General features: G+C 44.6%; 1 protein-coding gene across 2 annotated transcripts; it reads right to left on the bottom strand.

Moving 5' to 3' along the window:
- Positions 1-15158: 15158 nt before the first annotated feature.
- LOC109261405 (xanthine dehydrogenase/oxidase) lies at positions 15159-72744 on the bottom strand. Of its 2 annotated transcripts, none has more exons than XM_053891029.1 (36): positions 72613-72744; positions 66184-66241; positions 64270-64366; positions 62740-62848; positions 59392-59518; positions 58385-58446; positions 55218-55286; positions 54803-54892; positions 53529-53670; positions 51075-51167; positions 50318-50469; positions 49175-49268; positions 47709-47818; positions 45204-45388; positions 43294-43468; positions 41484-41567; positions 39859-40028; positions 37645-37768; positions 36307-36426; positions 35743-35839; positions 34645-34769; positions 33727-33860; positions 33221-33308; positions 32029-32115; positions 28109-28300; positions 27794-27939; positions 26930-27011; positions 26282-26377; positions 24865-24993; positions 24121-24195; positions 22579-22631; positions 20780-20894; positions 19687-19752; positions 19235-19423; positions 17771-17947; positions 15159-16140 (listed from the first exon to the last, which is right to left on the bottom strand). In XM_053891029.1, exons 1-36 carry the CDS (start codon positions 72652-72654, stop codon positions 16090-16092), a joined length of 4005 nt encoding a protein of 1334 aa, XP_053747004.1. In that variant the 5' UTR covers positions 72655-72744; the 3' UTR covers positions 15159-16089. The 2 variants fall into 2 exon arrangements, with proteins under 2 accessions (XP_053747004.1, XP_053747005.1); XM_053891030.1 differs by having other exon boundaries at positions 54803-54889.
- Between the last annotated feature and the right edge of the window lie 56726 nt (positions 72745-129470).

Genomic DNA, 129470 nt, shown 5'->3' with positions numbered 1-129470 from the left:
GTGTGTGTGTGTGTGTGTGTTTAATTTTTAATATTAATATTTTTTAAATTTTCACATTTTTAATTTCAATTTTTCTACCTCATTAATGCCTTTTCTCCCTTCAAAATGACAAAATGAAGGAATTCACCCCAAAAGAAAGAGCACAAAGAAAAGACAGCCAGGGATTTAACCAACACAGATACAAGCAAGATGTCTGAACCAGAATTTAGAATCACGATAATAAGAATACTAGTTGGAGTTGAAAATAGATTAAAATCCCTTTTGCAGAGATAAAAGAAGTAAAAAATAGCCAGAATGAAGTTAAAAATGCTACAACTGACTTGCAATCACAGATGGATGCAGCGGCGGCAAGGATGGATGAGACAGAACAGAGAATCAGCGATAGAGAGGACAAACTTATAGAGAATAACGAAGCAGAAAAAGAGAGGGAGATTAAGGCAAAAGGGCATGATTTAAGAATTGGAGAAATCAGTGACTCATTAAAAAGGAACAACATCAGAATCATAGGGGTCCCAGAAGAGGAAGAGAGAGAAATAGGGGTAGAAGGGTTATGTGAGCAAATCATAGCAAAACACTTTCCTAACCTGGGGAAAGACAAAGACATCGAAATCCAGGAAGCACAGAGGACCCCATTAGATTCAACAAAAACCAACCATCCACAAGGCATATCATAGTCAAATTCACAAAATACTCAGGCAAGGAGAGAATCATGAAAGCATCAAGGGAAAAAAAGTCCCTAACCTACAAGGGAAGACAGATCAGGTTTGCAGCAGTCCTATCCAAAGAAACTTGGCAGGCCAGAAAGGAGTAGCAGGATATATTCAGTGTGCTGAATCATAAAAATATGCAGCCAAGAATTCTTTATCCAGCAAGGCTGGCATTCAAAATAGAAGGAGAGATAAAAAGTTTCCCAGACAAACAAAACTTAAAGGACTATGTGACCACCAAACCAGCCCTGCAAGAAATTTTAAGGGGGACTATCTGAGGGGAGAAAAGATGAAAAATATATATATATATATATAGAGAGAGAGAGAGAGAGAGAGAGAGAACAGATTCTCTGGAGCCAAGCGCAGACAAGAGGCCCACGGAAGAGGGTAGGAAGGGCAGAGAGGCGGTGCGCACTACACGGAATGGCGGGAGGGAGCCGGGGTGGAGGGGCAGCCCGCCGCCCAAGCAGAGCCCCTGAGTCTGGCTTGCAAAAGCGGAGTGGCCAGATGGAGTGTGTTCTGACAGCAAGCGGGACTTAACATCTGGAAGGTTATAAGGTAACAGCTCTGCTCGGAGAGCGGTGAGGCTGGAGGACAATGGGAGGGAGATTTGCTGAGCCCCAGACGGACGACAGAGCTCAGCTTGGTGGGGAACAAAGGCACTCACCAGCGCCATCTCCCTCGCCCATCCCCCAGCCAAAATCCCAAAGGGAACCAGTTCCTGTCAGGGAACTCGCTTGCACCACACAAACACCCAACGCTGTGCTTCTGCGGATCCATCCCTCCTGTGGCGGGTCTGACTCCCTCCGGCTGCTGCAGGGCCCCTCCCGAAGCTGATCACCTAAGGAGAAGCGAGCTGAGCCTGCCCCTTCCACTCCTGTGCACCTTGCTGATCCACCCCAGCTAATACGCCAGATCCCAGCACCACAAGCCTGGCAGTGTGCAAGTAGCCCAGACGGGCCACGCCACCCCACAGTGAAACCAGCCCCTACGAGAGGGGAAGAGAAGGTACACACCAGTCTGACTATGACCCCAGCGGTGGGCTGGGGGCAGACTTCAGGTCTGACTGCGGCCCCGCCCACCAACACAAGTTATTCAAGACAGCACAGGGGAAGTGTCCTGCAGTTCTATCAAAAATGATGAAACGGAAGAATTCCCCTCAAAAGAATCTCCAGGAAATAACAACAGCTAATGAACTGATCAAAAACGATTTAAATAATATAACAGAAAGTGAATTTAGAATAATAGTCATAAAATTAATCGCTGGGCTTGAAAACGGCATAGAGGACAGCAGAGAATCTATTGCTACAGAGATCAAGGGACTAAGGAACAGTCAGGAGGAGCTGAAAAATGCTATAAATGAACTGCAAAATAAAATGGAGATGACCACGGCTCGGATTGAAGAGGCAGAGGAGAGAATAGGGGAACTAGAAGATAAAATTATGGAAAAAGAGGAAGCTGAGAAAAAGAGAGATAAAAAAATATCCAGGAGTATGAGGGGAAAATTAGAGAACTAAGTGATGCATTAAAGAGAAATAATTTATGCATAATTGGTATTCCAGAGGAGGAAGAGAGAGGGAAAGGTGCTGAAGGTGTACTTGAGGAAATAATAGCTGAGAACTTCCCGGATCTGGGGAAGGAAAAAGGCATTGAAATCCAAGAGGCACAGAGAACTCCCTTCAGACGTAACTTGAATCGATCTTCTGCACAACATATCATAATGAAACTGGCAAAATGCAAGGATAAAGAGAAAATTCTGAAAGCAGCCAGGGATAAACATGCTCTAACATATAAAGGGAGACCTATAAGACTCGTGACGGATCTCTCTACTGAAACTTGGCAGGGCAGAAAGGAATGGCAGGAAATCTTCAATGTGATGAACAGACAAAATATGCAGCCGAGAATCCTTTATCCAGCAAGTCTGTCATTTAGAATAGAAGGAGAGATAAAGGTCTTCCCAAACAAACAAAAACTGAAGGAATTCATCACCACTAAACCAACCCTACAAGAGATCCTAAGGGGGATCCTGTGAGACAAAGTACCAGAAACATCGCTACAAGCATGAAACCTACAGACATCACAATGACTCTAAACCCATATCTTTCTATAATAACACTGAACGTAAATGGACTAAATGTGCCAACCAAAAGACATAGGGTAACAGAATGGATAAAAAATCAAAACCCATCTATTTGCTGTCTACAAGAGACTCATTTTAGACCTGAGGACACCTTCAGATTAAAAGTGAGGGGATGGAGAACTATTTATCATGCTACTGGAAGTCAAAAGAAAGCTGGAGTAGCCATACTTATATGAGACAAACTAGACTTTAAATTAAAGGCTGTAACTCTCAACAATAGCCAAATTATGGAAAGAGCCTAAATGTCCATCAACTGATGAATGGATAAAGAAATTGTGGTTTATATACACAATGGGATACTACGTGGCAATGAGAAAGAATGAAATATGGCCTTTTGTAGCAATGTGGATGGAACTGGAGAGTGTGATGCTTAGTAAAATAAGCCATACAGAGAAAGACAGATACCATATGGTTTCACTCTTATGTGGATCCTGAGAAACTTAACAGAAACCCATGGGGGAAGGGAAGTAAAAAAAATAAAAAGAGGTTAGAGTGGGAGAGAGCCAAAGCATAAGAGACTGTTAAAAACTGAGAACAAACTGAGGGTTGATGGGGGGTGGGAGGGAGGGGAGGGTGGGTGATGGGTATTGAGGAGGGCACCTTTTGGGATGAGCACTGGGTGTTGTATGGAAACCAATTTGACAATAAATTTCATATATTGAAAAAAAAAAAAAATATATATATATATATATATACATAATTACCAAAGGCAATAAAAGATTAGAAAGGACCAGAGAACACCACCAGAAACTCCAAATCTACAAGTGACATACTGGCAATAAATTCTTATCTTTCAGTACTCACTCTAAATGTCAGTGGACTCAATGCTCCAATCAAAAGACATAGGGTAACACAGTGGATAAGAAAAAAAGACCCATCTATATACTACTTAGAAGAGACCCACTTTAGACCTAAAGACACCTTCAGATTGAAAGTAAGGGGTTGGAGAACCATCTATCATGCTAACGGTCAACAAAAGAAAGCTGGAGTAGCCATACTCATATCAGACATTCTAGACTTTAAAATAAAGACTGTATCAAGAGATGCAGAAGGGCATTATATCATAATCAAGGGGTCTATCCACCAAGGAGACCTAACAATTGTAAACATCTATGCACCAAATGTGGAAGTACACAAATATATAGATCAATTAATCACAAACATCAAGAAACTCATCGATAGTAATACCATAATAGTAGGAGACTTCAACACCCCGCTCACAGAAATGGACAGATCATCTAATCAAAAAATCAACAAGGAATCAATGGCTTTGAATGACACACTGGACCAGATGGACTTAACAGATGTATTCAGGATATTTTATCCTAAAGCAGCACAATATACATTCTTCTCCAGTGCACATGGAATGTTCTCCAGAATACACCATACAGTGCGACACAAATCAGAGCTAAGTAAATACAAAAAGATTGAGATCATACTCTGCATATTTTCAGAACACAACGCTATGAAACTCGAAATCAACCACAAGAAAAATTTGGAAAGGTAACAAATCCTTGGAGACTGAAGAACATCCTACTAAGGAATGAATGGGCTAACCATGCAGTGAAAGAGAAATTAAAAAGTATATGGAAGTCAATGAAAATGATAACACCACAACCCAAAACCTCTGGGAGGCAGCAAAGGTGGTCATAAGAGGAAAGTGTATAGGAATCCAGGCCTTCCCAAAGAAGGAAGAAAGATCTCAGAAACACAACCTAACCTTACACCTTAAGGAGCTGGAAAAAGAACAGCAAATAAAACCCAAAACCAGCAGAAGACAGGAACTAATAAAGATGAGAGCAGAAATTAATGCTATCAAATCCAAAATAAAACAGTAGAACAGATCAATGAAACCAGAAGCTGGTTCTTGTAAAGAATTAACAAAACTGATAAACCACTAACCAGCCTGATCATGAAGAAAAAGGAAAGGACCCAAATAAATGAAATCAAGAATGGAAGACGAGAGATCACAACCAACACAACAGAAATACAAGCAATAATAAGAGAAAATTAAGAGCAATTATATGCCAATAAAACGGGCAATATGGAAGAAATGGACAAATTCCTAGAAACATATACACGACCAAAACTGAAACAGGAAGAAAGAGAAAATTTGAAAGACCCATAACCAGTAAGGAAATCGAATTAGTCATCAAAAATCTGCAAAACACAAGAGTCCAGGGCCAGATGGCTTTCCAGGGGAATTCTACCAAATATTGAAGGAAGAGTTAACACCTATTCTCTTGAAGCTGTTCCAAAAAATAGAAACGGAAGGAAAATTTCCAAACTCTTTCTATGAAGCCAGCATTACTGTGATTCCAAAACCAGACACAGACCCCACTAAAGAGGAGAACTATAGACCAATTTCCCTGATGAACATGGATGCAAAAATCCTCAACAAGATATTAGCCAAACGAATCTAACAATACTTTAAAAAAATTATTCACCACGACCAAGCAGGATTTATACCTGGGATGCAGGGCTGGTTCAATATCCACAAAACAATCAATGTGACTCATCACATCAATAAAAGAAAGGACAAGAACCATATGATCCTCTCAATAGATGCAGAGAAAGTATTTGACAAAATACAGCCTCCTTTCTTGATAAAAACCCTCAAGAAAGTAGGCATAGAAGGATCATACTTCAAGAACATAAAAGCCATATATGAATGTCCCAAAGCTAATAACATCCTTGATGGGGAAAAACTGAGAGCTTTCCCCCTGAGGTCAGGAGCAAGACAGGGATGTCGACTCTCGCCACTGTTATTCAACACAGTATTGGAAATCTTAGCCTCTGCAATCAGACAACACAAAGAAATAAAAGGCATCCAAATCGGCTAGGAGGAGGTCAAACTTTCACTCTTCGCAGATGACATGATACTCTACATGTAAAACCCAAAAATTCCACCAAAAATCTGTTAGAACTGATTCATGAATTCAGCAAAGTTTCAGGTTATAAAATCAATGCCCAGAAATCGGTTGCATTCCTATACACCTACAATGAAGCAACAGAAAGAGAAATCAAGATTTCAATCCCATTTACAGTTGCACCAAAACCCATAAAATACCCAGCAATAAATCTAATCAAAGAGGTGAAAAATCTATACAATGAAAACTGTAGAAAGCTTATGAAAGAAATTGAAGAAAACACAAAAAAATGGAAAAAGATTCCATGCTCCTGGATAGGAAGAACAAATATTGTTAAAATGCCGATACTACCCAAAGCAATCTACATATTCAATGCAATCCCTGGTGAAGAACACCAGCATTCTTCTCAGAGCTGGAACAAACAATCCTAAAATTTGTATGGAACCAGAAAAGACCCCAAATAGCCAAAGCAATCTTGAAAAAAAAAACCAAAGCAGGAGGCATCACAATCCCAGACTTCAAGCTATACTACAAAGCTATAATCATCAAGACAGTTTGGTATTGGCACAAGAACAGACCCTCAGATCAATGGAACACAATGGAGAATGCAGAAATGGACCCACAAACGTATGGCCAACTAATCTTTGTCAAAGTAAGAAAGAATATCCAATGGAATAAAGACAGTCTCTTCAGCAAGTGGTGCCGGGAAAACTGGTCCACGAAATGAAGAAGAATGAACCTGGACCACTTTCTTACACCATACACAAAAATAAACCCAAAATGGAGGAAAGACCTCAATGTAAGACAGAAAGCCATCACAATCCTCGAGGAGAAAGCAAGCAAAAACCTCTTTGATCTTGCCCGCAGCAATTTCTTACTCAACACGTCTCGGGAGGCAAGGGAAACAAAAGCAAAAATGAAGTACTGGGACCCCATCAAAATAAAAAGCTTCTGCACATTGAAAGAAACAATCAGCAAAACTGAAAGGCAACCGACAGAATGGGGAAGATATTTGCAAACGACATATGAGATAAAGGGTGAGTATCCAAAATCTATAAAGAACTTCTCAAACTCAACACCCAAGAAACAAATAATCCAGTGAAGAAGTGGGAAAAAGACATGAATAGACACTTCTCCAAAGAACATATCCAGATGGCCAACCGACACATGAAAAATGCTCAACATCACTCATCATCAGAGAAATACAAATCAAAACCACAATGAGATGCCACCTCACTCCTGTCAGAATGGCTAACATTAACAACTCAGACAACAACAGATGTTGGTGAGGATTCAGAGAAAGAGGATCTCTTTTGCACTGTTGGTGGGAATGCAAACTGGTGCAGCCACTCTGGAAAATAGTATGGAGTTTCCTCAAAAAATTAAAAATAGAACTACCCTACGACCCAGCAATCGCACTACTAGGTATTTATCCAAGGGATACAGGTATGCTGCTTCAAAGGAGCACATGCGCCCCCATGTTTATAGCAGCACTATCAACAATAGCCAAAGTATGGAAAGAGCCCAAATGTCCATCGATGGATGAATGGATAAAGAAGATGCAGTATATATATATATATATATATATATATATATATATATACTACATACATATACTATATACATGTATATATATATATACATGTAGTGTGTGTATATATATATATATATATATATATATATACACACACACACACAATAGAGTATTGCTCAGCAATCAAAAAGAATGAAATCTTGCCATTTGCAACTACGTGGATGGAACTAGAGAGTATTATGCTAAGCGAAATTAGTCGCTCAGAGAAAGACAAAAATCATATGACTTCACTCATATGAGGATGTTAAGACACAGAACAGATGAACATAAGGGAAGGGAAGCAAAAATTTTTTAAAAAATTAAAAGAATACCAGAAATTGGGTGGTTTATAAACAACAGGAAAAAAAACATTCAACTTCTGGCAATGTGAAGTTTTAATTAAGTGAATGTTCTGCTGCTTCAAATGGATATAAATGTTGTAGAAAATGTAAAATCACTTAGCACCCAGCTGAGCTCAAGAGAGAGAAAGGGAAACCCCCAAGTTCTGTAAAGGAAAAGGGAACTCAAAGTCAGAATGTCGAGAGCAAGAGCTCCAAAAACAGATTCCTAACCCAGTTGGTGCAACTACAAGATGGGGGGGGGGGGGAACTGTGTTATCCTTGGTCTCTGAGTGACTATGTAAAGTGGACCCCCACCAACATCCTTTGATGTTGACATGGGAATGAAGAAACTAAATCCCAAGCATAATAAATTAAAAGTTTCTCCATACCAGGACACCTGGGTGGCTCAGTGGGTTAAGCATCTGACTTTGGCTCAGGTCATGATCTCACGGTTTGTGAGTTTGAGCCCTGCATTGGGCTCTGTGCTGACATCAGAGCCTGCTTGGGATTTTCTCTCTCACTCTCTCTCTCTCTGTCCTGCCCCCAAAATAAATAAACATTTTTTAAAAAATAAATAAAAAGTTTCTCCCTACCTAGATAACGGAACACCCTAAAATAAAATATCTTAACAGAAGAAAAGCAGCTAGTGAGAGAGAAGTTATTTTACCTGCCAAGGAAAGACCCTTAGGCTGCCATCAGAAAAACATGGTCCATAGATTGGGAGACATCACTACCACCTGCAATGCAGTGCCCAGCGAAAGCATTATTTGAGAAGGAAGGAAAAAATAAAGACATTTTTACAAAAGACTGAGTTGACCATTTATAATGTCTGAAAAAACTGCTAAAGGATGTGTTTCTGAAAGAAGGAAAGTGAATGCAGAAGGAAGGAGTGGGTTATGAAAGCCGGGATGAGAAAACCAAAGCTAAACATGAGTACAAGTAAATATCGGACCCTTCAGGAATAACACCGCCATGACTGTTCCAAGCAGGGGAAACGGCGGCACTCAGTGATGAGGGCGTGGTGGGAGACATAGATCCCAGTGGATGCATTCAAGGTTCTTCTCTGTGTGCTGACAGCGTATGAATAGTAAATAAATGTTTCCTTTGCTAAAGACAGTGGGCAGGTTAAAAATGTCACAATTACCTGAGTGGCTGGGTGGCTCAGTCGGTTAAGCACCCGACTTCGGCTCAGGTCATGATCTCCCAGTCTTTTTCTAAATGGACACTCGAGAGGTATCACCAAGCATGAGAAATTACCCTCCTAGCAATATATACATGTATTATGAAGATGTCCACCTTTAATATTTGCTTCCAGTCCTATTATTTATTCTGTACTACAGTTTCTTAAAACATTTCTATATATTGACACAATTATACCCAGGAGGGGAATGTCTGATCTATTAGCCAAGTTTCAAGTGGTGTTTTTTATAACCAGATACACTGTGACTTTGTTTGCTTCCGTATGAAGGGTGTCGTTTTTCTTCTAAGAGCTTTTTTCCTTAAATGAAAAAAATTAATTATAGTATAAATCAAACCTACGTAACATGGAGAAAAATCAAAGACACACATACACTTCCCACCCAGTTCTAAAAATGTTTCTTTGCCGTGTTTAAAAATTAATGTTGTATCACGAAGCCTTCTGTTGTAACTTCTACCCTCAGGCTTTCCTCTCAGCCTGGAGGTAGTCAGTGTCCTGAGGTCGGTGTCCATCCTCCCCATTCATGTTTGTATATTTTCTATGTGTATATCCAGATGTAATGCACAGTACTTGTGCATGAGTGTGTTGTAAAATCATATCCATCCACTAGAATAGCTAACATTTAACAGATGAAACACTGGAAAACCCAAAAGACTCCACCAAAAGACTGCTAGAACTGATACATGAATTCAACAAAGTCGCAGGATACAAAATTAATGTACAGAAATCAGTTGCATTCTTCTACACTAATGGTGAAGCAACAGAAAGACACATAAAGAAACTGATCCCATTCACAGTTGCACCAAGAAGCATAAAATACCTAGGAATAAATTTAACCAAAGATATAAAAGATCTGTATGCTGAAAACTATAGAAAGCTTGTGAAGAAATTAAATAAGATATAAAGAAATGGAAAACATTCTGTGCTCACAGATTGGAAGAATATTGCTAAACTGTCAATACTACCCAACGCAATCTACACATTCAATGCAATCCCAATCAAAATTGCACCAGCATTCTTCTCGAAGCTAGAACAAGCAATCCTAAAATTTCTATGGAACCACAAAAGACCCCAAATAGCCAAAGTAATATTGAAGAGGACCAAAGCGGAAGGCACCACAATCCCAGACTTTAGCCTCTACCACAAAGCTCTAATCCTCAAGACAGTATGGTATTGGCACAAAAACAGACACATAGACCAATGGAATAGAAGAGAGACTCCAGAATTGGACCCATAAAAGTATGGCCAACTAATCTTTGACAAAGCAGGAAAGAATATCTAATGGAAAAAAAGTCTCTTTAACAAATGGTGCTGGGAGAACTAGACAGCAATATGCAGAAGAATGAAACTAGACGACTTTCTTACACCATTCACAAAAATAAACTCAAAATGCATAAAGGACCTGAATGTGAGACAGGAAACCATCAAAACCCTAGAAGTGAAAGCAGGAAAAAACCTCTCTGACCTCAGCCGCAGCAATTTCTTACTTGACACATCCCCAAAGGCAAGGGAATTAAAAGCAAAAATGAACTATTGGGACCTCATGAAGATAAAAAGCTTCTGCACTGCAAAGGAAACAATCAACAAAACAAAAAGGCAACCAATGGAATGGGAAAAGATATTTGCAAATGACATATTGGACAAAGGGCTAGTATCCAAAATCTATAAAGAACTCACCAAACTCCACACCCAAGAAAACAAATAATCCAATGAAGACATGGGCAGAAGGCATGAATAGACACTTCTCTAAAGAAGACATCCAGATGGCCAACAGGCACATTACAGATGCTCAACATCACTCCTCATCAGGGAAATACAAATCAAAACCACACTGAGATAACCTCATACCAGTCAGAGTGGCTAAAATGAACAAATCAGGAGACCATAGATGCTGGCGAGGATGTGGAGAAACGAGACCCCTCTTGCACTGTTGGGAACGCAAACTGCTGCAGCCTCTCTGGAAAACAGTGTGGAGCTTCCTCAAAACATTAAAAAAAGATCTACCCTATGACCCAGCAATAGCACTGCCAGGAATTTACCCCAGGGATACAGGAGTGCTGATGCATAGGAGCACTTATACCCTAATGTTTATAGCAACACTCTCAACAATAGCCAAATTGTGGGAAGAGCCTAAATGTCCATCAACTGATGAATGGATACACAAATTGTGGTTTATATACACAATGGAATACTACGTGGCAATGAGAAAGAATGAAATATGGCCTTTTGTAGCAACATGGATGGAACTGGACAGTGTTATGCTAAGTGAAATAAGTCATACAGAGAAAGATACCATAGGTTTCCACTCTTATGTGGATCCTGAGAAACTTAACAGAAGACCATGGGGGAGGGAAAGGAAAAAAAAAGTTACAGAGAGGGAGGGAGGCAAACCATAAGAGACTCTTAAAAACTGAGACTAAACTGAGGGTTGATAGGGGGTGGGAGGGAGGGGAAAGTGGGTGATGGGCATTGAGGAGGGCACCTGTTGGGATGAGCACTGCTTGTTGTATGGAAACCATTTTGACAATCAATTCCCTATGAAAAAAATAAATAATAAAAAAGGATTTCAAATTATTAAAAAATAAAAAAAATAAAAAATAAAAGTTGAGAAACTATTGGGGTGCCTGGGTGGCTCAGTCGGTTAAGCGTCCCACTTCAGCTCGGGTCATGATCTCACAGTCTGTGAGTTTGAGCCCCGCATCAGGCTCTGTGCTGACAGCTCAGAGCCTGGAACCTGCTTCCGATTCTGTGTGTCTCTCTCTTTCTCTGCTCCACCCCTACTCAGGCTCCCTCTCTCCCTCTCTCTCCCTCTTTCTTGTTCTCTCTCTCTCTCTCTCCCAAAAATTAAATGTAAAAAAAATGTTTAAAGATGGAAAAGCCAAGTGTAAACAAGATGCAGAGTAACCTTCGACGTCCCCTGTGGTCACACCGGTACCCTTGCCTGGACACTGGAGAATGTGTGGCTCGCTCACACTCCCTTCCTGCTGCTTCTGGCTCATCCAACCACAGCTTCTCAAGCAACGGTCACCGTTTGGGTCCTTGAGTGGTCCACTGGAAACTCCCCCTCCAATGGCCTGGTTGGGGAGACCTTCCCCCTATGATACACACACACTCTCTCTCTCCCCCTCCCACCCCACCCCTCTCTCTCCTCTTTGGCAGGGAGGATGTACAGCTTGCTCTCTTCAGAGAAATCCTCTCTCTCCAATCTCTCAAATTCCATTTCAACCCTTTGTTTCCTGGAGGTAGGGGATGAGCTAAATGACTCCGTTTCCAGCCACCCCCTCTACAAGTCTTGCGTAGGTGACTGAGCATCTCACTCCGGAATGAGGGGGATGTTTTCCACTTACTGTTATTGGATGTTATTCCAATCCGTGGGGCTTAAGAAAGAATCCCATTTTAGCATCCTGCCCCCCTTGCCACAGTGTTCATCTTGGGCCCCAAGCCTTCCATATCTTCTTCCCAACCAGCATAACTGGATTTCTATCTGACCCCCCGGAAATCTGATCCATTTGCATAAGAGAAGGCCCACTTGATGAGCAGAGGTGTGATTTAGAGAGTCTGGACCAGGAATCTGGCACCCTTGTCGTAAGCCTGTGTCTCACGCTGAAGGGCTGTGGGACCCAAAACAAGTCAATTACCCTCTCTGGGCTTAGGTTTCTCAGGTCTGACACAAAGAGCTTGACCTTGATGGTACCCACACTCCAGAGCGCTGAGTTGGTCTGGGGGATGGTGCAAGACCAGGGCTGGGCCAGTTCAAGGGCAAAGCCTCATATTTCCCCTTCCATCCATGGGCTGCTGTGTTGCAGGTGACAAGATTGTCACAAGATCTGTCTCCTGCCTTGGGAACGCGTACTCTTCCAATTCAGGATAGACAAAACGAAAGGGCAGGCCCCCAGGCCCAGGGGCCACGGGGTGATGTCAAACTTCAGCAGGTCCAGGAAGCTACATGTTCCAAATAGCCTTATCCCAGGACCTAAAATAGGCAGCAAATGGTTTCCAGGCTCCCCCTAGGCTAGAGATAAAAATAACCAAGCCTCAGGGATGTTCCCAGTCCTAAACCGATAGGCTAGGCCCCTTTCTGTTCCCAGCCTTGGCCTGGGGTTCCTCCTGTGATCTCCATGCATCCTGTCGTCTCCATCCTGGCCCTCCAGCCACCCCAGCTCTGGAGTAGGGCCACGTTCCTCGGCTGCCTTTGGACAACAGTTCAGCAGCTTGGCCACGCCAGCGTTACAACCCAACACCGCCTCTGGCGGAAGAGATAGCATCCAGGGGCCTCCGGCAGCCTCTGCCAGCCTCCTGAGCCCGAGTCCGCGCTGTCAGGCTCAACGACTCCCGGTCTACAGCAGGCTCGCTGAGGGCACCGCCTGTGGTGTTTCCCCAGCAGTAAACACCCCCGAATGGAAAGTCCTCTGTGGAGTTGCGGGTAGGGCTTCTCCTTCAGAGATTCAGTGAACACTTCTTAAGGCCCCTGGGAGGGTTCAAGGAAACCCTGCAGGTAAAGCACGAAATGTGGCATCTGGCAAGTTGCAGACGCTCAGGAAAGAAGATTTGCCTTTCCCTTCCCCATACTAGCCCCGCATCAAAAGCTCACTGCCACGGGCTCTTTGGCGGAGATTTTGCCATTCTGAAGCCCTAAGTCGGCTTTAGGTCCAACTCCTGGAGGGGCCTTTGAAGACACTCGGTCCACTCCGAGATACTCAGTCAGTTCCCTGGTAACTGATCCCAGAGGTGGTGCCCCTGGAGGCTTTGGTCTCCTTTCCGGTCGTCTTCCGCCCTCTGCAGGTCGCGGTGCGAAACTGCAGGCGCTGTTGGCAGGAACACCAGGCACCCTGCCTCACAGACTCCAGAAGGTTTACAGGTTAGGACAGCAGGGCAAGGCCAGGTGTCTGAGAACACCACCTCGGCATAACAGTGATGTACAGCGCACAGAGCGCTCGCTTGTTTGATTTTCTTAACCACCCTGCCTTGCCTCTGTTGCTAAGCTCAGGAGAGAATTCACAGTCATTATCCAGTGCTTACAGCCTGGCTAATAACAGCTGACACATCTCCATCTTGGGCTACTGTCCTAATGTTCTAGAACATTCCAGATAGTCAATGAAACGGACCTGCATGGATCTCCATGGAACTATTAGTTCAACTTAAAATGTTACTCACTTTTAAAGAATGAAATCCGGCCATTTGTAGTAATGTGGATGGAACCGGAGAGTGTTATGCTGAGTGAAATAAGTCAGGAAAGAAAGACAGATACCATATGTTTTCACTCATATGTGGATCCTGAGAAACTGCACAGAAGACCAGGGGGGAGGAGAATGGTGGGGGGGGGGGGGGAATTACAGAGAGGGAAGGAGGCAAACTATAAGAGACTCTTAAATACTGAGAACAAACTGAGGGTTGGGGGTGGGGGGTGGGGTGAGGGGAAAATGGGTGATGGGCATTGAGGAGGACACCTGTTGGGATGAGCACTGATTGTTGTATGGAAACCAATTTGACAATAAATTACATATAAAATAAAATAAAATAAAATAAAATAAAATAAAATAAAATAAAATATTCCTCACTTTTAACTGTGCTGTAACATGGCTGGCATATCTAGACTATTCTGAGGAAAGGAATTTTGTAAGAAAGTGTGTGTGTGTAGTGTGAGTGCATGTGTGTGAGTGTTTTGTGTGCCTGTGTTCTCTAGAAATGAAGCTAAGATATGGCAGATATTCCCATTTGGTGAGATCATGATGGTTAATAAGCATTTCTCACATGCCAACAAGTTGACCATTTCATTTCTTAGTGGCATCAAGCGCTGGGCTCAACTGTATGGTTTGCCCTGTTCTCCCTCCATGGCCAGAGCCATGGCCCCATCTGGGACAAGGTTGGGTGTTTGGAGCAGTGAAGGCGCAGGACGATGTCACATCGTTCACCCAGCACCATACAGCGATGAAATCACCTGTTGGAACAGCTAGAGGGATGCTTGCTCCTCTCCTGTGCTCTTCACCAACTTCAAGAACTTGGGAGAATCGAAGCAGAGTTCAATAAGCCCAGATGTCACATCACAGTAAGGGAGCCACGTCTCTGATAGCTGCAGAGCCCTTATGTAACTGGAGTTTTTGGGTCGTATATTTATAGACTTTCAGAGCCAGGGAAGGCCTTATGGATTAGTCCAGTCCAGTTCTCTCCTTCTAGAGTAAGGAAAAGCACAGAAAAGAGAAGTGACAGACTGAGGTCACACAGATAGAGACGCAGCTGGGATGAGAACCCAGGCTTCTTGTCTGTGATTCTTCGGGCTGATCTTGCTTTTGGTTGCATGATTTCTAAATGGAAATTACTCTGGCAATGAATGAAGATTTTTAATTTTTTATAAAGTTTATTGGTTTCGAGAGACAGAGAGAACATGCACATGGGAGAGGCAGAGACAGAGGGAGAGAGAGAGAGAGAAGATCCCAATCAGGCTCTGTGCACTGTCAGCACAGAGCCCGGCGCAGGGCTCGATCTCACGAACCGTGACATCATGACCTGAGCCGAAATCAAGAATCAGACATTGAACCAACTGAGCCACCCAGGAGCCCCTCGAGTGAAACATTTTAAACCTGATTTCTTTTACTGTACAAAGGGGAAGAGAAAGAAACCTAGCACATTGTAGGTGCTCAGTAAATGGGTTGGTCGGCTTTGGATGCTATAGAATAATTTCCTTGCTGCCACTTAACAAGGTTAGATTAACCTTGAATTCGTTTCAGTGTCTATTCTCTTCAATGATCAAAGGTGGTTAGGGATTTGAATCTCACCCCACTGTCCCATTGCAAAGTTGACTATGGGTCAGCGGTTATAATGTGATGTTCATTGGTTTGAAGGGAAGACTTTCTGGTTTAGGATGGAAGCTTCCGGAGGCTGGGGGGGACATCTTCTTTGAAGGACAGACGCTGTCAGCACCTGAGGCTGTACAGCCTTGCCTGTGAGCTGGGACAGAGCACGTACACCTATTTGACATACATGATTAAAGCAGACATACAAAGACTCTCATTGCATATTAGCCACGTGGCCTCAGAGTTCTGAATTTGCTTATCATTATGTTTGCAAACCATATTTTTGATCAAAATCTTCAGCGAAAACAAAACAAAATCTTCCAATGCATTCCGTGTGCTTCCAGACATCATCCTGATGACTCACAGCACTGTCACCCCATGACATGTATAGATCATGTTCTGCAGGCATGTCTCATGCTCCATGGAAACTCCCGCGCAGCATAAGCAGACTCTGCTGGGGGCTTTGTCGTCAGACCCTCACAGACCAGGGCTTACAGCTTTCTGCAGTGCCAGTGACACACTAGGAAGGAATGATAGAAAACTCATCGCTGGGGTCTTCCCATAGCACAGGACACGTTGCCCACTCGGATGACCATGCCACCTCCCACCACTGCCGGCCACCATTCCAAGGCCAGCCATCCCTCTGCAGTCTCAGCTGTTGGGAGTGCCCCCAGGGCAGGGCCCCCTAACTGCCTAGTCATTCCTTTAGTTTTGCCAAGCACTTCCCATGTGGGAGGCACTCTAGTAGGCCCCCGAAGCCACAGGAATGACCAAATACGGAAGTGATCCCTTCACACGTGATACACACAGTCCCTGAAATCATGATTGGGTCATAGAATCAGTTACCCATGCAAACCTGCTGCAGGGATTTAACTCACTGGTGTGTTATAACAGAGCAAAGGGGCTTGGGTCAGAATCTGTGCTTTAGGTCCGAGGACCTGGAGAGCTTCATTAAATCAATGAGTTCTGCATCAGATTCTTTTCAAGGAGCTAACTTGGCCACCTGGGTAAGCTTATCGGGAGCCAGGCAGCACCTCGTCTCCCGGGGAAGGGGTTTGGGAAACTGTCAGCATGTGGCCATGGTGAGAAGGTTCTGGGCTGTGGGAAGGTTGCTGCAGAGTTGTGGGCATCCTCGCTGCCTGGAAACTCAACACGTGGTCTGGTGGTCTTACCCCATAGCTAAAGCTATTGGCAGATGACAGTGGCCTACCTGGGGACCCCTCGGTCTCCCTCACCCTTGGTGCTGAGGCCTGAAAAGGCAGATTGGCCTGCTTTCAAGACTCTTCCGCAACCTCCCATCCCTGGAACCCTTTCGGTCCATGAGTACCCATTTCACCTCTAAACCAAAAAGGCCCAACAAATCTTCTATCAAATACCCAGGAGGAAATCCAACTTGGGTTATCAGGAAGAATCTGGCTCTGCTAACTCAACAGAGGCTGCTGTTGCAAAGGCAGTTGGAAGGTCCTGTGTGGGCAGAGCCCGCTTCAGCACAACTCAGAGGCAACAGGGGAAGAATCTGTCCCTGCATGGTCCTCTGTGGCCAGGCGTTGTGCACTACAAGTATCATGGAAGCACTTCCCATGGTCCAAAGACCACAGAATTCTTGCTACATGCTGCTACGTACACTAAGGTCATAACCAGCCACCACATAATACGATTAGCTGGTTTCCTAAAATACCACAAAGTCTCTGTGGGCTCCATGTGTGCCAGCAACGGTATGGCACGTGGTCATCTCAGAACGAACGTGGTGCATCTAATCAATTCCTTAACTCCCCTTTTCGTCTCTGTCTCCACAGCACTCACACGGTGGCTTTCGCAAAGAAGGGTCCCCAAAGTGCTAGTGATGGACGCTAAAGACTAGGCTCTTCTGGACGTTTACCCATCACCCTCATCTTCAAGGGAAAAAATTAAATCTGTGGCTGACAGCTGTGCACCAAAGAGCCCTCTTTCCTCTAAGGAAGCCCAGCTACAAACTTCATTTCTTGCTCTTTTCCAGCAAGTTCAAGGGGGTGCCTCAACGGCACAAGGAAGGCAGCGAGGACCCAAGGCTGCCCAGTGGACGGACAGCCTGGCATCCCGCTCTCCTCTCTGCATGGGCCGCCTCTGCCCGGCCTCCCCCCAACGGAGTGGGTGCTCGAGGGGCCTCATACCAGCCTGGTGAACTGGTCCACACAGGCGTTGCGGATCTTCTCCGGGGTGGCGGGGCTGTTTAGCTGGAAAAGCTTCTTTGCCTTACAATCCGGGTTCCCAGCTCGAGCTGCACGGATGGCATCCTTGATGGCGAAGAAAATGGAGGCTGCCAGGAAGAGGGGCGGTTCGCCGACAGCCTGGGCAGACAGAGCGCAGGACAGGGAGTCAGGCAACAGGACCCCAGCCTCTGCGCCAGGAGGGCTGGAGATGCCAGGAACCCCAGCCAGCCCCAGCGGGCCACGGCCAGCAAGGCAAAGGCTGCTCAAAATTCTTCAGGGCTGAGAACAATCAATCTGGTAAATGACTCAACCTCCATGGCGTTCTCAACTCTTACTGTATCACTTTTCTCTGATGACACCATGCAAAGAAAATGTACCATTCAAAGCTGTTTTAAATAATTATATTTTATGGACAAAGTGACCTGAATTTGGACCCTTTCTCGCAGTTATAAGGCTGGGGGAATCCTCTACCTGCAACTCTGACACCCACATTTACAGGCATCTTAATTATACTTGTAGGCACCCTAATTATACTTACAACGTCATCTGGAATCTAGGCATCACGACCAATAGGAATTAAACATTTTCTAGCAGAGTTGGTTTTGTTCCCCCAAAGCACTGACCAGAAATTCCATGTATCAAAAGTACTAGAGATGCTTATTAAAAATGCATGTTGCAGGGTCCTACTCCAGCCCTCCTGAATCAAATTTCTAGGAACAGGTCTCACCAAAATGTATTTTTTTCATGAGCCTGCAGTGATCCCAAGGCATACTAAAGCGTGAGAGTCGATGGCGAGATCAAAAAGTGTCCCAGACCCAACCACGGTGAAGTAAATCATGAAAGGAACAAATGGGTATGTTTCATTGGTTACAAGTGATTATGTGTTTTCCTTCTTTGATTAGGACTGTATCAATCAGCTTATGGGATTTTCAACCATTTTTCATAATTACTGGGGACCGGGAGGAAATAAGGGATGACTCTAATCCTTGAGACGTGCAGATCAAGTTTCAAGTCAGGTGCCAGCCACTGAAGGAGGCACAAGGGATTGCACAGAAGTATTGCCCCATCTGCAGTGAATGTGCTATTTTTAAGGGATAACAGGGAGGGGTGTGTACCTGTGGGGTCCTCTTTAGGACCAAGCTCAAGATGCACACCTGAGACATAGATGTCGGTCAGGACTTGACCTACAGGACTGGATTAAAGGAATCTCTCCGAGTGCACCCAAAGGAGCTGGCTTTGACCACACAGAGCTGGTGTCATCCCAGTTTTCTTTTTCCCAGGCAGGGACTGCCCATCGCTCCACCATCCTCGCCGAAACTCGTGTCAAGCACCCTGGCCTCTTCCAGACAAGCCCCCTGAAGACCCACGGGGTAGGTGGGTCTTACCCCCATGTCCTCCCACAGTGCAGACCCAGGGCAACAGTACCTTGGACGCATAGATGGCCTTCTTGTTGGGACAGTCACGGAGCAGCGACACCCTGAACTCACTGGGGATGCTGCCAAACGCAGGGATCTTGTAGGTGCTGGGGCCACGGGTGTGCAGGCTCCCCTCCGGGGAGTAGTGCAGCTCCTCCAGGGTGAACAGGCCAAGGCCCTGGACAAACGCCCCTTCTACCTGCAGGCCAGACAGAGACCATGGCCACTCTGCCTACCCCTCCCCAAGGACAGATACCGCTTCCCACAATAGGCGCCAAGCCCCACGGGGAGTGGGCGTGGAAAGAAGCTGAAAACAGCCCTCTGCAGACAGCCCAGCTGGCTCCTGCCCGGCCTGGGATCAGCTATCTGGGCCTTCGCCAGGCAGTGGTGTAGGCAGAGCGAAGGCATTAGCACTGAAGGTTGGCCAAGTCCATGACCACCCTGGTCACCCATGTGCCTTACCTGTCCAATATCAATGGCAGGGTTCAGACTGGAGCCGACATCCATGACAATGTCTGTGCGGAGGTTCTAAAGTGGATGGCAAAATACAAATAGTGTGAGAAGAAAGGAATGTGCGGAATGATAGATGGGGCGCAGTGACCCTTAAATTATTGTGTCAACCCAGATAGGACTTTCAGAAGCAGCGTGCCCTGGGCATGCTCAGGCAGGGTGCTCCTATCCCTGTCAGTCTGCACTGGCATGGTCAATGCTGAAGTTTGAGTCTGTGGCCACTAGGCAGGGGAAGGGAGTGGCCACACTCTCTGGGCGATCAGAAGGAACTGTGCACACACACACAGGCACACACACCCATGAGCAGGAAGGCTGGTTCCCAGGCTCCTGGGACTCGGAACCTGAGTCTGGATAGATAGTGTAAGGAAGGGGACAACAAACTACATTCCACGGGCTGATTCTAGTCTGTGCCCTGTTTTTGTAGGACCTGTGAGCTAATTATGGTGTTTACATTTTCTTAAGATTTTGGAATGTTTTATTTATTTCTGAGAGAGAGAGAGACAGAGTACGATCAGGGCAGGGGTAGAGAGAGAGAGAGACACAGAGTCTGAAGCAGGCTCCAGGCTCTGAGCTATTAGCACAGAGCCGAATGTGGGGTCCAAATCCATCAACCATGACATCATGACCTCAGCTGAAGCCTGACGCTTAACCCACTGAGCCACCCAGGTGTCCCAGTGGTGTTTATGGTATTAGATGACTGACAAAATTAAGAATATGTCGCGGCATGTGAAAGCTATGTGAAATTCACATTCAGTGTGCACAAATTACATCGTATTGGAACACAGCCATGCCCATTTGTTTGCATACATCTCTGGCTGTTCTTGTGCTACAGTTATGGAATTGAGTAGTTGAGGCAGAGTCTTTGTGGCCCAGAAAGCCTCAAATATTTACTCTCTGGTCCTTCATCGGAAGTTTGCCAGGCTGTGACATCATACATTATTCTCCCAGCCAGAAAGTGTGTCTCTATTGGTTCTTGATGTTTGCAACTCACTTGTTTCTCTTCTCTTTCCCCTAACTTAGTACTAAGATTTTGCAAACTCCTTACTTTATGATCCCCTGTTAAGCAGTCGATTTCCACTTCAGAGCAAGCCACCCCATAGCTGAAGTAGTGGAAGGGATTCCCAGAGTTCGTCTCAAAGCTGTAGCCAAGGTTGGGTGTTCTGGAGGAGAAAACAGAAAACACTGCATATGTATTAAGATTAACATGCCCCCCACCTATACACACACACACGCACACACACACACACACACACAGCTTGTCCCACAAAATCCTAAGACTCCACAGGTTTTATTTTTTCATTCAGCTGCCCTTCAAAAGAGTCCACATGTTTTTAATATTTTGGACCTGCTAATGAAACCCAGGTATTCCAGAGTTTCTTGCCTCATGTCTGCTAGGATCTGCCAATGGCCCTTATGTGATGCCTTCTGTACAGCCCAGGAGTGTATAGTATCCGTGTGCCCGCCTCTATGTGGTAGAAGCAGGTGACACATTTGCGTAAGCTCACAAACGACACGAAAACCACACCCAAAGTAAGTGTTGGATTAGAGTTCAAGCTCTCAGAACCAAAGCCCCTGCCTGTGCCACCTCCTGGGCTGCTCACCTTTCTCCAGGGGAGAGTTAAGGTCAGCATCTCATGTCAGCCTGGGTGTACCTTTAACCCCTTGCCTGCATTTCTCCTTGGCTACTGGCCCCTTCTCGGTGTCAACAAATGATTCGGGGAAAGTGCTATTCATAAAAGCAGATGCTCTCTTCTACGTTTTTCTTCTTTGATCCTGAGTATCTTATACAATTCCAAGTTCACACGAGCCACACGTGTGTGCGTGCATATTCTCCCACCTGGAATTCACAGTACTCTGCCTCTCCGTTTTTCTACGCATGACACAGAAATAACCTGAGCTGAAGGGATCGGAATCTGCATGAAAACAAAACCAACTCGGAGCTGAGGGAAAAGGCTTCTCCCAGGAGAACCCACCAGGTCATCATCTTCACCTGGGTGTTCCTGTATCCTACCCAGTCTTACCAACTCTGACAACGGAACGAGAACATCCGAGAACATCTGTTCTAATCTCTGCCTGTGCAGGTCAAATGTCACATAACCCAAAGAGCACTGGCAAAACATGACTTTGCCTAAAATGCATACTGAACTATTTTTCCAAACCCACTGATCTGTGAAAGAAAAGGTCCTAATTAAATTCTCCAGAGAAAACTAGAACATTATGGGAGATAGCAAATTGGATCCCATCTTCTTCCAGCCTTTACATCAGCTGGGCGGGGTCTCTAGCTCTTCGTACTGCTACTGGAGTTCAAAGTAGCAGAAAGCGTGTGCTCTTTTCCAAGTCCCACGTCAAGTTCCCCTGAACTCTGCACTTTGTAACGAGACCACGTGTTCTAAATCTTCCTCTCTTTCTGTCCCAGGAAAGCCTCCGTAAAGAAAGGCAACGCACACAGCAGAGTAACTAACACACAAGGGTAACGCCACACAGCAGACAGCCCTGGGTCTAGGGGAATGCCGAGGGAGGGATGGTCCCACCACGTCATAAATGAGGAAAAGGGCTCAGAGAGAATCCCTCATTTCTCCAAATGGAATGGTACACTTTAAGACCAGAACTAGAACACAGGTCTTCTCTTAATGGCAGCTCATGCTTTTGCCTCCTTGGCACATAGGTTGGCAAAGCCAGGTATTCCAGAGCTTCTTTCAATTGAAATTGGCACAAGTCCACTGAAGCGTCTCGGTGGGACTGCTCTCTCCTGACCAAAGGCTGAGAGCATTTGGTGTGGGAGGGGACTTCAGAGGCTAGGATGACCACAGTTTGTGAGGTGGGTGACAGCAGCACTGTCCTTACTTATAAAACCCGGTAGCAGACAAGCTCACTGCATCCAGGTAGGCAGCTATGACCTGAAGAGAGGAAAGAGACAACAGGAAGGGCTTAGCATGGGTGCCAGAATCCCTGACCCAGCACTAAGATTTCATGAGCTTCCCCTCCTCCTCCGGAAGCTGACCAACTATTTGTACCGGTGGTCCTCGCTTCCACACCCTGCCTCACATTCTCACTGCACTGGGTGACTGCACTGTGCCCTCACCTGCACTAGGTCCCCGCCATTGGAAGCCTGGGGGACTACAGTAGCCTCCTCCCCCATCACATAGCCTCCCCACGCTGCCAGGTAGCCCAACCCAATCACAGTGAGCATCTTAACATACCATACTGCCTACATCACTCCCCTACTCGACAACTTTGGCTGACTCCCCATTGTCCATAGAGCAAATGCTTCACATTAAGGACCCCAATCCTCTCTCTGGCTTTATGTTGCCCACGTGTCATCGCCATGCCAGCCAAACTCATGTATTTTAGTCCCTCCATGTTCCCACACCTCTGCACCTCCATTCGTGTGGTTCCTGCATTGTATCTGTCCCGATCCTTTTCTCCTCTCAACGACCAGCTCAAGTTTGCCTCTCCGGGTCTCCTCGCTAAAATCCAAACTACCAAAATCAACCTACATTCGTGGGGTATATGTGTGCGGTATCTGTGAGTGTGGAAGGGAAGTAGAGGTCATGTGTGGCACAATAAGGCAAGTGGGTCTGAGAAAAATAGCTTATTTTCTTTGAGTCTATGGAGGGAGACTAGTACAATCTGAGGTGGGTCAGGTGTGGGCTCATTTTCTATGTTCCCACTGTGCTCACTTTCCCACCCCAACTCTACTCTGGGAGATGGTAAAGCAGGGCTGCCACTGAGATGTCTGCTTGTTGGAAGAGATGAAGCCCCCTGCCTGCCCCCAGAGAGAGACTTCCTTACCGCTTCCCTCTGAGGGTTCCCGACACACAGGCACCAAACCAGAAACCAGAGAACTGGGCTCATTCTTGTGATGAGACGAGTGGCTTGCCTGCCACTTGTAAAAAACCACAGGAAGGATATAAACTCTTGGGAAATGTCTTTTTCCCCACTCCTTCACAGATGGAGCCTCAGTGGACCCAGACTCCAGAGCTGAGGAAGGGGAAGTACTGCGAAGCAGCCCTCAGAGAGCAGGTTTGAGGAAAACCAGACTCCTCAAGCCTCAGGACAAGCGGGGTATGGAACCAGGCCCGAGTCAGGCACCTTCAGCGGTCACCCTACCTTCTCAGGCTCAGGGCAGCCAAACCCCCAGTTGCCATGGGGTTGTCAAGATCCTGGCTCAGAAGTTTTCCTCCAGTGCCTTCCCTCCACTATGAAAACCCTAGAGAAAAGGGCCCAGCAAGGTGGAGCATTTACTTGTGCTGTGGAACCCTACGGAACACTCAGCTTCTCTGCCTCTGGGACTAGATCGTGACCTATTCCTGCTGTGGCAGGGACAGAGAACCTGCCTTTAATTTCTCTCCTCTTCAAAAGCACGTTGGATCAGCTCAGACTTACCCAGTCTTCCCAGGAGCCACTGGGATTCTTTTTCTTGAAGGGTTCCAGCCTTTTCAGAATGGTCTGACAAGCTTCCTAAGAACACATGCCCACACACCAGACATATCAGTCTTCCATATTTCCTGGCCCAGGCAAAACCCCAAGGGCCTCAGCAAGGCTACCTCCAAGTAATGCTGTGCCCAAGGTGCCATGCAAATAGTCTTGCCACCCTCTTAGGAATGACTGTGTGGCTTCCACTCCCAGGACCCTGCCACAGGAACTGGCATTGGCCCTTGCTGGGAGAACACCCGGTTCTTAGGCTACAGAAGATGAAATATTTGAGGGAACCCAAAGGAAGTGACTTCTCCCATCAAACTCCTCTGTTAATTACAGCCTCTATGTGGAAAGAGAAGTGAGTTGGTCCGACCTGGCCAGCTGCAAAATCGAATTCCAATTTCAGTCCATGGTCTTGTGGCCAGTTCTAACACTGGGGAGTATGTCTTTGCAGAACGCCCCCTGGGACCCTCCAAGTCTCCTCCCCATCCTACACTCATCCTTCTTGACTTTGACAGAAGTGATTGTGGCTTTTAGGTCTCTCTTTCAACATGGTGATGGGAGGAACAGCATTCTCTTGGATAAGACAGCCAAAGGCATGGCCACAGCCAAAGAACCTATAAGGACCATTCCAGCTTCCACCCCAGGGAGCGCTCTGGGCCCAAAGCCCTTGACTGGCCCTCAGCTCTGCTGGCTCCCCAGGCTCCTTACATAGGTGGCCTGTCCGTTGAGGTCAGTGCTGACGGAGGCAGCTGTGGGAGACGTGTTAGGCACGGTGTTCGTGCTTGTCTCGCTGATGTAAATCTTAGAGGTGGGGATTTTCAGTGCTCTGCTGGCCACCTGAGAAAAGAGACAACATCACTTTCTCAGGGAGGGCTTGGCATGGGGCTTGGCTGCCTTCTCCCCAAGACCGTTTAAGGTTCACCATTACAGGCAATATAATAATTTTATAAGCCATAAGCCCACTGAGACTGGGATGTTCTTATATCTGTCTCAATTGGAAGCAAAACTTTATGGAGTGATTTTGCTACAAAAAAAAAAAAAATTCATAAACCTAATGGTGACTAGCTAACCTTTCTAAAGCTAACCTTGGCTTTTTAAAAAATCTACTCTGGCCAGTCCATGAGCTAAGCAGGTGTTCCAACTCTACTCCAGTTCCAATGTCCTAGCTCCTCTGTGTGGGGGAAGCCTTTATACACATAACACAGCCTCTTACACAGTGTTAGGGAAGGTCACCAAAAATATGTGACCAACCAGGGGGCTCCTCGGGGCTCAGTTGGTTAAGCGTCTGACTCCTGGTTTCAGCACAGGTCATGATCTCACAGTTCATGAGTTCAAGCCCCGAGTCAGGCTCTGCACACTGACAGTGCAGAACTCTCTCTCCCTCTCTCTTAGTCCCTCCTCTGCTCATGCTCTATCTCTCTCAAAATAAATAAATAACCTTTTTTTTTTAAATGTGACCACCAGTTGACCCATGAGCTGGACTCAAAGGATCAGAGGCTCCTCACCACTTCCCCTGTCCTTGGAATGTGGGTTCTGCTTGCCTTTCTGGCTCCCAGGGGCTGCTTCTACGACACAGCCTCGAGATGATGACGTGGGATTGAGAACACCTGCACAGTACCTTGGCTAAACCCAGTTGAGGCCTCTCTCCCTACAAACGTTTAAGATTTGGTGGGCGGGGGTAGGGATCCATTTGTCTTGCTGCCACCCAAGGCAAGCCTCTCATGTAAATTCCCTTTGCATCTTAAAACTGTGACCTGCCAACCTGGGCCTCTTTTTTCTGTCTGCCTCTGCCCTCTGAGTCCAGGGGCCAGTTTCAGATTACTCCCAAGAAGCTCCCGAGCAACTTGTAAACCAACACAACCCCATGGCCCTAGAATGTGGGTAATGGAAGTGACCTGAGTGGTCACCTGGCCAACTGCATTGCACAGAGGAAGATACAGAGGCCGAGAGGGGAGAAGACTTGCCCGAGGTCACACGAAAATGGGCAGCAGAGCCAGGACTGACCACAGCTGAGGCCGGCTTCTGCTTCTCAGGTGTGCCGCCGCTCACTTGCTTATAGCATCCTCCCTCACATGGACGCCATGATGTCGGAGAGGACCCCCCCCACCCTTTGCAGGCTGCTCACCTGGACCATCTTGGTGTGAAGGCCTTGGCCCATCTCAGTGCCTCCATGGGTCAGCAGCACAGAGCCATCTGTGTACACGTGAACCAGGGCTCCTCCCTACAGGAAGAGAAGGATTCCAAACACAAAATTGGGTCAATCCTAACTGAGCCAGATGCTTGGGGCCAAAATTTCTGGAGCCCAGGAGAAAGAAAACTGGAAGCAGCATTTTGGATTACAGCCTCAGACTCAAATTAAAGCACTGTGAATCTTGTGATTTAATCATGTAGCCCTTCAACAGTTCCCGAAAAATTTCCACTCTCTCTCTTTCTGTGTGTCTTCCACAGAGGGAAGGAGGTCAAATGTCTTTGTGCTCATTTTTAGATGAAGCCATAGGATCAGAAAGGCAGAGTAGCTGTCTGTAGCCCTTTAGTCAGGAAGAAGGAGACCTGAGAGTTGACCCCAGATCTCTGAGTCCTGTGCTGCCCTCACTGACCTGTGACGTCCTGGACAAATAGGGATATGCAAGTTCAAGTCCATTTAAACAGCAGAGAGCCCCTCCACTCTGCTCTGGCACCAGCCACAACGGCCTTTCCCATGTGATAGTGCAGACAGGGAGGGAAATGGGGCCCCAGCCCAGTGGAGAGGCACAAAATTATACAAGGCAATTACCTGATTCAGAAAAGGAACAGAGAAGCTTATTCCAAACTTGGTAGGAATTATGGACAACCCTCTCTTCTTCCAACAATTCTCCCTGGAGAAAAAAAGGAAGATTCTCATAGAACATTTTCTATCATGGTTGTGTCAGCTCAGATGTAGTTTCAGTCAACATCTTTGTAAAGTTGGAATAAGGCATCCTTGGAGCTGCCCACATGGTACTTATCATAACTGAGTTGTGCTCCAGTTGGGTAAACCAAATGAAAAAGGGGTGGGATTGTGTTCTTCAGCTGCGCTGAAGGAGGACCCATCCCTGAGGGTCTGCACTTGAAAGTATCAAAACTTCCTCCCAGAGTGGAGCTCAAACAGAGTCAGGGTGCTGTGACTGTACCAGGGAAGACAGTCACTTATGACACTCACTGATGATAGTGGTTAACACCTTCTCTGTGCTTTCTGTTTGGTTTTCTGGGTAACTTAGTGAGGAAAGAGGGCCGGTGTAATTACCCCCATTTTACAGATGTTGAAACTGGGGCCTAAGAAAATGGAGTGACTGTAAGGTCACAGTGATAGATTCATGTTAGAGGCCGCTGCATCACTGTGGTGTTCTTAGTCCTTGGCTGGTGTGCCCCAACAGCAGATGAGTGTAAAGGTGAACCATATCGATGGGCTATGATAGTGAGTGAACGCTGTATATGCCCATCTGCCCCCAGGCTGAACAAATCATTTGAGTATCTTAAAGAGATGGCTGGGAGTGGGTCAGCAAACTTAGCACCCTCAAGCACCTTACTAGCTTGGTATTATGAGTATGGCAAATGTGCTGTAGAATATGAAACCCAAGAGAATGCCAGAATATCAGACTCCTCCCCTCCCGGTGCTTACTCGTTGAACTTGTCAACCTCCCTCTTCCGGGCATGATACTGAGAGCTTGCTAGGCATTCCTCCCAGCACCTGGGCAAGGTGAACCCCTCAAGCTTCTGGTTGAAGTGGGTCAGGTCCCCTTCCTTATACATGTTTTTCCTTCGCACCTTTGCAAGGAGAGAGACACTGAGGCCTTGTTGGTGGCAAGAGATGAACGGATACAACCTAAAGTTAAGGTTCCAACCCCTCTCCTCTGCCCCCATGGGAGATGCCCAAGACACAAAGCCACTGTCCCCTCAAAGTAGGTTAACCTGTGCCACCAAATTCCCAGCTTACTTCCTCTGCCGGCAGCCCACAGGTCACTGCGACTTCACTCATCCAATGCTCAGCAATGAGCATTCCCTGGGGCCCCCCAAAGCCCCTGAAAGCCGTGTTGGAGGGCAGGTTGGTCTTGCACATCCGCCCAGTGCCCCGGATGTTGGGGATGTTATAACAGTTGTCCATGTGGAATAGAGCTCGTTCCATTATCTGCAGCAGAGGAAACCAAAATGGGAGAGAGCAGTGCACCGATTTCATTGGCTCCTCAAGAAAGGGATGTTGAGGGCTGCACCCATCCTTGCCTTTCCAGCCCCACTGGTCACTGCTCCTCCTCAGGCCCAAATTATTTCTTCTCTGATACAGCAACAGACTCCTTACTGGGCTTCTGGCCTCTGTGTCTCTCCCTCCTCTAATCTCTGCCTCAAACTACAACATAAGGTCATTTTGTGTCAACCTCTTGCTTAAAAATGGCACTTAATCTCTTCAGAGTAAAGTTCATACATCTTTCAGCATGGAACACAAGACTCTTTATGACTTTTCCCCAATATATTTTTTTCCTCTCTTCTGACTACATGTTACTCTCACCTGACATGCCCGCCCTCCCCTGCACGTTTCCCATCTACTAACATCCTCATTCAGTTCCTCCCTGGGGAAGCCCTTCCCAGACTCCCCAGTTAGGACTGGTCATTTGCCTCTATAAAAAAAGGAAGATAGAAAAGAAGAAGAGAAAAGAAAAGAAAAGAGAAAAAAAGAAAAGAAAAAAAGTGATTTATGAATTATTTTTAATTTTTTTAATGTTTATTTTCTTGAGTGATAGAGAGACAGAGCACAAGTGGGGGAGGGGAAGAGAGAGGGAGACAGAATCTGAAGCAGGCTCCAGGCTCAGAGCTGTCAGCACAGAGCCTGATGCAGGGCTCGAACTCACGGACCACGAGATCATGTCCTGAGCCAAAGTCAGACGCTTAACCGACTGAGCCACCCAGGCACCCTTGAATTCTTTTTAAAGCAGTTTCTTTTCCCGTTGAAGTTGTATGGCAAGTAGTTTAAAGAGTCTAATACTTCGTGAAGTACATTTTTGAAACTTGCATGTCTGAAATGTCTTTCTTCTACTCTTACCCTTAACTAATGATTTGGATATATATAGGATTCTTGGTTGGAATTAGGTTTTCCAGTTTCCCTCAACATTCTGAAGGCATTTTGGTAGTGCATTCGAGCTCTCCAGTATTGACAAATCCAATCGATGTCTTTCCAGTTCTTGGAAATAGTTATGTTTTTCTCCTCCCTGCAAGTTGTAAAATGTTTATCTCCAGGTTTCTCCAAGTTCACAGTGATATAACTTAGCATAGTTCTATTTTCCTTCATTGTGCTTGTTACTGGATCGGCTCTTTTAACCTTAAAGTGTATGCCCATTAGTTTGAGGAGATTTCTTTTTTTTTTTTCAATATATGAAGTTTATTGTCAAATTGGTTTCCATACAACACCCAGTGCTCATCCCAAAAGGTGCCCTCCTCAATACCCATCACCCACCCTCCCCTCCCTCCCACCCCCCATCAACCCTCAGTTTGTTCTCAGTTTTTAAGAGTCTCTTATGCTTTGGCTCTCTCCCACTCTAACCTCTTTTTTTTTTCCTTCCACTCCCCCATGGGTTTCTGTTAAGTTTCTCAGGATCCACATAAGAGTGAAACCATATGGTATCTGTCTTTCTCTGTATGGCTCATTTCACTTAGCATAACACTCTCCAGTTCCATAGTTTGGGGAGATTTCTTGAGTTACTTCTTGATAGTTGCCTCCTCTCTCTTGTTTCCATTCTTTCTCTCTGAAACTTCTATCGTTTGGGTCTCCTGGACTAGTCCTCGAATTTCATTGTATTTTCTTTCCAATTTTTCTGTATTTTTTTTCTTCTGTTTGGAGAGATTTGCTGAAGTGTCTTTCAACCCTTTTGCTTTCTGAGTTTTATCTCACCAGAGTTAGTTTTTATTCTCCAAATGCTTCATGTTTATGGCCTCCTATTCTTTCTTGAAGGTGTAATAACTCATCTTCCTGATGAGATCAATGGCAGCTTTTATTTGTTCGTTTCATTTTGGGTTTGGTTTACTTCCCATTTATATTCTCTCTCTCAGACAGGCTGCTTTTCGTGCCCTTGATTATTTTAGTCTTAGTCATCCTAAATGTTTTGAGTATGTCTCAATTAATTCCGTTTTTGCTTTCCCTTAGCACTCTAACTCGTACTTCTATTTCATTTTGTCTTTTATTATCTGTCTCCCCCACCGTACCATGAACCTCCCGGGGCAGAAACAATGCCATCTATTCTTCTTTATGTTGCCACCCTAGGCGCTCAATAAATGTTCGCTGGATTGGATTTAAAAGCTTCTAAGATCTTTGGGGACAAGCACTGTATCTTTTTCAACCTGATTTTTCCAAAACACCTAGAGGCCCAGGTTGCAAATGGTGAGAAGACTAAATGTGTTGCTTATTTTGAGCAGTTTTTACACTGCATCTGAAGTGTGAAGTTTTATAGTGGAACCAGTTAGCCCCTAGCAAGGAGGAGTGGCATGGGGAATGGGGCTAACAGGAACTTCTGTTTGCCCTGAAATGTCTGACTGACTTTTATAAGAAAAGTCTACACGTTTGTACCTAGTATGGTTATAATTTTTGGATTTAAAAAAATTATAAAAAGTAATACCACAAAGGTAACTGCTAATTTCAAAATGAACAAAATTAACACAAAGTTAACACAAATTAACAAAATTTCATGTCTACACAAGACTGGTATGAGAATGTTCAAAGTAGCCTTACCCATAAAAGCTGAAAACAGGGAACAACTCAAAAGTCTCTTCAGTGGTGAGTAGAAAACAAAAAATGGCCTATCCATATAATGAAATATTATCAAGAGAAAAGAATGAAGGACTAAGGAATCTTAAAACATTATCCTGAGGGGCACCTGGCTGGCTCAGTCAGAGGAGCGTGCAACTCTTGATGCCGGGCTTGTGAGTTTGAGCCCCATGTTGGGTGCAGAGATCACTTAAATAAATAAAACTATAAATAAATAATCAATCCTGAGAAAAAAAGCCGAACACAAAAGATTACACAGTGTAGAGTCTATTTATATGAATAGACTACAAGAGGAGAATCTATAAAGACAGAAAGTAGATTGGTGGATGTCTGGGCTGGGTAGGGGGTGAGAACAGGAGTGATGGAAAGAGATCACATTCAGGTGATGGAAGTGTTCAAAAACTACAGTATGATAATGGTTACATAATTCTTAAAATTTACTAAAAACCCTTAAATTGTATATTTCAGTGAAACTGTTACCAAAAAAAAAGAAGAAATTCATTACTTAAAATTCAAACATCACAAAAATATGTTACAAAGAAAATGACAGTGGGTGCCCCTCCCTTCATCCCATCCAATCACTGTTTAGTATATGTTCTTTTGGAATTTTCCAGGCACATGATTATATCTATAATAGAGGTATATTCATCTTACAGACACATACATACAATGTCACCATACTCTGCATAAAGTTTTGTAACTGACTTGGCTGGCTTGGCAAAATATCTGAAAAATAAGGAAGGATTTCCTTTTCTTTTTATTATTACTAGGATTTTTTTTTTTTTTTTTTTTTTTTTTTTTTTTTTTTGATGCAGAACTCGATCTCAGACCGTGAGATCATGACCTGAGCTGAAATCCGATGATGCTTAACTGACTGAGCTACCCCGGCACCCCAAAGGAAGAATTTCCAATCTGAAAAGTAATAGGATTATCTCTGTGCTTTAGACCTTAACCAGGGGTGGAGAGCCTCAAGGTGGGGACCAACAGGGAGGTTACTGCAATAATCCCAGGTAGGAAGTGAGGAGGCCTATGCCTGTGGGGCTGTGGGGCCTGCCCGTGACCTCCCAGTCACCCCCCACCCAGAGGCATGGGCGCACCCTACTTACACTCTGGGAGAGATCCAGGGTGTTCCCTGCATTGCTGTAATGCTCCACCTTCAGAGCCACAACCCTCCCAGTCTTCATGAAGCCAACCTGATGAAAAGGAGAGAGTTCTTGATAGTCCCTTTCCTCTGCCTAACCTGAGTCATCCCCTCCCACTCATGCTACCCAGAGGAAGCAGAAAGAACAAGACATCATACCATGAAAACAAGGTCACCGGAGCTAACAGGTGAAGCAGAGAGGACCTGACATCTCTCCAGTGACGCTCCATGGGTCCTCAACCCTGGACACACCCTCTCCCCACGCTCCCCCTTCCTTCTACCTACACTGGCTCTGAATTTACGAGAGGGAGTGAGGAGGCAGAGAAGGGAGAGCCGGGAAGAGAAACAGAGAGATACTGGAGATATGCCTCACACATTTTGGCCAGCAAGCCACAGCAAGCAGGAATGTGCACAACAAGCAGGAATGTGCTTTCACATCCCTGACCTTAGGTAGCCATCAGAACAAATTTTATAGGCTGTTTCATAAGTAAGGACCTGGGACTTTCTTCAGGTCTGCAAGAATTTGGGAAGAAGGGAAATATAATCCCTTCGGGGGAGTTCAATCAGGAGACAAAACGAGAAGAGGTCACAGGGGGAATGTTCAAAGCCACCTAATGGAGAGAAAGGGCTCCCAGACTGGGATCTGTCAGGTTGTACTAGTGTTTAGAGGGACAGGATGCTGGTCATCCACAGAGACTCAGCAAAGGGACCGCCACCCCTGGTCTGGTGGAGCAGGTGCCCACCCTAACAACCTGGAAGCTTTATTTCTCACTGTAAATTACAAAGTAGTCATTCTGATCTTTGCATCTGGCTATGAACACATTAGGTCATTCTGCAGGAGGGATTTACCCCAGGGCTACTGAAAACTCATGCTTCCGAGCCTGAGAGGAGAAAGACTAGGTATGGGGGAGAGAAAATTCACAAAAGGTGTAAACACCATGCTGCGACCTCACTCGGGAAGTGGCCAGCCAGCATCGCCCTTCTATGTTGCTGTTGGCAGATTTAAATTTTTCTCATTGCTATTTCTTCTTTGAACTTCTACAGGTATTCGTGAAAAACATAAGAGAACATCCCAGGATCCCTGGATCTTCATCTCCAGGTTTCCCAGTGAGATGGCATTCCCCTTCCGCCCCGACATAGCTCCCGACAACTAGAACCTTGTATCTGGCCAAGAAGGGATGTCTGCCACCAGTTATCAGCATGTCCTCGTCACGATCCAGCATGCAGCGCACAGGGCAGCCCGTCCTAAGGGAGGCATCAGAGGGTTAGCACCCTGGGAGCTTCTGCAACAGCCCAGTCCTTGGGTCTCAGGGAGGAAGCAAGGGAGACTTCTTTTTCCACCTGGCGCACAAGCGGACTGGAGCTGGGTTGCTTCACTGCCTAGAAATAAAGCTGCTGGACACATAGGGAATGTAAGGATATGATGTGTGCCCTTGCCTTGAGGGCCCTCACAGCCAGGCAGGGGAGGCTAAACATGGATCCATGCATCGAACACAAAGAAACACGTGGTGTTACCCTCACCCCAATGTCCAAGAGTTCTAAAAGCAGAAGGCTGTGACAATTCAAAGCAAGAGAAATCTACTTCTAAAAGGGAGAAATCCAGAAAGCCTTCTTGGCAGAGGCAGCCTTATTCTCCTTCTCTGAGCTGGCTAGGGGGACTCACTTGTATGCAGCCAGAGCCACTGCCGTGGATACCACAGTGCTCCGGGTCTCTTTCCCTCCAAAGCCTCCTCCCATTCTCTTCACCCGGACCAAAATCCGGTTTGCCGGAACCCCCAACATGTTTGCAACAAAGCTCTGTGGACAAAAGAAAAATTACTTGCACTGAACACATCATCTGGACTTACCTCACCCTGACCTAGAGCCGCCCGCCCTCCACAAGCCTACTTAGTGCCGTCAATTCTGAAATTCCTTGATTCCGGAATCCCCCTCACCTCCCCAGGCAGCCCTTGATCTCGAGGTGCTGAAGTCTAACACTCATTAGTCAGTGCAGACTGAATTCAGACACTTGTTTCTAGCAAGGGGGGTCAGCGGCTGGCCACAGCAGACTTTCAGAGCCAAAGTTCATTTCATCCAGCCAAGAACTGGTGAGTTGCGGGGGTAGGACCAGCTGCCCACAATGCTGGCCAGTACTGTCGCCTTACCAGCAATAGAGAAATGGGGAGCCGCCATATTTGAGCTGCCACAGATAATTTAGTGGTCTCTGTGGCTATCACTAAACCCATCACCCACGTTTTACAGATGAGGAGACTGAGATCGGATGTGATTTGACCAAGGCCATATCTCACTGGAAAAATGAAAGCCAACTCTTATTAGGTGCTATCCAAGTAGTAAACAACTAGTCATTACAACACCCTACCAGGCCCATTTTATGGAAGAGGAAACCAAGAAAGGTTATGTCACAACTCAGTGACACAAGCTTGTTGGTTGATAGGGTCTGGCTCCAGGACCACTACCCTCAGATACCCTTCTGGACCAGTCAAGATCTCCCTTTTCCCATGTCCTACATCGCCAACTCCTAGTCAGCCAGAAGCTCCCCAGTGCCGTGCCCAGGCCCTGGAGCTGACCCACAGGACGGTACCTGGGTCTTCGTGGTGTTCTGTGTAGACACAAAGAGCTCCATCTCCCCTGCCTCGCCTTTGGGGACAGCGATGGTGCAGTGAGTCTCCAGGTAGAAGTGCTCTTGGCCACCAATGTACAACTCGCCTGGGGAGGCAATGTGACCCTCATGGTGATCCGGAATTTCCTGAAGGAGAGTGCACTCCCCTAGGGCCCTGGGCAGGAACCAGCTGCTCACACACAGGTACCCTCTAGGTTCCCAGCAGGGGTGAAAAGGGTCTCAAAGCCTTAGCCACCTGGGGGAGCCAAATCCCCCACCCCAACAAAGAAACCAGAATGATACCAAAATGCATCAGGCATGAAGCTATCTTTCACTGCAGATTTTCAAATTATTTTGTAAAATTTAGGGAATGGTAAGGAAGGAATTAACAGATTAACAGATGTGACTGAAAAGCTAAAAATGAGAGCATCTTCTGGAACAGAAGGTATCGGGCCAGTTGGAGAGATGACTCACCAGTGGCTTAGGAATACACTATGGACAATGTAGGAAACAATACCCAAAGGGATGTCACCAGCAGACGGGTGCCCTGCTGCCCACAGGGAGGGCCAGGACCTGTAGCCACTAATTCCCCAGACAGCCTTCTAAATTTCACACACTCCCAGCTACCCAGAACCACATACAGATATGTAACCTGGAGACAGGAGGTGGACATTAAGATGGCAGAGGGTCTAGGGGCACCTGGGTGGCTCAGTCAATGAAGCGTTACTTCAGCTCAAGTCACGATATCCTGGTTGGTGAGTTTGAGCCCCTCGTAGGGCTCTGTGCAGACAGCTCAGAGCCTGAAGGCCGCTTTCGAATCTGTGTCTCCCTCTCTCTCTACCCCTCCCCAGCCTATGCTCTCTCTCTCTCTCTCTCTCTCAAAAATAAATAAACATTTAAATTTTAAAAAAATGAGAGAGGGTCTTTCCCTGCCAATTGTCCACTATTTTGCTACAAACATCAGGAGGACTCTTCTGTTAAAAATTCACTCCCCTGCTCCAGGACTCAAGGTCCAGCTCTTGAATTTAATTCATAAACCAGGGCCAGCCCATACCCCAGGACTATATGGCACGGCCGTACCTGAAACAATGTTGTCTGCTTCCGAAAACCCCTTCGTGAGGTTTCCTTTCTCTATCTTCAGCTCAGGCTCATAAAAGGAGTCTTTTGCTATAGCATCCTGAGGACCACAAAGACGATTCAGTGACCAGACTTTCAGGAGAAGGAAGGTCATTCCCACCAGAGGGAAGAGAGGTTGTTGCAACCACCCTCCCTCTTCTCACACAGGCATCTGTACAAGGGTCCTACACAGACTTCAAGTAAGCTTGCATGTAGCCTGGGGCCATGTGCCTCCATTTCCTCAGAGATAGTTGGACACGCTTGGATCTTGAGGAAAAGTAGAGTCCCTCAAGGAACCAATGGGAGCTGGCATTGGAAGGAGGGACCTAGTCTGGCCTCTGGCAGACTGAGTCTGGGATCATGATGGGGAAGTTTTCCAAAGAACACACAATCCTGGGGCTGAAGGGTTTACCTCTTCCTGTCTAATCGAATCCCACCTGCTGCTGGAACCCCCTCTAAAGTATCCCAGTAAAGGCACCTCCAGGGACAGGGGGCTCACCCCTCCCCATGCAGTCCTTTCTCAGTTACCTCTATTGTGATAATGGCTGGAAGATCTTCATAGGTGATTCTCACCGCTTGAGCAGCTCTCTGGGCATGTTCTCGGGTGTCGGTGACCACAGCACCAATGATGTGCCCAATGCAAGTCACCTGGGAACCGAGCCAAACTGTTAAAGCAGTGATGCAGACCCAGAAGGCAAGATCATGGTCTTGCCTTGGCTCATTAATAGACCATGACTAAATCTCAGGCCCTGGCTTCCAGTTCCATTTTCTTTCTAGCACCCCTCTCCCTTTGAATTTCTGTTTCCAGATTTACACCAAAAGTTTCTCAAAGGCAGCAATCATGTCTTACACTTCATCCAAATGCCCAGAAGCAGTAGTTCCCAAATTCTGGTTCTCAGACTTGATAAATAAACCAGTTTTTGTTAGATTTTCAGAACAATGATTGTCATTTTCTCACCACTTAATGATTCCATTCCTTCAGAGGCATTTTTCTTCCAAAAATCCCCAAACATGAACCAAAAAAAAATTGTCCAACTCATCACTTTGCAATATGAGTTTCTGACAGTAGAAAGCCATACTGTCTCTGATAGTTGTCTCTTGAGGACCCAGTTGAGTTGTTAACTTAATTGATTGGGCTGTGGTGGTTTATCCCAGCTAATTCTCACTAACCGTCATGTTAGCAGTAGTCTTAGAGATTCTCGAAATTTACAAAAGCAATTTGTTCTCTTGTTAAATGGAGTCCTTGTGTCTCATAGTTGTAGTTTTTTATTCTCTCTTTCTCTTGTACATTAATAATAAAGTGAATATGCCCTTAGGCAACGCCAACTCATCTCCAATTTGCATTTGAACTGTATTAAAATTGTCAAGTGACTTCCACCCTGAAAGTTTCAAAACGTGTCTATGTGCGTGTGTGTGTGTCAAAACTCCATATATGCTTGACAGCAATAGATGAATTTTCGTATAAGTGAATTTTCAATACACATAGTGACAGTATTGTGATTTTTATTCTGGTAGTTTGTTTACCATATTTTTATTTTCTTTTCACAAAGGAGCTATTTATCCCCTGAAACCTAACTGGCAGTTTAAAAAATAATCACCAGTCTTGTTTTAATACCAGTTTGGCCTGGAGTCATCCTAACATGTGCAACTAGCCACCAACAATGAAATAAACAAGTAAACATAAGTGAAAGTTAAAAGTGCCACCAGACCGATTCCATCCCTGTACTGATCGCCCTGCAATGAAGGCCACAGTATGTACCAATGTGTAATCTTTGTCAGATTAAGGATTTGGAGGAATGAGCGCAAACTAAATCTCAAGTGCCCATTCCACTAATTTCATATCTAAAAACAAAATCCAACACATACCTTATCCTTTGCAAACACCATTTCATCATTACCAATTCCAGTTATATTACTCCCGGGAACATCATCAGCAGAGATAAAGCAGACAAACCCTGGCACCTTCTGAGCTTCTGAAGTATCTATGGACCTGCAAGAATGAGCACAGTGAGGGGCCCAGGTGGGAAACTGAAGCAGAAGACCCACCACCAACTGGATACCACTGTCCTCATGTTGATTTTTCCTCCACTCAAATTCCTTCCTTCTCCATCCACTAGTCTATGCTATCTTTTCCAGATTCTATATTCTATCCTAGCCTACATTCCATAGGCTATCCTACCCTATCCTATTCTGCAAATGCTCATGAAATACGTACCCTGTGAAGGCCACCATGCTGAGTGCTGTGGAGAACAAAAAATGAACAGGACAGGCCCACCCCCATGGACCTTCTACTACGGAACCACATCACAGTGAGTAGCATTTACTCTTGAGAGCTCCAGCTCATACCCACATCACAGCTAATACCCACACAGAATCAGCACTTTTGGGCCCTTGCTGCACCACTGATCAAATGTCCCTGAACATCGTCACACAGTCAAATTTGTCTCCCCACCTTCATGAAGCTATCCCAGAAGAGCAGGGCAGCCCGGCCATCATCAGGCCCGAGAGGGAGAACACCTGGAGACTGTTTCACTAATAACAGTCTCTACTATGTTCTGCTCACTATGGCCCGGGCCCCCAAGGGGAGATAGAGCAGAGGCACCTCACAGAAAGGTATGGAAACCACTCTGAAGGGCCGAGCAACTTCCAACAGGCAAACCTCACCAGAGCCCAGAACGTCATCATCATTATCCTCCTTCTACTTTTGGGGCAACTCAAGCTCAGGGAAATTGAGCAGCTTTTCCAAAGTCACCCAGCAGAGAGCAACGTAGGTGGGATTAGGACTGAGGTTAGGTTATGAAGAGCCAAAGCCAGGTCCTCGCTTCTTTCCAAGTGCACGCAGCCGGGAAAGTCCAGGTCACTGCCGTTACTACAGAGCCCCCCACCCTCCTCCATCCATTCACACATCGCTCAGATGGAGCAAAGAACGGAGACAATGTGGATCGTGGCCAGTGTGGTCAGTGTGGGCTCAAGACAAGGATAAAGCAAATGAATTTACCCTAGAGATGGCAACCACATCGTCTGAAACAGTTTTTTCAGAGAGCTGGAAGACTTTACTTACCTGTTAAGTTTTCTCGGTGTCCAGGTTACCATTCCTGCAGCCTGTCTCCAGGCAGCTAGGAGCGGCAGAGGGAAAAACCAATGATGGGGAGACGGGATCCCTAATCCCAGCAGTGGCAGCGCCCAAGGGAGGGTTTCTCCTAGCTGCTCTGTTCAACAGGATATGTGTCTGATGCCCACCAGGAGATCAATGCAGTCTCTGGCCTGAACATCAAGAGGCAGCACAGCTCGGCTGCTAATGCTGCCTGGCTTCAAACTCCCACTTGGCTGCTTACCAACTCTGTGACCTCGGGCACGTAACTTACCGCCCTTGTGCCTCAGCTTCCTCATCTGGAACATGGGGATCATAACAGGACCTGCCTGTAGGGTTGTTGTGAGGAGTAAAGCTGCCAATGTATGGAAAATGCTTTAAAGGCCACAGCAAATATTAAGTGCCACATGAGTGTTGGGTATTACTATTATTATAGAAGTGGCGATGCTTGTCATTTGGGCTCTCCAAATTCAACAGACGGGCACAGGTGGCTCTTCTCTGCTAGGTCCTTGCAGACTCTGTCACTGATCATCATGAAAACACCCGGCTATGAATAGAGAAACTGTGAGCTTAGGCATCCCAGGCCAAGGTCACAGCTGGTAAACACTGGAACAGAGACTCGATCTCGGGTCGGTCTGACTCTAACGCCACGCTCTTCCCCTTAGTGCTGACTCAAGTTCTCCTGAAATACTGCATTGAAGTTTAGCCCAATATCAAAGTGCAGAGCTGACCTGCTCCTGTTAAAAGCTCCTCACTGCTTTTTGGCTCAAGTGCAATGTCCCGGTTCAGCATTCCGAGGCTCTCCTGTTCTGGCCCCTGCCTATGCCTCCAACAGCATCCCCTCACCCTGCCAGGCACCACTGAGTCCCTAACCTCTCCCGCTCCTCTCCAGGCTGGTTTTCAGGTGAGTTCCCAGTCCCTCTCTAGACTGGAAGGCCCTGGAGGAGCTTCCCAGCACCCTCCTCCCTCAGGATATTTACTCCACTCACTTGATCTTGGCGTGGGCCCGGGTGCTGGTGACCAACCGGAGGGACAGCTCATTCTCGTAGCGAGGGATGTCGTCACAGTACACGGCCTCCCCAGACGCTTGCATGGCCGCGGCCAGGTGGGGCAGGGGCCGACCCACCATGTCCTCCTCGCACTGACCCTTGGGCACCTCCTGGAACAACATGGTCATCAGTCAAGCTGAGCTGCATAAGACACTGTTTCCCTACAGGCCTGGGGAAACTGCAGGGAGCTTCAGGCCAAAGCAAACCTGAGTGAAGACGGAGGAGGCAGGAGGGACACAGGGCAAAGGAACAGACCGGCAGAGCAGAGGTGGTCACAGTGTCCCCATACGGGGGGAAAAATAAATAACTAAAGAAGAACCTCAATGTGCACTCGTGGGGGGTGGAGTAAAAAGCTGGTGCTACGTGCATCCAATCAAACAGTATGCAACTATTAAGACATACTTTTGAAGACTTTAAATTAGAAGGCAAGAATGTTCACATTACATGTAAACACAGGACAGAAACCATTGTGTGTGCGTATGATGATTTGAATTCTGTAGGAAAAATATGTATGTTATAAACATAGCATGTCAATGTCCATATATGCAAAGGAAAAAAAGGAAAGAAGTCAACAAAAATATCATGATTTTCTCTTGGAGGTGGGATCTTGGGTCATTTTCGTTTCTTCTTTATATCTTTCTGTACTTGCCAAAGTGTTCCAAAATGGATTTGTAACAAAATTCTGTTGTATGTGGTTTTTCAAAGACATAATAATAATGGCTAACATGTCACTGAGTATTTAATATATCCCAGGAGCTAATCTAAGCTATTTACTTTTACTAACACATTTAATCCTCAGAACCATCCTAGGAAACAGGTGCCATCATGGGGACACTTGCAGGTGGGCATAATTAACTTGCCCAAAAGCCACAGAGAGGAAGTGACTTGTCGAAGGTTACACAATTACAAACTGGCAGAGTTTGAATTCAAGTCCTGGCAGTGGAGCCCAGAGTTCACACTCTGGACCACTAGCCTCTACTGCATGGTTCCACAAATTGTGGCCTGTGGGCCAAATCTGGCCCACTGCCTGCTTCTATAAATAAAGTTTTATTGGTACATACCACACACATTCATTTACGTATTACCTCTGGTTGCTTTTATGCTATAATGACAAAGTTGAGGAGCATCAACTGAAACTATAGGGCCCACAAAACCCAAAGTGTCTACAGAGAAAGTTGACCCTTTACCTAGTGCTTCTCAAAAACTTGCCATTGACAGAAAGTTGTTGTTTTGTTGTTATGACCAGGAGAACTCCTGGCTTTGCACATCAGCCCCACAGAGGCACCAGAAAAGACAAAATCGGGACAACAGGTTTTTTTTTTATTCTTTAAGGAGCAGGTGAAGATGAGAGTAATCTCAAGAGAGACAAAATTTAGGTACGGAAGGAGGAAAAGAGCTTCATTGACATTAATACGATTCCCATTTTCTTCACCGGATATTTATGCAAAGCAGTAGGAGCTTTAAGCACCTACATACGACTCAAGTCAGTCATTCACCAAAGGTCAGCATCATCTGATGTGCCCTGCAAGGGCCTGTGATATCAGCCATACATCAGGTATACTCACTTGGAAGAGCTGGACGTTGGCTGGAGGGTCTTTCTGAAAGAGTAAGGTGGCACTGGCATGGGTGGGGTCCAGCTTGCCGCACTTCTGTGGAGGTAAGTTAACAGTAGTGATCATGACTAGTTCTATCATTGATCCCACCCTTGGTTGTCCTCAAGTGGCAACAGTAACAACTGTTCCCCTCACCTCCTCATCGTACATGCCTCGTGCCGGCTGGATCTATCTCAATATCAGAACGTGGGCTCTGAGAGCCCAGCATTTTATAACAGCCTCGGGCCCCTTCCCACCCCTGCAGCCTGCATGGTGAATGGTTTGTGCTTCCTCCAACACACCAAATGGTTTCCCTCCCTCCTGCATTTATTCACGCTGCTCTCTCTCTCTCCTTGCCTTGCTGGAAACCTTCTTCCTCCTCGTTTCTATGGGAAATATTTAATGATATGGAAAATGCGCACAATATAATCTCAACAGAATCAGGGGAAATGGAAAACTCTATATGCAGCATGACCCTAAATCTGTTTAGAAAATGATGTGTCCAGATCAAAAGATAGGAAGACGACAGGTATACAGAGAGAGGGATGGAAGGAGAGATAGAAAGAGAAAGAGAAAAGAGAGAATGACAGAAGATGGACAAATGAATGTAGGGAAAAGATCAGAGGAAAAAGCAAGACTAGTAGCAGTGGTTTCCTCTAGAATCTGAGAGAAAAGCATATTTAATTAAAAAGAAAAGTAATAAAAAAAGTATTTAATTTTTTATTTAAAAAGTTGAAATGTTTTTTAATTTTCTATTTTAATTTTTAATATATTTCTATGTTTTTAAGTTTGCCACAGGAAATGTATTACTCTTATAATCAGAAAAAACTCAAGGTGCCTGGGTGGCTCAGTCAATTAAGCATCTGACCCTTGCTTTCAGCTCAGGTCATGATCTCACAGTTCTGAGGTCGAGCCCCACGTTGGGTTCTGTGCTGTCAGTGCAGAGCCCACTTGGGATTCTCTCTCTGCCCCTGCCCGCTCACGTGCACGCATGGACTCTCTGTCTCTATCTCTCAAAATAAGTAAATAAATGCTTTTTAAAAAGAAAAAGAAGAAAGCTATTAGGGATGCTTTTTAAAGAGGGATTTCTGTCTGCAGTCCCCACATCTGTGGAAGCTTCTCTCCTTTGCACTCCCCATGCCATCTTGCTCAGTTGTCACTCTAGGCTGGCCTTTAGTGATCACGTTCTCTCCCACTCGAGGCTGCTCCCGGGGCCAAGTGCAATGTTATGCATAGACGGTGCAAAGTAAATGCTTACTGAACCAATATGGGGAGCTGGGCTTCCGCTCAGCCACACCCTTTCCAGAATGCACACCCTCCCCGTGACCACTGTCTCCTGACTGTAGCGGCACCCGTTACATTCTCATTCCACCCTCTACCTTCTCATCTCACTCCACGTTCCATTCTAAGTACAAAACCACAGTTGAAACAGCTAGCCTGTCAAAAGGATCATCTGGTCTACCACCCAGATCAGCAGATTTCCCAACTGAGACTTAAAGAGAGTTGTGACCTATTCAAGTTTCAAGGGAGGTAACGATTCAGTCGGGACCAGAACCCTAGTCGTTGACGCCCAGTTCAGTGTTCTGCCTCTCAACCATCCCGTTGGTTCCCATCTCCATGTGGCTCCCTGGGCCGTGTGTCCTTGGAGCAAAGTCCTTAGATGTCAGAAGGGAGAAGCCAATTTACCACCTGGTCCACCGTACCCCTCCCTCAGACTGGCTTCCTAAATTCCCAAACAAAAGTCCTGCAGACAGTCTGTATCTTGCCCACACCCCACACTCACATATTTCGAGTTCTGTATGCCCAGTTTCTGAAGCACTGTCAGGTAGAACTTGAAGAAGAAGCTGAGGGTGAGGGTACGCCGAAACTCCACCATGCCGCCAGGGGCGTCGGGGGCCAGGGACAACTCCTCCGCCAGGCCCGCACACACGTTCTGCAGCAGCTCCTCGTTCCAGAAACTGCCAGAGAGCAGAAGGTGGGAGAGCGCTCCTACTCAGCCATCAGAATCACTTGTGTGGGGTGGTAGGCACAGGGCCGTAGTCATATGAAACTTGGTTCAAAATTTGGCTTGGATACTTATACTTGTGTAACTTTAGGTAAGTTACTTGCTTGAGCCTTAGTTTCCTCATCTTTTTCAAAAAACCTTTTTTTAATGTTTCTCTATTTTTGAGAGAGAGAGATGCAAGTCAAGCATGGGAGGGGCAGAGAGGGAGGGACACTAGGAACCTGAAGCAGGCTCCAGGCTCCGCGCTGTTGGCACAGACCCGATGCGGGCTCAAACTCATGAACCCTGAGATCATGACCCTGAGATCAAGCCAAAGTCAGACACTTAACCGAGTGAGGCACCCGGGCACCCCTCAGTTTCCTAAAATTTAAAACTAGACACAATTTGGGTGCCTTGATGGCTCAGTCGGTTGAGCACCCAACTCTTCATTTCCGCTCAGATCAGCCCCACTTCTTAAGATTCTCTCTCTCTCTGTCTCTCTCTGTCTCTCCCTCTGTCCCTCTCCCCTGCTCTTGCTCTCTCTCTCTCTCTCTCTCTCTGTCTCTCGCTAAAATATAAAAATAAATATAAATAAATATATACATACAGAAATAATACAAATAAAAATAGACACAATTTTAAAACGACCACAAAATTATACTAACTAAATCTATTCAGTCCTTATAACGCCCTAAGCAATGTCCTCCGTGCTTTTTACGAAAGATCACTTTTTATTTCCATGTAAAAGTGTAGCATGTAAAAGTGTAGCATGGAAAATCTGTATACTCCTTTACCGATGAGGAAACTGAGGCACGGGAAGATTCGGCCAGCGCTGGGGAAGGGCTCGGGATAACTGCTGCCACACACTAGCCATAGTAGTAGGAGTAGCCCCAGTCAGAGAGCAGCGGGAGGGGCAGCAGCAATACCGCAGGAGGGATACTAGCAGTGGCCGGAACAGTAGCAGCAGAAGTAACAGCTGTGGTAGAAGCAAAAGCAGAAGGCGTAGAAGTCGTGGAAAGAGGAACAGTGGTGAGAGCCGTAGCAGCAGCGCTGGCGACACTGTGACTAGTAGCGGGAGGAGCAGCAGAGGCACGACTGTGAGTCGTGGCGAGAGTCACGGTGGGGACACACACAACGGTGGCAGCAACAGCATTCACACAGTGGCAGCAGGAACGCTGTCGGCAGTACTCTCGGGAGGAGCCGCAGGAAGAATAGAGCCGCAATACGAGCATCAGCGGTAGAGAGACTGCAGTGGTGGCATCGCTGGGAACAGCAGTGGAAGCCACAGCGGCAACACTAGTCCGAGGAGTGACGGTGGCAGAAACAGCAGCAGTGACAGCAGCGGGAAGAGTAGCAACAGAAGCAGCAGTACCAGTGTGAGTAGTGCCAGCCGCAGTAATTGCAGTAGAGGCCCAGCCGTGAGAGCAATGGCAACGGTGGCCGCTCGTGGCCGCAGCAACGGCGGGCCCAGCGGTACCAAGAGCAGCGGAGCCGTAGCAGGCAGGGTGGAACCAGCGCAGCAACAGCCATGCTACCAGGAATCGAGCTACGGGTAGCGGCAGTCAGGGTGGCAGCAGCGGTAACCCCGGTAAGGGCGGAAGTCATGGCTGTAGCGGGAGCAAGAGTAACGCCGCCGGCAGTCCCGGCAGCTAGCAGCACTGCGGAAGTCGGAGCGGCACTGGTCGTTTCACTCTGCCGGCAGCTCTCACTTTGCTATCTGCTTCCGCGTGGTCTTGAGGGCCGAGACGGTTCTGTCGTGCATTCCGCCGTAGCAAAGGGCCAGCTCCTTCACCTGCGCGGTTTCCGGGTTGAACAGGACCCTCATGCCGCTGGTCACCTTGGCGATGTCATCTTCTCTCCGAGAGGCCTGCTTAAAGGCTGAGAAATACTCACCCTGCAAAACAAGAGAAAGGTTCCTGCTTCTCCCCTGCATTTGCTACAACTGCAGATGGTGAGGCTGAAGCATGGGGGTGAAAGGGCAGGTGAAGGGACAGGGCCATGGCAACCCCGCAAGGGGAGGCCGGTGGGACTCAAAGTGTGGGCAGCGCCGACTGTCCCGAGCTCAGCACGAGGCCCGGACAACACTCCCAGAAGCCAGGAAAGGGGAGAAATTTCCCCTGTCGGTCAGGAACACCCAAAGTCAAGGAAAAGGAGTCAGGGTTCTCTCAACCAACAGCTGGGAGGAGGAAAGACATGTTCACAAAGGCTGCTCGGGGTCCCCCAGCCCCCAGTCCTCCCATCCTGGCGCCCAGCTTCAGAGCCCACCCAGCCTCTCGGCTGTGCCCAAACCTCTGTTGGCTTAACTGCCTCTCGAGCAGATACAACGAGATGCCACCGGGAATGTGAAATGCACCCTCACCCACGCCTGTGCACGTGCTCTCTCTAGCTTGTCTCTCCCACTGGTCTATTGTTCACGGTTAGAAACCTTGCTTCCTGAAAGAATGAACCACACTATGAAACACTAGCTGCCTTTGTGCTTTGAGCACACATTTCCCGCTGGGCTCCAGGCAGGCCCTGTCTGTCAGGATAGGAGGGCCGCATGACTCACTTTCCAGGTAAGAACAATCTCATATCAAGCCCTTTCTGGCCAGGTTCTGCTTGAGGTCTGAACCCACCTGGCACCGCAAATTCTGATTAACGTCAAAGGCAGAGGCTTAAGGGAAGCGTTGTTGAGAAAGCCCAACGAGGCTCACTGTGGACGCCCACACTGGCCACAAGCTTCTGTTCAAAGAAGTCATCGGGCTTCCTCCTGACCATGACGCTAGTCCGGATTCCCGATGTCAAGCATGGCCCCGGGACCGTGAGCCTGGAGTCTGCGCTTGGTTCTGGAACAGGACTGTGCCAGTCCACGGTGACGTGTCCACTGGGGTGCCACGCCATGTCAGTGTCAGATTGGCAGCTGTCCTTTCTTGAGAAATCCTCCCTACTTCTGGGTATTAAAATCTCCTTTCTGTCATGACATGGTTTTTGTTTTTAAAGATTTTCTTCAGTGTATTTATTTATTTTTGAGAGAGAGACAGAATGAGCAGAGGAGGGACAGAGACAGAGAGAGAGGGACAGAAGATCTGAAGCGGGCTCTGTGCTGACAGCAGAGAGCCCAATGTGGGGCTTGCACTCACGAACCATGAGATCGTGACCTGAGCTGAAGTCAGAAGCTTAGCTGACTGAGCCACCCAGGCGCCCCTATGAAATGTTTTTGGCTAATGTCCCTATCTGGCAAAATAAAAACTGGACTCTTGTATGCCTGTTCCCTCCTCCCTTCTCCAACTCATAATTAAAAAGAGGAAAATTTACTGATCTGTGAAATACAAAAAGTCTGGGAATCACTGCTCAAAATGGTCTATAAGGACAAGCTAGAAAATCAGTAAGAAACCACCTCAGGGACATCATGGCTCTAATTTAATTAGCATTCTCATTAAGGGGGCCAAAATTAGCAAGGGCGAACATGCCTCGTAACGCGCGCTCAAGCGCTACCTGGGTAAAACTCCTAATACTCTCCATCACAGCTGCTTTCCCAGCCTCACACAGATCACTTTTCTACACGGCCCATTATGGAATGTGTAGCTGGTGAGGGAGGAGAGAAAGGCACCTGGTGACGCCACCACGAGCCCCCAGGAACAACAGCGAGGCAGCCAGAAGTGCCCAGACTTGCCTCAACAGGACAGAAAAACTCCCATGAGCAGAAATGCAACCACGCCAACTCAGAGCAAGGTCAGCAAATAAACACCTCATCAACATGTGTGGGCCTGACCCACGGGCAGCCCCTCCACTCAGCGTGCAAGCCCCAGTCTCCTCTGACCTGGGGCAGAAGTGCTCAGTGGCTGGATGTGCTCTTGAAATCATGTTGCTAGCTACCAGATGGAGATCCCCACTGGTTTCTGGACATCGGCCTGGAATCTTAGGCATTCCTGATTTCAATCCACACAATAACCTCCCGGGTAGGTAACACTGTGTCCGTTTTACAGACGAGGAAGCTGAGGCTCAGAAATCTGAAACGATTTGCCCAGGATCACGTGCCATGAGTCCATGGAATGCCCTCTTCCCTGCCCTGAAGCTCTTCATTGCCCAGAGAACACTATGGCTGGTGAAAGGCAGTGTTCAGAGACTTTGTTAAAGTTGAGAGATGCTGAGCTTGGTCCCCGAGGCAGACTCTGGTCTCTTGTCTGGAGCCTCGCTGCGGTAAGAGTGACATGGGACGCTCCTGAGCAGCTCACCTCCCTGCTGTAGGGGATCTCGATGGAAAGCAGTATCTCCTCCGGAGCTAGCAGGGTCTTTCTGTACGCGGGGAAGAAGGTGTGATCCATCCGAACCGTCCTCCTGGTGCCTGTACACAGGCCGGATGCAGAGCAGCCAGTGTGAGAAAGCAGAGAACGAGGCACCGGTAAATTCCCCATCCTGGTCTCTGGTACCCACAGTCAGAGGGCAGTGCTGGCACAATTAGGGCCAAGGTCCTCCATCTAAAATCCTTACGCAGGGATGTGCTGGTGAATGTTTAACAATGGACTATGTGTGGGCGGAGGGAGTCCAGATTTGCAGTACTTGCTAATTTCTATGGTATCAATACTCCCACCATAGCCAATTTCAGGCTCCCGGAGTGACATCAGTGAACATGAAGTTGGAAAGAGGGTGGCAAAGAGTTGACACGACACACCTGCTGTCCTCTGAAAGGACTGCCTACAATGGTTGGCCATGGCTGTCTTCTGGGAACTTGCATTTCAGCAGATTCCCCGGTAAGACGACTGACTGTGTCTAAACTGTTCATACAAACAGCGTGGTTTATGCTGAACATCTGCTTTCTGTCTGGGTGCCTGGGCTTTTGGTACCTGCCAAGAAGGGCTACGCAAACAACCCCCCAAAAAGCCCTAGCTGTTCAGTCTCTGACGAGCTTCCCCGGCAGACAACACTTCACGTGCGTTATCACAATGCAGCTTGTGACTGAGGGAATGATGTGTGTCCTGTGTGATGCCACCGGGAGAAGTCTCTGGAAGCTTGTGCCTGGATTCCTCCAGACTGTGCCCCAGGTCCCTCCTCACTTTGCCAAGTTTACTTTGTGTCCTCCCACTTAATAAGTCATAGCCATAAGTATGACGATAGGCTGAGTCCTGGGAGTCCTCCCTGACTTCCTAGGAGTCATCAAAACTGGGATGGTCTCGAGGACCCTCCAACAAGGACGGTGCATAGCAGCATATCATTACTTAGCATTTCCACTCTACAGATATAACAGATGGGAATAACTCTAAGGGCATGGGCAATAGTAAAATAAACTCAAATATTAGGACGTGATGAATTTTGAGCACTTATTACCTTTATTTTTAATGTAATTTATTTTATTGTAAGTTTCTACAATTCAATTTTTAATAATGGCCATGTCTATCAAACACTCACAGACTCCCTGAAAATCCAGCTGTGGGCTGTGGTGAGCCAGTGCATTCTGGCTCTAGCACACTACTAGGTAAGGCTTCTAGGTGACAGATCCTGTTGGGAATTCTTAATAAGGAAATGGTCTGGCTCTCCTGGCCCCCAATCTGGGTATATCTCCCTTGCAGTTCCCAGGGATCCAAACCTTAGGACGGCTGGGTCATTGAATTGTGGGCCCTGTCTCTCCAAAAAGTCACCTATCTTGTGAGCCTTCTCCCCCGTGGGGCCCTCTTTCCTGACTTCTGCATGACGTAGCTCTCACCTGTGGACACGATGGTCAGCTTGGCCCCACTGGCCATGAACACAGGGTTGAGGTCAGAGATGGGGCTGGCGGTGATGATGTTCCCTCCGATGGACTAGAACAAGCAGAGAGTGTGCGTGAGAGCCCAGCCCACCCAGGAAAACCTTGCTCTCACAGCAGGCTGCAGAACACAGGGCAGGTGGGGGACACCTGCTCACTGAAGGCACAAGACCGGCGGAACTCAAGCATCCAGAACCACGTGCAAAACCTGAGATCCGAACACTTGGGATTGGATCTCAGCTCTAAAATTTACTCGTCGGTAATGTGGGTCAGCTCCTTGAAATCTGCTCAATTTCATCCAAACTTGTTCTGAAAGGGTTGAGGTGGTTTATCACATGATGCAAGCAAATACTTCCTGGAAGTAGATCCCCACCCAGCTGGAGAATTTAGTGGAGCTTTCTGAGCTTCTGTCTACTCAGCCACAATCAGAGGTGTCAGGTGCTTGGGGTAGGGTGAGGGAACGGGGTGGGGGCTGTTTCCTTTGGGTTTTGTTCTAATTGAAAACAACAAAATAGAATGGACGGGGTGGCTTTCCTTCCCCCACCCCCACCCCCGCCAACCCTACACCGTCAGCTGTTGTGAGCCGCCAATGGTCCTGGGTGTGTGAATGCCGCTAGCAAATGGGGAACCTGGGGGCTAGTCTGGAGTTTAGTTGTGAACAGTCAACAGCTGGACCCCTCCCTCCTCTCTGGGGGTGTCTACCTCTGGCTCTCCCCCCAACGATGAAAGGTAGTCCAAGACTACATTTGGCTCAATCTCTCAACCACTTGCTGATAGCTTCGGCCAAGTTCAGGAACAAGGTGGGCAGGAGGCTCCATCTTGCCAACCTCAGGGGTAAAGACTGAGGCACACAGCATGTGCTTCCAAGAGTGACCCGTAGGCCCCCTTCCCCAGAAGCACCTTTGGGGCTCCATCCCAGCCCTACTGAGTCGGAATCTCTGAGAGCAGTGCCCAGGAAACTGCATTTTTAACAAACACCCCACAAGTTCTAAGCACTAGAGTTTGGGGCACACCAGATCTTCAGCAGAGGACAGACTAGCGCATCTGCCTTGTGACAAAAGGCCCCATGACCTCAGCCTTGAGGGCTCCTGAACAGGGACTCACCGCCACAGACTTGACCTGCTTGCCAGCAAACCAGCGCAGCTGCTCCAAAACACCTTTGAACACCTCTGTTTGGTGGGCAGGAAGGTTGGCGACTGCATCGAGCAGTGTCTTTTCCACAAAGCTCAAGGGACACGAGGCTCCGAAGGAGATACCTGGGAACACATGCGCAGAAAAACAGCGATTCCCTTCACAGTTCAGAAAACATTTGGACACACAGCCCCTACGATGCTTTACTGGTACCTGAGTGACGATGAACCAGCTCTCACATCCTTATAAGGATGAGGAAATTAATGCCCAGAGAGGTGAAGTGACTTGCCCCATGCCACCCAGCTAATACACCAGCCAGGACTGAACCACAGCCCTCTTGATCCTACAACCAGAATGCTCTCTTCTCTAAACCAGTGGTTCTCGTCTCAATAAAATCAGATCTCTGAGGGAGAAGTCCTGTTTTTTTTTGAAAGTGCCCAAGATCTCCCAGCACTGAACCCCTCCCCCTGTGAGCGATTCTAATGTGGAGCCAGGATTGAGAATGACTGTGGAGAATCTCATAGCCCCCCTTGCCCACTGGCAGTCTGCCACAGATGCTCAGTGGAGGAAGGCAATGAAGGGGGTCCCTGCTCCCCACGCAAGGCAGCTCCAGGAGAAGCAGGTGGCAGCGGAGCCAAAGGAGAGGCTCTCCTGGCACCGGCCACCCCTCCCAAGGGACCCATCCGCAGCATCACAGCCTTCCGTGGGCTCAGGGCAAACCCCTCCTTACCCTCAGGTCCATGCTCCACTGAATTCAGCTCAGGGATCCAGGCTGGGCAGACCATCTTAGGAAACAGCTTATTCTTAAATTTCATCTCAATGCCTCGAGAAAAACAAGAAACCCGAAGTTAACAGGCTTCTACTAGGCGGGCCTCGGCATTGTTCCCACCACGCACACAGGACCTATGACATATTCACAATCGCATCATGCTCTGTGGGTGTCTTAGGACTGGCAGGTGCAGGAGATAAGATGTGGGGTTCAGTGCAGTTTCCACACTATCAGCCGGCAAACTTGTCTTTCTCTCCCTCCCCCCAAAAATCCTAGTGGAATTCAGATGAGATGAAATTCTTTTTTGCCTTTTGATTTCTTTTATCACCCAGAAAAGCTTCCTTTTTTTTTAATTTAGCTTTCTGACTCTGTGCTTGGACCTTCAACACCTTCAGATTTTCTGCTCTTCAGTAAGGAGAGCCTGCTTGATCCTGTCATACACAGTTCGCACACATGGAACCACCGTAGGCCCTGCTGACGTGTCTTTTAGTGTTAAATGAGATGAAATGTGAATTAACCTGTGTGTTGAGTGTGTGTCTGTGTATGGGACAGGGGTGGGGGATAATAGATGAAGCCGCAGCATGCTAAAATATGTCAGGAACCCGTGTAAGCACTTTACATGTTTTAACTCATTAAATCCTCACAATAGCCTTGGGAGATACTGTGATTTTCAGTTTATAGAAAGAGAAACTGAGGCACAGGAAGGTGAGGCTCTTGCCCACATTACACAGCTAAAAACAGACAATTCTTAGAGTTGGGGTATAATAGTCCTAATAACACAAAAGTCTAGCATTCAGACAAAAAGGAAAATCGTCTGAGAGAGAAAACATCAAATCTGCCTCCTGGTCCCCGACACCTGCCTGAGCAGGACTTTGCAGGACCACACGTCTCTACCGGCCTTCTGTCAAGTTAGAAAGGTCTGTGAGCAGACGCCCCTCTGTTCTGTTCCTGAGACCTGGTTAGCTCTGCACCTCCCAGCCCCTCCCACAGACCTACAGATGGGAAGGTTCAAAAAGAAATGTCTGCCCATCCTCCCCACCCTCTCGGGGGCTATTCAGAGTGTCTGGTGGGTGGCCCAGGCTTTGCGGAGTCTGGCCTGTTTGAATACCAGTTCCCAGGATAAAGACTGCAGACAGAGGCCATCCGTGGCCTGTCTTGACAAGGTTCTCTCTATGCCCGGCTTCCCCAGCACCCTACCCTGGCTGTCAGTGGTTACACTGCTGTGTGTATATATAAGGGAGAAGGGGTGAGGCAGAGGGAGTGGTCGTAAGAAATTCCCTCTCACTTGGAGCTCATGAAATGTTTATGGATTCCCTTCTATTAGAATCTAACTGGGTCCAGGATGTTAGGTGACCCATGACAAGGAACATGTCACATGTCAAAGGAGATCAAAGACTCTTCCAGACAGTCGTCTTCCACTTTAACTCCTGCTGCCCTGGACCCCAGGGCCACAGCTACGCAGACCCTCAGGACCACATCACCTGAGGCACATCTCACGTGTCCACGTTACTACAGCTGGGGTCTCTGTACCACACCTGTGCTCACGGGGCCGGGGCCGCATCTGTACTTTGCTAGCTTAGAGCCAAGCCAGGCCCTCCTCTCTGTGTCCTCAGATCCAACAAAAACCCAGGACCCAGGGACTCTTTCCAGAACAACAGCCAGGAGTCTCCCACAGGATGGTTGTGGCGGCTTAAAAGTATGTCGATTGCCCCGAAACCAGAGGTCCTCTAAGACCTTGGCTATGCCACGATCCTCTCCTTGGAGCCTCCCTGGGCTTGGGAGCCAGCAAAGGAGAAAAGGGCCAAGCCAGCTCCAGGAACGGATGGACATTAGCAGCGACCTGGGCACCTCTGCTTCCATCCCTTCGAGCACTGGGGAAGAGAGCTACACATCCCCCAGCCACCCTGGCCCATTCATGTATTCTGAGCTTAACGTCCCAGGTGGTAGCAGGAACAGGGCCGGTGGCCACAGTTGTTGGCAACACAGACACAGTCACATTGGCACATCTCTCCTTTCCCTTTACCACATCACCCCCCAGAAAAAGTGGGGGACGAGAGAATGTCATTTCTGGAACCCCTAGCATCTGTCACTGGCCTAGAACCTTGACTTCCACTGCTCCCCCCTCACTTCCACTGGGAGGTACTCCAGAGAACGAACGAAGACACTGATCTGGGTAGCCCAGCTCCTCCCACAGTTCCCGGCACATAGCTGGCACCTGACGTGTTTCCGGAGAGCGGTCAGTAAGGATCTCATCCAATACTCAGAACAGCCCTTTGAGGAGGTGTTATTCCTCCCTGTATATAATGGGAACCAGGGCCAGGGGAGGAAAAGCAAGTTTCCTGAGGACACACAGCCAGCGTGGGGTTGCCCAGGCAGACTGGCCCCCTGCAGGCTGCAGGCCGGGCCCGCTCTCACCGATCTCCGTGTTCCCCACCACCAGCTTGGCCTCGGGGTCCTGGGCTTTGAGGTCCAGCAGCTCCTGCAGGGTTGAGGCCTGGATCCAGGTCACTCGCTCGCCTTCAAAACGCAGCTGCTTCTGAGGAGTATCTTTCAGCCTCTGGAAAATGTAGTTTCTTGCCACACAGTCTCCTTCCTACGGCCATTCCCTGATGAATTTAGGTCCCCAAAGGGGTCTAGTCTTCTACTGATCCATTCAATACTGAATTCAGAATGAGGATCCAGGTACGGGGAGAAGGGAGGGGAACTTGCATGTACTGAGGCAGGGAGGACGTGGCACACACATGATCTCACTTAGGCTTTAGGAGACCTCCGGGGAGGAAGCATCGTTAGCCCCACCTTTCACAGGTGCGGGATGAACCTGAGGACCCAGGAGGTTATGGGACCTTCACCTGCCACCAGGTGACCTGAACTGTTCGGACCAAAAGCCCAGGTTCAGTGCAGTGCCCCCTGCCCCGCCCCCGCTGTCCCCAGCAGGTGCAGTGGACAAGGTGTGGGGGGGACGAGGTAGCAAAGGAAGGGGTGTCAGGAGGGAACGCAGCAGAGGCTGGTTCTAGTGTGTGAGGGGTGACGTGGGGCTGGGCGAGAGAAACCCCAAATCAAACTGACAGTTTGTTCAAGGTTGCACGATCCAGAGAAAGGTGTGCCGGTGGCCTGCCCCAAAGCCCTTCCTTCTGTCCCATTGGACTCAACAGGCTGTCTTCATGTGCTCAACACCCCCAGGGAATCTGCACTCGGGAACTTAGAGAGAGGCACGATTCTTTCCTTGCCATGAATGTGGGAGCGAAGAAGCAGAATCGTCACGGTGGGAGGGTGGGTGTGAGAGTGCCCTTAAACCAGAGCAGCAAGCCATGCATTGTGCCCTCTGAGTACAGCTTTGCTTCTTTGTTGTTGGTTTGTAAAATAATGGACTGCTTGCAAGGAGGAGAATGGGTGCTAAGGGACTTACTTTTACATCCGACGTAGCCAGGTCAGCAGATGCTTCTGAAGCACCTGTTACTCTACACAGGGTCCTGGAGGGATCCACTCTCTGTGCTCAGGGTGACATGTGTGCGACAAGTGTGGGTCCCTTTGGGAGTATGTGACAGAGGGACTTGACCTCCAGTGTCAGAAGGAGAAAGGAAAACCCAAAGGACAAGGACACAAAGGTCCCCATTGGTATGAATAAAGTGGGTCTCCAGGGGCTCATGGCACACAGACTTAGTGGGGCCTCTCCGCGGGGCATCACCTACCAGCAACTCTGGGGGGAAGATGGGTTCCTGGGTGGGATCCAGGGGCATGAACTCCTCCGGGTTGAATAGAGATGGCGAGAGAGTGATCTGCTGGGAAAGGGAACGGATGAGTGATACCTCATCTCCTCCTCTAAAACATCTGTATGATCTACCCAATCCTTTGTCCAAGTGAGCTTGTTTGCACCTCCCCACCCCCACCCCAGCAGGCTTGGCGGGAGGCCGTGCTGCTCCTGGGAAGCAGGAACAAGGAGGTCTTGCCAGAGGCCCCGGGGCTAATGTGCACATTCACCCCCCACTCAGGGTGGGCATCAACGTTTCCTCTTCTGGCCGCACTGCTGAGGTTGTGAAGAGAGTCCGCTGCTCCTTGGATCTGAGATTGGCCCCCAGGCTTCCAGAGAAAGGAGGTCCCACTCACCTTGTGGTCTGTCTTCTGGTTCATGCAACAGTTCAGGTCGTTCCCACTTCCTCCGCAGCACCCACCATCCTAGAAAGATGACAGATATTCACACAGAAATATTTGCAAAGAGTTTGCACAGAAGCTACAGATGCTGGATCGTGAATACTCAACGAAATTGAGGCCTGCTGCTGTGCCAGCATCAGTAGAAACAGCCGCCAGCCGCTCCCATTCCACTGACCTCTGCGCAGACGGAAGACCTCTGCTCTAACCACTCTCCCTTTCTTGGTTGATGGAGACTAAGTCACTCATGACTAGACAAGTAAGATCTCTCCTGGAAGCACCAGGAAATTTTGAGAAAATGTCTCTATTAAAGCTAAGTCCTACTCTACCAAAACATATCTTTAGCTCCATTTTCTCCCTTTATTCTCTGGGCCCCCAAGAGCCTCTACTTCTACATCAGTCAAGCTCTGAGGGGGCCCGGATGGCCTCTTTCCAGGCTGGGGTCTTGTGGAGCTCCTTCAAAGCATGTCTGGGCCCAGTGTTGGGTTCAAAGAGGTGTCCAGCCAGTGTGCCAGATGACCTCACGAAAGCTAGACATACTTCCTTCCTCACTGTGATCCTATGCTTGAGGATGGGTACAGGTCTGATGACCCATCTCCCTGGGGAAAGACTAGCTCAAGATCTTTCAGGGTGCCAGGGGCAGAGCACAGGGTAGAGCTCCCAGAACGAAGGAAATGAGGGTGGGGAAGGGGTGGGTCCACCTGAGTGATCCATCCTGAGAAGACGGGAGTCTCAGCTCAGGACCTGGGAGACACTCTAGAATCATGGAATCATGCTCAGAGACAAAGGTGGGAGAAATTCCCAGACATTGCCCCGGGCACCCCTCCAAGGCAGCCAGTTCCTACAGCAGCAGGTCTGGGGTGGCCCTTCTGCACTTGAATCATGGGAAACACCATTCCATGCTGCCAGTTCCCAAGGGATGAGTCACACCCCACTAGTGGGCCCAGGAAAGTCCCCAAAGGGCCACGGAGGCTGAAAGTATGGCCTTTAAGAAAGTGCTGTTAGACCTGTCACCAACAGAGAACCCTGCCCTGGCCTCAGTCCCTGCACGTGCTGCCCCGTGCACAGCCACCTTCTGCACTCACAGCCTTGCCTTGGACGTCACAGTGCTGTCTCCTCTGGACCCTCCCACCACGGCCTTGCCTTTTCCTCTGGAAGAAATAAATGTCCCTGTAGTGTCTCTTCTCAGCTGTCTTCCTGGAGAGGGGTGATGCAGGAGAATCACCAGGCCCTAACCAAAGCGAGGGAACCTGCATACAGCAAGCCATCGGCCTCGCTCACCTGGTGCTTGGCGGGGGAAGGATATATTTCACCAAAGTACCCTTTCCGGATGAAGTGTCAGTTCATTCTTCCTGACATTGTTCTTCTTGATAATCCATTGCCATGGCCATGACATAAATTACTGGGATGTACAATAATGTGTCACTCCCTCAATGTCTAATGTCAATGAGGTTGGATAAGGCTGGGTTTTTCTCCCCTGGAGAGATTTCTCCTTTTCTCAGCGTACTAGACTACTAGGCTTGTGCTCGTTTTACTGTTCCTCCATTTCCTTCCCTGCTGCTAGATGGACAGTGCCATTTCTTGCTGTGAACAGTGTGCCTCCTTCCGGCAAATCCTCCTCACTTACCTAATGTGTGCTATGGGCATGAAAATGAGGTAGGCAGGTTTGTTAGAACGGTGGGTAAAGTCAGAGTTCAAAGGCTCTGAATAAGACCTTGGGGACAGGGGTCTCCAACGACTGGTGTGCATGAGCTTCTGAGCACACCCTGTGTGCGAGTCATTTGGGGAGCTCAGGCCACTCAGCTCTACACCGCCTGGCAGCTGGTCGAGGACCATTTCAACGATGATAAAACTCCAACCCTGAGAAGGGACATAACCATCTACTACACTCAAGAGCCCTTCACTTTTTCAGAAAGTAGGAGGGCTGATAAGATTGTAGCTCTTTGAGAAGCCTCTTAAGAAATAAATACGTGGGCGAGATTAACAATCCTTGGCTCTCAGGGAAGCTTGAGCAATTTATGTAGATCAAATATTGCGTGAGAGACGAAATACTTAATATTTAAGATGTGCCAGGCACTGTTCTAAGGGCTTTACAAGAAGTACTTTCCACAAACACTATAAGAATTATTATAGGCATTATATAATTTCATAATATTATTATAATTATATATGTATTATTATAACGTTATAATATTGTATGTGCCATTATAATCCCCATTTGAGAAACAAGGAAATTGCCCAGGGTCATACATCGGGTAAGTGAAAGACTAGGATTTGAACCCAGGTCTGCAGACTCCAAGACTGGAGGAGTCTTTGGATCTTTTTCATTTAAATCCGCACCTCCTTGTTCTTTGTCATCAAACGCCTTCAGCAGAGTGGGCTGCCCTCCCTCCCATAGGCTCTGTCTGTGTCTCTACTCTTTGTGGTCATCTGGATACAATATCCTTTTCCTAATGTAGCACCCCGAAAGGTCAGTGAAAGGCATCTGACTCTGCCCCCAACCCAAAATTAAATTGAGATGAGACAGTTTGATTGGGGTCAGAGTCAACTCGACCCTGTTGGGGGGCCAGGTAGAAGCTGGGGAGAGAAGCCAAGAAGGGAGAGGCCAGCCCTCTGTCCGCCTCCCCTGGCAGATGGCAGGTGTGTGTCGTGTTTATGTAATCAGCGCCCGCACAGCCAGCCCCAGACTTCTCCCTCGGAGGTGTACGAACACTGCAGGGATTCACACACTGTCTGGAGATCTCATTAGCAGGTTTATAGGCCCCACAGAGTGCCAACCACGGAAAGCAGCTGGGAGAGGAAGGAGGAGAGGCGCAGCTGCGGGGTGGGCTGGGTTGTTACTTAACACCAGGGCTCAGCACCTGGGCCACAAGAGCACTGTCAGACCCAAATGCCCTGGAGGAAATTAGCCTTGGGCATCGTGCTTCTTCCAGGAACAAGCCTTCCCTGGAAGGGAAGTCCTCGTGCTACTGACGTGGACGGAACAAAGACAACAGAGTCCAATGCAGGTAGATCTACCAGCTGGCCATCCCCCCTTTTCCTCTTCCTCCAGGGGCCCTTGGACCCTGCCAACTGGGATTTTGGAGTGTCGCTGCTTGAGGAGCTGTCCCAGAGCCCCCACTTACCCTGGCGAAGGTCCGGAAGCCCTGGAGGATGGGTCTGTAGCCCGTGCAGCGACACAGGTTTCCTGTGGGCCAAGGGACAAAGCTGCATTGTCAGCACAGGCACCGGGGGCAGGTGAGGGGCTTGTGACTTTACTCCTGGCTCAGTTGAATACTCACTTTACATATTCTGTTGTCTCTGCCTGGAACACCCTGTCCTCCTCCTCGTATTTCTGACTTCAAAACATCTATCACTTCTTCCAGGAAGCCTTCCTACACTGCCCAGACCGAATCAGGTGTCTTCTGAGCGCTCCCCTGGTGTCTGGTCATGGCCTTCTCAATGAGTTTATCAAACTACATTATAATCTCTCTTCCCATTCAGACTGCAAACTCCGTGAGCATAGAGACCATCTTTCATCCCCTGGGACATCCCTGTGTCCCTTGTACCTTGTATAGTGCCTGACATATGATAGGACTCAAAACAACTGATTGAGTCAATGATGAATTGAAATGGTGAAAGGACGCAAGTCTTCTCTGTTCAATTCAGAGGCACAGACACCATGCCCAGGGTTCTGGGCCCATTCACAAAAGACCAAGTGGGAAGCCAGTTCCTGCCCAAGGCTCAGAATCACAGCCACCTTCCTCATTAAATGGCCTTTGCAGGATCCTGTCTAATAAAAGCTGAGAAGAATGGAAGCCACGTGACTAGCCTCTGTGGAATTTTCCACATGATCTCCTCCTGTGCCAACCAGGCAGTGCCACCCCATCCGAGCGCTGAAGGACACCTCAGGAAGATGAACACTAAGGCAGGAGACCCAGGAGGTCTCCAGACCATGTGAGTGTTCTTCAAACTCAGAGAGGGCTAAGCTCCCAGCAGACCGTAGCCGCCACGCTGGGGTACCTGAGCCTTTCCTCCAAAAGGCAGTGTCCCATCTCCCAACCCATTCCTGGCTGACACTCTGGCCCTTCCCTAACCTCCGCAAAGCCCCAGCTGCTATTCGACCCCTTAGGCTGTGCCTCCAGGCCCGTACCTTGGAAGGCATCCTCGATCTCCTCAATGGTGGGCTCAGGCTGGTTCCGGAGCAGCGTGTACATGCTCATGACGATGCCAGGGGTGCAGAACCCGCACTGGGAGCCATGGCTTTTGGCAATTCTCTCCTAAAAGGGACAGACCACGTAGACATATGCATTGGCACAAATGCTCTCAGGCTCTCTAGATGACCCAGCTGAAGCCAGTCCACGTCGACAGGTGGCGTGGGGTAGCAGTCACTGCACAAAGTCAGTCTTAGTGCTGACTGTGGCCTTGGCCAGGTTACCAACCCTCTCGGGAGCCACAGGCCCCTCATCTGTATCATGACGACCACCCTAGTACTTATCTCTGGGGCTGTGGTGAGGATTTAATGACATAATTCACATGACACCCTTGACATTATCATACTTGGCACATAACAGGTAGTCGACCAATGCTAGTTATTCACAGAAAAGCCTCTTCAAAGAAAACTGACCAGTAGAACCGGAAGGACTTCTCACCCTCCATTCTCTGCATTGGACACAGGACGAAGCAGGCCCAGAGTTTTAAAAGATTTAGCCAAAATCGCACATAGTGAATGGAAGAGCTGTGTCATATTCTTTTAATGCACTAGCCTGCAATCCAAATCAATTAGCAGTTTAAAAACATTTTTTATGTTTATTCACTTTTCAGAGACCTGCAGAGACAGAGTGTGAGCAGGGGAGGGTCAGAGAGAGAGAGGGACACACAGAATCCGAAGCAGGCTCCAGGCTCTGAGCTGTCTGCACAGAGCCCGACACAGGACTCGAACCCAAGAACTGTGAGATCATGACCTGAGCCGAAGTCAGAGGCTTAACCAACTGAGCCACCCTGGCGCCCCTCAATCAGCGTTTATTAAGAATGAGATGAACATGGGGTGCTGGGGTGGCTCAGTCAGTTAAGCCTCTGACTTCGGCTCAGGTCATGATCTCACGATTTGTGAGTCTGAGGACCCCATCAGACTCTGTGCTGACAGCTCGGAGCCTGGAGCCTGCCTCAGATTGTGTGTCTCTCTCTCTGCCCTGCCCCGCTCACACTGTGTCTCTGTCTCTCTTTCAAAAATAAGTAAACATTAAAAAAATAATAATAATAAAATAACAGATGAACACATTTTTTTCCAAACTGGAATATCACTACATTCTTAAGTGAAGGAAACCCTTGAAGTCCAGTGGGGACATAGGAATTTGGAAATGTGTCATATAGAAGATTTTTATGCAAGATTTTTCGTTCAAGGAGATTCTCCATATTACATTATTATTATTATCATCATCATTATTATTGTCTTTTCAGAGTCTCTCCTGGGACTTATGTTAAATAAAATTGCTAAAATATTGCATTTCCAGTGCCTGGCATATATGTTCATCCATTTTATAAATATTTACTGAGAGCTTAGTACGTGCCACACATGGTAAGGCACTGGAGACAGAGCAATGAAGAGAGACGAGGTCTCCAGTCTCATGAAGTTAGTAGGGAAACTGACAAAAGAGACAAGAAAATTCCAGGTGGAGGCCAATGCTATGTAGAGAATTAGTATAAGCTGACAGGACCCGGAGTGACCAGTGGCTTACTTGGAGGGGTCAGAAACAGCCACTCTCAAGACGTGACTTGGAAGTTGAATTTAATGACCTGATTTGGATTAGGGAAGAGTATATAGGATCTAATTATGTTTGTTAAGAATCATTCTAGCTCTGGCTACGTAATGGTTTCCAGGGGACAAGAGTAGAAACAGGAACCAGGACACAACAATGGTCCAGGCAAGAGGGAATGTGACTCGGACCAGGCAGTAATTGGGGAAACTGACAGAAGATGAAGAAGCCATTGTAGGCTTTGGGAGTCAAGTAGACACCACTTCTGGATGGATTGGGTGTGATACAGGAGAGAAGGAGTCACAGGTGACTCCTAGGTCTTGTCTTGAGCAAGTGGGCAGATGCTTTTGCCATTGATTCAGAGGGAGGAAGACTGGGGAAGAAAGAAGTCAGGGGCCAAATAGGATTTGTCAAGTTTGAGATTAGACATTCACATAGTGGTGTCAAGTAGGCAGTTGGAAATATGAAACTAACCTGTGAGGAGAGGTCAAAGCTGAAGATATAAATGTGAGTGCTGTGCACACGTAGATGGTATGAACTTGCCTAGGGGGAGTGTGCAGGGCAAGAGGAGAAGGGCCCAGGCCCCAGCCAGGAGGACATTGCAGTAATCAGGACCTCCACCGGCAGGGAGCCAGCACAGGGCACCAACTTGGAAGTAGGAAGAATTCGAACAAAGCGTAGTGTCATAGGAACCACAAGAGAAAAGCCAGTGGAAAAGCAGGAGTGAAATCTGGCTCTACAACAACTTGGGGCCAAAATAAGTGCATTGGGAATAAGAACCTGTACCATTGGAAATGAGGGTTTTGGCTGATTATTCAGACATGATCCCTGTGTTTAAACTGTTCTTTCATCTGCTTTCAAAGAAATTTAAGCTCAAAATAAAATTTCACGCCTCCCCTAGAATGCAGCCAGCTTGCTCAGCCAGAGGCCCTGACCCCACATTCACGTAAAAGTGCCCAAGAAAGGCACGATCTGAGCAACATGTCTCCTCAAATGGCCAGTGGGCCTGCCTCTGGTACCTTCTGTGACTATAATGTCCAGAAGACCCCTGCATCAGTTTCCCCACACTCTGGGGACAAGGGCCTTCCCTTCCCACAGCGCTCTGCTATCATTTCTTTCCACGTTGCCCCAAAGCATTGGATTCTCTCCACAAAACCTCTCAGATTACTGTCCACTCTTTGTACCTAATTTCCATCCACTGCCAGGTGGCCTGATACCATCAGGAAAAAAGCCTCGGTCAGACATTCAGATGCCTCTATTCTCTTCTTAAGCCCATCCTAACCTCCATGTTAGTGACGATAGAGGCATTGTAGTTCACATCTGTATTTTCTGCAGGCAGGACATGAGAGGAGCCATGGAATTACCATTCGAGGGAGCAGGGAATAGGCAGGCTTCTTAATCAAGAGCACAGAGCTTTTGGAATCTTGAATATGAGATGACAGAGGTTCCCTAAGCACACTCAGGGGGCTGGGTGGGGAGATCCATCGCCCCTTTCCCCTTCGAGCTCTGGCATGACCCGACTGCCCTGGCCACCAGATCTGGTTGACCTCGTGGTTCCCTTGGGGTCATGCAATGGTCCCAGGAGGGAGCTTTAGGCCTGAGGCCTCGTCTTTCCACCTCATCACCCCCAGAGGAGATGGAGAGGTGGCCGGGCCACAGCACCTCCCGGCCAGGCAGTAACACTCAGCCTCACATTCCAAAGCAAGTCTGTAGCCCTTGGCTGAGCTTCTGTTTCCTCCAGTTACCTGCACAGGATGCAGCCTCGACTTGGTGCTTCCTATTCCTTCCACAGTCGTCACGGCAACATGATGCAAAGAGCAGATGGGGGCCAGGCAGGCATTGGCAGAAAAGTGGCTGGAGCCCCAGATTAAGGTCATTTCATTGTCCACACAGGCCATCAGAGACTTAGAGACGCTTTGTGTCATTACTCCTCACTCTACGTTACATTCTGGCCTCTTCCACCGCTGTCCTCAAGTCTCCACCCAGGACTCTGGGCTAGCAACAAAGGAAGCCCCCCCCCCCTGCCATGCCCCGGGGAGACACGAGCCCCTGCAGGGTCCTATGGAGCATGCATCAGTGCATCCTAGGCCTCCGAGCTGGAGTACGGGCGCCAGGGTTACCCGCAGTCACCTCTTAGCCCGACCCTGGAGGCTGAGTCAAGAGGAAGTTGCCACAGGTTCCAGGCACAGTGTATGCTCTCTCTCTGTAGGGCCCTTCCGAAGCCTCTCCAGTTTCAGAAGCTCCAGTCCCTTTTGCTCCCCAGCTCTCAGCTACCTCCTTTTCTCCCATGCTCTGTGGGGAACAGGGAGGGGCAGTCCCCGGGGAACATGAGACACCAGCCCCTTACACAGAGCTTCCTGATATCCATTTTTCTATGAACCCCTCATCCATTTACTCAACATCAGTTACTGAGGGCCAGTCACATGCCAGGCATTCTGCTGGGGGCTGAGGAAATGGAGGTGTGTACGATGCTCTTTAGAAGTCTGTGGTCAACTCAGGAAAATAGAAGCCAGCATAAAGATGCAATCTAAAGAGTTTATAGTAAGCGTTTCAGGAGGGCTGAGCACAGGGCGCTGTGGGACCTGCACAGACAAGGGTTACCCAACCCAACCTTAGGAGGTCAAGGAAGGCTTCCCGGAGGAGGTATTATTTTACCCAGTCTGAAAGACCTAGCAAGAGTTAGCCAACTAGAGAAGGCCTAGAAAAAGGGCACTCTAAGACTTGGATGACAACTTATGCAAAGACCAGGAAATCAGCGGGAAGAGAGTGTTAGGAGTCCACAGTTGTCCCAAGGGTGGGATGCTGGTCCAACGAAGGGAGAAAACTGGAGAGGCAAGGTGGGGCACACCTTCCTCTATGGGCCATGAGTGCTAAGCACAGTGATTGGACTTTATCCCATAGGCAGTTGAGACCAAGTAAAGCATTTCGTGGGATGGGAAATTAATCTGGATCTTAGAAAGGTCTCAGGAGAGCCTGGGTGGCTCAGTCAGTTAAGCCTCTGACTTTGGCTCAGGTTATGATCTTGTAGTTTGTGAGTTTGAGTCCCACGTCCGGCTCTGTGCTGACAGCTCAAGCCTGGAGCCTGCTTCGGATTCTGTGTCTCCCTCTCTCTCTGCCCCTCAACCTTCATGCTCTGTCTCTCTCTGTCTCAAAACTAAATAAACATCAAGAAAGGTCTCGTGTGCATGCACACACACACATGCACACACGCACTCACAACCTGACCCCTGCATCACAGTCCTTGCATGGACAATCAGCCAGCTGGCAAAGGATACACGATCTTGTTCTGGAAACGATCATACTTGGAAAGCATCACCGTGCAAGCCCCGCAGCCCCCTTCTCCACAGCCCAGCTTGGTCCCGCTCAGCCCCACTGGATGGTCAAGGGTTAAGGAACATGAACTCACAGAAGTGTCTTTGCTGGGCCGCTGGGAAATGCATGTGCAGAGCCAGTCATCAACCCACATAGGCTCAAGCCCCTCAACCCAAGGAGGCAGCAGACCCACACAACCTCTGCCTCCAAAAAAGGCTGCACTGCACTCCAGAAGGCAGAGAATGGGATCATCCCCACTGCACAGAAGAAAGGTATCAGAGTCCCATCAGACAGCACCCAAGTATTCCCTGGGACTGGGGTCCCACTGCTCACCGATCCTGGAGATTTTTCTTGACTGCAGGGTCTTCCTGGCATGCTCTTCTAGGCTCCCAACCCTGTGGTCTCACTGAGCCGGTGAATCTGTCACCTCAAAGGCTGAGCATGTGGGGCAGCCCTCACATCACCCCGGCTGGGTATGCAATAAAACCATCCCGCCTGAAAGAGACTTTGATCTATTCTGGGACCTACTGAGTCTCACCTCTTCACCTTGAACCTTTTGGGTGATGAAGTCCAGGAACCAAAATTAGGGTTGGATGAGGAGCTTTTGAATATCCACATAGGCTATGTGAACATAAATTAAAAGGAAGATTCTTTGAGGTTGGGGACCACTATTGGAGCCATCTCTTACATACACTGGCAGAAATTGATAACTTTGAGTTTGCTAACATGCCTAAGGAATAGGCCAGACTTGCCCTCTCCAGATGGAAAATCCAGGACAAAGTACACGAGAGCCAGACACCATCTGATAAGAGGCGAGTGAACTAGAGGTAAGGCCATGGACTTCAGACTTTTTTCTGTGGGAACTGAAAAAATCCTTTGTTGTCCCAGGACATATCACCTGAATGAGCCACTGGACATCCCTGCCCCTGGGGTGAGAGGAGGTCAGGATGAGCATCATCCCGGCAACCAACCCTGAATAGTTTCCAGTATGGTCGGGAGGTTAAGAGCCTGGCTCTGGGCTTTAGCCTGGGCTCTGTTAGCATTTGCCCAGAACATGAGCAAGAAGCAGGACCTTCTCATGTGCCAGCCTCACTTCCTCCTCTGTCAAAGGAATGGCTATGGGGATCAGTGAGATCACATATGAAAATCACCTTGAACTCCACCTACATATAGTAAGTGTTCTTTAAATGCCACCTCCTATCAAATTGTCTCTGTTGTTTCTGTTCTAGGGTCTCAGAGTACTTTCCTACCTTGAAAGACCACAAGGTATTAGATGTTACAGAACCCTGCCTTCGCTGAGGGAAGAGGAGCATCCCAAGGGCCCCTCGGGACTCCACTGTCCCGTGCCTCCTGGGGCCCACCATCTCCACAATGGATGGCACCTCTATACAGTTCCCCAGCTCAGGCATCCTTTCCCAAAGAACACCCCTTCCTCCGACCTTCCCTCCGCCTTCACAGAGCTGGGAAGATTGCCAGGAAGCCCTCTATGGGTCAGCAGGGATCTCCTGAGGAAGGCCCCCTCCTCAAGGGGAATGGCGGTGAAGCTTAACTAGGGCTAATGAGGGCCATTCACAGCTCTTCATTTTACACGCCCTGGATTAAACCCTGGCATCACTTGAGTCTTACCTGGAAGAGATCTTAAGAAATATCAGGAAGAATCATCTCAGTGGACAGCAGATAATTTTACTCCTGGAAGGTTCAGATGACTTCCCAGAGTCACACAGCTGCTGAGTGACAGAGCTACAAAGCAGGGGCCCAGAGTCAGACTCTAGGGCTCTGTCCTCCACACTTCATGGCCTCCCACCCGTCACTAGAAAGTGACATAAGGCCTAGAGAATGAGTCCCCATCGCCCCCTCCCCCTCCAAAGTCAGGATACATTTTCTTCTCAGGTAGGCCAAAAGGGTTGTTTCTGGGTCCGCATTCTTCTCCACCACCTATAAGAGTAAAAACAAAAAGAAAAGATATCCTAGGTATACTTAGCCACTGTCTTGCCCAAGAATCTGTGGAGTTAATAGGGATGTGCTAAATATATCATGAAAACCAAGGTCTTTTTCTTGATAATTCCACAAGAATGAACATACGATCTACAAGCCGTTCTGTGTACATGCCGATATTTTCCAAATCTAAAAGTCTTAGTGCTTTGCTCTGCACCTACCACGGAGGGCTTAGGTATTGCGCCTGCCGTGTTGGGCTGGCCAAGGCAGAGCCCCCTTAAAGTCAAACATCTCATTTCCAGCTGTTAGGTCACACCTGTGAATGCCAGGGACAACTAAGAATGGCAGCATGCAGGTCTCTGGCTATGCCTCCCAGCATGTACATTCTCAGACGGTAGAGAGCCAGTCTGTTGGCCTGTGGTCACAGGGAGTATTGTGTGTGTTGGGCTAGCACAGTCAATAACATCAACACATGTGAGATGTGGAGGAGATCTCAACCCAAAGGTCCACAAATGATATATTCAACAAGATGAAAATGTGGTCTACAAAGTGAGGTACCAGTTTTCAGTGCAAATAGTCAAAGGAAATCCATGACAACCTATTTCACTACTCACATTCATCATATGTTATCAAGGGTAATAGGGTTTGGGTGATTAGGATGATTAAAGAGAGAATTTGTGACAAGAATTTCTTTCCAGAGAATGGTACTGTGAGACTTACATCTTGTTAAGCTTGAGGAGAGGAGGTATCTCATGCCTCAAACTTTGTGAGGGGGCTTCCATAGCCCTACATGTGAAGCTAACATACAGCCCTTGTAGACAGGGGATATAGCGGTCTGCATATCTAAAAGCTAGAGATAGGCTTACTGAAGAAGAAATGGCAGCATTGGAATTGGTGAGCACTCTCAGAGTTTGGAAAGCAGAGGATGTGGAGGGTTGCCTGAGGACCTAGTGTAGTCCATGCAGAAGAGGGAAAGTTGGTGTGGAGTTGTTTAAATCATCCCCAGAACGCTGACTGCAGAGGGTGATGGGACCTCCAACAGAGTCTGTGTGGAGTAGTCCTCCCTAAACTGGAGACTGAGGAAGAGCTGCAGGCCAGAGGAAAGCACATGCCCGATGTCGTGAGACTTACAGTTGAATGCTCCCCGTGGTGGGAAGCCATCTTAACCAGCACTGATTAGATGAGAACTTTCTTGCTATCCTCATCTCTCTATCCTGAACTGAGACTGTGTATGGAAACTTAGAAATGACCACAGCACTGCTTTATTGATTAGGAGAAACCCAACAAGTCATAAAACTGACAGAATTTGCCCCTTGAAGAAAGTTTCAAGGAAAGTAGAAAAACAAATTAGCTTTCTTTTATTACACCCCACAGATCCAGTTTGTCCAAAGTCCTGGTTACAAAGTGCACACAAGGAGTTATTTCTTTTCTCTCAGAGAAGTCATAAACACACAAATAAAGATTCCTACCTCCTTTCCTGCAGAAAGAAGCCTCTTAGCTTACTACTACCCCCCAAATTGTAGCTTCTGCTTATCGTCCAATTTGGTTTTCATCACATCTGGCCCCTGTTCTGTGCCTTCTGTGCCTTCCCATATGTTCAAGATAACATCCAAGTTCTTTAGACTGTCTTCCAAGGCCTTTTTCCATTATGTTACTAACCTTCATTTCCAGCCTTTTCCTCTTCTACTTTCCTGACAATCTAGACTTTATACTCCAGTGAAACCTCTCCGGCAAACACTTTTTATATCACTCCAGGCACACCTGGTCCCACCTTCCTTGAATTCCTACAGAGAATGGCTGTGCCACCTCACAGCACGGCCACAGGGTTGCTCCAGCAAATACCACAGAATCCTCTCTTGACAGGGCCAGTGGGCATTCTGAAGGACAAACGCTTCATGGGGATATGAGCTTAGGAAATGCTGGGTTCAGCAGATTGCTCTGATAAAATTTAAGCATCAAAACAAATAATAGCTCTAATGGATTATAAACCATTAAATAAAACTAAAATTTACAAGTCCAAAGTGGTAACTGATAAATAAACAGACTGGAGAGAAAGAAAGTTCTTTCTGACAGAAGAGTTCCAACTAATGAATACAGTTAGCCTAACCTTGCAATCAGCACAATAACTGACCAAGTCAAGAAACATCAATGAGAGCTAAAACTAGTGGGTGAAAGCTTGATGATCAAGATAGTTTCACAGACTCAGAGGATCTTCTCATGGATTATTGATTAACTCTAAAAGGTAAAAAAGTAATCTTACATTAGAGAAAACTGGTGGATGCCACCATAACCAAGTGATCAGAGTTTGCATCCCAAATAATGGAGGAGACTGACACCATGTGCCTCCTGATGCAACGCACTGAGAGCCACTTATTGCTTCTCTGGAATTCCTGCCCAAAATGCAGACTCTGAATCTAATCAAAAGAAAGCATGACACAAACTCAAAATGAGAGACATTCTAAGAAATAATGGTCTAGTCTCTTCATAAACTTCAGTGTCACAAAAGACAAGGAAAGCTAAGGAGCCATTCTGGCTCGAGGGAAACTAACAGACATGGCGACCAACTGCCGGAGTATGACCCTGGGTCCCGGGCTTGGGACCCTGCCGTGGTATGACCCTGGGACCCTAGGAGAAGTTAAAAATGACATTACTGGGGACATTGGAATATGCTGCAGAGGGGTGGCAGATTAGATAATAGTGTTAGGTCAATACCACATTCCCTGATTTTTAGAGACACTGGCTCTATAAGAATATTCTTACGCTTGGTTTAAGAGGTAAAATGGCATTAGATCAGAAATTTACCCTCAAATGGTTCAAGAAGAAAATTGTATACTCTATGTATTTATTCCTATAATTACATACATAAATAAATATATAAAATTAATTAGGTACTTATATACATCTATATATCTACATGCATATCTATAAATAGATACATAAAAATCTAATACGTGTGTGTACCATATAAACATCTCGACGTGTGTGTGTGTGTGTGTGTGTATGTGTGTGTACGTACAGAGAGAGAGAATGACAAAGTTAATGATAAAGTAAAATGTGACAAAATGTTAAGTTGGTGAATGTGAGTAGTCTGTAATATCTCTTTGTATTCTTCTTACAACGTTTTAGGCAAATTTAAGATAATTTCAAAGTGCAAAGTTTACAAACTAAATTTCTTGAGTAGAGGATTTCTAAGGGCTTTTAGTACTCATGCACTCATTCTGTCCTCATTAATTGGGCACCTGTTATGTGCCAACACTGTGCTAAGTGGTTTAAGAAGGCGGGGCGGGGGGAGGGAAATGGGTGATGAGCATTGAGGAGGGCACTTGTTGGGATGAGCACTGGATGTCGTATGTAAGTGATGAATCGTGGGAATCTACCCCCAAAACCAAGAGCACACTGTATATACTGTATGTTAGCTAACTTGACCATAAATTATATTAAAAAATAGTAATAAAATAAGATTCTGGGAAGGCATTAAAAAAAATAAACAAATACACCCTCTTCTAAAACAGAAAAGGTATATCTGAAAAGAGGGTCTCATGGGGAGAGTTTTCTGTGAAACACATTTTGCAATATATTACTTTGCCGAATGAAAATCCTTCTCCTTAACTGGTTCACAACCTCCTGAATGGCTGATGCCTGGTCTTAGAGATCATATTCCTCCAGTGTGTACATACCCCACAGGCTTAGTCTACAGAGGAGCTTGTAAATGGGGGTGAGTGAGTGAGTGAGTGAGTGGAAGCCACTGAGAGGCTCTCTGTAGCTGCCACCTGCTTCTTGTGGGGATCACTCGTGGACACCTTTGGCTGCGCCCCACGTGCCAAAGTTGCCAGATTCCTCCAGGTGCCTCAATCTGCACGAAACAGAATCACTGCCTCTAGAATCCCACCCACCAAAATGACTGTCACTACGATAACACCAAAATCCTAGGCAGTTCTTTCTTTCCCTCCAACTCTGACTCTACAACAGAGGATATGACACTGGTCATCAAGGCCCATCACTGCCACAGAAAACACTTGAGGTATTTGATCAGTGGCATCTTATACCCTGTCCAGAACCCGAGCTGGTGGAGACAGAGTCCTGGACGGTCTCACACAGGGAGAATAAGAGGCTTACATTTAAGAGTGAGTCACTAATTTCTGGGGTGCCTGAGTGGCTCAGTCGGTTAAGTGTCTGAATTTGCCTCAGGTCATGACCTTGCGGTTGGTGGGTTTGAGCCCCGCATCATGCTCTGTGCTCACAGCTCAGAGCCTGGAGTCTGCTTCAGATTCTGTGTGTGTGTGTGTCTCTCTCTCTGCCCTCCCCCGCTCATTCTCTCTCTCTCTCTCTCTCTCTCTCTCTCTCTCTCTCTTTATTTCAGGAATAAACATTAAAAATTTTAAAGAAAAAAAGAGTGAGTCACCAATTCCAGCGGCTTCTCTGGTAAGTTCTCTGCATAATATCCAACACCAAAAGAGTTAGATATAGAAAGATCTTGGAAATAGAAATGGAAACAAACTTATTCACAGCTGCCTTGATCTGCCTGGGAATCCCTGCTTGGTCTTGTTTCCGAAGCACTGCTTTCACCTCATCACTTCTTATACTGCCTCTCCCCCTTTCTAGCAGATTCTCAAGAGGCCACAGGTTTATAACTTAGAACCTGAGTATGCATCACAGACACTGACAATAGGAAAAGCTTCCAGGGATAGTAGAGTTTGATGTGATGACACCATCTAGAAGTTTGAAATTGCTCTTCTAAAGTGAAACGAAAATACGTGGGACACAGCTTTGCCAAGCCAGTTGGACCCTGAAATGTCCTTTTCAGATCCAGTGGGTCACAGCACACCATCCCCAAAGAAGAGCAGAATCTTGTCCTGTCACACACAAACTGATGGCATAACAAATAATAGAATCTGAGACTAAGACACGGCCTTGGAAGTCACTGAATCCAGGTGCTCACTCCCAAACATTGACCAGAAAAATGCCACAGAAGATGCTTTGTGCGGGTAACCCTTCCAGAAGGCCAACTCTACTGTTTCTTGACACTCTCCAACGCAACCGCTGAGTGCAACAAAGTTGTTGGAAATGTCAGATGCCAAAGTCTCACAAGCGTCAACAGGGAAGTTTGCCCTGCCTCATGGCTAGCTGCCAGATGCCAGTCCTGAAAAGAAATCTACAGGGAGAGACACAAGAACCCAGAAGAACACGGCTGACCTCATCCTCAGTGCCTCCCGGTGGCACCACTCAAACTGAACCCGACGGTCTTCAGAGCATGGATGTTGCCATGGCTCATGCAATTCCCTTGCTAGTCACGCAAACACGTCCTGACAATTTAACCACTACCCGCCCTGTGAAGTACATTTTCGTTCTTGAAAATTACCTCAAACGTCACCCAATCTCTCAACTCAAAAGTGCCAATAGAGCAAAACAGATAAAACTACCCTTGTTTGGAGGGGGTTGGGCACCTTGGACACATGGCCATTTACAAGATAAAACTATGGCTGTCCTTTTACTGTCCCTCTCATTCCCTACTGGGTTTCCGGAGCAGGCCAGGGTACCCCAGCAGTGGTGGGGGAAAGGGGATGGGACTAGGCACGTGCTTACACCCCCCCACCCCTCACCTGCAGTGAAATTGGCAAAGATTCATAGCCTTGCTGTGCCTGGAAGACTGGTACCCACATCATAAGGCCCCCTCTGCTCCACAACCCCTACCTTCTCCACGTCCCTATGTAAAAATGGAGGTCACCCAAGGGGCTATTTTATCAAAGTAAGAGACTAGAAACATTTATTGCAATACTGGGGAGGGGGAGAGGGGAGAGAAACATGCCCCTTACGGGAGGAAAAAAACAACAAAAACCTGTGGCTTGCCACAAGATGTCAGTAAATGTCCTCACAAGTTAGCTGTCACATTTACGTATGTGAAATATCTGAATCAAAGGCTAAGAACTTCTTCTATCCCGGTATTAGCAAGAAAACAAGTTCCTGCTCCTTCTCTCAGTAAAGACAACAACGAAAGCCTCAGGATGTGTTGGAATAAACACAAAGACGGAGGCATGGTGGGTGACCTCCAGTCTCACCCAGGAAGGACCCTGTGACCTTTTCCCACTTTGTGCCAGGGTCTCTGCTGCTGCAGAGTCGCTGGCAACTGAGACCGCTCTTCTCGCCTGCCTCCCCCCCACTCCTTTGCCCCTGGAGTGTTTTGACTGTGTTCTAGCTCTGAGAAGGTTTTCTCTCCCCAGTGTTACCCCAAATGCAGCAAGGCTTTGGAGGGAGAAAGAGAAAGAGGGGAGAGAGAGAAAAGAGAATAGGAAAGAGAGAACAGGCCTCTTCCAAAGGACAAACTTCCGTTCAGGGGAGCGGAGAAGCCAGACCAAAGGACAGTTCGATCTTACCTTTTTGCCGTTCACAAAGAAAACCAACTCATCCGCTGTCATTGTTACAGGATGGGGTGTGGGCCCCCTGCCTCCAGATGCTTTGCTCCCAAGAGGCACCAGCAGGTATGGCCCCTTAACAACTTGGAAACTACACCTCCCAATAAAATGAAACCTGGCCAGCCAATGGGAAGAAACCAGCCTAGAGCCTCAGGGCACAGGGTGTTCTTGGCAAAAGCTACCGGTTTACATAATCAAGAAAAATGCAAACACTCCTACCTGGTAAATCGCCCTCCCCACACCTGTGTCAAAGAGCACAGCAGGAGGCCCGTGCAAAAACCCAGAAACCGGGAAGGGGAGGGCCTTGCCGCCAGGTGACCTGCTGTCATTAGCACTGCCCTCATGGAACCTGCTTCTTCTCCCCGCTGCTGCAGCCACAGAAGGAAGAAGGGCCATGTGCAGAGCCACGGCAGTAGAGATGACCCACACCCTCCATGTCCACACTTGTCATTTTACCATTCAGGTTTACAGCAACCCAGACTCAGCACTTAGACAAAGGACTCATTCTCCCACAACCTGGAGGACCACAGGGGTCACAAGCCACGGAGCCCAGTGATCCAGAAGCAAAACCTAGCATTGGACCTCAGCATTGTTGTCCTCAGAACTCAGCTGGTTTCATCCTGTAAATGGGTATATGCATGACCCCAAGAGCTGAGTGCCTGAGAGGCAAATGATACGTTTTAGTAGTACTTGGTAAGTTTGCCAAGAACCCAAATATTTCCAACTATTGCACCTGTATTCTCAACAGCACAAGAAAAATCATCCTGATAACAAACGATTTTTGAAGTTTTTCTTTTGTTTATTTCTCTCAGGGAAAGGCCTCTCATTGGCTCCCAGAGTAACTCCTAAGAATATTTCAAAATATCAACAATAAACCAATATACTATCAATAAATTAAAACAGCCACACCATAGAGGCACAGGCCAACTTAACACAGAGCTGAAAGCCTTCTCCCATCCAGTATCAATTTCTGGTGTGAACACACCTGAACGTCGCCCACCTGGACGGCGCCATAGGCTCTCTGTGGTCAGCACCCACCTGTGCCTCCCAGCTCACACACGTGCACACACACGAGTGTTCCCGCCCGTCTTCTTCAGTCCTCTAACAACGCACATGGCTACTCAGCCAGCCTCTCTGATGGAGGTCACTTGAAGGAGGTCACTTCCCCTGAGCCCCTCGCAGGCTACCTGGAGGAAGAAAGGAGGATCAGGCAGAAGTAGTCGGTGTAGCAACAGCTCACTGAAACCGCAGACTGCCAGGACACTGTCAACACAATGCCCTCTTGCTCCACAGACTTTATTTAAGCAGGAGATGAAATCTCACTTGTAGGTGACCAAGCGTCCCTGTTTGGTCCCCACTATCCTGCTTTAAACACTGATACTGGGACCAACCTCTCAGTCCAGGACAAAGTGGGATGACCGGTCACCATAAAACATTGGTTTTAACTAGGGGGTTGGCGGGAGGAGATATTCCCATGTCCTTACCATGACTGAGAGGTGCTACTGGCATCTAGTGGATAAGAAATTGGGGACTGGGGATGCTACTAAACACCCTGCAATGCAGAGGACAGAACCCCCACCCCCCCCTGCCACACACACACACACACACACACACACACACACAACAGAGAATTATCTGGTCTTTAAATGTCAATAGAGGCAAGATTGAGAAGTGCTCCAAAAGGAAGAAGAAGGAAGGAGGTGGGGAGAGGTAGAAGGACTGAGTCTGGGTAGTATTTCATACTAGGGCAATACTCCCTGACCACACTCACATCTCTGTGGTTGACAGGCTTTTCCTCTATCCACTGATCCAACCAGTTTTGCAAGCCCTTTACTTCCTCCTGGCTAGACTGCAGCCAAAGTCCTAGGAGACTCTCAATGTGAAGGTGGGGGGCAGAGGAAAGAGCTCAGTGTTGAGGGTTGGGTAATCAGGCTTAAATAATCGCTCTAGAACTGCTGTGTGACCTTTGGCAAAAATCACTCTCTTGGTCTCAATCTCATTTATGAAATGGGGGTGACTGCCTACTTTGTAAGAATCCCATCTAGGAAGAATTAAATGAGACCCAGTTTAGGCAACTGACCTTCAGCCTCTTTCTCTATCTAGACGTGAAATTCCTCTGTTACTGTGAGCATTAAAAAAACAAAAGTGAAATAAATTTTTAATAAGGGCCTTTGTTGTCATTCAGGTTTTATTTCTGTACTAACTATAGTAACTGGTTTATCTCCGTAATACTGAGATTTGGCAAAACTTTGACTTTCTATGGTTGCTCATTATCCAACAGAAAACAAGGACCATTTCCTTCTCTGTAAGTTTTCAACATGTCACAAATTAGAAGAAAACAGTCCAAAGTAAGCATTTCCTCCCCCCACCTCCCCAAGCTGAAGATCTCCTGCATATGCTTTCAATGTTGGGATGAATTCTCAAATTTGGGCTGAATGAATGGGATCTCGGGGCTTGAAATAGGGCCACTATGGCTTACGCTATGTTAACTTACCCTGTTTTCCCTAAGGAATGCCTTGGTTTATAATAGACACTGTGTGGGCACGTGAAGTCTCAAAGTCCACAGAAAGGCCAAATGAGTCCCGAGGCCCCCTGAACAGAAGCATCTTCCCTTCTGGAACAACACTTGTGGGAAATCACTAGAGTGAAGAATGAAAACACTGCCGAGAGACGTCCTTATTTCTGGAACAGTGAGCTCCCTTGGGTCCAAGCACCCCCTGGAGGAAAAGCAATTCAGGAGAACTTCTGGAATATTCTCTGGAGGTCTGCTCAGGGCCAGACAACAGCTGTCGAGCCTCTATTACTTTGGAGGGGTTCTCGGGCAGGCAGGCCACACACATGTCCTGGCAGGTCCTGATGCCTGCAGAAGTCCTCCTGCCAGTCCTGAACCAGCCTGGGCTGCCTCACTCCATGGGGGGTCCTTTCTTTGCTTCACACCTGAATTTGCATTTTGATCTGTACCTTAGGGCATTTTCTCTTTTTGTTTTGTTTTTTTTTCACTTTTGACAAACTTCACTTGAAAAGAAAAAAACAGGGGTACCTGGGTGGCTCAGTGGGTTAAGCGTCCAACTTCATCTCAGGTCATGATCTTGTGGTTGATGGGTTCGAGCCCTGTGTCAGGCTCTATGCTAACAGCACAGAACCTGGAGTCTGCTTCAGATTCTATGTCTCCTCCTCTCTCTGCACTTCCCATGCTCATGCTTTGTCTCTCTCTGTCTCTCAATAGCAAATAAATGATAAGAAAAAAAGAATCACTTTTCTTGCAAAATATTCCATTACTCAGGTTGTTTGTTTTTTGTTTGTTTGTTTGTTTGTTTTTTTGCGGGGGGGAGGTGGGTTTCTTTTATGAAGTTTGTTTTTGTTTTTTGTTTCTTTCCTAAGACTGGTCTCCCTCTTAGATATGCTCATGCTGGATTCAAGATTTTGCTATGTTCCCGGAACATCGCTGTGCAGGACCTGCCTTCCCGTGTGCTCCCAGACATCTAGATTGTTATCCAGCCCTAATCACATTCTTGACACCTGAATAGCGTATTATGATTTCATTTGATCTTTATAGCAGCCCTGCAAGATGGGCAGGGAAGTTATTATTATCTCCTCTTTCCAGACAAAGAAGATGAGGGGCAAAGAGGTTGACTTGCCAATAATGCCACAGCACGCTTGTCTGTTACCCACTCCGCAGCAGAGAAATCATCTCTTCAACGGTTCTCCCCTAACGTGGAGCATACACGCAGGACTGTCAGCGTGGCATTCTCAGTGCAGCTGGAATCCAGCCTGCTGGTGGCTGAAGTGTCTTCCACGCCCGGGTGGTGAGCCCTGGGTGGGGGAGCAGAACTGCATCACTGCTGTGTCGCCGGGGCCTAGTGTACTGCCAGGTGTGCAAGAAGGATCAATAAATGCTTATTGGGTGAGCCCACGATGCAAGGCATAGGGTGTATTTTCAGAAATGTCTAAGCCCCTGACTTTTTTCTTGATTCATTAGATTTTTTTTTAGTATAGTTGGCACAGATTACATTGGTTTCAACCATATACGTAGGTATTAAATGCCTCTGTATATTGTGCTGTGCTCACCACAGGCGTAGCTCCCTTCTGTCACCATACGACACTATTACGATATCATTGACTACATTCCCTATGCTGTACTTTTTTCATCCGCATCACTTATTCGTTCCATAACTAGAAGCCCGCACTTCCCACACCCCTTCACCCGTTTGCCCATCCCTCTACCGCCCTCCCCCTGGCAACCAGCAGGTCTCTGTATGGATAGATCCGATTCTGATTTGTGTTTGTTTGTTCACTTCTGTTGTTTCTTTAGATTCCCCATATAACTGAAGTCATATGGTATTTGGCTTTCTCAATCTGACTTTTCTCACTTAGCATAATGCCCACTAGGTCCCCCTGACTCTCATTGAATAACAGAACTTTCTTCCATGTTATTAGCAACATTCAGTTCCTTCCTAGCTCCTTTCCAACTAACCTTCTATTGTTGATATTAGGTAACCAGCTAGTATTCGTCAGCAACAAGTCATCCTTTATTACTTTGGAGGAAATCAACCCTTGATATTCTACACACATCTGGGAAGTAGATCCTTCTAGAATCAAGAAGTTGGTATTATCGAAAAAGGAACTGAGTCAAAACTAAAAGCTTCTGAATTTCACCCTAGGTCAGTTACTGCAGGCACACAAAAGCTCAAGGAATAGAAAAAGCCCAGAAGCAATTTAAACCCACTTTATCTGTCTGCATCTGTTATGTTTTTTGATAACGTCTTTTGTACTCAATAAACTCTGTAACCCTGGGGGCATTTGTGGCGAGGACAATATGGGCTTGTCTGGACAGAATGTAAGGTCTCTCTTTCCAATCTGAGAGCTCCAGCACAAAGCAGGAAGGAGAGTCCTTACTTGTAGCTCATGCAAAGGATCAACTCACATTTGCTATGTAGACAATATGGCCCAATGAGTAGCCATGTAGGAAAATTATTTGCACAATTTGTTTGCACCTCCTATTCTTCTCACCTGACTTGTTTTCCTTATTATCATCTGAAATACTATACAATGTACCTACTTACGTGTTTATTGTCTGCACCCTATTCTCTCTGCACCCAAGAGAATGTAAGTATGGCAGACATGTCTACCTTTTCACCAAATGTTCATGCCCTCCTTCTCTAATGAAGAGTTTCTGCTGGGAGGTCACTCACCATTTCCCATCCCCTTATATGCGAGGCAGCCCTATGACTGGGTTCTCACGAATATAATATGGGCGAAAGTGGTGTTCACAATATCTAGGCTCCCAACCTCTCTCTCCCACTGTCTGATCACTAATGTCAATGCCCAGGGTGACCTTGGAAGCCACACACTGAAAATGGCAGAACTTCCTGTCAGCCTAAATGCTTTAAAAAGTATAGTAATCTGAGGTGCCTGGGTGGCTGAGTTGGTTAGGCATCCAACTCTTGCTATCGGCTCAGGTCATAATCTCATGGTTTGTGGGTTTGAGCCCTGAGTCAGGCTCTGCGCTGATAGCATGAAGCCTACTTGGGATTCTCTCTCTCTCCTTCCCTCTCTCTACCTCTCCCACCACCCACCTCCTGCTTGTGCATACATGCTTGCTCTCTCTCTCTCTCTCTCTCTCAAAATAAACAAATAAACTTAAAAATAAATACAAAAATCTGAGTATTCGCTTCCACCACCCTTGTAGCTATTGGGAAGGAAGATTTTCCCCCTACTATTCAAAGTGATTCTAGACGGTCTAAGAATTAAATTGACAAGAGACAGTTAAACAGGAGAAAAAGAAAAACAAAGTTTAATTACCTGCACACAGAGGACCAATAACAAAATTGAAACCCAAGTAAATGATCAAGCCTGGCAGTATGTCTATTTTTTAGACAAAGAAACAAATGTGTTAGGAACTGATAGGACAAAGAAAACTTATGTTCAAGAGCTTCAGTTGGTAAGGAATTCTAAACAGAATTTGGACTGGGTAGTAAATTAATAAAAGTAGCAAGGTTTATACAGTCTTCTTTGCCCTAAATTTCCTATCTATGGTGACAAAGACGTCTTGGTACAGAGAGGATACCTTTCACAGGGATAATTTATTTCCTGCTTTCTGGAGACAAAGGCTGGGGCGGGGGTGCAGTCAGGATGTTCTTCTTGTTCTGGTTATTTCTTAAATAACTTTAATTCAATAAAATTAATATGCCAAAATGGTAAATTTTGGGGGCAGCTTGCCCTTGGCTCCCACATCATCTAGGTGACTTTATAGAAACAAGTCTGTATTGTGCTTACCCACTGAGATTTCTGGGATTGTCTGTTACAGCACCTAGTATTACATCTACTAATACAATATGTTTGCCAAGGGCAGAGATGTTTATCTGTTTTCTTCAGTAGAAAGCAGAGCCCCCTTGAGTGGAAAACACTACATGGACATGATAGACACAATATTTATTCAAAAAAATACTTGTTGAATAATGAATGAAGAACAAATGAATGAATAACAGCAAGGCCAGAACATGGTTTTAATTAAAGGCAAGTAAGCAGGACTTGAATGTCTGACTTGGTCCACTTGCAAAGCTGCATGTGGAAGCAATGTCACCAAGGATCATGGGCTCCTGAACAAAAGACAACTTTGGTCTCATCCCCAGGTCCTTGGCCTTAAGTGTCCACATCCCCACACTCTGTTTTAAGGATGGGCTTCAGAGCAGCCCTTTACACCGGGCAATAGTCACACAACCATTTCATTTATCAGTTTTTTTTTGGGGGGGGGGGTCACAACATAAAATTTTATATTTTTATATCAAATTTATTGTCACATTGGTTTCCATACAACACACAGTGCTCATCCCAACAGGTGCCCTCCTCAATACCTATCACCCACCCTCCCCTCCCCCCCACCCCCCATCAACCCTCAGGTTGTTCTCAGTTTTTAAGAGTCTCTTATGCTTTGGCTCTCTCTCACTCTAGCCTCTTTTTTTTCCCCCTCCACCAAGGTCTTCTCTTAAGTTTCTCAGGATCCACATAAGAGTGAAACCATATGGTATCTGTCTTTCTCTGTATGACTTATTTCACCTTGCATAACACTCTCCAGTTCCATCCACATTGCTACAAAAGGCCATATTTCATTCTTTCTCGTTGCCACACAGTATTCCATTGTGTATATAAACCACAATTTCTGTATCCATTCATCAGTTGATGGACATTTAGGCTCTTCCAATAATTTGGCTATTGTTGAAAGTGCTGCTGTAACATTGGTATACAAGTGCCCTTACACATCAGCACTCCTGTATCCCTTGGGTAAATTCCTAGCAGTGCTATTGCTGGGTCATAGGGTAGGTCTATTTTTAATTTTTTGAGGAACCTCCACACCGCTTTCCAGAGCGGCTGCACCAGTTCGCATTCCCACCAGCAGTGCCAGAGGGTTCCCGTTTCTCCACATCTTCTCCAGCATCTATAGTCTCCTGATTTGTTCATTTTAACCACTCTGACTGGCGTTAGGTGGTATCTGAGTGTGGTTTTGATTTGCATTTCCCTGATGAGGAGCAACGTTGAGCATCTTTTCATGTGCCTGTCGGCCATCCGGATGTCTTCTTTAGAGAAGTGTCTATTCATGTCTTCTGCCCGTTTCTTCACTGGATTATTTGTTTTTCAGGTGTGGAGTTTGGTGAGCTCTTTATAGATTTTGGATACTAGCCCTTTGTCCAATATGTCATTTGCAAATATCTTTTCCCATTCCATTGGTTGCCTTTTAGTTTTGTTGATTGTTTCCTTTGCTGTGCAGAAGCTTTTTATCTTCATGAGGTCCCAATAGTTCATTTTTGCTTTTAATTCCCTTGCCTTTCGGGATGTGTCAAGTAAGAAATTGCTGCGGTTGGGGCACCTGGGTGGCTCAGTCGGTTGAGCAACCAACTTCGGCTCAGGTCGTGATCTCACGGTTTGTGAGTTCGAGCCCTGTGTCGGGCTCTGTGCTGCCAGCTCAGAGCCTGGAACCTGTTTCTGATTCTGTGTCTCCCCCTCTCTCTGACCCTCCCCCACTCATGCTCTGTCTCTCTCTGCCTCAGAAATAAATAAACATTAAAAAAAATTTTAAGAAAGAAATTGCTGCGGCTGAGGTCAGAGAGGTTTTTTCCTGCTTTCCCCTCTTAGGGTTTTGACGGTTTCCTGTCTCACATTCAGGTCTTTCATCCATTTTGAGTTTATTTTTGTGAATGGTGTAAGAAAGTGGTCTAGTTTCATCCTTCTGCATGATGCTGTCCAGTTCTCCCAGCACTGTTTGTTAAAGAGACTGTTTTTTTTTCATTGGATATTCTTTCCTGCTTTGTCAAAGATTAGTTGGCCATATGTTTGTGGGTCTAGTTCTGGGGTTTCTTTTCTATTCCATTGGTCTATGTGTCTGTCATTTATCAGTTTTAATGTTACTCTGCTGTATCCTAGACACTGTACTGCGTATTGATCAACTATAGGGTCAGAGAGGCTTAAAGAGCACCTCATTGTACCTTATAGATAAGTCAGGATCCCTGAGCCAGCACTGTAGACCCAGAACTTACCTTCCTTCCTAAATATCAACACTCCCCAGTGCAGAGATGCAGAATTCAGTCTTATATACTGATATCCTCAAAGTATTTATCATATGAAAATTTGAGAGCTTCCTTCAGCCCTCCCCAACCCAGTTTTATTACAGTAGTCTGTCAGATGACAATTCAGGATGCAGGCCTCTACAGGGAGATCACCTGCTGTTCCCATTCTAAATTTGTCATTGAATCAGAATGCTCCACAGGAACAAGTGGTGCTAATGCTGTTTTTTGATTTTTCTTTTAAAAAGGAAGGAACTCCTTCTCTTCTGGAAAAAAAAAGTCCATTAAACCACTGTTAATATCCTAAAGCATACAACCCCAAAGTAGAACATAGTCCCCAAAGTAATCAGGGGCAGAAGGCGAGCTAGCCACCTCAGACTTGTTCTCTGGAACGTTTCATTTTCCCAGTGTTCAGGGAGAAGATGTGGAAACTGGAGTCACCTGCATGGAGGCTTCCATCCTCACACATCCTTCACTGCGGTCTCGTCCCTGCCTGGATGATGCTGTCCGCTGCGGATGGCACCAGTGCCGCACTTTTGGAAGAGGTCTACCCCTTTTTCCAGAGCCATAAAAGCCAGCTGATCATTGCATCTGAGGGTTAATGTTTGAGATTTTAGCCATCCGTGAGTAATTCCCAAGTCTCAGGATATGATATCTGCTGGTTTTCTGAAGCATGGGTTTTAATCTCATGAGCTAGGCTGCCCCATCCATATCACAGCACACTGAGAAATTCTCACTGACAGATTTCAGGGGCTGCTTATACTGTTAGTTTTGTTTTAATACATTTCGTGACAACTGGAGAAATTAGGACGTCCACATCTCCTTACTGATTTAACAACTTGAAGCTCTTTTAGGCGAGTATATGGCTCTTGCTATAAAGGCTGCAGTGGGAAGCCTCCAGTTCTGAGGCCAGTCTACAGGCCAAAGCTAAATCACTTCCACAGTGGGAGACATTTTGAAGAGGACAAAGATTTACGAGGTCGCGAATATGTGCCAGGTCCTGGGCTGGTCATTCTATATGGATCTCATTTACTTTGTACAACATCCCTATGACCTAGATATAATTTCTTGTTTTCTATATAAGGAAGCTGTCTGGGATCAGAGGGGTTAAATAACTCATGTCTGGTAAGGGGGAACCAGGATTTAAACCAAGTCCCTCTGAGACTAGAACCCTCAGACAGCAACAGAGAGCAGAGACTAGGCTTTCCCAGTTCGACGCCTCTCCTAGAATGGTCCTTTGACCCATTACAGGGGTTAGAGGCAGGGGTGAAACTGCTTCCTTGACAAAGTTCTCACTTAGCACTGAGGAAGAGCCAGCACTGAGAAACGGCCAAGAGAGAGTCAGAGTGGGGGCAGCAGAGGAGGAAGCAGCAGGAGTCTAGGGTCTGTGGGGCTGAGGCAGGTACCGGCCCCAAGGCCTGTCTTCTGAAAAACCACACAGAGATGGTTTATAGCTATTTTTACTCTCATAATCCCCATAACGTGCTCTGAGGACCAAGAACACCCAGTGAACAGAAAACAGGTATCTGATTACGATCATATGGGAAATTCTACAATCCCAAAGAAATGTAGAATATAAAAAAGTTATAGGGAGAGAGAAGAACCAGACTGTGAGAAGGGAATCCAATCTTAGCTTTCACCCATCTGACATTTTGACTCCTTGGAGACCTAGAAAAGGGCCCAGGTCTCAGCCTCACTCTGCCAGAAGTAGAAGTAGATAAAATGCAACTTTTGTACTACAGCCACCAGTCCCCCCAGAAGCCCAGACCCAGGGTGTGCAGAGAAGGTGGAGGCAGGGTGGACTTGGCCCCTTTTCTCTCAGGAGAACCAGATGTATTGATAGACTTAAGAACCTGTGGGCCTGAGGTTTCCTGTATGGAGGCTAAAACCTTTCCCCGCCATGTTCCAGGAAGCTGACTAGTCTAGAAGTCATAGACTTAAGACATAAGCAGATGAGAAGGAAGACAGAAGACCTAAAGGAAGGGAGAATAGGAGAGGATTCCAGGGATGGTGAACATAGAATGGCAACCACAGTTATTTCAGGGACACTTCATGGCCCCTTAGCAGATTTCCTATCCCTGTGATTCTTGGCTGCCCTTTCTCTCCAGTTGAGTAGCCAGACCAGAATACTTAATAGTCCTTAGTGACCTGGCATGTGTCATTTTTCAGTCTTGATCACTATCAGTGTCTTCCCTATACTGAATGTTCCCTATTCATTATTTCTATCTTATTATCACCATTATTCCGAGAATCTCACATGGAAGTAGGAACTGGAGTGACAAGAATCTTGTGAATGAATCATACAGCCCCAACAGCCCCATCTAGGGTGCCAATAAAGTAGCAACTCCAGGAAAGGCATGAAACACTTTGCCTGGAGCTAAATAGAAGTGCTTCCATGGTGGGTCTGTGAGCAGAGCTTGTGAATTTATCCCCCCACCCCACCAAAAGTACACACATGCGCGCACACAGACACAAATATATACACATAAATATATAAAAAATGTAAATATAAATGTGTATATGTAAATATAAATGTGTATATGTAAATACACACACACACACACACACACATTTCCCAAGCTTCCCTATGACTTTGGTATGAATAGACAGAGGCCCTACTCAACTGGTCTAGAGAATTTTGGCAACCAAGCATTGGGTTAGATGAAGCCATAGAAAAAGTCCCAGTGTAGGAGACAAGAGGCTCAGGTGACAGCCAAGGATCTGCTCTTCTCTCTGACATTTTTGGCAAGACCCCTTCCCATCTATAAAATTCCACAGGCACTTCCAGTTCTGACAATGCTTGCGATAATGCATGAATGCTTGGACTTTTTTTTTTTTTTTTTTTTTTTTATCTTTCTTTCCAAAAACAAAGACTGCCCTAGTGTGCAATGGCTCTTTTTACTCATGTTCTCTGAGCCTTGCCCGGCTCTGAACAAGTTGTACCTTGCTACAAGGACACTCCCATTTCTTATCTAGCATTGGTGTAGCTAAGGAAAAGAAAATGATATCAGGTGATGGAAGTGCTCTAGTTTATTCCTTACTTATTTTCACATGTAACCGTGTGGACCAGTATTTCCTAATGTGGAGTATCCTCGAGTAGTCCTCTGAAAGTGGAGTATCCTTGAGTAGCAAGCTTCTGAAATGTTCCTGACAGTTTTGTAGAATTACAAAATATGTTGTCAGCCTGAGACTCTTGTCCACCAAAGCATAGAGTGGACTCCTTTAAAAGATCCATTGGTGGATGGAGGTGCCAAGAAGTTTCTTGCTGGCAAGGTCTGGGACTCCTACAAATTAAGGCCAGTAACTCTGAAAGCTGGACTCACCAACGATAGAAAATGGCTCACCATGGCCCTACCTTGAGGACAGGTGAGAGGTGGCCCTGCTCTGTCTTCCCTGTGCTCATGTCCCTCCCCACTAGGTAACAAGTTTTTTGGGCCTAAGGGAAGTAACCACTCATAGCCTATGTCACTCACCTTTACAGCATGCCCCCACATACCCAGGTTTATGACAAACTGGCCCCCAACTCACATCCAAGACTCAGTCTAGCCATTTACCCTGGCCTGTCCCTCCAAAGGAGAGCCACGCTCCTTGTATGTGCCATCAAGACCCATCTGGGACCAGCTTATCTGCCAGCCTAATTTCTGGCCACCTCTCCCACAAAATCCATCTTTTGGCCGGTAGACTAGTCTCTGATTCCTGAACTCACCACCAAACTCCAATGCCTTTGCCCAGGTCATTCCTTCAGCCTAGAACTTCCTTTCCTCACTTCTTCCCCTACTGAATCCTCTAAAGCTCAGCTTAGATACAACCAGTTTCTCCAGGCCCATAGCCTCAGACTCACAGCAATATCCAGGACAATTCATTGGTCCCTCATCTGTTTCCATTATATTGTATTCCTACCTCTATTATGGCATGTAACACAGAGATCTGGTCTCGCTTATTTTTGTATCCCCAGTGACACATGGTAGTCATCTGTAAATATTTGCTCGGTGACCTCTACTCAGCTGAGGAAGGCAGAAGGAAAGGCATCCGTTCTTCTCACGTGGTTTGCTTGAGCCTGCCTCCCTCCCATCCAGGAGAGAAAGTCATCATGATCTGACACTTATTTGTATCATTACTCTTCTCCTTTTTTCTTCCTTTCCACCATGATTGTCATCTTGTACTCTAATTTGTACAGTATTTTGATGCTTTTATTATATAGATCACTTTGTGGTATCCTCAGAAATTATAATATATGATATCATAAGCCTCATTTTCTTTTTTTTTTTCAATATATGAAGTTTATTGTCAAATTGGTTTCCATACAACACCCAGTGCTCATCCCAAAAGGTGCCCTCCTCAATACCCATCACCCACCTTCCCCTCCCTCCCACCTCCCATCAACCCTCAGTTTGTTCTCAGTTTTTAAGAGTCTCTTGTGTTTTGGCTCTCTTCCACTCTAACCTCTTTTTTTTTTCCTTCCCCTCCCCCATGGGTTTCTGTTAATTTTCTCAGGATCCACATAAGAGTGAAACCATATGGTATGTCTTTCTCTGTATGATAAGCCTCATTTTCAACTGAAGAAATTTCATTTTCAAATGAAGCCCCACTTTCATTTCACCTAAGAGTGAGCAGCGGTTTGAACTTGAACCCCACTTTTTTTAATTCCAAAGTCAGTGCTCCTTCTACTCTTCTGGATCCCCAAGATTACAACTTGGGCACCCATGTTTCCCTCATGACCCAGAAGATCATGTAGACCCTGAGAACTGACCAGTACAGATATCTAGTTAACACTGGATTTGGACAAATAAGGAAAAGTTAGGGTACAAACCCTCACAAAATAGCAACAATGAAAATCTAGGGATTTGAATTAAGTAAACTCCAATCACCGAAATTCTGGTTTAAGTGAAGTAAAACTTTCCAGAAAACTGAAGGTCATATGAGAATAACTCATGGGTTGGAGCTCTGCCATAATCAATGATTGGTGCTTGCCCATGAGGAACATTTCAAAAGGAATTTGAAAGAATGTTTGCTAAAGGGATGGAAGCGGTTCAGAAATGGGTGAGTAAAGGGGCACCTGGGTGGCTCAGCTGGCTGAGCATCCGACTTCGGCTCAGGTCATGATCTCCCCGTCCATGGGTTCGAGCCCTGCATCGAGCACTGTGCTGACAGCTCAGAGCCTGGAGCCTGCTTTGGATTCTGTGTCTCCCTCTTTCTCTGCCCCTGTACCGCTCACATTCTGTCTCTCTCAAAAATAAACATTAAAAAAATTATAAAAAAAAAAAGAAATGGGTGAGTAAAGACTATAAGGGTGAGAAAGGGACATATAGGAGAACTGGTCTAGCAGAGGATGAGGAAGGACTCCAGGAAGTAGCTGAAAGAAAGCCAACCCTAGGCAGAGGCAGGGTGAGCTGGGCCCATCTGACCACCTCTGTGGCCTCAGAGTGTTCAGAAGCATGATGCCAACTTAACTGCACCAAGTCAGGTGGATCAGCTCTGGCAGGAAAGTGTCAGACCACGGACTTATCTGTCCCCACTCCAGAGAAAGCCCTGGAAAGCTAAGACAATCTTTTCTCACCTCTCTTACGGAAAGGAGTAGCTAGATACTGTGCTGGCTGCTCAAGTAGAACCTCCCTTTCTTTCCAGAAGGTTTCCCAGGTTCCCACTGTGCCCCCCTCAGAAAGCAAATGCCCCCAATCTCAAGTCCCTTTCTGCTTGGACATGAGTGGGGAAGCTCTTCCTCACTTTTATACTGTGTAGCAAGTGTCATGATGCTGTACTGGCCTTTGTAGAATCGGATAAGGAATAATACAGTGCCTGGCTCCTGCCGGTAAAGGCCAGTTTTCCAGGGTATAAGAATAGGGTATAAGAAGCAGATATCGGGGCACCTGGGTAGCTCAGTCAGTTAAGCGTCCAACTTCAGCTCAGGTCATGATCTCACAGTCTGTGATTTCGAGCCCCGTGTCAGGCTCTGTGCCGACAGCTCAGAGCCTGGAGCCTGTTTCGGATTCTGTGTCTCCTTGTCTCTGCCCCTCCCCTGCTCATGCTCTGTCTATCTCTGTCTCAAAAATAAATAAAAACATTAAAAAAAAATTTTTTTTAATAAAAAAAAAAAAAAGAAGCAGATATCAACTCCAAGAAGCAGTAATTGGCATGACCTGAATTAAAGAGTCCAACTTTGCACCCCTCTTCACATGCCTAGTGCCTGCCTTCTCCCTCATTAAAGACCTGGAGATCCAGCCCTTTCCTACCAAGCATCCATGGAAAGAAAGTAAAGCATGGGGAGGACGACTAGAAGCTTTGTTGCTGAACAAAGCTTAACATACATGTAGGTCATCCCAATTCCCACCAGGACATTTCTGGAGCCCCAAGTGACTGCAAGTCCTGAAACCCTTGGCAGAACTACTACCTGACGATTAGTCACCTCCAAGAGTTGCAGATCAACTTCAGGACAGACACGGCAGCAGCAAGTGGGAGCAGTGGGTGGCTCTGTCTGAGCGATAGTTGCCTGCAGCTGCCCCGGCATACCCCTAATTACGGTGTGTTCTCCAACTTGAGAAGTCCACAGTTGGTTCTGGGAGGCATTCTGGGAGAGAGATCCCATGGCTGGCCTCCTCCTCTGGAGCATCTCACTGTGTTCACATGGACACTAGGTGATGCCTCAGGCATCTGAAGCATCTCTGAGAGGACTGTCTTGGGCCAGTGGCTCCAACTGGGAGCTCTATGAATCCCCAGTTTCCCACCTCAGCCCACCACAGCTGGTGCGAGAATAACCAACAGGAGTCAGGAAAGGTCTTGCTATTTTGATTCTCAAAGCTTGCCCCCCTGGCCTCTTCCATTACACTCCTAAGAACTGATTTTTATCACACAAGAACTCTTTCCAGGAGACTGAAAAATTTCCTTTAACACCACGCCAGTAGGAAGAGCATTCAAGGAAAAAAATTCTAGGGATGAGATCTAGAGGAAGAAATATTAAGAGGATAGTGGTGGTGTATGCAGCGTCACTAACATACAGCGAGGGAGAGACAGAGACAGGGACAGAGCGAGAGACAGAAAGAGAAAGATTGAGAGAGAGAATAGAATTCAAATTTTTGTGTTCAAACTCAGGCTCTCCACTCACACTCGCATTCTTGGGCAAGATCCCTACACTCCCTGAACTAATGTCACCATCTGTCTAATGGAGATATTATTTTCCTTACTTGGTGGTTATAAGGAAATAACTTCAATTGCCAGTAATAGAGCAGATATTCAGGAGATGTTTCTTGAAGCTGAATTTGGGGCTTGGCAGTATTTTATAAGGTATTTTGGTCACTTTCAAAAGAACCTCCTGGCCACATGCATCTGTCAATAAACCAGTGACGTCAATTAGGTACTTCTTGGAGAAAGACCCTGAGTCCCACACACCAGTGACAACCAGAAGATAGGGAGAAAGCATGGACTCCTAGCTTGCCTTGGGCCATACTGCTTCAGTAAGTATACAAAGTTCCTTGACTTCAGTAGTGGTGAGCCACACAGAGATGGTATTTTGTGGTCTCTGACACCCAGGACTTCTTTGTAGGTCAGGTCCTATCCCAGCAAATGCAAAGGCAGCAGTAAGGATTTGGATCAGAGAGTCAAGGCACCTTTGTATCAGGTGCAGGAGATTTTCTTCCAGGCAATCTCATTTTCTCTCCCTTTATCAAGTCATAAATATCTACTCCTCTTTACATCTGTTGCTGATTCATTCACCCCTCCACTGCATTTGGACCCAAAGTCATGACTTCTGAAGTCTAGAGAGACATGATCAAGCTAAACTCTCCTAGAAGTGATACAGATCACTTCTGCTCACAGTTTGTTGGCCAAAGCAGTCACAATGGCCACACATGACTTCAAGGAAGTGTGTCTATCAGGCAGTTTAGTTTGGGTTAAACTGTGGCCACAATTAACCCCCAAAATGTCAATGGTTTAGAGGCAATTTATTTCTTGCTCATGTGACATGCTACCTAGAGGTCACCTAAAGCCTTGGGATCCAAGCTAAAGGAGCAGCTCCTACATGAAACACTGCCATTCTGACAACAGATGGGAAAGAGAGTTTGTGGATTGGTGCAGTGGCTGTAATGCTTCTTCTCAGAAGTGGCACACCTCCTTTCCCATAAGTCATGTGGCTATATCTGATATCAAAGAAATATAGTCCTTCAAATAGAGAAGTACCACAGGTCAGATGAGGAAGCCTGATGAGTAAGCCAAAGGGTCAGGAGGTGTAATAATCTTATCACAATGGAGGAGCAGAAGATATCAGGAATAATAACCTAACCTAACACAGTAGGAAAATATAATCTTACCTGTAACTCAAAGTGGGGGAGAAGGGAATATTAGGAATATCTACCATTAGTAGCATAGTAAATGTAAATACAGAAAGCTATAAACTACACTTTGTAGGAGTGATACATCCTGGATTAGGGATTAGGGGATTAGGAATAGTTGCAGAAAAACAGACAATTGATTCCATCCTGGGAAAATTATTATTTTTACCATATTAAACAATAAATGCATTCAACAAATACTTATTGAGCATCCACTACAGGTCAGGGACTGTAATTACTGATCTACAGGGGCAAACAAAACAGGCCTGGTCTCTACCTTCATGGATATTAAACATCTTTAGAGAAAACTGACATTAAACAAATACACACACAAATAAACATATATTTACAAATTGTGTTGTTACAATAGAAAATACTGGACTGTCAAGACACAGAAAAACAGAGACCATACTGAGGAAGTGATATTGGAACTGAGTGTATTGACTCAGAGGGAGCCAGGCAAAGAGTGGCATAAAGAATGTCCCAGGCAGAGTGAACAGGTTGTACAAACTTCCTGAAAGGGAAGAGGTTGGTTACTCCAGGTACTGAGGTGAAGAGGGAAACCGATATAGTGAATGAGAGGAAAAGTGTTTCAAGGGGAGGTTGGTGAGGAAAACTACATCGTGTGCGTCCTTGAGACCATGTTAAGGGTTTTTAGGTTGTGTTTGAAGTGAAAAACTTCCTTGATAGTTTTCAATGCAGGGGGGTGGGGGGGACAGTTAAGGGTGAGTGGGAGATATTATCTTATACTCCTTTATTTAATCATTCTGGCTGCTACATGGGAGTGGATTGAAGGGGGGCACGAGGTGAAATAGGAAGACCGATTGGAAGTTAGGCAGGAGTCAGACAAGAGGTGAGAATGGCTTGGGTTACAGCTGTGCACAGGAATATGGACATGTCAATGATAATTTCAAGACATGTTTTAGAGATAAAATCCAGAGCAATTTGTGATGAATTAGAATATGTGGGTTGAGGGGAAGAGGACAAAAGAAGAAGGTAGCAGGAAAGATGGAGCTGGTTCTGCTTTGGTGCAATGGACCCAAACATGGAAGAATAATGGAGGGGTGGAAATGGAGAAATCAATTATTTACTCTGGGACATGTTAATGTTGGGACTTCTGTGAGCCATCAAATTTAGAAATACTAAGTAAAAGTCATTGAATACAAGAGTCTGGGGACCAGAAGAAAGAGCTGGGCTACAGATAATCATTTAGGGGTCATAAGAGATAAAAATATAAATGCGTGGAATGAAGATTTAAGGGGAGAAGAAGAGGACCATGGACTGCTCCCTGAGGAACTCAAGTGTTAGAATTCAGGCAGGGGAGGAAGCAGAGGTGTCAGAAAAGGAGTCTGGGACCAGGAGTTAGGAGAAAATCAAGGGAGTTTGGTGCCATGGAAGCCAAGAGAAGAAGCATAGCATTCCGAAGGTAGTAGTTAACAGACTAGAATGCCACAGAAAGTTCCAGTAAAAGGACAGAGAAATCATCACTGGCATGGCAGCGTGAAACCAACCACCTAACAAGATCAGTTTCTGTGGTGGGGAGGAGGCAGGAGCAAAACTGAATACACTGAAGAAAAAATAAGAGATAAGGATGTGACCTGGAAGCTCTTAGAAAAGCAGCTAAGTAGGAGATCAGGGCAATAGCTGGAGATTAGTGTGGCATACAGATGTTTGAATATTTATTGGATGGATCCAATAGAGAGCTAAGGGTTAAAGACAGTGAGAGCAGAAACCTTAACAAAGGAACAGTTGGATAAGGCAAATAGAGGGTGAGATCCAGTGCACCAATGGGTCCCTGACCTTGCAGAGGAGAGGAGGATACCACCTCCCAGACAAAGGAGAGAAGGAAAATTGGGTGGTAATGCCATGAGGTGTTTGGAGTTGGTAGCAGGGAGAAATGGATAGACTCTCTTTATTATATGCTGTTTGGGGCTTTAAAAAAAATTAATACAAGTCAAAGTGATGAGCTAAGAGGAACACAGTATGGAATGAGTAAAGCTAGAATATTCCTTGAGGAGAGCAAAATAGGCTTGTCAGCAGTGAGGTTGGAAATCACGAGCTTAGAAGAAGGTTGGTCATCACAGAACTAGAGTCACGTCAGTCTACCCAGTTGTGGGATTTTTGCCCAGAAACACTCAGGTGCATGCAAGCAGGCACAGAACAAGCAGTGGCTTGCTTTATGCAGGGTTGAGCTGCAACCGGTAAATGGAATAGGAAGAAAAGAGGCAAAAGAGTTGAGGTTATCTACAAGGGAGCAATAACAATAATAATGGGCCGTGGACTCCATCCTGGTAGAGGGAAGTGAAGAAATGAGAGTGGTGGATACAGAAAAATGGCAGGGCCGTCAAGGTGGAGAGATCCACGAGGTCAAGAAGAATGTAGTTCCAGTAGGATGTTTGAATTTGTGATTTAGGTAGGAATTAGTGGAATTTCTGGTGGTTACTATGTAAGAGAATTTTTTTCTTCCTTTTTAATTCACATACCGTGCGGTGCACAGATCTTAGTTTCTATATCAGTAAGTTGTCACAAATGAATATACTTATTTCCCCCATCATATCGATCATTCTAGAAAGTTTTTTAATGCTCCTTCCCAGTTAATCCCCACCCTCTATCCTCCAAAGTGGCAATGTCCTGATTTCTATCACAATAGATTACTTTTGTCTGCTTTAGAATTTTATACAATATGCACACTTTTGTATACATTGGTACATGATTTATTTCACTTGGCATGATGTTTTTGAGATTCACCCATGCTGTTTTGTGCTCTATTTGTTCATTCATTTTTACTGTTGAATTGTATTGCATTATAAGAATACACTACAATGCACTTATCCATTCTACTATTGATAATGTCTTTTTTCCAGTTTTGGGCTATCATGAATAAAACCACTCTGAACATTCATGTGCAAGTCTCAGTTCTGGACCCTGTTTTCTTTTTTCTTGGGTAAATAACCAGTGGCAAAAATTCTAGAGAGAATTCCCAAGTAGGTGTATGTTTAACTTCATAAGAAACTGCTAGATAGTTTTTCAAGGTGGGTGTACCTTTTTACACTCCCACTGGCAACATACAAGAGTAATAGCTACTCCATGTCATGTCCAATATTTGCTGTGTCAGTCCCTTTCATTTTAACCATTTAAGTAGATATAAAGTGATGCCTTATTGTGGTTTTAATTTCCACTCTCTTGATAACTAATGATGTTGAGTATCTTTTCATATGCTTACTGAGAATTTGTAGTTCTTCTTTTGTGGAGTGTCTTTTAAATGGGGGTTTTGGGGACACCTGGGTGGCTCAGTTGGTTAAGCATCCAACTTGCGATTTCAGCTCAGGTCATGAGTTGTGGGATCTAGCCCTGTGTTGGGCTCCACACTGGGCATGCAGCCTGCTTAAGATTCAGTCTCTCTCTCTCTCTCTCCCTCACTCTCTCTCAAAAAAAATCAAAAAGACAAAAACAATAAAAAACAAAAATAATAGTAATAATGGGGGGCTTTGTCTTTGTGTTGTTGAGCTGTGGAAATTCTGTATATATTCTGAATTTAAGTGTCTACTTGATGTAAACATACATCTCAATTACATATTCCCAGTCTGTAGCTTGCCTATTCACTTTCTTTTTTTAATGTTTATTTACTTTTGAGAGAGAGAAAGAGAGAGCGTGAGTGGGGGAGGGGCAGAGAGAGAGGGAGACACAGAATCCGAAGCAGGATCCAGGCTCTGAGTTGTCAGCACAGACCCTGATGCGGGGCCTGAACCCATGAACTGTGAGATCATGACCTGAGCCAAAGTCAGACACTTAAGCGACTGAGCCACCCAGGCACCCCTTGCCTGTTTGTTTTCTTAATGGTATCTTCAGATAAGAAGTTTTAAAATTTTGTTTCAGTGTAATTTATTGATTATTTATGGTTAATGGATTATGTTCTAATTAAGAAAATTTTGCCCACCTCAAGGTAACAAAACTATTGTATGTTTTCTTATAGAAGCCTTATAGTTATAGTTTTTGTGTTTTTGTATATGATCTATATCAAATTAATTTTTGTACATGCTATGAGATAGGGCTAGGTTTCATAATTCCCATACAATAATCTGGTTGTTTCATCACCTCTGGTAAATTAACCTTCATATCCCATCAAATTCCTTTGGTAATTTGTTGAAAACTGACTGACTGTAGTACATGTGTGGGCCTATTTCTAGACTTTATATTCTATTCCATTTGTCTATTTGTCTGTTCTTATGCCCCTGTCACATTGTCTTAATCACTACAGTTTATAATTCTTGTTTTTTAAGTTTATTTCTTTATTTTTGAGAAAGACAGAGACAGCATGAGCAGGGGAGGGGGAGAGAGGGAGGAGGGAGACAATCCTAAGCAGCCTCCACACTGTAAGCACAGAGCCCTCTGTGGGGCTTGAACTCACAAAACTGTGAGATCATGACCTGAGTCGAAACCAAGAGTTGGATGCTTAACTAACTGAGCCACCCAGGCGCCCCTGTAGTTTTATAATTCTTAAAGTTAGGAAGCAAAAACTGTTATTTTTCAAGATTGTTTCAACTATTTTAAAGGTCTTTTCTATGTTTTGTAAGTGTTAAAAATCTGCTTATCGATTTCTACAAAAAAATTCTAAGGGATTTTGTTTAGGGTTGTATTTCTACAGAGGAATTTAGAGAGAATTAACATTTTAACAACGTTCAGGGTTCTCATCATGAACATGGGCTATCTCCCCATGTACTTAGATCTTTAATTTCTCCCCACAATGCTGTGCAATTGCCAAGGTACAGGACTTGAACACCTCTAGTTAAATTTATTCGTAAGCATTTTATATTTTTTATGTTATTGTAAGTGATAATGCTTTTAAAATTTCATTTTCCAAGTTTCATTGCTAGTATATAGAAATATAATTGAGTTTTGTATAATGACCTTGTATCCTAGGACATTGGTAAATTCACTCCTTCTAGTAGTTTTTATTTATCTGAGGATAAAGTGTTTTAATTATTCATCTCCAATATTTATGTCTTTATCTTTTTAAATTTTTACCTTATTATATTGATTTTTTATCTCCAGAACAATGTGGAGTAGAAGTGGCAAGAGTAGACATCCCTGCCTTGCTTCTGTTCTTAGGAAGATAAGAGTTTTGTATCTGTCTTATTTCTCCCACTAAACAGTAAGATCCTCCAAAGTAGGAATCATGACTTATCCAGAGTTGTATTCTCCACCATGCTCAACATAGGAATGTTTCTGACATTTAAGAAGAGTTTAGTAAACACTTATTGATGTTGACATGAATGACAGTTGGTGGAAGTGCCTTGGGACCTCTGTTTTGAATACTGGCCTCATTTGGTGTTGATCTCTTAATGTTTATCTATTTGTTTTGGAGAAGAGAGCACATGAGCAGGGGAGGAGCAGAGAGGGAGAGAGAGAAAATTCCAAGCATGCTTCACACTGTCAGCGCAGAGCCTGTGGGGCTCAAACCCACCAACTGTGAGATCATGACCTGAGCTGAAATTAAGAATCGGACGCTCAACCATCTGGAGCCACCCCGGTGCCCCTGGTGTTGATCTCTTAAAATGAAGTGGCAGCTCACAAACAGGCAGCCACTTATAAAATATTTTTTTTTTAAAGAGTTAATAGTTTCATATTCTGAGTTTTATGCAAATATCTTATTAGAATATCTAGGCATGTCCTGGGTAAAGTGACCATTTTGAACCAGGAGGCAAAGTAAGAAACATTTCACTGATGCAGGATCATCGAGCCCAATGGTCAAGAAAGAATTGTTGAGATGTTTTGCAGTGCAAAAATGTGTTTTTATCATAGCACGACCCTTGGGCAGAAAGAGCTGCATTGTGATTGCAAGGAGTGGCTGATTATACAGGGTTTTCTATCCTATGGAGGTGAAGGTGACATTAGGGCTATAGAAAATTGAGTCTATAGGTTCCTGGTGGGCTGACTGTTATTAAGATTGTGTTTTTCAAGGCGCCTGGGTGGCTCAGCCGGTTAAGCATCTGACTCTTGATTTCTGCTCAGGTCATGATGTCACGGTCACGGGGTAGAGTTCCATGCTCAGCAAGGAGCCTGCTTAAGATTCTTTCTCTCCCTCTCCCTCTGCCCCTCCCCCATGTGCATGAGTGCACACGCGCTCGTTCACGCTCTTTGTCTCAAAAAAAAAAATTTCTGATTTTCTTGTAAATAATTAAGACAGTTATAAACTATAGTGGAGTTTCATGGCCTACAGGACTGCGATCTTTATCAGTTGATTGTTTGTTTTTCCTCTGCCTTTGTTGTCAGGCAGTGAGGAGTGCTGAGGAATGTTTTACGTGTATATATCCCGCCTTAAGGCAGTGGAGATTTACCAGGTGTCAACACGTGTTTTGCCCTCAGCTTGCCTTTTGCCCTCCCATCCACATTACCCTGACTCTGAAATTCTAAGCACACAAAGAACTGTTGAAAATAGCCATAATGTTCAGGTTCACCAACTGTGAGCCCCAAGTATGCCAAACTTTAAAGTTGGCTAAAGAGAATAAAAACCGGAATACTAGGATTTGTGGGAGAATGGATTCATCTATCTTATAATCATCCACTAAGTACTGTTACCAGATTGTTATTAAAGTTTTATCACCAGGTTCAGCAGCAACTGTTGATGCTTTTTCCAAAATACCATGTAATAATAAGTAACTAGCAAGTATTGAAAGCTCAGGCCAAGCATGGTGCTAAGAGCTAAAATACCTTTTGTTGTGTCATCCACCTACACCTGGTGGCGGGCATTGCACCCATTTTATCAATCAATATTAAATTTCTGCCCCCCCAGAAAACATGAATAGACACTTCTCTAAAGAAGACATCCGGATGGCCAACAGGCACATGAAAAGATGTTCAACGTCGCTCCTTATCAGGGAAATACAAATAAAAACCACACTCAGATATCACCTCACGCCAGTCAGAGTGGCCAAAATGAACAAATCAGGAGACTATAGATGCTGGAGAGGATGTGGAGACACGGGAAACCTCTTGCACTGTTGGTGGGAATGCAAATTGGTGCAGCCACTCTGGAAAGCAGTGTGGAGGTTCCTCAAAAAATTAAAAATAGACCTACCCTATGACCCAGCAATAGCACTGCTAGGAATTTACCCAAGGGATACAGGAGTACTGATGCATAGGGGCACTTGTACCCCAATGTTTATAGCAGCACTCTCAACAATAGCCAAATCATGGAAAGAGCCTAAATGTTCATCAACTGATGAATGGATACAGAAATTGTGGTTTATATACACAATGGAATACTACGTGGCAATGAGAAAGAATGAAATATGGCCTTTTGTAGCAACGTGGATGGAACTGGAGAGTGTGATGCTAAGTGAAATAAGCCATACAGAGAAAGACAGATACCGTATTGTTTCACTCTTATGTGGATCCTGAGAAACTTAACAGAAACCCATGGGGGAGGGGAAGGAAAAAAAAAAAGAGGTTAGAGTGGGAGAGAGCCAAAGCATAAGAGACTCTTAAAAACTGAGAACAAACTGAGGGTTGATGGGGGGTGGGAGGGAGGGGAAGGTGGGTGATGGATATTGAGGAGGGCACCTTTTGGGATGAGTACTGGGTGTTGTATGGAAACCAATTTGACAATAAACTTCATATATTGAAAAAATAAATAAATAAATAAAATTGGTTAGAAGACCTAAATAAATAAATAAATAAATAAATAAATAAATAAATAAAAATAATTTTCTGCCCCCAAACATATAGCTCCTGAGTGCTAGAGGCAAGACCCAAACAAGACTAGCTCCAAAATATGTGAACTATACCTCTAAATGCCATGCTGTGGTGAGGGCGTCCTGGCCACCCTTCTCCAGACTGCCCTGGGACCTGGGGTCAGAGTCATAACATCAGGGACCACACCTGGGTGTCACCACTGTCACCCAAAATCTAGACTGGTGGTTAAAACTAACTAGGCACTCAGCCAAATTTTGTAAGTGAAACAACATACTTTACCAGTGAATCTGAACCACAACCCTCATATTTGTTCGCTTATCTGCAATTGAAATTTTTTTCATCCAAATAGTCTACTCCGATGCTGAATTCACCCATTTCTCCTGGGAATTCCAGGTATCTTACCAATTTTTGCTTTATGTGTTTGAAACTATGTTGAAAGCATCTTTCTGGTAATTTGTAAATACTATGCAGAGACCACTCTACTCCTGAAGATGCTTTTTGTCTTAAGGTCTGTTTTATTTGAAATGAATATCTTGTCTCCAGCTTCCTTTTGTTTAAGATTTGTGTGTTTTATCTTTTTCTATCCTTTTCACTTTTAACCTTCCCATATCTTCAAAAAAGTTTTGGGCATGTCTTTTGTAAAAGCACATGGCTGAATTTTGCGTTACTGCTTTCCAAAGAGACTTTCCAAAGTCTGTTTTAGGTAGTATATTTAAGTCATTAACATCTTATTAATTATTTCAATATTTGGGCTTGTTCCTACCATTTTACTTGGTGCTCTGTGTGTGTGTGTGTGTGTGTGTGTGTGTGTGAGTGTGTATGATTTTTTTCCTTTTTTTTTTTTTAATTTTGAGTTTCTGGCATGTTTGCCTTCTTATTCCATTTCTTTCTCTTTTCTGGTTTGGAACTTTTAGACTCCATTTCATTTCTTTTAATGGTTGGTCCTTAAGTGTTGCCACTTACAGGTGTTTTTAAAAGTTTGCTTTGTTTCACTTTTAAATGTTCTATTCTCTTTCAAAATAGCTGAGGGCTTAAAACTTCCACCTTTTCTAAGAACAATCTGTCAAAAGCCTAGCAATAAAGGTAACAGAAGAACAATAGAATTGATAAGAAAAGTGTTTTGTAAGTATGAAACATATTGTATGCAAATTGCAGATACTTATAAACAGGAAATATCCAGACTTTAAAAACTTCATAAAGACAGAAATGTTGACTTACCAAGAAAAAGGAAAATTACTCCTTTTATCAAAACAAAATGGTTTTTTTTAAACCAGAAGGAACTTTTGCAATCTAATCCAACTTCTTTAATTTAGAGCTAGGAAATACAAAATCCAGAAGGTGGAAATAATTTGCCCAAAATGTTGACTGGTGGACCTAAGATACACGGTGAGATAATTTCTTTTTCTGTAACTTTCCTGGATGGAGATGCAGGAGAAAATCCAAGCATTAAATAATAAGTACGAAAGCAAGACCTTTTCTTACATTAGTCTCTCTATCCAAGTAGGACCTATTGACCATTTGCATCAGTCATGGTAAAGGGAAGCATCTGGCAGATTAAAAAAAAGCCTGTCTAGGGACAGTTACTACCACCTGGCTGATTTTTATTTGCAAATTATGGTGATGAGGGAGAAAAAGGCAAGCTGAGGACAAAGCACAAGCTAGCACCCCACAACCCCCCACCAGGTGGGGTATGTGTGACATTCCTCAGGCACTCCCAGCTGACCAAAAGCAAATGGTTAACTGATAGAGATCACAGTCATGCAGGAGGGAGTCTCCATCAGTTTGCAACTGTCTTAATGATTTGCAAGCAAAAGGCAATTTCCAGAAACCTATAGACTCAATTTCCTAGAGCCCTAACATAACCCTCCCCTCCATAGGATAGAAAATCTTATATAATCAGTCACTCCTCACAACCCCAGTGCAGCCCTTTCTGCCCATGGGTCCTGTCCCAGTGCTGTAATAAACCACCTTTTTGCACCAAAGACATCTCAAGAATTCTATTTTTCATTGGCTCCAAACCCCAACACTTCAACCACATCAACAAGCCTGCAATCTCGGTGGTAGCTGCTGTCAGGGTGACCGTGGTGGCATCCATTATCAGCAAAATCCAAATGACTAACTTTGAAGAAGGGAGGTCAGAAGACCTATCTACACCCTGAGAGCTTTTTATTTATGGTCTCTCTACTGAACTAACAAAGCATAACATATTAATCTCTAATTGCTAATCACAAAGGTCACTAGATATGTCTATAAAGAATTGAGTTTCCAAAGTCTATGAAGAAAACCACCCATTGTTTTCTAGACACATCTTCTATACAGATGGGAGGAATATTTATATAGTGCTTTCCAAGCTGATATTTTGCAGAATGAGAGTGCTAACAGGTGTTTAAGGGTTCTCTGGGAAAAGGTGTTTTAGGATCAAATACACATGAAAAGCCTAATAACTTTCAATGCAGACCTTATCAGAGACTCTTCTGTACCTAATGTACAAAGGGTTTTCTAGCTTTGAACAACAGAAACTTTTTCTCATGAGAGCTTTCATGGAGCACATGTTGAAAACCATGCTTTAAAGAACTGCAAGCTTTTGTGCAAACAGCACATTATCTTTCTCACCAAGCTTTTCTTTTTTATTGTGGAAAAATACACACAACATAAAACTTACCATCTTAACCATTTTTAAGTGCACAATTAAATGGCATTAAGTACATTCGTGTTGTGCAACCATTTCCACCATCCATCCACAGAACTCTTTTCAACTTGCAAAACTGAAATTGTGGAGCCATCGAACGGCTCCCCATTCCCCTCTCCCCACCCTGGCAACCACCATTCTACTTTCTGTCTCTGTGAATTTGATCACTCTAAGTACCTCATATAAGTAGGATCGAGCAGTAAGTTTCTGACTGGCTTATTTCACTGAGCATAATGTCTTCAAGCTTCATCCATGTTGTAGCCTGTGTCAGAATTTCCTTCCTTTGTAAGGCCACATAGTATTCTATTGTACGCATATACCACATTTTGTTTATCCAGTCTTCTGTCAACGGACACCTGAAATGCTTCCACCTTTTGGCATTTGTCTGTGAATAATGCTGCCATGACTCATGACGCTTATTTACTATAAATTTTACTCTGATTCCATGAATAAAATTGAAAAAACTTAGTCCAGGGGAGGAGCCAAGATGTCGAAACAGCAGGGAAGCTTTTTGTGTGTCTCACATCCATGAAATACAGTCAGACCACACTAAACCATCCTACACACCTAGAAAGCTGATTGGAGGATTAACACAACAATCTACACAACCTTAACCACAGAATTCAGTGGGTACATGGCGCGGAGAGCTGAACTTGGGGAGCGAGAAGCTGCGAAACGTAGGGAACCCCTTTTGCGGGCAGAGAGAGGACAGAGACTGGGGGGGCGGAGAATGCGGGAAAAACATCTCTCCCTGAAAGCAGCTGGAGAGAAAGTGGAAAATTGGAAACAGCCACAGGGACTAAACTAAAAAAGGAAGAAAGGAGAAAGGAGAGGGTTTAAATTCCATTAAGACTGTAAACAAGGGGAGCGCAAAGGCTGCAACTCCGGAGCTCGATACCTGGCGGTGCTCTGGTGGGAAGGGCGAATCCCCAGGAACAGAGTGGGGTTTGGGAGTTTTTGGGCCACACGGGGAAAAGCAGTTCCAGTGCTGGAAGGACATTTGGTAGAGACTGTTGAAGTCACCTGGTTCCAGCAGATCCCAGAAGGCGGCAACGTTTGCTGGAGCTGGGGCAACGTCGTTAAGGGTGAAGCCTGGTGCCATATGTGTGTTGTGATTTTCCATAATCCCTGAAATGCTGCTGCTACACTGTCTCGCAAACATTTTTTGGGGTGGGCTGGCACCCGGCTGCAGTCCTGGGGCACCGGCAACAGCTAGGGCCCAGCGGGCATTCCTGGGTGCAGCCAACATTCAGCCATTGCTCATTCAGCCACTGTTTGGTGAGACCCTCCCGCAGAGGGGTGGAACAGGTCAAAGCCACAGTCCTTTGGAACTAAGGGGCCGGGGGAAACAGCCGCATCTGAGACAAAACTTGGGAGAGAGGTACTGCCTGGGACCTGGTTACAGAGAGTGAAAAAGCGGGGAGTGGACGAGAGCTGAAGATAGAGGACAGGTGCGTGATTGCTGATCTGGGAAAACAGACTGTGTAGCTGGGTGGCGCCATTTTCATCACTCCCGCACATGCGCATATGCACCTAGGAGCACTGCAACAATCCACCCCAGCCTAGTGGAGAGTGGAGCTGTTACACTGAGCCCCACCAAACTGGGCCAACTTTGCTCTTCAAGAACACAAATCTCACCGCCGGCTTAATTTATGGACTTTAAAGAGCTACATAGACTGATTTCTAGTGGAAAACAAAGCAATTGCAGTCTACTTCAATCTGTTAGCAGATTCATCTATGCAATTTTCTTTATTTTTTTTCTTTTTCCATTTTCTCTTTTAAAATTTTCTTTTTCTTGAATACAAAAAGAGAAAAAATTCATTTTTATTTTCAATTTTTATTAAAAATATTTTTCTTTAATTTTTATTACTATATTTTTTACTTTTGTGTAAATTTTTTCAAATTCTACTTTACTTCCATCATTTTATTTTAGTCTACTTCAGTGTACACACCTTTTCAAATTTCCAAACAATTTCCTTTTCTTTCTTTCTTTTTCGTTTTTCCCTTTTTCATTTCTTTTCTTTTTCTTGAATGCAGAAACAGAAAAACTACATTTTTACTTTAAATTTCTATTAAAAATATTTTATTTAATTTTATTACTACATTTTTTGCTTTTATGTAAGTTATTTCAAATTCTATTTTACTTACATCATTTTATATTAGTCTACTACAGTGTATTCATTTTTTTCAGATTTTCAAACGATTTCTTTTTTATGTTTTTTCTTTTTCATTTCTTTTCTTTTTTCTTAAATACATAAAATGAAAAAATACATATTTATTTTTAATTTTTATTAAAAGTATTTTTATTTAATTTTTTCTGCTATATTCGTTAATTTTGTGTATATGTTTTCAAATTCTACTTTACCTCCATCATCTCATTTTAGTCTACTCCAGTGTATTCATTTTTTCAAATTCTCAAACGATTTCCTTTTTCTTTCTTCTCCCCCCACATTTCTTTTCTCTAATCTGTCAAACCACTTTCAACACCCAGACCAAAACACACCTAGGATCTAACATCATCTATTTGATTTGCGTGTGTGTGTATGTGTTTAATTTTTAATTTTAATATTTTTTATTTTAATTTTTTTAATTTCAATTTTTCTACCTCATTAATTCCTTTTCTCCCTTCAAAATGACAAAATGAAGGAATTCACCCCAAAAGAAACGGCACGAAGAAACGACAGCCAGGGATTTAACCAACACAGACACAAGCAAGATGTCTGAGCCAGAATTTAGAATCACAATAATAAGAATACTAGCTGGGGTCAAAAATAGATTAGAATCCCTTTCTGCAGAGATAAATGAGGTAAAAAAAAATAGCCAGAATGAAATAAAAAATGTTATAACTGAGCTGCAATCATGGATGGATGCAGCATCAGCAAGGATGGATGAGGCAGAACAGAGAATCAGCAATATAGAAGACAAACTTATAGAGAATAACAAAGCAGAAAAACAGAGGGAGATTAAGGCAAAAGAGCACAATTTAAGAATTAGAGAAATCAGTGACTCATTTAAAAAGGAACAACATCAGAATCATAGGAGTCCCAGAAGAGGAAGAGAGAGAAATAGGGGCAGAAGGGTTATGTGAGAAAATCATAGTGGAAAACTTTCCTAACCTGGGGAAAGACAGACAACAAAATCCAGGAATTACAGAGGACCCCCATTAGATTCAACAAAAACTGACCATCAACAAGGCATATCATAGTCAAATTCACAAAATACTCAGGCAAGGAGAGAATCATGAAAGCAGCAAGGGAAAAAAAGTCCTTAACCTACAAGGGAAGATAGATCAGGTTTGCAGCAGACCTATCCACAGAAACTTGGCTGACCAGAAAGGAGTGGTGGGATATATTCAGTGTGCTGAATCAGAAAAATATGCAGCCAAGAATTCTTTATCCAGCAAGGCTGTCATTCAAAATAGAAGGAGAGATAAAAAGTTTCCCAGACAAACGAAAATTAAAGGAGTTTGTGACCACTAGACCAGCCCTGCAAGAAATTTTAAGGGGGACTCTCTGAGGAGAGAAAAGATGAATATATATATATATATATATATATATATATATATATATATATATACCAAAAGCAACAAAAAATTAGAAAGGACCAGAGAACACCACCAAAAACTCCAATTCTACAAGCAACATAATGGCAATAAATTCATATCTTTCAGTACTCACTCTAAACGTCAATGGACTCAATGCTCCAATCGAAGACATAGGGTAACAGAATGGATAAGAAAACAAGATCCATCTATAAGCTGTTTACAAGAGATCCACGTTAGACCTAAAGACACCTTCAGATTCAAAGTAAGGGGATGGAGAACCATCTATCATGCTAATGGTCAACAAAAGAAAGCCAGAGTAGCCATACTTACAGCAGAAAATCTAGACTTTAAAGACTGTATCAAGAGATGCAGAAGGGCATCATATAATAATCAAAGGGTTTATCCACCAAGAAGACCTAGCAATTGTAAATATTTATGCTCCAAAGGCAGAAGCAACCAAATATATAAATCAATTAATCACAAACATCAAGAAACTCATCGATAGTAATACCATAATGGTAGGAGACTTCAACACCCCACTCACAGCAATGGACAGATCATCTAACCAAAAAATCAACAAGGAAACAATGGCTTTGAATGACACATGGACCAGATGGACTTAACAGATATATTCAGAACACTTCATCCTAAAGCAGCACAATATACATCCTTCTCCAGTGCACATGGAACGTTCTCCAGAATAGACCACAAACAGGGACTCAAATTAGCCCTCAGCATGCACAAAAAGATCGAGAGCATACCGTGCATATTTTCAGACCACAATGCTATGAAACTCGAAATCAACCACAAGAAAAAATTTGGAGAGGTAACAAGTACTTAGAGACTGAAGAACATCCTACTAAAGAATGAATGGGCTAACCAAGAAGTGAAAGAGGAAATTAAAAAGTATATGGAAGCCAATGAAAATGATAACACTACAACCCAAAACCTATGGGAGGCAGCAAAGGTGGTCATAAGAGAAAAGTATATAGCAATCCAGGCCTTCCTAAAGAAGGAAGAAATATCTCAGATACATAACCTAACCTTATGCCTTAAGGAGCTGGAAAAAGAACAGCAAATAAAAACCAAAACCAGCAGAACACAGGAACTAATAAAAATGAGAGCAGAAATTAATGCTATCAAAACCAAAAAAAAAAACAGTAGAATAGAACAATGAAACCAAAAGATGGTTCTTTGAAAGAATTAACAAAATTGATAAACCACTAGCCAGTTTGATCAAGAAGAAAAAGGGAAGGACCCAAATAAATGAAATCAAGAATGAAAGACGAGAGATCACAACCAACACAACAGAAATAAAAACAATAATAAGAGAATATTATGAGCAATTATATGCCAATAAAATGGGCAATATGGAAGAAATGGACAAATTCCTAGAAACATATACACGACCAAAACTGAAACAGGAAGAAATAGAAACTTTGAACAGACCCATACCAGTAACGAAATCAAATTAGTCATCAAAAATCTGCCAAAAAACAAGAGTCCAAGGCCAGATGGCTTTCCCGGGGAATTCTACCAAACATTGAAGGAAGAGTTAACACCTATTCTCTTGAAACTGTTCCAAAAAATAGAAATAGAAGGAAACCTTCCAAACTCTTTCTATGAAGCCAGCATTACCTTGATTCCAAAACCAGAGACCCCACTAAAAAGGAGAAGTATAGATCTATTTCCCTGATGAACATGGATGCAAAAGTCCTCAATAAGATATTAGCCAACCAGATCCAACAATACACTAAAAAAATTATTCGCCACGACCAAGCGGGATTTATACCTGGGATTCAGGGCTGGTTCATTATCTGCAAAACAATTAATGTGATTCATCACATCAATAAAAGAAAGGACAAGAACCATATGATCCTCTCAATAGATGCACAGAAAGCATTGGACAAAATACAGCATCCTTTCTTGATAAAAACCCTCAAGAAAGTAGGGATAGAAGGAACATACCTCGAGATCATAAAAGCCATATATGAACAACCCAATACTAATATCATCCTCAATGGGGAAAAACTGAGAGCTTTCCCCCTAAGGTTAGGAACAAGACAGGGATGTCCACTGTCACCACTGTTATTCAACACAGTATTGAAAGTCTTAGTCTCTGCAATCAGACAACACAAAGAAATAAAAGGCCCCCAAATTGGCCAGGAGGAGGTCAAACTTTCACTCTTCCAAGATGACATAATACTCTACATGGGAAACCCAAAAGATTCCACCAAAAACTGCTAGAATTGATTCATGAATTCAGCAAAGTTGCAGGATATAAAATCAACCCACAGAAATCGGTTGCATTCCTATACATCAACAATGAAGCAAAAGAAACAGAAATCAAGGAATTGATCCCATTTACAGTTGCACCAAAAACCATAAAAAACCCAGGAATAAATCTAACAAAACAGGTGAAAAATCTATACACTGAAAACTATCGAAAGCTTGTGAAAGAAATTGAAGAAGACACAAAAAAATGGAAAAAGATTCCATGATCCTGGATAGGAAGAACAAATATTGTTAAAATGTCAATACCACCCAAAGCAATCTACACATTCAATGCAATCCCTATCAAGGTAACACCAGCATTCTTCACAGAGCTAGAACAAATAATCCTAAAATTTGCATGGAACCAGAAAAGACCCCTGAATAGCCAAGGCAATCTTGAAAAAGAAAACCAAAGCCGGAGGCATCACAATCCCGGACTTCAAGCTATACTACAAAGTTGTAATCATCAAGACAGTATGGTACTGGAACAAAAACAGACATTCAGATCAATGGAACAGAATAGAGAACCCAGAAATGGTCCCACAAACATATGGCCAACTAATCTTTGACAAAGCAGGAAAGAAAATCCAATGGAATCAAGACAGTCTCTTCAGCAAGTAGTGCTGGGAAAACTGGATAGCTACATGCAGAATGAACCTGGACCACTTTCTTACACCATACACAAGAATAAACTCAAAATGGATGAAAGACCTCAATGTAAGACAGGAAGCCATCAAAATCCTCGAGGAGAAAGCAGGCAAAAACCTCTTTGATCTTGGCCGCAGCAACTTCTTACTCAACACATCTCCAGAGGCAAGGGAAACAAAAGCAAAAATGAACTACTGGGACCTCATCAAAATAAAAATCTTCTGCACAGCAAAGGAAACAATCACCAAAACTAAAAGGCAACCGACAGAATGGGAGAAGATATTTGCAAATGACATATCAGATAAAGGGTTAGTATCCAAAAATCTATAAAGAACTTACCAAACTCAACACCCAAAACACAAATAATCCAGTGAAGAAATGGGCAAAAGACATGAATAGACACTTCGGCAAGGAAGACATCCAGATGGTCAACTGACACATGAAAACATGCTCCACATCACTCATCATCAGGGAAATACAAATCAAAACCACAATGAGATGTCACCTGACACCTGTCAGAATGGCTAACATTAACAACTCAGGCAACAACAGATGTTGGCGAGGATGTGGAGAAAGAGGATCTCTTTTGCATTGTTGGTGGCAATGCAAGCTGGTGCAGCCACTCTGGTAAACAGTATGGAGGTTCCTCAAAAAACTAAAAATAGAACTACCCTATGACCCAGCAATTGCACTCCTAGGCATTTATCCACGGTATACAGGTGTGCTGTTTCGAAGGGACACATGCACCCTCATATTTATAGCAGCACTATCAACAATGGCCAAAGTATGGAAAGAGCCCAAATGCCCATCTATGGATGAATGGATAAAGAGAATGTGGTACATATATACAATGGAGCATTAATAGGCAATCAAAAAGAATGAAATCTTGCCGTTTGCAACTACGTGGATGGAACTGGAGGGTACTACACTAAGTGAAATTAGTCAGAGAAAGACAAAAATCATATGACTTCACTCATATGAGGACTTTAAGAGACAAAACAGATGAAGATAAGGGAAGGGAAACAAAAATAATATAAAAACAGGGAGGGGGGACAAAACATAAGAGACTCATAAATATGGAGATGAAACAGGGTTACTGGAGAGTTTGTGGGAGGTGGGATGGGCTAAATGGGTAAGAGGGATTAAGGAATCTCCTCCTGAAATCATTGTTGCATGATATGCTAACTAATTTGGATGTAAATTTTAAAAAAGAAAAAGAAAATTAAAAAAAAAAACTTAGTCCAAACCTTTCCTTTCAACCACAAAATCCTTCCTGATGAATGAGGATTTGTGGCTCTGACTAAGGCTCTTAAAACCTTTAGATAGCCGGCTGACAACATTTCTCACAGGCACTCTGTCCATCTTTCAGGCAAAGCCTTTGCCAGCCACATAGAACCTTCCAGAGAGCACATGTAGCTGTCTGACTATTCCTACTCCCCTGCTCCACTTTGTCCTCTTCCACAATAAAAAGTGGCTTGCTCTGCATGGTTTCAACCCCTTTCTGAGAGCCCTCAGAAACCTCATGTGGGTGCCAGGTGGCAAGCTGAGTGACTTCATCTTGAGGATTCAGGCTTTTTTTCTAGTTGGAAGAAGATAATCTCCCCTTTAGGGGAAAGAGCCTTTCATCAATATTTAAAACCCTGCAATTAGCTTCTTTAGTGGGATGGAATTTTATTGCTCTCCATCAGAGACCTTTATACTGCTCTCCATCTTTTAAGACCTTAAAGAACAAAGAGGAGCTACCATGTGCTTTTTAAAGTCAGAGAAGCATGAACTGGCACAACCTCCTGTCATGGGGGAAGAAAGCACGAGGCTGCTTTCAAGGCATGGCAGGAAACAACATTGGCCAGTCAGACAATACAGTGTGGGAAGGAAAGAGACTAAGAAACACTGGGGGGAAACAAAGATGTCCTTCTAGTTTCTGGAAAGTTAAATTAGCACTTTCCAAGAGGACAAAAGGCATATTAAGAAGTTGAAGTATCTGTTCCAAGTGCAAGACTTGGAAGACTGTTCCAAGACTCTAATCAGTCGTCTTGTCCTTCTTGTCCCTCCTTTTCTTTAAGCCAAACTTTGCAGCTCCAGACTGCCCTGATCCTGGGTGCCCCATGCTCTCCAGCCCATCCAGCTTGCCTGTCCTTTGAGATTTAAGTAAATGTAGGTTGAACTTGATCCTGCATAGAAGAGCCCTCGGCACTCTTCTTCCACCACTATTGCTGGGACTCCTCAGAGGCTTTATTTTTCCTGGTCTTCTCTTGATCTAGCTCCTTCCTTCACTGAAGTCTTGCTCTCTGTGACATCTTCCCTCCTGCAGCTTTTTTCTTCTCCACCTTGCATCCACCCAAACCTGGAGCTCAGTCCCTTTCCCTTGTTTCTCCCAAGCACCACCATACAGACAGTTGTGAAGAAGAAGATTTCATTGAAGATCTTGGGATATTAGCATGGAGCTGAGAGCCCCACAAACTCCCCAAGATAGTACACACACCTATCTTTCACCTGCTTCCCCTTCTCAACTTGTGTCCATCTTGCTAGGTCCTCTCCCCAACACACCTTCAGTCTTTTGCCTAGATTATTCCTTGTGTCTTTGGTAGAAGGAGGAGGATGGAGGAGATGGGGGCTGTCCTCACCTTGTCCTTTGTTAGGTTGTCCTTGGACACTCAAAATTCTGCTTTCATTATTTGTGCAGAATGGTTTAGTCTTCTTTGACTGATGCCAGTCAACCCAGGAAATTCTCCAAGGGCTATTCTTTCAAGTCAAAAAATTGCACATTGAGTTGTTTTGCTAAATATAGTCCTTTCAGTAAAAATCCTGATATAATAATTATTCATATTAAGCATACTTTTCCTGATAAGAACTGACCTTTGCTTAGATGTTGCACACTCTTCTAAAGATAGTGAGGGTTAGACAGAAATTAGGGTAAAGTCCTGGGTGAGTCTCCTGCTGGCAGATTGCCTGAGCAGTTGCAATCCATGTTCACATTGCAATTTCCCCCTTGCCTGCTATCATCTCCATGTCTTATCTCTGTGCCAACGTTTCCCAATCTGCTCTTGAAAGCCCAGTTACATTTTCCCATCAAACATGGACTTTTAAGAGCCACTGTTTGAGAGCCCTCACTCCTGTCCCTAAGGCAAGGTTAAGATGCCAGAAGAAGTGCTAATATTTACAACTTGATAACACACGGGATTGGCTTCAAAAAGAAGAGGTATGGTGCCAACAACCAAGTCCGGGAATTAGAAAGAGAAATTCTATTCTTTTTGGCTGTAAAATTGAAATCCCACAAGGTAGTTTCCAAGAGTTTTCTTATTGAGTCATTTGAGCTCCCCTCCCTGCTCCCTGTAGCTCTTCACCTGTTTATGGTAAACTTTCTACCTGATTGGCAGGCAGCATGTACAGAGCCAGAAAGAAAATAGCTTCTGCGCCAGGAGGATTTCAGCTCTACTTGGTAGCAGTGACCTCTTGGTTTGCAGGTATGGCCAGGCCAGACAAACACTTAGGTCCTCAAGTCCTGAAAAACTGGCACAGCTGTCTCTGCCCTTCCTTGTCCTTTTCAAAGTGCTAAGTTTGTGCATGCTTATTGAATCTTGAAAACATTTATTTCTATGAATGCTAGAGCTGCTGGTGAATGTGTGAAGAGGAGCAAGATATTTACATGGTCTCATGTAATTACTTACTAATTACAAAGAATTTGTATGTACTTATGGCAGAGTAAATACTCAGTACAGGAGTACCCCCCTTATCCGCCATTCTGCTGTCTGTGGTTTCAGTTACTTATGGTCAACTGCATGGTCTAGAGGCAGATCATCTTTCTCCTGACATACCGTGAGAAGGTCAAGAGTAACCTAAGTCTATGTCACGAGGCCTACATCATTCATCTCCTTCCATCTCATCACATAGGGATTTTATCATCTCACATCATCACAAGAAGAAGGTGAGTACAGTACAATAAGAGGTTTTGAGAGAAAAAGGGACCACATTCACCTAACTTTTATTAGAGTATGTTATTATAATTGTTCTATTTTTTATTATTTTATTGTTATTACTCTACAATATTATTATAATCTCTTACTTGCCTAATTTGTAAATTAAGCTTTATCATAAGCATATATGTATAGGAAACAGCATAGCACATATAAGGTTCAGTACTATCCCCAATTTCAGTAATTATTTACTAATTACAAAGAAAAAAAGAAACAACTTTACAACAGAGAAACCTGACAGACACCACTGTAACCCCATGATCAAATCAAACATCAGTGATAACAGACAAACCAGCATCCTGTGCTTCCTGATGTGATGTACCAAGAAGGACACAGCATCATTTTGGTGGAGTTCTCATCAGAAATGCATCATCTGACTATAACCATAAGGACACATCAGACAAACTCAAACTGAGAGATATCCTTCGAAACAGCTGATCTGTATCTTTCAGTAATGTCAAGGTCATGAAAGACAAAGAAAGGCTAAAGGAATCTAAGGAGGCATGAGAACTACATGCAACCTTTGATCCTAGATTGTATCCTGGGTTGGGGGAAAAATAACCATAATTGACATTATCGGAGACAACTGGCACAAATGAATATAGACTGTGGATTAAATCAATGTTACATCTCCTGATTTGAATCATTGTACTGTGATAATGTAAGAGAAGAGAATGTCCTTGTTCTTAGGAATTTCACAATGAAGTATTTAAGAGTAGAAGCACATGATATGAACAACATACTCTCAAATGGTTCAGAAAAATAATAATGTATGTGGGGAGGGGAGAAAGCAAAGGGAACAAATGTTAAAAAGGAAAAGCTTATTGCAGTTGGGATCTTGTCAGTTTGGTTTCAGTTTTGGTTTTGGTGTGTCTATTTTGTGTGTTCCCTGAGCACATGTTTAATCAGCCTGTTCCAGTAATCCATCCAGGCATCGGCCAATAGTGCCAGATACACCTTCTTCCCTCTCCAACCCAGAACACGGTGTAGCATTGTCAGTGCCAGGATTAGGGTAAGGCAAGTGGGGTTCTCCACTTGCTCATGTTTAACAGGGTGCAAAAAACCCACTCAATAATTAACATAAAAACTATTATAGTGCAATATATTTTAAAATCAAAATTAATGTCAAATGATGAACAAAATATGAAAATTTTAAATAAAGACAGGATCCCAGAGTGCCATGTTGAGGCATAGTTTTAGTGGTTAGTTTTTTCCAGAAGTAGATTTTGGAAAGACTATTGATGACTTTGCTTCCATCAAAGAAAGGAAAGTAAAACTATAATAAATTCTTTCAGGGGATATAAATAAAATATTTAAACTTAAAATAATGTGAGTTTTAATGAACTTGCTTATCAATTTTTCAATATTCCTTCAACTTCTTTAATGTTCTGGAAGAAAACATTAAAAGGTAGGTAAAAATATGTTTATAGGGGTATACATTTTTTCTTTTGGCCCCTGGCACTGATATGGCTCAGTGTGGTGCTGGCTTCAGTTAATAGGAAGAATACAACTCAGCTTTGGCCCCCAGAATTCTGGGTTTGGCAGAGATAGAGAGAAACAGCTCAGAAGATGTCAGAAGCCATGGGTATGCTTCTTCACACAGCCCTGAGTGGAACCAGAGGAGGAGAGGAAGACAGAGTGAAAACCACAGAGTAACTGAATGGATAGGTAAGACACTGGCACAGGTTAAGAAGGTGCTTCCCAGGAGGCCAATGGTCCATGGTAGGAAAGTGAGAACAAGAGCTGGCAAGATTAGGTTTCCCACAGATGGAACAATCACTTTCCCATGGAAGGACAGCAAGTAGAACAGGCCCACATCACCTAGTCTGGGTCTGGTTTCCTGACAGATGGAAGTGGTGTGTTACCTTTCAAACGAATCATTTTCCTCTTGAATGCCTGACTCTGCAGGTGGAAAAGGATCAGGATGGGTTAGTCTCAGGAGCTTGTTCTCCCTACCCTTTCTCCGTCACTTTCCCTTCTTGCACATTCCCACCACTCCCAGCTTCCTTCTCTCCTTTAATTGTAACCCTTGTCTGGCATCCATATCTACATCCTTCATTCTATCTGCGGGGAAAATGACAATAGAGTGGGGGCCAGTGTATGCTCCCATTGTGTGACCTTAATAAAAATGTTGGTAAGTTGGATCCTTACATTTACTTCTTTAAATCAAGACTTTCCATGCTGTAAGCTTGGAAAAGCATCTGCATAGAAATGGCAGGTGGAGACTGATGTGGAAATATAAAACCCTAGACTTGGAATTAAAAAAAAAAAGACTTATTTGCAAAACCTTCTCTGCAGACAGGCAGATGGTTAAGAGCTTAAGGCATTGACTACCACACCCTCAACACATCAGTGTTTCTTTCCTTTATAAATATAATCCAAAATCCTCTGAGAATTTCCTTGAAGTCAATAAGGGAAGAGGCCCTGGAAGGGGAGATCGGACCTCATGATACTCAGCACAATGGTGCGATTAGACTTTGCCTTCATAAAATTAGATACTTTCTAAATAGGCTATTTGAAACGGGTGCTGATAGCATAAATACAAAAGAGGACATATTTCCCCAGTAAATATTAAAGATCTATAAGTGATCACAGCATTAGTCCAAGGGAGTAATATGTTATTAACTCTATAAATGAGTCAAAGTCAAAAGTCAACATCCATTAAAGATAAAAACTCTTAACCAATTAGGCATAGATGGAACATATCTCAACATAATAAAGGCCATTTATGATAAGCCCATATTTAACATCATACTCAATGGTGAAAGGTTGAAAACTTTCTCTAAGACCAGGAAGGTGCCCACTCTCACCACTCCTATTCAACATAGTACTAAAAGTATAGCTGGAGTAATCATGCATTAAAAATAATTTCAGGTATCATAATTGGAAAGAGAGAAGCAAAATTGTCTCTATTTTAGATGACATGATTTATTTTTTACATAGAAAATCCTAAAGACAATAAAAAATACTGTTATATCTAATTAATGAATTCAGTAAGTCTTCAGGATACAAAATTAACGTATAAAAATAAGTAACAACATACTTTCTGAAAAAGAAATAAAGAAATCAATTCCACTTACAATAGCATCAAAATAATAAAATACTTAGGATTAAATTTAAAGTGATGACAGATTTCTACTCTGAAAATTATAAGACATTGATAAATGGAAAGGTGTTCCATGTTCATGGATTAAAAGGACCAATATTGTTAGGGGCACTTAGGTGGCTCAGTTGGTTAAGCATCTGACTCTTGGTTTGGGCCCAGGTCATGATTTCGTGGTTCATGAGTTTGGGCCCCGCTTCTGGCTCTGGGCTCACAGGGCAGAGCCTGCTTGGGATTCTCTGCTCCCTCTCTCTGCCTCTCCCCTGCTTTCTCAATCTATCCCTATCACTCTCAAAAGTAAATAAAAAATTTTTTAAACTTAAAAATAAAAGAATCAATATTGCTAAAATGCCAATACTACCAAAACCATCTCTGGATTCAATGTAATCCCTATCAAGATTCCAATGGCATTTCTACAGAAGTAGAAGAAGACACTCCTAAAATTTATATGAAATCATGAAAGAACCTGAGTAGCCAAGAAATCCTAAGAAAAAGAAAAATTCAGGAGGAATCACATTGCTTGATTTCAAGCTATATTATAAAGCTATAGTCAGCAAAAACAGCATAGTACTGGCATAAAAATAGACAAATAGACCAATGGAAGAGAATTGAGAGCCCAGAAAGAAACTCAAGCCTATGCAGTCAATTAATATTTGACAAGGGAGCCAAGAATACTCAATGGAGAAAAAGTTTCTTCAAGAAATAGTGCTGGGATAATTTAATATTCACATGTAAAGGAATGAAACTGGACTCATCTCTTATATCACTCACAAAAGTTAAGTCAAAATGGATTAAAGACTTAAATATAAGACCTGAAGCCATGAGAAACTCCTAGAAGAAAACATAGGAATAAAGCTCCTTGACATGGATCTTGGTAAGGATTTTTTGGATATGACACTTAAAGCACAAGCAACAAAACAAAAAAATAAACAAGAGAGACTTCATTGAACTAAAAATTTCTGTATGGCAAAAGAAACCATTGACAAAGTGAAAAGATAACCTATGGAATAAGAAAATATATTTGTAAATCATACATCTGATAAGGGGTTTATATCCAAAATATATAAAGAACTCTTCAACTCAATAGGAAAAAAAATAATAACCCAATTTAAAAATGGGCCAAGAAAAGATATGAATGGCCAACAGATACATGAAAGGATGCTCAACATCACTAGTCATCAGGGAAATGCAAATTAAAACCACATGAGATGTTACTTCATGCCCGTTAGAATGGCCATCATCAAAGAGACAAGAGATAACAAATGCTGATGTGGATGTGAAGAAAGGGGAATACTTGTGCACTTTTGCTGGAATTATAAATTGGTACAGCCACCATGGAAAACAGTATGGAGGATGTTCAGAAAATTAAAAAGTAGAACTATCATATGACCCCAGCAAATCTACTTCTGGAGATACATCCAGAGAAGTGAAAACATTAACTTCATTAACTTGAAAAGATATCTGAACCCCCACACCATGTTCACAGCAACATTATTTACAATAGCAAAGACACAGAAACAAACTAAGTGTCCATTGATGGATGGATAAAGAATTTGTGACATTTATATAGTATATAAATACATATATATGATAGAATATTATTCAGACATTTAAAAAATGAAGAAATCCTACCATTTGTGACAATATGGATGAGCTAAGTGAAACAAGTCAGAGAAAGACAAGTACAGTATGAACTCACTTATGTGTGGAATAAAAAGACAAAAACAAAAAACAAAACTTATAGGAAAAGAGATTGGATTTCTGAGGTGGAGGGTGAGGGTAGGAGGAATTGGGGGAAGGTTGTTAAAAGGTACACACTTCCGGTCATAAGATGAATAAGCACTGGGGATGTGGATGCCGACATGATGACTACAGCTAACACTGCTGTATGACATATAGGAAAAGTTGTTAAGAGAATAAATCCTGAGAGTTCTTATCACAAGGAGAAAATTGTTTTTCTTTTTTTTCCTTTCTTTTATTTTTAGTGTATCTATATGAGAAGATGAATGTTAGCTGGACCCACTGTGGTAATCATTTCACGATAGGGTACTCGCCCCCTTATCTGCAGTTTTCACTCTTGTCTTCCAAAGAGCACCTCACCAGTCAGCTCTATCAGCCTCTGTCTGTGAAACTTTTCCTGTGCCTTGCACCTGCCTCTGTGTCACTGAGCTTAGTACACACCTACATCAGTATATGTGTTGTTCTACACCGCAGTTGTCTGTGTCTGTTTCTTCCACTAACCCGTACCCTTGGACGAGAGAAGCTATGACTTATTTATGTCCTCAGCACCTGACAGAGTAAATACTCAGTAAAGAATCTCTCCTTATCCACAGTTCTGCTGTCTGTGGTTTCAGTGACTCATGGTCAACTGCGTGGTCTAGAGGCAGATCATTCTCCTCCAGACATACCGTGAGAAGGTCAATAATAACCTAAATTTATGTCACAAGGCCTATGTTATTCATCTCCTTTCATCTCATCACATAGGCATTTTGTCATCTCACGTTATCACAAGAAGGTGAGTATAGTACAATAAGATGTTTTGAGAGAGAAAGGGACCACATTCACCTGACTTTTACTAGAGTATTATTATAATTGTTCTATTTTTATAATTTTATTGTTATTACCCTACAATAATATTATTATAATCTCTTACTTGCCTAATTTGTAAATTAAGCTTTACCATAGGCATATATGTATAGGAAACAGCATAGCCCACATAGGGTTCGGTACTCTCCCCAATTTCAAGTATCCACTGGAGGTCTCGGCACATATCCTCCATGGATAAGGGGGACCACTATTCATGTAAATCAAACCATCATGCTGGACACCTTAAACTTCTACAATGATGTATGTCAGTTATTTCTCAATAAAACTAGAAGAAAAAAAAAGAGTCAAAGTATTTTTCCAAGAGAATAAAGTGGTGGAGATTTATATAAGAGTGAAAGTGGCTGTCCAGGAGAATAAAACATTAAGGACTCAGTGTTGGTTGAGATTTTATCTTTAAAACCAACTGGGACTGGCCTGGGCAAATTGAAATGTAAGATCATGCTACACACATACCACACTGAGGTGCGTCAATTACTCTGACTCATTTACGACAAACCCACGGGATTGCCAGACTTGAATTAGGCCGAGAGCAAGAAAAGCCTCTGCAATTAGTCCAATTAGTGAAAGCTGCCCAGCCACCTGGGCCTTAGAACCCAGAAGATCCCATGACGCTCACAGTGTCTGTAGTAGATAAAGATACTGCGTGGTCTCTCTGGCAAACCCCAGGAGCAATACAGACGCCTCAGGTTTGGGAGCAAGGCCATGTCCTCCTCTTCAAATGTCTACTCTCCTTTGAGAAACAGCTTCTGGCTTACCCCTGAGCCCTGACTGAGACTGAATGCCTGGCCATGGAGCCCAAGGCACAATTTAATCACCATTGCTCATTACGAGCTAGGTATTACCTGAATCCCAGTTTATAGCACTGGACATGCACCGCAGCATGCCAAATTGAGTAGAAATGGTTCTGAAACATAAATAAGTTTTATGAGCAGGTGGCTCAGTCTCCCATGGCACCTACTCCGGCTGTATTGCTGCTGCAATTGGAACCACATCCATTAAGTGTGCAAAAACGCACAGTCATTCTCCATGACCCTGCTGCCTTCCAGCCAGGCCAACGGGCCAGGTAAGTGAGAATGTAGAAGGAATCACTGTTCCTGCATCCTTCAAGTCTCTGGTAGTAGTACTAACTACTGCAGTTCACTCAGGCCTTGGTAGGGAGAGGAAGTCCCAGCGGCTTCTGTTTGGATCTTCCTATCTTAACAGCCCCAGTCTATAAGTCGGGAAGCCAACGTGATGATTTTGCCAGTTCCCAGTGGGTCTATTCCAATCATGCATTCAGGAACTTGGGAAATAACTCGAGGGAAATTCAGACTTACTAGGCCTGCTGTAAGATGGGTTTAGACCCATAGTCCATTTATCACCCAACTTCCATGAGCCCCAAATCTCATAGACTATGGATGCATTTCAGGTCCCCAGGAATTAATATGCATTCTGATTTGCTGACTACAACTCCTAAAGATATTGTTATTTCTTTTTACTCAATTCACCCTCACCTTGATACATGGATGCAGGTCCTTTGGGGGAAATTGTGGAGGAATATTTACACTATGTAATTGTGGTATTGTCACAGCTCCTTCTTCAAAGAGACTCAGTCTCTCCTTCATTCAAGAGGCTCCAAGTCAATGAATTGGCCTGAGTGGGTTCAGGGTGAGAGGACACAGTGCCACTGGGGCTACACAAGCTCAGTGCCTCTTGTCCAGATAGCAAATGTTTCTGACCATCTTTATGACTTTAGTTGGCTGCCCATTTACCAGTCACAAAGACACTGATCAAATAGCCACAATGAGTCACCACATTCAGATTGCTCTTCCACCCCTAATGACCATTTCAGGAGCTGGGCCCATGTTGTCTCAGGCACTTAAGTGCTGCTGCTTGGTCTCAGCCGCTCTGAGGGTGCATGGTAATGGCGGCCTCTATCACCTTCATCCCCAGTTAGCAAGAGACAGACTGTACAGAGCATGACAAAATTAGGGTGTTTCACTCCTCAGTGCATTTTTTTCAGTGCTCTGGGTCCTCTTAGTGGAATGGGGAGAGTCATACCCGAAAAATTTACCCTGACCTTTGTCTCCCTAAGTCTTTGGATTCCTTCTTTTCCACTATACCAAGGAAGTCATGGCACCTCAGATTCATTGAATTAGGCCACTGGTGAGTCCAGGCTTCAGTCAACTAAACAAGTGAACTGAAAGTAACCACACCAGCTGCTTAAGATACCATAGAAATTTCAAAATCACTGGTATTTGCACCTGTATCAATAAATGCAGTTTGATGGGCCGTTATCATCCCGAGAGTGATGTGCCATTCTCATCCTTGGTAGCAAATATTGTATCAGTCAGGATTTAGTCAGAAAAACAGAAATCACCTTAGGTATTTTCAGCACAAAGGGATTTAATACAGGAGATACTATTTAAAAGTGTTAAAAGGACTAGACTACTGAAGTGGGGAGAGGGAAGAGAAGGACTGTTACCCAGAGATCAGGTACTACAAGAAGTCACTACCGTCTGTGTTAGTCAGCCTAGGCTGCCACAAAGAAGGAAGACAAGGACTGTCACCATCAAGGGGAGTGTTCACGGCAGCTGGGATGGGAATGATAACTATGGGCATGGTTAGAAGAGGGATTTGCTTGCTACATTGGATGTGGGGTATAAGAGAGAGCTGTAGACGGCCCCAAGATGGCCTTGTGGTGACTCTTAAAGCAAAGGCCAGAGTGGCCCTTGATCCACGGACGTCTTCTCTTCTCTCTCCATGCTCACTACCATAGAGATCTCGCCCAATCTCATGGACTTAAACACTATACATTTCTGGGGTGCCTGGGTGGCTCAGTTGGTTGAGAATCCGACTCTTGATTTCAGCTCAGGTCATGACCCCAGGATTGTGGGATCGAGCCTCACATTGAGCTCCATGCCAAGTGTGGAGCCTGCTTAAGACTCTCTCCATCTTTCTCTGCCCCTCCCCTGCTTGTGCTCTCTCTCTCTAAAATAAATAAAAAATAAAATAAAATAAAATAATGAATTTTAAACAATATTATAATACCAATATAATATAATACCAAAAAAATAAAATAAAATAGAATAAAAGAAAAGAAAAGAAAAATAGAAAGTAAATGTTATATATTTCTATGTAGGCCACCAGCCCTAATATCTAACTCCTATATAGTATCTTCAGACTTGTACATCCAACTGTTGTCCCAAAATTTTCCCTTAAATGACCAACAGATATATCAAAGTTACTATATACCACACTGGAGTTAATTCTCTTTTTAGCCTTTCAAAAATGCTTCTGATATTTGTATTGATGTCTTCCCATCACAGTTTCACTCAATTTCCAGGACCACATAAACACCTTGTCATTATCCTTGACTTTGTATCTTTGTCTCACACCTTATATCCAACCCATTAGCCAGATATGAGCTCTACTTTAAAAGATGATATAAATCCAACCACTCCTCACTTTCTCCACCCTAACACTCTGGTTCTTGCCACCACCCTACCTTACCCGGACCCCCGCCCTAACCCCTCGCTGTTGGCTTAGTTCTATATTTGAGCCCTTATTGTCTATTGTCCACAAAGCAAGCAGAGTCATTCTCTTAACACATAAGTCAGATCATGTCTGGCACCTGTCCACTTCCTTCTCCTCAGTGGATAAAATGTACTGCCTTCTCCGTCACTCACTAAATCACCAGGCTAAATCCATCACCAGGCTAAATCAAGGAACCATGAAAGCCTTCCAAACACTCCCAAACCATCAAGACATAAGCCTAGGCCTTTAGGAACTTTGCCAGACCTCTTTGGAACTTGTATTTGATTCTCAGCCTTTTAAAATAACATCTCAGCCTGTCGTCCTCAACCCAAATTCCTCAAGCCCTACACATCCCTTGCACCAATTTCCCAACAAATCCCCACAGTGAATGGGTCAAAATCCTTCCAACATGTTTATTCTCACTTTTTCTTATTCCTCAGGTAGTGATGGAAAGAACATGGGTTTGGGAGTTAGCCCATCAATCTCTCAAAGTCTCATATCTTTCATTCATGGTGTGGACACAATACCCACTTATCAGGGTTTTATGACATTAAATAGGGTAAAATACACAAAATGCCTGGTCATAGGCAGTTCTGAATAAATGTTTCCTTTCCCTCTCCCTTACCCCAATATCTAGTTCCTTTCCCTTTCTGCTTTTTCTGCTTCTTTTATCCCACTTTCTTCCTGAATCAAGAGTCACCTTTGTCCTTATTCAGCAAAAGGAGATCCTGCCAAAGTAAAATGGAGATTGAAGCAAATGGCCAAGTTGTTTTGACACTCTCGAACCCTACTTTTAATGATGTGCAGTAACATTGAGGTTAAGGCAGCGAGTTGTGCCATTTGGGGCTAACTTAATTCTTTGGCTTCAGTTGACTTGAAGAGACCAGGTTTTACTCCTTTCCCTGCCCAGAGTGAAATACTGCAAGACTGATGAGTTTCTTCTGTTTCCAGAAGTAATAAGACCTCAGAAACATGGTGGCTCCGAGAAGGGAATTCAATGTGGAACTGAATTCATTCGATAGGATACTTAAATTTCATGGCTTCCAGAGAAACTCCATTGTGTTGAAATACGAATGTGTTTGGCTCACACCATGTTTTTACTTATATAATATAGGTTAGTATAGTGAAAAAGAAAAAAATTATACGCAGACCTTTGAAAAGTAACCTAGTTTTAAAATGTGGCCCCCATTTTATGAAAGAAAAGTGGGAAACAGTACTTAAACTTGTGTAAGGAAATGAAAACCCCTGAAAAAAATAGGTTCCTAGGGATCTTTATATGTGGAAATACATGGTGGTAAATCCATCTAGCAAACTGCTGGCAGACAAGATAATTTGTGGCCTAACTTTAGCAGAGCAGAACCCTGATTACACCTGAAAAATGTTATCAAGGAACTGGAAAAGACTGAACAAACCATCTATCATTTCAGAGCAGTTTTCCTTGTTTATAATTGTCCTTACATGTTATTCATCTCTGATTTAAAAATATAGTAAATTTTTGTGTGGCGTTTTCAAAAACATAATTTTCTGTTTCATTTATAAAGAAGCAGTTTTTCAGGCTCATGTGTAGGCCCTTGGGATCCTGGTTACATGGAACTAAGGTGACTAAACCCTGTGTTTGCAAAGCTTGGTACCATCCCTTACCTCGAGGCAGCTCAGGAAGGAGCTGAATCTGCAAGAAAGGTGGGTGATCACCCAGCTTCCCAGGGACTCGACTCCACCCGACTGGAATAATTCTGTGGTGTAGAAAAGTGACACCTACCTCCTATCAAAACTGATGACCTGGAGAGATTTCAGCAGAAATAACCCATCCGACTGAAATAAATGTGTCTGGCTGAGAGAGCAAAAATCACCAAGCTAACTTAAATGACTTGATCATTGAGGTCAGGTCGGTCTTTCCATAACCCTTGGACCAAAAACGCTCTAAATTCTCTTTCTAAATGCTGTATACATACAAGCAAATCAGGCAGCTTATTTGCCATGTTTATAATAAACAACAGCAAAGGCAAAAAGGAGCTACCACAGATACTAAAAGGAACCAGTCTTCACTCATAGGGAGCTTGACTTCATTTCCTTTATTTAGAGGTTGAGGTGGAGAATGTAAAGCCCACATTTCCTATACTACTGCGATAGTATCTATATTTTTGCAGAAGGCAATGAATAATTTTGGAACTTTTTTTTAAAAGAAATACCAGCACGTTTCCAGAAAAATCTATAACACACTTCACTACAAGGTCTGTGCAGGTAATAAAAAAAAATAAAATAAAATGTAAAAAGCACAGCCATCCAGGGACCTTCTTAGAGATCAGTAGGCAGCAGTGGGGACCATGGCAAACTTCGCAGCAGATTGGATGGTACATGCTTAGAATAAGTGGGGTAGCTGCCACTCGGCTTCCACTTCATGTTGCTATGTAAAAATTCAGGTTTCAAGAGTAGATGAAAACCTGGGTTTTTTTTAGTTTTTTCATTTTTTGTAGACACAATTTAGTTTAAACAAACAAAATATTCCTGGGGCTCCATAGTTTGCAAACTCCAATTAAGCCAATCATTCTGACATTGCTGAGACCCTTGATGTTGGGGAGCACGTGAGGTTCAAGAACAGTCACTGACAAGGTGACCACAGGATGATAAGGTGTGGAAAGGGGAAAATGAGTTCAGCTTGGAGCCACCAATTTTGGCAAAGGGCAATCAGGGACCTGAGGGCATTCTCCTCGGGAGTATACCCATACTTAGGAGGCAAACTGAAGGGAAGAGTGGAGACTAGGGATTAGCAGACCAAGAAGTAGGAGGAAAACCAAGAGGGAAGAAATCATAAACACCTAGAGAAAAGAGGAAGTTAAGGAGGGAGGGGTCAGGTGGAGTGAAGTGTTACACCAAAGCCAAACCTTTTACTTGGTATCTTAGTCAATTTGGGCTGCTGTAACAAAACTACCATAGTCAGGTGATTTAAACAACAGAAATGTATTTCTCACAGTTCTGAAGACTAGGAAGTCCTAAGATTAAGGTCAGCCAATTCAGTTCCTGGTAAGGACCCTCTTCCTGGTTATGTCTTCATGTGCTGGAGGGAGAGGGAGAGAGGAAGTAAGTTCTCTCAGGTCTCTTCTTATCCCATCATAAGGGTTCCACCTTCATGACCTAATCACCTCACAAAGGACCCACCTCTTAATACCATCACTGTGGGCATTAGGGCTTCAACACATGAAATGGGAGGGATGGACACAAACATGCAGCCCATAACACCTGGTAAGGACAGAAAAGTGTCTGCTGGATTTGGCCATTAGGAGGTCCTCAGTGGTGACCTTAGTGAGCATGGTGGATAGCCTGAAAGATCAACCCCACTGACCCAGCCCTATGCGGTCCCTCTCACATCATGCCAGGGTTGGTTTGTTTGACAGATAACATGTGGAGGAGATGGTGTATCACTTCTAAGTTTGGGTTATAGAGGACTGTAGCACCTTCTTAAGTGCATTCTCTCTTTGTCTCTCTCTCTGGTCTCTTGCTCTAAGAGAAGCAAGCTTCCATGTTGTCAGAACCCCCATGGAGAATACTTACATGGTGAAAACTGAAGCCTCTGAACAGCAGCCAGTAAGAACCAAGGGCTGCCAACAACCATGTGAGGGAATGTGGAAGTCTCCTCCAGTCTCAGTTGAACCCTGGTTGATTGTAGCTCTCCTGGAAGCTTTATTGCAACCTTGTGAGAAATCCTGAGCCAGAAACACCCAGCTAAGCCACTTTCTAATTCCTGGTTCCTGTAAGATGGCAAATATTTGTTGTTATAAACTGCTACATACTGAAATTATTTGTCACGCAGAAACAGATAATGAACACTATGAGACCCAATTCAGGGGAAGGATGGGATGGAACCCAAGACACAGCAGGCTCAATAGTGATTTGCACAAGAGGAAATGGAAAAGAACGATGTAGATGCACTCTTTCAAGAACTTGACTATAAAGAATGGATGGGTGAGTGACAAAAATAGCAAGGATTTAGCATCAAGAAAGAGTTTGATGGTTTTTATACTTTAAGGGAAGAAGTCTGATCATGTTTTTATTTGGGGAAGGAAAAACCAATAGAGAAAAAGAGTCTGATGATAAAGATCATGGGGGATGCTGATTCATCAGTGTCTTTGTGGTGACAGAGGAAAGGGGACACATTCTCCCAGTGACTGGAGGACAGTGAGGGAACAGATCATGGAAGCTGTGAGAGAGAAGTGACATCCTAATGGCTCTGTCATGTTTGACTCTACGTCTTGCTTGCTCTAAAAATGGCTATAAATATGCCATCTCCAAGTTGCCTAGTCTCTCCAGGCTCCAAGAACTTTTATGTGCTCCCAAGTCTCCACCCAAGGAGAAAAAGTAGGGGCTCTAATATCAAACTGTAATAAAGGAATAAATTCACAACATGAACAGTTTTAGCTCTGTTCTAGGCATGTTATTTCATATGATCAAAGCTAGAAGTGTCTACGTGTAGGAGACCCACTGTTTGGGGTTGATTGGATACTGAAGATAGAAGGATCCTCTCTGGACCACAATGAAGTCATTCCATAAAAGGGATGAGCACATGAGTTCGATACCATCAGTTCAGATTTTATAATTCTTTCCCTCTTTCATGCTTTTATTCACCATCTTCCTCCATCTAGTATGTTCTTCACCCCATCCTGGGCACAGGTTTGTGTGATCACTCCTAACCAGTTCAAAGGCTCCCTTTTTGTTTCCTAATGCTGGCCCCTGTCTGACATGTCTTCCTCTGATTCCTGTAGCATATTCTTTGAGCATTATATTTTTGTGTGTTGTGACTTGTATTAGTTATTCGTGTACTTATAATATTGCCCCAGTTACCCTAGCACACTTCTGGTTCAGAAATAAGCCATATTCATCTTAATACATTTAAGTATAGCACCTAGCACATAATAATCTAGTTACATGGAATACTGTATACAAAATATTTGTGACATACTCCTTGACACATAGGAGGTTCTCTTTTATGGTTTGCTTTCCCATTTGACTGGACAGAAGGGTCAATGTCCAGGTGGATAAATGTTTGGGTGGACTGACCAACAAAGGAAGAAAGGAACTCTGGTATTTTTATCTGTCCTTGGAGCACCCCAATAAACAGAATTCTGTACACCTTAGGAATATCTTACCTCATTTTTCCATATCTGTGGGGAACACTTGATACAACCATACTGAAGATCATTTTCAATTCTGACAGCTACCTGTTATTCGTTGGCAAATGGTTTAAGATCATTCTGATAATAAATATCCAGTATCTCTGCAGTTCCAGCTCTTGGTTTCAGAGGCCCCTGTGGCGATGTGTTTTGCACGTCAAACCGGGCAAAGTGAGGAAAAGTCCCCCATCCTGACTACCACAGAAGAAGCAAGAACCCACTAGAGTTCAGAGAAGGCTTTCTTTCTCATCACAGAATTAGTGTTCATAGCTTCTCAGTGAGATCAGTTGGGCAAGTGTTAGTGCCGTTATACAGTAAAGTTTCAATTCAATTTCATTCTGCTGGAATATATATATTTATTGTTTCAGGAGCTAATTGCTTTTCTCAGGGACACAGTCAGGTGCGCTTGTGGTTTTATTCTCATTTAAGCAGATACTCCTCTTTCCTTGGCTTTGAAGTAAGGACAGAAGCAGAAGGTACACAGAAGGTCTGAGGTATAAAGGAAGAGAAGGAAAATCTGCACTAATGTACATAAGCCTGCAGTTTATAGAATGTCAGCTGTGCCAACCACTTGAAAGTTGTCACTTTGACCTTTAGAAGAATGCCATAAGACAAATACAGTGATCCTTATTTCACAGACATGAAAACAAAAATTTAACGACATCACTCGAGCTAACAAGGAACAAAGTTAGGATTTTATCCCTCTCCAAAGCTTTAGCATTTACCACTATACCAGGTTGTCTTTCCAGCTCATGGAGGGAATAGAACCTTCCCTGTACTTATGCTCAATTGCAACAGCTGTAGCAAGTCTATGAAACTTAGTCTTTTTAAAAACTGTCTCAAAAAAAAACCTGTCTCACACAATGTATTTTTCTCATTTACTTGTTATGGTGATCTATTTTTAACACAGAGAAAACTATGGGGAATATTAACACAAGATAGATCTATGTGCCCACTGGCAGAAAACAAATTCTAGCAAGTCGCCATTTTGCTCCCAATCTTTCATTTAAAACAAATTAATCATACAGTTAAAGTCTCTAATATAACTTTTCCTAATCTCACTTCCCTCCTTCCATTCCCAGAGACAACAGTTATTCTGAGATTGGTTTGTATCACACCTGTGTTTTTATACTTTTACTGCATATGTATATCATAAACAACATTTGTTATTTTTCTGTGGAGTTTTTAAAACATTCAATGATTGGTAACACACTTTATATAATATTCTACAACCTGTATTTTTGCTTAAGATACTCCAAATGTATTGAAGCTTTCTCCTTACTTATGTATGTAGCACAAATTTATTTATCTTAACTCTGTATAAATGAGAATTTCATTGCATGGAGACGAGCTATTGATTATCTTGTTGATAAACATAGAGGTTATTTCTAAATTTGCGATGGCAAACAATGCAACCACAAGCATTCTTGTACATGTCCTCTTGAGTAGAGAGATGTGTGAGTTTCTCTAGACCAGCATTGTCTACTAGAAATGTGGTTATACTGGCACACCAGAGGGAGGCAAGTGAGGCATAGGAGGCATTCTCTCTAGGGCAAAATCTAAGGAGTCATCAAAAAACTCAGTAAGGGCCTTATATCCCTGTATCCATCTGAATACATATGGATGCATTATAGAAGAGAGTAGTTGGAATGAGCCTTAAGACGTGGGTGAGATTTTGAGAGTTAGAGGTGATAAGAACGGAGGGAGCCAAGAGGCAGAACAGCATGGAAGTTTTTTATGTGTCTCGCGTCCATGAAATACAGCCAGACCAACATTAAACCATCCTGCACACCCAGAACACTGATCTGAGGATTAACACAACAATCTGCACAACCTGAACCACAGATTTCAGCAGGTACATGGCACGTAGAGCTGAACTTGGGAAGAGAGAAGCCGTGGAGGGCACAGAGTATGCTTTTGCAGGCAGAGAGAGGATGGAGGCGGTGTGGGGGGAGAATATGGGAAAAGCACCCCTCCCCAAAAGTAGCTGGAGAGAAAGTAGAAAATTGGAAACAGCCGCAGGGACTGAACTAAAAGGGGAGAAAGGAGAAAGGAGAAAGGAGAGGGTTTAAATTCCATTTAGACTGTAAACAGGGGGAGCTCAGAGTCTGCAACTATCCAGCTCCATACCTGGCAGTGCTCTGAAGGGAAGGGCGAATCCCCAGGAGCAGAGTGGGGTCTGGGAGGTTCTCGGGCCACATGGGGAAAAGCAGTTCCACTGTTGGAAGGACATTTGGTAGAGACTGTTGAGGCCACCTGGGCCCAGCAGACCCCAGAGAATGGCCACATTCGCTGGTGCTGGAAGAAGGTCATTAAGGGTGAAGGCTGGTGCCAGATGTGTGTTGTGATTTTCCATAATCCCTGAAACGCTGCTGCTACACTATCTTGCAAAACTTTTCAGGGCAGGCTGGCACCCAGCCGCAATCACTGGGCACCGACAGCAGCACGGTCTCGCGAACTTTCCTGGGTGCAGTCGGCATTCAGCCATTGCTTGCTGAGACCCTCCTCAGAGGGGCAGAGCTGGTCAAAGCCGCAGTCCCTCAGAAGTGGGGGGCCAGGAAAAACAGCCACATCTGAGACAAAACTTGGGAGAGAGGTACTATCTGGGGCCTGGTCACGGGGAGTGAAAAAGTGGGGAGTGGACGAAAGCTGAAGAAAAAGGAGAGGTGCACGATTGCTGATTGGGGAGAACAGAGTTCTGATACTAGAGACTGGGGAGCTGGGTGACGCCATTTTCACCACTCCCGCGCATGTGCATACATACCTATGAGCACCACAACAATCCACTCCAGTAGGCTAGCAGTGCCATCTAGTGGAGAAGGGAACCATTACACTAGGCCCTGACCAACTGGGCCAACCTCACTCTTCAAGAATGCAAGTCTCACCGCCTGCTTAGTTTATGGACCGTAAAGCACTTCAGAGTCTGACTTCAAGGGGAAGACAAACTAATTTTAGCCATATTTCAATCTGTTAGCAGGTCCATCTATTCAATTTTCTATCTTTTTTTTTCTCTTTTTCACTTGTTTCCTTTTTCTTGAATACAGAAAGAGAAAAAAATCACTTTTATTTTCAATTTTTATTGAAAATATTTTCCCTTAATTTTTTACTACATCTTTTACTTTTGTGTAAATTTTTTCAAATTCTATTTTACTTCCATAACTTTATTTTAGTCTACTTCAATGTATTCACTTTTCAAATTTTCAAACAATTTCATTTTCTTTTTCTTTTTTTTCTTTTCCATTTCTTTCCTTTTTCTTGAATTCAGAAAAAATTCATTTTTACTTTCAATTCTTTAAAAAAATATTTTTTTACTGTATTTTTTACTTTTATGTAAATTTTTCAAATTCAATATTACATCCATCATTTATTTTAGTCTACTACAGTGTATCCACTTTTTCAAATTTTCAAACAATTTCCTTTTTTCCTTTTTTCTACTTTTCATTTCTTTTCTTTTTCTTGAATATAGAAAGAGAAAAAATTCATTTTTATTTTTAATTTTTATCAAAAATATTTTTCTTTAATATTTTCTACTATATTCTTTACTTTTGTCTAATTTTTTTCAAATTCTACTTTACTTCCATCATTTCATTTTAGTCTACTTCAGTGTATTCATTTCTTCAAATTTTCAAACAATTTCCTTTTCCACCCCACCCCCTTTGTTCTCCAATCTGTCAAGTCACTTTCAACACCCAGACCAAAACACACATATGATCTACCAACATCTATTTGATTTGTGTGTGTGTGTGTTTAATTTTTTTATTTTAATATTTTTAATTTTAATTTTTAATTTTAATTTTTTCTACCTCATTAATTCTTTTTCTCCCTTCAAAATGATGAAACGAAGGCATTCACGCCAAAAAAAAGAGCATGAAGAAACGACAGCCAGGGATTTAACCAACACAGACACAAGCAAGATGTCTGAGCCAGAATTTAGAATCACAATAATAAGAATACTAGCTGGAGTCGAAAATAGATTAGAATCCCTTTCTGCGGAGATAAAATAAGTAAAAACTAGTCAGGATGAAATAAAAAATGCTATAACTGAGCTATAATCATGGATGGCTGCCAAGGCAGCAAGGATGAATGAGGCAGAACACAGAATCAGTGATATAGAGGACAAACTTATGGAGAATAATGAAGTAGAAAAAAAGAGGGAGATTAAGGCAAAAGAGCATGATTTAAGAATTAGAGAAATCAGTGACTCATTAAAAAGGAACAACATCAGAATCATAGGAGTCCCAGAAGAGGAAGAGAGAGAAATAGGGGTAGAAGGGTTATGAGAGCAAATCATAACAGAAAAACTTTCCTAACCTGGGGAAAGACACAGATATCAAAATCCAGGAAGCACAGAGGACCCCCATTAGATTCAACAAAAACCGACCATCCACAAGGCATATCATAGTCAAATTCACAAAATACTCAGGCAAGGAGAGAATCATGAAAGCAGCAAGGGTAAAAAAGTCCCTAACCTACAAGGGAAGATAGATCAGGTTTGCAGCAGACCTATCCACAGAAACTTGGCAGGCCAGAAAGGAGTGGCGGGATATATTCAATGTGCTGAATCAGAAAAATATGCAGCCAAGAATTCTTCATCCAGCAAGGCTGTCATTCAAAATAGAAGGAGAGATAAAAAATTTTCCAGACAAAAATTAAAGGAGTTTGTCACCAGTAAACCAGCCCTCCCTGCAAGAAGTTTTAAGGGGGACTCTCTGAGGAGAGAAAAGA

Source organism: Panthera pardus, unplaced genomic scaffold (assembly GCF_024362965.1).
Source record: "Panthera pardus isolate Hobbes unplaced genomic scaffold, ASM2436296v1 HiC_scaffold_26, whole genome shotgun sequence".
Taxonomy (NCBI): domain Eukaryota; kingdom Metazoa; phylum Chordata; class Mammalia; order Carnivora; family Felidae; genus Panthera; species Panthera pardus.
The sequence above is the reverse complement of the archived record's forward strand: the minus strand, read 5'-3'. Positions and strand labels throughout refer to the sequence as shown.

What these genes read in the sequence shown, in the direction of transcription:
- LOC109261405 (XM_053891029.1), bottom strand. Translation starts at nt 72,654, where the DNA reads ATGACAGCGGATGAGTTGGTTTTCTTTGTGAACGGCAAAAAG. An exon ending in TCTTCCCCCCAGAGTTGCTG is followed by an intron (nt 53,671 to 54,802) that starts GTAGGTGATGCC and finishes TACATTTTCCAG; the next exon opens with AGGCTGAAAGATACTCCTCA. An exon ending in CTGCCATTGATATTGGACAG is followed by an intron (nt 19,424 to 19,686) that starts GTAAGGCACATG and finishes TCTGGCCTGCAG; the next exon opens with GTAGAAGGGGCGTTTGTCCA.